The sequence below is a fragment of the Arachis hypogaea genome, chromosome 11, assembly GCF_003086295.3.
Source record: "Arachis hypogaea cultivar Tifrunner chromosome 11, arahy.Tifrunner.gnm2.J5K5, whole genome shotgun sequence".
Classification (NCBI taxonomy): domain Eukaryota; kingdom Viridiplantae; phylum Streptophyta; class Magnoliopsida; order Fabales; family Fabaceae; genus Arachis; species Arachis hypogaea.
This window is the reverse complement of record NC_092046.1, coordinates 17,067,542-17,211,720: the sequence shown is the minus strand read 5'-3', so window position 1 is coordinate 17,211,720 and position 144,179 is coordinate 17,067,542. Positions and strand designations below refer to the sequence as shown.

Here is a 144,179-nt window from a genome sequence, read left to right as displayed (position 1 = left end):
GAGACATCCAAACAACCTTCTAGACCCATTCAAATTAGCTCTATACCAATTCTTGCACTTCAATTCGGAGCATACAACCATATTGGACCTTGCTTGACAACTCTTACCACTAACCATCTTCCTCTTACTCTTAATGCCACAAAGAGCTCTAAGTTGACCATCCGTCTCCAGTAGCCCATATTCAAGTGGGAAAGTAAGGATTAAGGGTAGAAATTTTACCCACTTGAATGTTGTATTAGATGGTGATGACTTTGGAAGAGGTCTTGCAAGCTCTACTCCCTTGTGTTCTACTTTGAATTCTACCACCTCCTTGCAAGCTTCCTCAATTTCAACCTCTTCTTCTTGGTAGCTTTCTTTTAATTCAATCTCTTCTTCATTGCTTACCAAGGGCATGGGAGGTTGTGTATCTTCCTCCTTTGTGGGTGCATCTTCCTCCTTTGTTTTTGCATCTTCCTCTTCTTCCATGTATGAAGGTGGAAAGTTCTCTAATTCACTGGAGTATGAACTCCTTTGATTGATTTCCTCACTTTCTCCTATAGGATCTTGCATTATATCTCTTGAGAAGGAATTTGTTTGCTCCTCTTCTTGTGACTTGATAATCGACTGCACATGCTTCTCTATATTTTTGACACTTGTCTTTATATCATGTAAGAATTCTTTCATGAGAAGCTCAATATCTGATGGTATTTGAAATGAATAAGGAGGAGGTGATGGTTCTTGATAAGTGTAAAAAGAGGATGGCTCTTGGTATGAACATGGAGATGGTGGCTCTTGATATGGATATGGAGATGGTGGTTCTTGGTATGGATATGGAGATGGTGGTTCTTGATATGAATATGGAGATGGTGATTCTTGATAGTTGGAACATGGAGCATTGAAGTTTCTTTGGTTTTGACCTTGCCAACCAAAATTCGGATAGTTTCCCCATTCATAATGATATGAATCACTACTCGGGTGTGAGTAGTAACCCACGTGATCTCTCTCCATTATTTTTCCTTAGCATAAAACACTAAACAGGATTAAACGCACCATGTGGTTGACAAGCAAGCAAAGAAGAAAGAACATAAAGGAGAATTAAACTTAATAAATAAAATAATTAGGAAGAATAAACAACTAAGGGGACACCAAACTTAATTTCAGAAATTAAGAAAAATATTTGTAAATTTTTTTTTATAAATTTTTTTTATTATATATATAAATTTTTTTTATATAATAAAAGGAAAAAAAAGAAAGGAAAACGTAACAGGGGAGGGGAAACGAAAGAAAAAAAAGAAAGGGAAGTGTAACGGAAAAGAAAAAAATATAAACGTAAAATTTTTTTTTTTTGAAAATTTAAAAGCAAAACTTAATTAAAAATTAAAATGCCTAATCTAAGTAATCAAACAACTAATAATTGTTAATCACAATCAATCCTCGGCAACGGCGCTAAAAACTTGGTGCGGTATTTTTATAACCACACTTACTAACCGGCAAGAGCACCGAGTCGTACCAAGTAATACCTTACGTGAGTAAGGGTTGATCCCACGAGGATTGATGGATTAAGCAACAATAGCGTTTGATAAGATTAGTTAGACAAGCAGAAAATAGTATTGAGATGCAGTATAAAAGATATTAAACAATATAAAAAGTATTAAAGATAGGTAGATAAATAAGTTGGGAATAAAATATGGAGAAGATAGTTAAAGTTTCAGAGTTATCTATTTTTCCGGATTAATTTTTCTCACTAACTATTTTAATCATGTAGGATTTAATTTGTGGCAAACTATATGTGACTAGACCCTAATTCCTTAGACATTCCTAGTCTCCTCTAAAATTCATCAACAGCCAATTCCTTGGTCAATTAATTCCAATTAGAGAGTGATAATCAAATTCTAGTTTATATGTCACAAAAACTCTAATTACCCAAAAATAAAAGGATTATATGTCACGTATCCTGTTAAGTCCAAATAATTAAAATTTAGGAGAATATGTTTTCAAGCTGTTGTTCAAGTAAAGAGCTTTTCCAAGTTTTACAAGAACTCAAATAGAAAGAGGGTCATACTTTCGTTCCACCCAAATTCATAAAATAAAGAGCGAAAATAATTCTTAAATATAAATCCATACATAAATTAAAATAGAAAAAGTAATAAAATCAATCCATACAAATAGACAGAGCTCCTAACCTTAACAGTGGAGGTTTAGTTACTCATAGAAAAGAAAGAAAATTAGGATTGTTAGTTATGTTCCCCTGATGGGATGAGGTGGAATCTCCCTCAGGATCTCTCTCCAAAGGAAGGAAAGCTTTCCTCATTTTATAACTAATCCTAATAAATTTAAAATCTAATATCTAAAACTAAAAATTAAAATAATATCTTTTTCTAGAATTAAAATTTGAATTTAAATTTGAATTAATTTAAATAATCAAATCTTCAATGGATGGATGGGGACCACTTGAATTGTCCATTATGCAGATCGCTCATGTGACGCGTCCGCGTCGTCCACGCGTTCGCGTCATTTGTGCAGATTCCAGTCCACGCGATCGCGTTAGGCACGCGATCGCGTCATTGCGATTTTCTCCATTCCGCGCGGTCGCGTAAGCCATGCGCCCGCGTCGGTATTCGCTGGTCATCTCCTTGGCTTCTTCTCTTTCTCTGTAGAAACTCTATCAAATTCCGCCAAATGCTACCTAAAATAAACAGTATTGTACAAAACTCAAAATAGCATCCATAGTGGCTAAAATATAATTAATTCTTAATTAAATTCAACAATTTAGATGCAAATTCACTAGAAAAAGATAGACAAGATGCTCACGCATCAGGTCACTGTCCCCTTTTTGTATGAGTAGCTCCGCCCCTGGTGTTTTAGTAATATTACTAAGGAATATTAATCAATCTAATAGCTTTTGTAAAAAAATAAGTCTATATATATAAGTTTGAAAACTTGAAAATCATGTCATAAAATGTGAAATATTAACCGGTAATAATGTTGATCATATTTTTTTTGACTTCATGAATGAATATGATACCAATAAATAAAGTTGTCACATTTTAATTTCAACAAATACAAATTTCAACAAGTATTGCTATCAATGATAATTGTTCTATTTTGAAGACAAATACTATTTTTTCCACCGTATATTCCAACACGGCAAGCCGAGAACTAATCCACCACGGATTGAAGCTCCATTTATAAGGTCTGTTGCTAGCCAATGAATTGTTATATATATAAACGAGATTCAAAAATACTTCCGCAAGTAGACGAGTGAGATAACTACTCAACCAACTCAAATTAATTAAAATAAATATTAATTATTTTTAATATTTTTAACATTAAAAATCGTTAACCTTATATTTTAATTATAACTTTATAAAATATTTCTAGTAATAATTGTTATATATATTTTTTGTTTAATTTTTTAATAAAAACTTCATATATTTTTATTAATTATTTTTGCACTGCACGAGAACATTGTCAAATAAAATGGTGTAAAAAATTAAAAGAAAATGTATTTAGTAATTTAGTAAATAATAATTTATTTTATAATAGAATAAATTATTTATCGAATAACAAAAATTGTTATTGGTTTCTCTTCCCACAAACTAATATTCAACGATGGTGTTCCAGTAATGTTATTAAGGAATATTACTAACTTAATAGCTTTTGTAATGGCATAAGTTTGAGTTTCAAAACTTGAAAATCATGTTATAAAATGTGAAATTTTAACAGGTAATAATATTGATGATATTCTTTTGACTTCAGGAATGAATATGATACTAACAAATAAAATTATCACATGTAAATTCCAACAAAAATAAATCTCCATAAATATTGTTATCAATGAAAAATTATTCTACTTAAAAAAAGTTTTTTTTTCTATGGTGTTTTTTTAACTGGACAGATCGAGAACTAATCCACTACGTATATGTTTGGCAGTGAGGCGGGTTTTTGCCTTACCCGGCCCTGCCCCCCGTCCTTAAACTTCTCAACTACTCGCTCTACCTATACATGCGGGTACTAAAATATTGTACCCTAACCCTTTTCTGTGGATAGTAAAATGTTGTACCCTAACCCTTTTCTGCGAGTACCCTCCCCATTCTTACCCATCCTATAACAATTAAATAATACTTTAAGATTTATATATTCATACATAAATTAAGATAAAAAAATTTAAAATTTATATATAAATTAAACTACAAACATAAAATTCATATAATGTCAAATAACATAAAATAAAATAAAAAACTAATGTCTGATCACTATAAATTTAACATGAAGTGTATTAGCATTATTCTAAATGTCAATCTCAATATCATTAGGAGCAACACTGTTGTTTTATGTGTCCTCTCTAGTATTATTAGCTATGAAATCATCTTAAGGCACCTATATTGAAAAAATTGAAAAATCTAAACAAACCATATATAAAGTACTTATTTAAAAAACTGAGCAAACCATTACAACATCAGTAATTAGATCCATTGCACATATATAAATCAACCAAAATTACAAAAGCTCTAATTCTCAATCAACATATATGAACTATTGCAACATGCCAACATCAATAATTAGAACCCAAAGCCAATAACGATTTAAAATGAAAAATACAAAATGAACTTTATGTAAACAGAACATTCACACTTCAATAAAGAATCAATCATAAAATATATTTATTTTTATATAAAATAATCTTAGAATCAATCATGAAAAATATTAGTACATAATATTGACAGAAATTATTAAAATGTAGATTAGACCCACTGCACATATATAAACAAAATTGTAACACAAATTCACAACTTCACCAATAAAATTACAATAGAAACTCACAACTTCACCAAGTAGAGATTCAATGAAATACAGATTCAGTCATTCATAATGTGAGAGAGAGAGAGGAGAATTTGTTTGCAGACAGATAAAATAGAGGAGGAAGATAGCGAGACGCTCAAAAGAAAGGGGCTCCGGTGACAGACTCACACAAAGCTACAGTGATGACCAAGTGATGAGTCTATGGAAGAAGAAAAGAACTTAACAGACTCACAATGTGATGAGAGAGAGATAGAGGGAGAGGAGTTTACATAGAGAAAAGGGGCTCAACAGAAGGAAGGCGGCGACGGGCCTAAGGAATTTACCTAGAGGAAAAGGGGCTCAGCAGGAAGGTAGCGACGGGCTCAGCAGCGGCAACGACGAGAGCTGTGAAGGTAGGCAGTGACAGGCTCAGTAGTGAGACGAGGAAGCTGTGACGACAATGAGAGCTATGAGATTTTCTGTAGAGAAGTCAAGAAGAAGAAAACTTTAGGTGAGGATGACTGAGTCTCTCTAGCGTGGCTATGGAGTATGGACTCAGACTAATAATTGAATCTGTAATGTGAGGCAAATTCTAATCCATAAAAGGTGTTTATATATATATATAGATACCCTGGGGCGGGTACACCTTAAACCCGACCCTGTTCTGCCCCGCTCGAACACTCGCCCTGAACGAAACCTGCCTCGCCTTAAATCGAGTTATTATTCGTCTTGATCGGGTAGGGACGGGTCAGGTACTCACAGGTTTCGGTACTCCTGCAAAGTCTAACCACCTATTGATACTCCATTTATTAAGGGTCAATCGCTTGTCAATAAATTGCTACGCACGCAAAGCAAGATTCGAACATCCTAATACTTACTTATACGGATGAGTGAGATGGTCACTCAACAAACTCAAATTAATTAAGACAAATATTAATTATTTTTAATATTAAAAATTCTTAGAGTTTAATTTTAATAACTTTATAAAATATTTATAATAATTATTATATATTTTTATTTAATTTTATTTATAAAAGTCTTTATATAATTTTATATATTATTTCGTGCGGTGGGTGAAGGATTCAAAGGAAGGGAAAGCTGCAAATCCAAAATGGAAATGAAAACACTTTGTTTATTAGTTGCTGATATGTGACTTTAGTCTTTTTTAATTCAAAAGGTATTATTATATGTAATAATAATTAGTTTTCAGGGTGATGAAAGAGATTTTTTTATTATTTTTTATCTAAAAAAATATATAATATCACACTTATTTTTAAAAAATAAACCTTTTAAATATACGGTATAATGTATAATTTAAAAATAATAAAATAAAAAATATCTAAAATTTTATAATAGTATTTAAAATTTTTAATAATGATAATACAAAGAGTCTACATCTATTAAATGAATTTTACATCTCAATTCAATAAGAGTAAAGTATTAAATTGGTCCTCTATGTTTGGGCATAATTATATTTTGGTCCTTAAAATTTAAAGTGTCTTATTTGAATCAAAAACAGTTTTATTTAGGTTCAATGTAGTCCCACCGTGAAGTAAAAGTTAAATAATTAACGGTGGTCGATAATATGGAGAACAAGTACAAGCTCCAAAGGGACAAAATTAAACATGGATGCATTAATACATTTATTTATCATTTTCTTTAATTCTATAAAAAATATTTTATTTAAATTGTAAGAAAAATGATAAATAAATCTATTGATGCATCCACGATTGATTTTGTGCCTCTAGAGCTTGTACATGTTCTCCATATTATCGACCTTATTCTTGTACTGCTGTCATGTAGGACATTCCGTTAATTATTTAACGTTGTCTTCACGGTGGGACTACATTGAAACTAAATGAAATTTTTTTGGATTCAAATAGGATACTTTAAACCTTAAGAACCAAAACAGGATTAGACCCAAACGTAGGGAACCAATTTAATACTTTACCTATTTAATAATTATCCTTTGTACGTCTTATTTAAATTTAAATTTTAAAATTTAATTTGTATATTTTTTTTCTCCTAATATATATTATTTTTGACAAAAAATAAGAAAAAAATATTAGACCAAAAAAATATTCTACCAAAAAATTATTATAAAGAGATTTATAATTTGAGAAGAAAATAATAAAAGCATTAATAATAATAAAGAATAAGAAATGAGATTCATATTAAAGAATGTTAGAAAAAATAATAAAATTTATATTAATAATAATAATACTAAAGAATGATGTTATCTTTAGGCTTTTAGTCTCCAGCTTTGGCCATTGTTTTTTTTTTATTTTTTTATTTTTTAAATTATCAAGTCATCAAAGAATAAAGAATAATTCAAGAAAACAAAAACATCAAGATCAATAGTAACTATATAAATCAAAATACATAAGAAAAAAGACTATTATATGATAAAATTAACATGAGTATATTTTTTTATTAAATAAATAAATTTAAGCAAAACAAAATTACACGTAAAGAGAAAAAGAAACAAAAAAAAAGAGTTAAAATATTCAAAGTGATAAAAAGATGGTTTAATTACTCTGTTGGTCCCTATAGTTTCGCAAAATTTTCAATTAGGTCCCTATACTTTTTTCCTTTTAATTGGGTCCATACACTAATTTTTTTTTTCAATTGAGTCCCTATACTTTTTTTTCCTTTTATTTGAGTCCCTGCACCAATTTTTATTTTTAGTTGAGTCCCTATACAATTAAGCCAATTACTTCTAAGAGGGACCTAATTGAAAAAAAAAATTAGTGCAGGGACCCAATTAAAAGAAAAAAATATAGGGATCTAATTGAAAATTTCACAAAACTATAGAGACCAACAGAGTAATTAAACCTAAAAAGATTATTTTTACAATTTTATTTTATCGTATTTATATATATAAGACTATAAAGTATAAAACAATGAACTTTTAACTAAATTAATTTGTATTTATTATATTCAATTTATTGATATACATAATATTAAATTGTGTGACTTAAATATCTAATCAAATTAATTTATTGACATAATTAATCGATCGTAATGAATTGTATTTAATAAGTTAAAAGAAATAAATTAAGAAAAACTCTCATAAACATGCCATGTTAGCTTTATCATTAAATACAAAAACTTAATTTTTATATAATAGAACAAATTTGGTATAAAGCGAATTTTTTCTATTTCAAATATCTCTTCGAAGTAGGGCTAGAAGTGAGTCGAGTTGAGACGAGTTAGACCAAACTCAAGCTCGGCTCACAAAAATTGAGCTTGGCTCATGATTCGACTCATTAACAATCGAGTCTATTTCTTAAGTTCAAATTCGACTCACTAAAAGCTCACGAGTTGGCTCGAGCTCACGAACTGGCTCAAGTAATAGAAATATAATCTATAATTTTATATTAATAAACTATAATTTATATATTTTAAAAATATCAATTTTATATATTTTTTATCTATCAATCAATTATAAATTTTTTATTTATGTCCTACATCAAAATTATATAAAAAAATAAATATAAAATTTTAAATAATTAAGATCATTATATATATATATATATATATATGAGCTCAATTCTAGGCTCAAACTTGGCTTACCAGCTCAAGAATTTAGCTTATCGAACTATTAACTTGTCAAGCTCAAACTTGCCCATGAACTGACTCGATTCACTTTCATTCCTACTTCGAAGAGACACCAAATTAAAATTTGGATATAATTAAATATATAATTGATTTAGAAAATATATTGTTTTAGCATGTTTGAAAAGTTTTTGAGTAGAAAAAGAAATTTATTTCGTTAAAAGCTTTATTTTTATTTAAAACTCAATCCTATAATATATAATAATTATAATATATTAATAGATGTGAATCTAATTTTTTATTTGAAATTACTTTTAAATGAGTGACCTTTTTTACAAATCTATTACTCTAAAAAACAAATTTTATCGAAAATTTATTTATAAAAAAAATTAATATTTCAAATATTAAATATAATTATTGTAAAATTTTTTTGAAAATCAAGTTACTTTTAATCTGATTTATTTACAAATAAAACAAATATAAAATTTAAAATTCTGAAATGAATATTTATTTTTATTTATTCCAAACCTTTAAAAGAGAAGATCATTCTTGAATCTTGAGTGAATTCTTACAAAAAAGACTAGTGCGTACAACAGGATTAAATTCTTATTGTTGCAATTCCAACCACCAACACTTTCAGTCTCAGAGTCTTCGTATTTGCTGTCGCACCCGCCAACCTTCCCCGGCCTCGCCTCCACCTTGCCATCGTCGCTTCCTCCGACCACTTCGAGGTGCTAAGCTTTTAATGGTAAAAAACTATCCTTTCTAAGTTTTAACTCGATGATGTCAACAAACTCGTGTAGTTATAAGATTTGATTCGATATTTTTGTTTGTTACCTAGATTATTTCTTTATCAATAATAGGCTTACCATTGTAATTATTTTTTTTAGTAAGAGTACATAAAGAGTACATAGTATATAAGGTGTAATAACTCAACAAATATTTTTTAAGGAGATTTTTCATTCTCTTCAACAATAAAAAGAACTTATTTCTCTCCCTCTCTTAATCCCTTCTGGTTCATCAAACTATCAATATCACAGCTTGAACAACTTAGGGCATGAGATTTTCTTCATTGTGTGGTGAGCGTGGAGAGCAAGCAAGCTGTGAATCAAATTAAAAAAAAGGTTGTGAATTGAGATTAATCCAATTTTGCCATTTTCTTTCTATCCCTAATTTTTCTTTTGACATTTCTTTTCCCCATTCTTACCTCTTCCTTTAAACTCATCCAATAGAGTTTGATGAGAGACTATTTCGCAAGATTCTTTCTTAGTGAACATAGCTGTTCCGATCAACGAGTTGGAAGGAAGAAGATCTGAATCCCTATTACTCTGCGATTCATTGATTTCGGTCCAAGATCATGTGACTTTTGACTTAGAAAATTTTGTAAGTTTTCAAAATATTGCTCCAATCAATGTGATATTGCCAAATGGGACCAAAACTGTTAGCACCATCATTGACACAATCACATTCTCTAAAAATTTTTTTCTAAAAAATGTTTTATACATTCCTTCTTTTAATTTTAAACTAATATATGTGTCAAAGTTAACCTTAAACTTACATTATCAACTGTTAATCAATGATAAGTGTTGTAAGATACAAGATAGATCCATATCAAAGATGATTGGTATTGCTGAGTGTATAGAAAGGTAAAAAACTATCCTTTTCAAGTTTTAACCTGATGATGTTGTCAACAAACTCGTGTAGTTATAAGATTTGATCGATAACTTTGTTTGTTACCTAGATTATTTCTTTATCAATAACAGACTTACCATTGTAATTATTTTTTAGTAAGAGTACATAAAGAGTACATAGTATATAAGATGTAATAACTCAACAAATATTTTCTAAGAGAATTTTTCATTCTCTTCAACAATAAGAAGAACTTATTTCTCTCCCTCTCTTAATCCCTTCTAGTTCATCAAACCATCAACATCACAGCTTGAACAGTTTAGACATGAGTTTTTTTTTCCTTGTTCATCAATTTAGGTAATTTGACTTTCAAATTATATTCTTTATTTCAAGAAAAAAAACAATAATAGTAACAGAATTGAATTGAATTGTACGCAGAAAAAAATAAAAAAAAAAAAGAAGAATGTCATCAACGCCTACACCACGCGTCGTTTTAGGCCAGCTATGCAGCATAATGGGTCATTGGGTGGTGGTGCTGCTGACTTGCAGCAGGGAGCAAGAGTTGTTGCAGGCCCAAGAACGTGCAGCTGCTGCTGTGTCAATCTGAGAACAGCAGCAAGCTATGATGAGGCTGCGGCGCCCTACGACGTGACGTCAGTGGAAGTGGAGTGTTTGGCCACATGGATGCACCTTCAGGGTCTTCGTATTCGTTGCCGCACCGCCAATCTTTCCCGGCCTCGCCTCCACCTAGCCATCGTGGCCTCCTCCGATGACTTCGAGGTGCTAAGCTTTTAATGGTAAAAAACTATCCTTTTCAAGTTTTAACTCGTGTAGTTATAAGATTTGATTCGATAAAATTTGTTTGTTACTTAGATTATTTCTTTATCAATAACAGGCTTATCATTGTAATTTATTTTAGTAAGAGTACATAAAGAGTACATAGTATATAAGGTGTAATAATTCAACAAATATTTTTTAAGAGAATTTTTCATTGGAGGCCACTCTGATAAACACATCAAAAACGTCTTTTTTTAAAGACAGTACGCGTGTCACATTATTATTGGACGAAATATTAAACCGGTCAATAAAATATTTTGAATAAACCAAAATAAAATCAGTTTATTATAAATATGAGATCCGATTCAATTCGATCGGTTTACATAATCTGAATCAAATCATATTTAAATTTTTTATAAAAATGACAAATATATCCTTAACTTTTATTTAGCAGATATTTAAATTTATAAAAATATAAAATTACAATTAAATCCTTAAGAAAAAACCTAACCCTAGACTCTTGCTAACCCAAGCCCAAGTCAAGGCAAACCCAATCTCAATGGCTCATCAATCTCTCAATCTAACCCCAAAAAAACCCTACCCCTTCACTACCCACCCCACCTAGTAAGAGCTTGAGTCTCGTTCTCCGCTCTTGGTAGCAATCTAATGAAAACTAGAAATCACTTTCATAAGAGCTTCATTCATATAGCGCGTTCTCTTTTCCTTTTTCTCGCGAAGTCAATTGTGTAAGGGCGCAAACCACTTCTCTAGAATCCTCACCGCCGTGGTGCTCCCCCTCCGTCAATTCCAGTAGTCTCGTCATCCCCATTGTTGTATCCATCACTGAGCCACTTCCCCGCCCTTCCTCCATGATTGCGCACACCACTTCATTAGGTTTGCTAATCCCTCTTTCAATTTGGTTGAGTTTTCTTCTTGGTTTCACTTTTCAATTTAGCTCAGATTGATGTATTTCTTCTTGATTCGGTATATATAGTCAAGAATCAGATTTGGGATTTGTTTTCTACCTCGCACAAACAGAAAAGGAGCAGAAACAAGAAACACACCTCCGCGCTAGAATAGTTGCTGACGTTCCCCTCTACCCGTCAGTACCGGCTGCATTGTGCTTCCCTTGCCAGTGGGTCCATGGCCGATTTGCTCCCTCTTTCCTCTGGTTCTATTCTTAGGTCTGCTTAGCTTCTTGGTTCAGATTACTGGTATGTAAAAAATTCCTCCTTCAATTTTGTTGTGTTTTCTTTTTGGTTTCAGAATTGAAATTAGTTCCCACTAATCTTTTTCTTGTTGGTTCGGTTTCGATTTTAGTTAATGTGTTTGGTTTGTCTAAAAATCTCCTTTTCAATTTGGGGAAAATTTCTTTTTTCATTTCAGATTTTAATTTGGTTCGCATCATGATTTTTCTTCTTGATTTGGTTTCAATTTTTGGGGGGTTTGTTTTCGTTCTTGCCAAGAACACAGGACAAAAGGGGGTGAAGCAAAGGAAAGGCCTGCAAGACGCACCGATACCGCTGTGAAGAGTTGTCGCCGCAACGCGCCGCACCTCCATTCTGGGTCTTTCCTATCTGGTAGGTGTATATTATTCGTTGCTGCCGTCTTTACCTATTTCAATTTAGGGTAGAATCAGCTTTTTTCAATTTGGGTTCATACTAAAGATGTTATGCATTGTTGATTAATTTGTGGAAATAGTATTACTATATGTTAATAATAATTTAGATTTACATGTATGCATCTTAATATGTTTTGGATTGGTGTTTTGTATTTTTTCGGGAGGAATTTAGTGGACGTTGAGGGGTAGAGAATGATATGTGTGGTGAGTTGTGAATGTATCTATTGCCTATGTATGACTTTATACTCTTTTGGTGATTGAAATTTTGTTCTTTTATACAATTTAGTATTCTGTTTTTACTGTTTTAATTGTGTGCTAAATATGGGGCTTGTGTGTGGTTAATAAATAATAACTGGTCTTGCAAATGTTTATGCATCCTGCCATATGCTAAATACTTTAGTTGGTTTATGAGAGGTCCTACAGAAAGTTTCTTTTCCACATAATTTAACATGTTGTGGAGTGCTATTTTGGTTCCTTTGCTGTATTTAGATTATTGCAATGGATTTTCCATACTTTTTTTGAGAATGTTTAAATCTTCATTTTAATATGCTAAATCACTGATAACAAATCTCTATTATCCAAGTTTTAATCATATTATGCAAGTAAAATACAATGATATTAGAGTTAAAGATGCTAAATTACCCGACCACCTCCATTTTTGCTAAAGAGTGATCAAATTTAACATACCCTGGGTGGAAATATAAATCATTGTGTAAATTTACCCCGTGTAATGTGAATATGACTATGAGAATTTGAAGCTACTAGAATCTTTGATGTTTATGAATAGGCCCAAATCTCAAAGTTCTTGCAAATTTATGATATAAGTATTTGGACTAGAATACCTCATGTTTAGAATACAACATGCATGCATCTCGAAGAAGAGGGAGGTGACAGGTGTAATTTTGTAATGCTATGTTGCTACTAGGGGTGGAAACAGGCCAGGCCAGGCCAGGCTTTGCTCTTAACAGGCCTGGCCTGTCATACAGTTGATTGGCCTGAGCCTGGCCTGCAGTCTGTTATAGGCTCTTTATAAAGTACTAGGCCTGGCCTGTTATTCAGTCTGGCCTGGCCTGAAGCCTGTTAAAAGGCCTGCTAATTTTTTTTTACAAAAATAAAAATATTATTTAAAAAAATTATTTTTTAATAAAAATAGTTATATGTAATATGTCATATATTTAATATTTGTAAAAAATTTTAAACTTTTAACATATTTAAAATATACAAAAATATTTATAATAAAATATAATAAATTTAAAATATCTCATAATTTTATTAATAATAAATAATTATTTATATATTTAATTATATTTTAACAGGCCCAGACAGGCCTGACAGGCCTATAAGGCTAATTAGTGAGCCTGGGCCTGGCCTATTAATGTATTAAGGCTTTTAAAAGAGCCTGGGCCTGTACCTATTTTATAATAGGCCAGGTCAGGTCAGGCCAAACACAGGCCAGGCTGCAGGCCCCTGGCAGGCCGCCTGGCCTTTTTCCACCCCTAGACTTGCTACATTAGTTATTAGTTCCTGATTTGCATGCTATAGCAACTTCTTTTGGGTAAATTTACTTGAGCTTTTGTAATAAGTTGTCTGTTAATTTTCAGCAGAATACTGCCAAAGCAGGAGAGAAGAAAATAGGAATGCAATCAAGTGGTACTAAAGAAGATAACATATTCTCCCTTACAAAGCAACTTTCTCTAAATTCCTTTGGCAAAAACAAGTCTTCAAATAGCTAGATTATTACGATAACAAAAGCTAGTTTCTTATTTATTTCTTCATTTTTGGTGTCATATCCCCTTGTTCAATGTTCGCGAGTATCTCTGTGATTTTGTCTAATTAAATTGTGTTATACCTATGATCATATTAACATTATTATGTGCATGATAGAAAAATAGAAAAAAATAGGTTTAAAAGAAAGAAATAAATTAAAAATAACCTAAAAATATAATTTTTTACAAAAAAGATTAATATATATAAAAAAATAAAAAATAAAAATGATAATTAAAAATATGAGATTTTATTAATAGTTATAATATTATATTCTTTTAAAAAAAATGTAATAGGTTTGGGGTTGGTTTCTATAATTATGATTTTTACTTGTTAGCATTCTCTACATTATACTTTAATGACATCAATACATGTTCAAAGTATAACTATTCAAGATTTTTATTTCTCTACTGTATGTCTGAAGTTAGAGTTTTTGTCCATTTGTATCACTGGATTAAAAAATTATGTAAGATTCAATTTAAAAAAATACGATAAAAGACTATTAGAGATATTTTATTATCAAAAAAGACCTTTAATATAAAAATTATTAAGTGAGAATAATTTTTATAATATTTATAAAAATTAAATTTTTAAAATTTTGAATGTATATGTAAATTATAGTCTACTTATTATTATTATTATTATTATTATTATTATTATTATTATTATTTAAATTAATGTTGCCAATTTTTTTGTAAGGATTTATACATATTTTTAAGTTGATTTGATTATAGGATTTTACAATGTGAGATAGAATTAGTATGTTATAATTGAATCGAGTTCTTTTCATAATTTTCTAAAAATAATAACTAAAAATATATAATTTAGATGTAAATTTTGAATAAAAAAATACTTTATTCATTAGTATATATTTGTTATATTTATTCATTAGTATTTAACTCTAAATTATAATTAAGAAAATATTAATTGCTATGTTTGATTATCTAAACCGATCAGTCGTAGATATGTATGTATATGCAGATCTGATCTACAAGTCCACATATTCACACACCTAATAAATGAAGAGTAAATTATTTGTACAATTATAATATAATTTATATTTAGTATAATTAGTAATAAATTAAAATATTATCTTTCTCCGAATAATATAAGGTTTATCTATCTTGTACCATATTAAAATTATAAAATTAGAAAGAAAATAAAAAATATCATATCCAATAATTAATTTGTTTAGATATCCAAATATCAAATAATTTAATATAATATTAATTATTTAATATTAATATATGAATTGGTAGTATAATTGATAAATAAGATAAAAATATTTAATTTAATTTATTTAATATTAACTATATAATTTGATTTATTTAAAAATATAAATCTTAAATGTTCTACTATTTTCATTCTATTATTATTATATTTATTTATTAGCATTTAATTTTAAATTATAATAGAGTTGTCTTAATTTAATTTTAAAATAAATGTATAAATAAAAAAAATGTATTAGTTATTCGGAAAATTATGAAACCCTACTACGCTCTGTGTTTTTCTTCTACGCTCTTTCATTTCTTCATTTTTGCTTCCACATTTTCCTCTTTTCCTTCCCCTTCCATCCACTTCTCAGATCTCTGAATCCCCACTCTACTTGACCATCACCACTGCCGTTTTCTCTTCTCCGGTCTCGCATTCCCATTGCCTCCCCACATCGCGACAGTCTTCTATTCTCTTCTCCAGGTCTCGCATCCCCAATGCCTCCCCACGTCCCTTCGTTCCTTCTTTTCACCTCAACAATTACAGCTACTGCCGTTGAGATTACGGAGACAACATGGCCTACGCGTAATAGTCGTTCAGTGTAGATTTGCCTCCAGAATCTGTTAATGCCTTGTTTGATGGATGTTTTATCTAAGTTTGCAAGACATTTCTTTCCTTGCATTATTAATTTGTTTCAGTTATAATTTTGGAAATACAGAACATTTTATAGGTACAAATTTCATGTAGAATTGTTTAATTTATAATCGCTATTCATTCTCTATTGGAAGCAAGCAGCTTGATTCTCTGCTTTGAAGTCCTTCAAAGTCCACAGTAGTTATATATGTGCTGTAGGATACTTATGTGAAGATAATTGAGTGAAGATATTCCAAATTGTTTCGGTATCAGCTTTTCAGGCTGTCTTGAGCTTCCAATTCCAAGCTTTTGAGTTTCATTGTTTTTTCACTCTAAGATGTCTGTTGAATTTAGAAGTTAATTATCATTGACAAACATTGGATTGAACTAAATTATCATTCTGTATTATCTGTGTATTGTGTTTCAGCAAAAAGAAAGTTTTGATGAAAGCAACAATGCACCAATTAGAATGCAGCAAGGAGTCTCCCAATGACGAGGATTGAATACAGCAAGAATGCAACATTACAGCCTTCTATAAGTAGTTGAAGCTCTGAAGAAGAAGTAAAGAACAAGTACAAGTAAAGAAGAAGCTTTGTAAGCCATTAGAAATAAGATTTTGATTTTGATTTTTTTTTTGCGTGTTGAAGCTCTAAAGGAGTGGCTGCATTTTATAGTTCAGACTTTGGTGTAACTATGGCGGTGAGTTAAATGTTTCTCGTGGAATGCAATGGCAGTTGCCAACGACTGTGTGATGCATGGAGCCTCTGTCTTTGGTAGTTGTTATTTGGTTAAAATGGTTAGTGTTATATGGCCTTAACTTGTATTACCTGCTATTTTTGGAAGATATTTACCAATGTCATAGTGGCTACTAAATGTAACATTCACATGGCTGAGGTGTGTGCTGTAAAATATCAAGAAAACTCTGAATCTTGGATTTACCTCCAGGTACAAATCTAGTTGTAAAAATGGTGAAAAAATAGTGTTCAAACAACAACTGGAATTATGTAAATCATGCACATATGCAGAAACAATCTTTTTATAAAAATACCGAGTGAAGAGTACTGTTATTTGAACATCTAAAATTTAGTGAAGCTTTCAATGTACCTAGATGATTAATCCAATATTAAGTTCATATTAATATTCAGTTTTGTGTAAAACAGTGCCATGCAGCATTTCATTTAAAAAAAAAAAAAACACAAGAATAGCATTATGCTGTTGGTGAATTCATTCGTTTAGTGACATAACTTGAGCCTAGTTTTTTACACTTAACTAAATAAAAGAGCATCAAAACCACTGAAAGATTTTCCTCCTTGAATTCCCTGTTTTGACAAAGGTATTACAATGAAATGTTCTCATCAAACCAATAAATATTTAACGTGGGATACTTGAGTTTCCACTCTCGGGCCGCAGAATCCACCAGAACCCTTGCTGCTGATGCTCGAGTTGGTGCCGTGGATACTGTCTCAACCACCTCTTCATTGCTTAACACATCCCAGACCTGCACAAAATACCAAGATGGATATTAAGCATAAGTAGCCTAAAAAGAAACACAGGAACTAGTTAAAATTTTTCAAGTGTTGGATTCAAATTCACCATATCACATGTCTATTCACTTACAAAAGTAAACATACACATAGATGAGAATGACATGCTTTTCTTGCTTACATGGGTAGAACTATTATGCATAGCAAAATTTTCCTACAGCAAGTTATACATAGCTTAAACTAAGTTACTTTGATTTGATGACTTTCACATGGACCAAAACAACAAAACAAGAAAAAATTATGCATCTAGGAAACAGAAAATGCTGCAAATGCTCTATGCTGAGAGACTTTAGCGATAATTGTAACATTACTGTGGCAACTGAGACCACAAGAACAAATAAAAGCAAATATATTTTCGAAAGTATTACTCCATCAGAGGCAAGAACAATGAACTCGTCTTTGTCTGTAAGAAGCGGTGAGAAAATTCTGGTATAGAAATGACACCGTAATCCTTCAAACAAAAATCGCCAAATGCTCTAGCCATTGCTAATCTAGGTGCATCATCAAAAGGTAACCACACCCTTGGAACTTCTGGTTCATCTTGCAAAGCAAATACCCTGCCCTTGCACCTTTTGATTCTTTCAGCTTCCCCTGTAAAAAATTCAGATAAGCTATCTCAAAGCAAAAACATAGACTGAACTGAGAAAGGATGAACAATGATGAGAAAACTAACTTGGCAAATCAGGTTTCAAATCAATTGTCAACTGAATTGTCACCATGGAGTCATTGCTGTCATTGGATCCCATGATTGCTCGGGAATCTCCTATGTTGCTCATGAACAGAATTGATCCCTGGAAAGTGAACAACATAGAAATGTCAGTGAAAAGAAGCAATGAAGTATATGCAGCAATTGAATGCACTGCTCATTGAGTTGTTACCTACTTCACTATGGTTACAGCCGTTCTCCCACTACAGAAACAATCCAGATTCGGATGAGACCTAGCTCTTTGTCCATGGCCTTATATGCCTTCATGAAAGCTTCTTTTCACATGGAATTTACTAACATGTGAAACCAAGTGATAGAATATACTAAAAATATGTAGGATGATTGGTCCCTCCTCAAGAATCACATTGACAACATCAAACTCTGAGGCTCCTGACATTAATTTAATCCATAAACTATGCATTGGAAAACTAAACTTAAGTAGAAAAAGCAGAGAATACAAGAGGTTTCAATTTTCAAAAGGGTTAACAACTAAATTTCTATGCATTTTCTTTCACAGAACAGAACATAAATCTTCATAGAATAGAATATCAAAATAAAGAGCAAGGCAACACTGATAGTGTCCAAGTTTTCTCATTCCATAGCAAGGAGGAAGAATATAAGGAACAAAAACCAATCTTTTTTAGACAAAAGACAAACAATTTTGGCCTAGAATATACACAGACAAGAAAGGACACCAATTTATAAAATGTAGAAATGAGAAACAAAATACAAGAAGAAATAGCCTTAAACAAATTAGCATAAGCATTGATAGAGTACACCACCTATATAAATAAACCACATAATGCTGTTTCATCCAGCAAGTGCTAATCACTATATCCAGATCGAATTATCCATTACGTCTGGCTTTTAATTACAAGCCATGATACGGATTTGGATTGAGAATATTCAAATTTTATTATCAAAACTAATGAGGCCTGATGTAAAACACAAGAAAATATTTGCATATTTAATCTGTTATTGAAATATTCCTAGCCAACTAAGACAATAAACCTGTCATGACAATTGGAAAGTAAAAAAAAAAATAAATCAGTTTAACAATCTGTTACTGCACCTATTTCAGAAGCTATTCATATTCATACTTCATTTATACACTGCTTTTGACAGAAAATTGAAGGATGGCAAAAAAAACATAAGGGTCCTGCAATAGGGATCGATCTTGGAACTTTATTGTTAAAGCTTAAGACAGTAATAAAGCAAGAATTTTATCTTCTATGGAAACGTCAGTTGAAGGAATTGTAACATTAGACTACCTATTCCTTCTTTAGAATATTTGCTTTGCTAAATGCTAATGTATCAACTTGAATTTACTAATGCTAATGCCACATATACTGTTATGAAAAAATGCTATGCATCCTTTTTTATTTGCCCAAAATCAACCCGTTAAGTAGGTGGTCTATAAAAATATAAAATCCTAAATTTTTGTTGCATCTTTCTAGCACTTTAAATTCGGACAGGAACTCTAGCTATGTAACATTGTTTTTCTGGTATTACTTTTCTCAATTGAATTTTACTTCATTTTCTTTTCCGTTCCAATTTTACCTCTGCAATTATATTTTTTTATATTACTCAAGATGGTTTTGGGTTTATTGATCCACTGGTGCTCAAAATAAGAGATATCATGCATTGGAATTGGCGTGTTGACTTTCGTTTGATTATGAGAGATGCAAACACGGTGGTAGATATTATGGCAAAGATGGCGATGAAGTTACAACTTTCGCATGTGGAGCTTCTTTCACCTTGGGAGGAGTTTAAGAGTAGTCTTAAACGGGACTGTCCCTCTATTTAAGCAGTTCTTTGTTTTGTTTTTTTGTTTTTCTTTATTTCAGTCACCAAAAAAAAATATTACTGTTTCCCTTTCATCACTACTTCTTATTTCAAAATCAATTTCAATTTTAGTTACCAATTTTTTGCATAACCCATTTAATTCTGTTTGATCCCAATTATACAATTATTAATAAAATAGTAAAAAATCCCAATTTTGGCTTCAATCATTCGTACAGTTCATCTTTTTATGAATACCCATGTGCCCATATTGGTGATCTTCACTCAATGTGATTATTTTTGACAAAAAAATCAAACACAGCAACCAAACACAAAATATTACCCTCTTGGGGCCAGTTGCTGCTCCCATCATAGCAGCAAGCACTACCGTTGACCCAACAACAACAAAAACAGCTAGAGCTACAAGTATTTCAACAACAACAGCAACTTCAAGTATTGCAACAATAACAACAACTAGAACTACAACTATTACAACAACAACAACTAGAACTGCAAGTATTACAACAACAACAACCACAGGAGCAGCAGCAACTACAACAACTGTCAGAGAGTGAAGACAGTAAGAGTGTCGGCCCTTCTTGATGATCTTGTCTCATTTTTGCAACTATATATATGATTTTTCTTCCCTTTTTTTTCCGATGATCAAAGAATATTTCGTTCTAAGTATGTTTTTTTTTGTTATTGTTAGTATGTATTTTCGGGTTGATTATAGGGTTATTATATTGATAATCATAATGATGGTAGTTCTGGGTTTAGATTATTATAAACAGCGAGCGTGAAGTTGAGGGAAGCTGCCTACTGGTCATGGATTCTGATAATGCTCTGACAGATTACTTTCTTGGTTGATGGCATATGGTTTTGTAAATAGTAGGGTGGAAATGATAAGATGATAGTTTTCTTTTCTTTTTCCTTTTGGTGATAGACTTAAATTGAAGGATTTTGCCATTGACTTGCTCCTCTGTTTTTGAGCTTGTCCATCTAATGATCTACTTGACATGCATGTGTGCCATGCATGCTACATAAACAAAGAGTTTATTTTTTTCATTCATGTTAGGTATGGCATTAATTTTTCATGACTGCTAGGTAAACAATGACCATCTTAAACAACATGAACAACCACTAATCAAATAAAAATATACTACATCCTAATTTAATACTACTAATTAAATTTAAGATTAATTTACTCTTTTAATCCTATTAATTTATATTGTTCACATATTGTTCAAAAATGTTGTTGGTTACCTGTACTTTTCTAATTTTTCATTTGTGTTAATATATGATGCTGGTTTGTGCTCATATATTGTCACATATTACGTAATTAATGATGGTATGCAAATGTATCTAATTCTTACCTATTTAAGCTAGTTGATCATACGATTTGGTAGCTTTGCTTAATATGACTCCGGCATTAGTTGGATCCATATGTGAATTGTTAAGAATTTATTTCCGTGTGCTTGAATTTCTCATGCTTTTTGTTTTTATATTTTTATTTATAACGAACTCCAAAAATCACATAATCTCAATTTGGGCATCAATTTAAATAATTGAATATATTTCTGTTTTCTCAAAGTAATATGATATGTAGACGCAGTCACCACCTTTTAAATACTTGATTCATGAATTATCCTCCGGCCTTTTTCTGTAAGTACTACGAACTGTAAAATCACATTGTCATTAGTTGGAAAACGTATGAAAAGAAATTATTAAGGCCACTTCAAACACTTTGGACCGATTCTATACTCTTGTATTGTTTGGAGTTTTGAAACTCCTTTACACTATTAACATTATAATGTACGTTGGTGTAATATTTTAAGAAATTCTATTAATAAAACTTTTCATGTATATTGATAAAACCATTTAGTAATTAATGTATTTTTTTTAAATTACAAACACATTAATTATAATTTTTAAAATATATTTTTTTAATAAAATGGCAATTATGATTATTATTGAATTTTTTATTTTGATGACTTACTATTGAAAATTTAATATATCTTATTGGTATATAAGTTATTAAAATTATTAAATTAGTTTATAAATTCTAATTAATTAATAATTTTTATTTTTATTTATTTTAATTATTTATTTGATATTATAATTTATCTCATAATATTTAGAATTTTTTAAATAAATAATTTAATTATTTTAATTACCAAAATAAATAATTTGTAGCGTATTTACGAATTTATATCACGTTTATTTATCTCGTTTACAGTGTAACGAAATATGTGTATTTTTTCAATTTTTATATATCTTGTTTACACATAAAAAATTATCTCGTTTATAGTGTAAACGAGATATATGTATTTATTAATAATTAAATATAATTTTTAAAAATAATAAAAAATATTAATAATTTAAATTAGACTAAACTTTGTAACAAACTTTGTACAACTAACTTAAAGTAGAAAAAAATCTATATTCTATGCCAATAGAGTCGTGATATTCATTAACTGTGTCATCAAATAAATTACATATATTTAAATTATATTTCAAATTATATTTAAACAAAATTTAAAATATATATAATTTAAATTTAAAAATTAATACTCAAAGAGAGTACATAAAAATTTAAAAATTCTGTCCGTTAAAAATTATATCTCAGTTAAAAATTTGAAATATTATTTGAATTGATTTAGTATAAATCCTAGTAAAAAACGATCAACACGTGGAGGTAAATGAGTGGAAGAAGCAATAGTTTTACTAGTTAGAAAAAAAAAATAACCATGTTAATAGTGGGTAGTTTAACTATGTACTCATGTGCTTCCTCAGTAGACGTGTTAACGTGTTCGATCTTTTCTATTATTTAAAATGAACGATTTATCTTCAAATTTTTTATTTTTATAAATTAAATAAATGTAATAATTACCAAAATAAATAATTTAAAAAATATTTACCGAAATAAATACCCCTCTTATCTTGTTCACGATCATTTTGCATGTATCTCGTTTACACGAAGACAGGTAGACGCGACACGTGTATAACTCGTTTACAATGTAAACGAGATATAACGGTAAACAAGATACATATATTTTTTAATAATTTTACTCTTAAAAATTTTTACCCACTATGAAATTTTTATAAAATGACTAGTACATAAACTTGCGAAAAAGAAAAAAAAATGATATATATATACAATAAAGTATAAATTGTACCTTTTCTCTTTCACGTATCGAAATTCTTTAACGTTTAAGAGTAAAAATCTTTAAAAGTAAAATTATAAAAAAATTATTTTATTTAGAATGAAAGTAATGTAATTAAGTGTAATTTAGTTAAATGTGATTAAAAATTAATTGAATAACTATGTACAGTAAAAAATTGATATTATTGAAGGATAAAATTAAAATTTATTTCTATTGTCTCCAATGTTTTCGTCCTATTTACATCCTTAATGTTTCAAAATCGTTTCTCATCGTCAATTCTATTAACAGATCCCTAACGGCAGGATAACATTGAGCCAATTTTAAAATCGGGTTAAGTACTGAAATCGTCCCTAAGGTCTGGGGTGAAAATCAAAATCGTCCCCACCCTTTTTTGTTATTAAAATCATCCCCAACGTTACAAAACGTTATAAAATCGTCCTTTTGTCCATAAATAAAATTTTTCGGACAATTTTACCCTTATACAAAAATTAAAAAATTTCTCCCCCTTCACCACTACCCTCTGTATTATCATCAACCCTCTGCATTATCATCATCATCACCATAGCTACACCATAACCACCAACAATCCAGCAACACCAACAGCAACAATCAAAATCAAATCAACAAAAATTTTAAATTAAACAATTCATCAATCATTAACTATAATTTCAGATCCAAAATTAACAACATAAATTAAAAAATTTAAAAAAAGAAGTACAGGATGAACAAGAACCCACCACCACCACCACCACCATTATCATCATGGTCATCGTCATCATCATCATCATCATCATCAGAACAACAAAAAAACCAGAAACCACATGAAACCACAAGAAATAAAAAACCAGAAACCACAAGAAACCAGAAACCAGAAACAAGAAACCGGCGAGGAGCAGCGGTGGCGGCGGCAGCGAAGAGCGGCGGCGTCCGTACGTGAAACCCTTCGCGTTCCCGAAACCCTTCCCCCTCTTCTTCCCGAAACCCTCCCTCCCCCCTCTTCTCCCTTCGCGTTCCCTTCCCCCTTTCCCCGAGGAGCAGAGCGGCAGCGGCAGCGAAGAGCGGCGGCGGTAATGAAGACCAGTGGTGGTGGCGAGAAGAGTTCCCCTTCCCCCTCTTCTTCCCGAAACCCTCCCTCCCCCCTCTTCTCCCTTCGCGTTCCCTTCCCCCTTTCCCCGAGAAGCAGAGCGACGGCGGTAATGAAGACCGGTGGCGGCGGCGAGGAGATGATTATTCATCTGCTTCTCACGTTCCATGAATAGAAGAAGAAGAAGAAGAAGAAAGTGGTGGTGCAGGGCGGCAAGGCGGCGACAAGGCGGTGCGATGGTGCGGCGGTGGTGCGGTGGTGCCCTTCTCTTCCCCCTCCCCCCTGCTCCCTTTTTCTCCCCGCCCCCTCCCCCTTCTTTCTTTCTCTTTCCACCCCAACCCCCCGTTCTCTGTATCTCTATCCCTTTCTTTACTTTATTTTTTATTTATTTTATTTTATAATTATATTTATTTTATTTTATAATTTTTTTAATAAGGGGTAGTTTGGTAATAAAAAAAATAAAATTGGTAAAAAGGATGATTTTAAAGCGTTTTTAAACGTTGAGGATGATTTTAATAACGAAAAAAGGTCGGGGACGATTTTGATTTTGACCCCAGACCTTAGGGACGATTTCAGTACTTAACCCTTTTAAAATCTTAGGGACTTAAATATGATAATTTAAACGTTAGGAACAACTTTAAGACTCATCTCAAACGTTGAGGACAAAAACAATACTTTACTCTTTAAATAATTAAAGTTGTTTTATTAAATTAAAAATAAAAAATTGAATTTGAATTTTTTTTTTTGGGTAACTAAAACACGGGAATATGAATTTGAATTTAATTAATAGAACCAAATATATTATTTAGTATTAAATTTAAATATTAAGATGTTTTTTTAGGATTAGATTACTAAATGACTTAAGGGCCTTTGGGAAACACCAAAAAGTTACTTTTTTTTTACTTTTGACTTATAGAAAGTTACATTAATGTGTTTGGTACAATTTTTTAGATAAATTTTTAACTTTTCAAAAAGTTATTTAAGAGCTTTTGAAGAAGTTAAAAAATGTGACTTCTCCTATTTTCAAAAGCTATTTTATCACTCTTATTTAATGCACAACTTTAAAACAATGACTTCCATAATAACTTTTCAAACTCAAAATAACTTATTTAAAAGTTAATATTAATAAAAGTCCTTATATTTTAAGCTCCTTTTTCAAAAGAACTTATTTAAGAAGTTTAGCCAAACTGGCCCTTAGAAAGTAAAATTTTAAATTTTAATTTAAAACATTGAAATAGGAACAAAAATAGAAAACCATAACAATTAAAATAGGGACAAAAATTAAAGATAATTTAGAAACATATCCAGAATAGAAGAATAGAAAAATTAAATAGGAGATAAAATTTTAAAGGAAAAGTATATGAAACCAAAATGTGACCAGCCAAAAAGTAAATAAAATCGTTTAATTAAAATCACTTTTTGAATAATATGTTTAAAAACCGCTCCTGAGATCACGGAGCACAAACTAAAACCCGATTTTTCATGGAACCCAAACACATTTTGGCTGATATGCTTTTGGTTCCCTAGTTGTTCTCAATTTTAAAATATCCTAAAAACATTCTATTTGAAACAAAAATTTGAAGAATAGGATTAAGAACATATTCAGAATAAAAGAACAGATCCAATCAAAAGAGTAACCATGGTGAAGAGAAGACAGCTATGACGCGGGTATGGTTGCGGCTTGCAAGGCACTAAGCCAGTGAGGCGAAGTAGTTCCGAGACGGTGACGCGACGATAGTGAACTAGACACCGGTGACGGTAGTGAACGGTGGTGATGAATTTGGTTAGAAGTGAGATTTGAGAAAGAGAACTATGAGGTAAAATAAATATAAAATTTTTTTTAATTTAAAACAGAAGAGATAAAATAAATATAAAGAAAATAATGAAAATTTTAACTGCAAAAACTAATTTAAAAATAAAAATATATAAAGTATTGATTCATTAAATAATTAAAGACTTTATACACAATTGATTCACCAAACTATTAGGGAGTATTGTAAACGTAATCGTATTAAAAATAATGAGTATATTAATTTTTTAATTTATAATTAACGATTTTAAATAGTTTTTTTTTTTAAATCGGATAAATGTAATTAATCATATAAATATAATAATACGAATACATTTATTTTTATTAAATTAAATTAATTTATTAATTAAATTATATTTATTTAAATTTTAATTTAAAAATTTTATAATTTTAAATTTTAAATTATGTGAATAAAATTAGATTAAATAAAAATAAAAATATACCAGTACAATTTAAATTGTACTGTAATGAGTTTATAAAATTCTAAAATAAAATAAATTTTAAAAGATAAAAATAAAATAATTGTTATGGGAAACAATAATTTTTTTATTTTATTTCAGTAAAAAATTAACACTAATAAAATACTAATTTAAAAAAAAGTTGCTTAATAAATAAAGATGGAAGATTGATATTCTATGATTATTTTATGGTTTTTATTTAAAAGTATAATTTTAAGTTAGTGTTAATTTTTTAAATATTAACTTTTTAAAAAAATATAATTTGTTGGTATTAATTGTTTAATGACGTTATCAATATATAATAAAAGCTCTATTAATAGAATACCTGTTAAAATACTGTGCCAACACATTATAATATTGATAAGAGGAGTGCTAGGGGTACAACAACTTTTGTGATTTGTAGCCATCAAATAACTATAATAATATAGTGTTGTAACATCCAATAATATAAAGGAATTTCAAGGCTCAATTTTATGGAAATGGAGGCCATGTGTGTGCTATGCGTCGATATGGAGTTATGGGGGACTGGACAAATATGTGGGACAGTTTTGTTGTCAATGTGATATTGAGGAACTCGGACCGTGCGAGTTCTTTGGATTTAATTTTTGAATAACAAATCGCACGGTCCGATTTGTATTGGAGGGAAAAAATTTTGGGTAACTGAAATCGTACCCTACGATTTCTTTAGTAGCTAAAGAAATCAAAGAACTCGGACCCTACGATTTTGGGTAATTATAATTTTGAGGCACAATGAACTTGGACCCTCCGGTTTGTGGAAGGGCTAGGAGGAACTCGGATGGTCCGAGTTTGTATACCTTTTTTTTTTTTGGTTCAGTTTAACCTAGTCGAAGGATGCGAGTTCGTTAAGCATGCTGATATAAAAGAGTGAAGTGAACTGGTGAGAGCTTAGTTCCGTCTTCTTCCTTGTTGAACGGCTGCTTCCTCTCTTCTTCTATTTGGGTTTTTCAGTTTTGATTTTGAAAGTCTAATTGCTAAGGATAAGTTTATGCTTATTTTTTGTTGAGTGAAAAAAATGAGTGACAAAGTATTGCTAAAAATATACTATTTTGGTCAGATTTTGTTACAAACGAGTGAAGGAGTAAAATTTATTTGTGAAAACCCATTAGATCTTGTTATTCCTTTTATTATCTCATTTGAAGAACTCAAAGGTGTAATCTGTGAAAAGATAAATTCTGAGCGGGCAAGAAAGATATCCTGTATCCTATACAGATATTCCGTACCGGTGTTTGGTGGATTCATCCAGTATCAAACCAAATATGTGACGGACGAAGCGAGCATGCAGGAGATGTTTTCAATGTATATTGAAAATCGGTCTCAGATCTCGTTCATCGAGTTGTATGTTGAGTTTGAATAATCTGAGGCTGACCGGAATATTCTACGGGAAGATTATAATAGTGATAGTGAAGAAGAGTTCGAAAGCAACTACGAATTTATTGGTCCAGATGGAGATGAAGATTAAGGTGACGGAACCATGGCCCCAGATGTGACAGAAGTAGCAAATACACTCGCAAACGAAGTGCCGTTTGAGGAGCCATCATTCATGCGAGTGTTGGACTTGGAAGCTATGCATGTTTCGGAATATCCGGAATATATGACTGCAGGTAAAGTAATCGTGGTATTAGAATTTTTTTAGTTAGACATTGATTGAGTTATGAATAATTTACCTTTTATTTACCATTAATTAGTCATGCGTTAAATGTAGTTGTTGTCAGGATAGAACCGAGTTATTACAATATTTACCACTAATAGAAAATTTACTTTTTTAACTGTTATATGCTACTAGTATTTATTAGAAAATAATATTTAAATTCTCTATAATATGGTTATGACAAAATGTGTGAGTTTGTGGACATTATTATTTGCACAGGTTCGACCCGTTGTACGGTTCAAACTCCGTGAACCGAACCGAATTGGTCCGGTTTGTTTGGTTTGCTGGTTGAACCGGCCGATCCGCTCTATTTTTTACATTTGCTACTTATGTTCTTATTTTGTTTAGAGTGACATAATAACATGTTGCAAAGTCTGGAGTTATAGCATACTGGATGCAGTGAAATTTGATTTACCTTTAGAATCGGTTTTGAAATACGTGTGTATTAATGAAATTTTTTCCAATGGTAGCTGTCGCAGCAGAAGTTCCTATTGTCGCAGATGGTGAGTTTGCCATTGGTATGGAGTTCAGTTCCAGAGAAGCTGTTATTAAGGCGGTAAAAGAGTATACGATACGACGAAGCGTAGACTACCGGGTGTATGAGTCTGAGCCGTTGACATTTTATGCCAAGTGTACACAGTATGGGTCAGGGTATGATTGGGTTATCAGGGTTAGCTTGATCAGCAGGAAGTACTGTTGGGTTATAAGGAGGTATAATGGTAGCCACACCTGTACCAGAGCCACCATTTCACAGGATCATTCGAAACTGGATTCTATCACAATTGCAGAAGCAATAAAGCCACTGGTTGAGGCTGACCCCTCCTTAAAGGTAAAATCGGTTATAGCAGAAGTGCAATCGAAGTTCAACTACACCGTGAGCTACCAGAAAGCATGGTTGGCTAAGCAAAGGGCAGTAGAAAAAATATTTGGAGGTTGGGAAGCCTCTTATGAGGCGTTGCCTATATGGTTTGAGGCTATGTGTCACAAGGAGCCATCTGCTGTTGTCCATTTTGAGACTATGCCTGCATATCAAGGCGATAACTATTTGCTAGTGGAAAGCTGCGAGGTTCTCTAGGAAGCGGTGATAGATATGACAATCGGATCCAAACCCAACCGAGCAGAAGTGTCAGTGGACCATCTATTTCCCTACAGTTATAGCGAGATGCCCTGCATAACGCCCTGTAAAGGTGTGATAGACATGCCGAACCCCAGCTATACTGTCCAATATTGACAAAATCACGAAGCAAGGGTAAAAACTTCCAGTGCACGCCTGCCCCAGACTTATCCCCAAACAAGATCGTCCCAATCAGCAACATAATGTGGCACCTCACATACCTTTGTATACTGATTTCATCGTTCAATTCTAAATTCTCTTTTAGATTCCGCAGTCAGGTGAGTTTTATGCAGCTAGATCTACAGTGCTCCTTACGCGGTGTAACGCCAAATTGAAGCAAACACTCCGCCTCCATAGCTTCAAAACTACTCATTGTCATCCCTTTAACTGGAAGACCATCTGTGGGAAGACCAAGAATTAGAGCCACATCTTCAAGAGTAACGGAACATTCACCAATGGAAAGGTGAAACGTATGTGTGTCAGGGTGCCAACGTTCAATTAGAGCATTTACCAATACTTTCTGACACTGCACTATCCCAATCTGAGATACATGATAGAAACCGGTAATTCGTAAATGCTCCTCCACCCTATCGTTGTACCGATCCGGAGGAACTGGGTGCTTACATGTCAACATTCTTGATTTCTACAAAAAAAAATTAACAAATTACTAGTCACATAAAAAACAATTACTACCTTACTATCATCAATCATTTTACTGAATCCTTATATAACTAATTATTCTAACTTCTAAAATTATTTAATTAATCCTTAAAATTATTCATAACTGCAAATAAAAATCATTACTAATACATATATTCCTAATCAAAATTCTCAACCATATTACAACATCTACAATAATATCTAATATTAATGACTTATTTGTTAAACATTTTTTTCTCAACAATAAAAAAATATTCCTAATCAAGATATGCCATCATTCATATTCTAACAACGATAACAATAAGTAACTTGCTAGTTGCTAATAATAATTATTACAATTAAAAAAATTTAAATATTCTCATAACAAAAAAGCTAACATGCCTACAATAATCCTACTAATCATTCAACAATAACACTATCTCACAATAACAATAACATTAACATCAACTTCATCAATAACAGTTATAGTTAATTTTTTAAAAAAATATTTAAAAATGATTAACATTCCTCACGCATAATTATACTAAAAATTAATTAAAAATTTAAACAAAAGTTACATTCTCTACTAAAACCACTCTGTTTACTTCTCTTTTTCTATTACAGGCGAAAAAACTAACTAACAACAATAATAATAAAGAATTTCTTATAATAATATTTATAATTAAAAATCTGTAAAATCTTTTTTGAAAAATCTAACAAATATTGAAAAATTAGTAATAATCATTCTATTTATTTTCTTTAATTTCATTTTTCACAGCAGCCATAATAATTAAATTTTTAATATTAATTTTCTTATAATAATATTTATAATTAAAAATCTGTAAAAAAAATTTTCAAAAATCTAACAAATATTGAAAATTTAGTAGTAATCATTCTATTTATTTTCTTTGATTGCATTTTTCACAACAGCCATAATAATTAAATTTACAATATTAATAAATATAAACATACTAAATTTATAAAATTTAAAAAAATTTAAAAAAAATTTACATAATCAGGATCATTGAGATAATGAATAATGTACAACTCAGATCGATCAACATCTTTAGCTTTATATTTTTTTGGCATGATTAAAGCCCCTCCACCATGCAAAGCAGCCAGAGAAAGGATGAAGAAGGTGACTGAAGTTGAGAGTGAAATGTGAGAGAGTAAATGGTAATCGGATGGTGAGAGAGGGTGTTGAGGGGTCTTTGTTGGGTTTCAGGGCCACCGTTCGAGGTTAAGTATGAGCGCGACGCGTGTCAACTTGGTGAGGAACTCGGACCGTGCGATGGATGGAGAGGTAATCGGACGGTCCGTGTGCTGCATCGATCTCGGAGGGTCCGAGTTGCAAGCTTCAGTGAACGAAATCCACGCCTCTCGGACCGTGCGTGTTGTGCTTGGAACTCGGAGGGTCCGAGTTGTTCACCCGTGACACTACATTTTTGTGAAGCACTTCCCACCCCGTACCAGAGTTCTACACCATCCATGCACCAATATGTAAATTAAAAAGCGGAATTTCAAATACCCTAAACCATCAATAAAGGAATTTCAAAACCATCAATAATACCCTAAACCATCAATAATATAAAGGAATTTCAAAACTCCAAACATTACGGTAGTGTTGTAACATCCACCATGAATCATAGCCGAGTATATCTGTATATGTGCTTCATTTGGTTTTGTCTGCTGCTTTTAAATGAATGCTAGACAGAGCAGACCCTTGTACTCCACTTAGAAATTGTTGGTTCTATGGTTTCAATCATAGACACATCGGATTTAGTTGGAAGCAGGCTATTTTTATGCTTTAGAGTGATGATACTACTATGTACCTGGAATTTTTATTAGATGCGGCCATTTTAGTTCACTTTCACAAGTTCCTTTTTCTGCCGAGCATTCCTTCTATTGCCAAAAACAATCATCTATTGCTTTAATAATGCCTGGGGTGCTATTAAAGATTAAACTGCATTTATCTGAATTAATAGCTGTGTTTTAGTTGTAAATTCTATAATGTTAACAATCGTTTCTTGGTGGGGCATAGTTGCGTTTAATGCATAGTATCATCAAGAAAACAGTGCAAACTATATGTATATATTATTCTTGAAACAAAAAGATTTTGTTTTTTTCCATATCATCAATCATCGATTCGTTTTAATTTGGTGGGTTTTTAGGCTTTAAATTCTTTAGTGGCTGCATTATAAATTTGGGGTTGGGACTGAGATTAGCAAGTGCATCAGATTTTGGAAAGAGAAAAAGCAAGGGTGACTTGAATTCAAAGATATGAATATGAGGAATGATATTTGGGAAGATTTAAAAAAAATGGAAAAAATTTGTGCATTGATGATTCTCTCATTGGCGGCCCCTAGGTGTTACTCTGTATAGTGGTAATGTTAGTTTGATGGGGCTTCTTTTTTTTATGTTTTAAAGTTTCATTCCTTTTTACTATGTAGTTTCTTTTTCTTTTTTTTTTCTTTTTAAATATTTTCTCTAACATGCTCAATGTACAATAATGTTAGGAACCTTTGAAGGATTAACAATGACAAAGCTTTGATATTCTTTGTTTCTCTCAGTTTTGATGTCAAGTTTGTCCTTTGTAGCGTGTGGTTTGAAGTGTTTGATTTGATGTTATGAAATTTAGGGGTGAATGCGGATCGGATCAGATTGGATATGACCAAAATTTCGATCCGATCGGTACTAAAATTATCGGATCGGACCAGATCCAATATCCGCAGTTTTTTAGCTTGGATCCGATCCGCAATTCGGATATATCGGATATATCCGCAAAACACAAAAATATTTTTAAAAGCTTATTTTTACTAAAAAAAATATCAATAGAATTTATTTTTTTCTATTCTTTTAAATATATTTACTCTTAAAATAATATTAAACATAATTTTCTTAAATAATAAATTAAAATAATACAACATATATGATAATTATTAGTTGAAATAAAATATAAAAAGAATATTTACTTATTTATTTCTTTATTTTTGCGGATACGCAGATATGCGGATATCTATACAAAATTTGCGATCCGATCCTATTAGTGTGCGGATCGGATCCGATAACCTTGCGGATTGGATCTATATCCGCAATTTTCGGATCGAATTCGGATAAACACCGCAGATCGAATCCGATTCATGAACACCCATAAATACTGTAATAATTAGTAATTCTGTTGTAGCTTCAAATTGATGTTTGATAACGTTATGCTCACTCCAAAGCAACCACCTTTTGTTTTGGTTTTGTCACAATCTATTAGGGGTGGCAACGGGGCGGGTAGGGGCGGGTTTTTGCTCTACCCGACCCCCCCCCCGCCCTACAGAAAACCCGCATCAAACCCGCCCCGCCCTACCCGCGGGTTGTAAAATGTTAAACTCTAACCCGCCCCTGCGGGTACCCGCTCCGCCCCTACCCGCCCCTATAATTATTAAATCCAACAAATAAAATTAAATTTTAAAAATTATATAACCACCATTTACATACATAGTATAAATTAAAGTAAAAATTTATATATGATATAATATTATTAATCATTTTACTAATTATTTTATATATGTTACGTATATTATATATTAAAAATATATATATTTACATATATATTATATATACCGGGGCGGGTAGGGGCGGGTTCAACCTAAACCCGACCCCGCCCCGCCCCGCACAAGAACCCGCCCCGTTAAAACCCGCCCCGGTGCGGGAGCGGGTAATTACCCGCCCCGAGCGGGTAGGGGCGGGGTGGATACCCGCGGGTTCGGGTAGTGTTGCCACCCCTACAATCTATAGAGAGGGATATCTTCTCGTAAATAGGAATAGTTCAATCTTAAAGTGTTATTTATGTGTCAAGGTTGTTGGCAAATTTGCACTTTGAATTGAGCTTGTTTGTACTTGTTAAGATTGCTATAAGTATATAGTTATCTATTTTTAGATGGTGTTCTTTTCATGAAAAGTTATGTCACTTATATTGAATATTGATTGATTATGTTCAATTAAAACTCTATTGAATGTTTCAGATGTGTAGTTTAGGAATAGGAGATTAATAACAAAAAATATAAACAAAAAAATATAAAAAGGAAATAGAAGAGGGTCTTTAATGTATATGTAATCCATTAGGCATTAGCACATATATTATATATATTGTGAACATAACATTTTGTACACTCCTGGAATCGGTTTCAAAGTATATGTATATATTGTTTGAATTTGGCTTTGTGCTTGATAGCTTTACTTTGTTGAAGTATTTAATAATTAGAACTACAAGTATTACAACAACAACAGCAGCTATATATATATATGGTTTTTCTTCCCTTTTTTTGTTATCAAAGAATATTTCGTTTTAAGTATGTTTTTTTGTTATTGTTAGTATGTATTTTCGGGTTGATCATAGGATTATTATATTGATAATCGTAATGATGGTACTTGTGGTTTTAGATTATGATAAGCAGCGGAAAGAACGTGAAGTTGAGGAAGCTGCCTACAGGTCATGGATTCTGAATCAACAGTAATAATGCTAATGCTCTGATAGGTTATTTTCTTGGTTGATGGCGTATGGGTTTGTAAATAACAGGTGAAAATGATAAGATATAGTTTTTTTTTTTTTTTCTTTTGGTGATAGACTTAATAGAAATTATTTTTTTTATGGAAGTTACAGTGGTAATATTGGCCAAATATTGGGAATATAGGTGTATTTCCAAATACTGGGATTCAGTTTTAACACGGTGGGAGCGTGTTTGGCAGTGCCTCAGAGGCGTGTCAGGAAATGAAAACACATATGTGGGCATGGTGAAGTGGGTTAGAGGGACGTGTGGCACAACCCTGCCAACACGCAGGAGGGCGTGTTGCCTCTGAATCTGGCCAGTCCAGTCGAGTCTTCGCTCCTTTACAAGGAGTCTGGAGCAACACGGGGGGTGTTGCAGGTGGTCTGCATGCAGGGGACAGCCCCCCACTCCGGTAATCAGCAACGTTCAAAGTCCCTCTATAAATTGAGCTTCTAAATCATTTCTCATGCATAAATGCTTCATATGTTCATTGTGAGAGGAGAAGTTGAGAGAGTGAAGATAAATGTAAGAGTTAAGTATTTTTGTGTTGTTGTTGAATGCTTCACAATTTGATCGTGATAGAAGAAGTTGAGAGGCTAAAAAAGAATGTTAGAGTTAGGGTTGTTTGAAAAAAAAATTATATAAAAAAAATTATTAATTTGTAGTATTTAAAAATTGTATGTAATTATTCAACACTTAAAGAACATATCATCAATTATTTGGATCATCCAATTTATATAAGTTCATAAAATTTATTATTTTATGTATTTAAATTAATTTTTTAATTTATATTGTTGTTAGTAATAATATATGAAAATATAATATTATTATTTTAGTGCCATTTTTTTAGTACTGTTTACGAATAATATTTTTAGTTGTCTAATATTATAATTATACATGTTTTGTTTCATATAAATGTAAATATTATTTAAATTTTTTTTCGAATATAAATGTTATGGAAAGAAAATAATTTATGGTTATATATGTTCGGCTATTTTTTAATATAAATATTATTATTATATTAGTTTTTCATGTATTTTCAAAAATAAATATTATTTGTACTAATTATATTTATGTATAATATTTAAATAAGTAATGTTTTTTTAAAAGTCTCTCTCAGTTGCTAAATTTTTTTTGGAAAGGCGATAAAAAATGAAACTGAAAATAATAATTTTAAAAGATACTCACTAATTTTTTAAACAACGCACTCAGTGCTCTTAATGGATGAATAGAAATAACAATATTTTATATTTATGTAAATTATAATTATAAATATTTTTTTAATATTTTTAATTATTTAAACTAATATTTAGTGAATAAATATGTTTTTGTTGAACCAGCCAAACAGGAATTTGATGGTTCGTAAATTGGATCTGCCAATGACGTGAAATTCGATGGTTGAAAATTACTTACGCTTAACGGGATTCTATCACGTTTCTAGAATTGGGTTGATAAGAGGATTTTACCCCTTATTAGCTGCTTTGGTGGAAAAGTGGAGGCCAGAAACTCATTTGTTTGTATTGCCGGTGGGTGAGGATACTGTGACACTTGAAGATGTCACTCATATATTTAGCTTACCCATTGATGGAGAGCCTGTGAGCGAATGGACAGATAGTAGTAGCGACTTTGTACAGAGTCAGAGCATCGCGATATTCTGTCACCAACCGGCTCTCAGTAGTTCTTCGAAATCTTATATTAGGTTGGGTTGGGTTCGGACTATTAGAGACGCAGAGCCATTGGATACCGAGGAGTCTATTAAAAGATATGTCAGATGCCAGATATTTTGTTTGTTGGGTTCAACCCTATTCACAGATAAGTCGACCGCATATGCCCATACGAAGTATCTACCCTTCCTTCGTGATTTCGAGCGGATCCATACTTATAGTTGGGGGTCAGCATGTCTTGCGCATCTTTACAGAGCACTATGTCATGCATCACGGTATGATACTAAGGAGATGGATGGCCCTCTTAATTTGTTGTTTGTTTGGGCATGGGAGCGACTGCCGTGTATTGCGCTCGTACCCAGACAGTCCCTTCCACCAGCTGAGATACCAGTTGCCATGAGGTAACAATTCCTATTTTAGTCCTGCATTATATGGCCCCATCGATGACCCTCATCAAATGCCAATACCCAGTGTCTAAGTCCAATGGCATCGCACCACCGGGCATATGCCATGCCTCGCCTCGCTCTTCCAACCTCTTGTAATTGATGTTGTACTCCTCCACTGTCCTTGAATACCCTATGTTGACAACAAGTTTTTGCAAGTGCTGTACTTTGAATGCCCTTAAGAAGTTGCTACCGATGTGCCTTATACAAAATATCCACCATGCTCTCGGAGGTTGCCAATCACCACCGAAAAAATTTACTGCTGCCCGGATTGACTCATGTCGATCTGAGATCATACCAATACCGTCTTTTCTAACAACATGCCTTTGTAGATTCCTTAGAAAGAAGTGCCACGCATCAGCTGTCTCGCCCTCCACCAGGGCAAAGGCGATATGCACAATGTTCTGGTTCCCATCTTGTGCAATAGCAACTAGAAGTGTACCTTTCTATTTTCCATACAGATGTGTGCCATCAACTTGAACTAGAGGCTTGCAATGCTTGAACGCCCTAATGCATGGATTGAAACTCCAAAATACGTGGTGAAGTATTTTGACACCATCCGCCTCCTCAGTCCCGTTGTACAGTGGTCGTGTTTCTATTTGGACTATTGAGCCAGGCATCTTCTGAGTCATGACCGAGAGCCACCATAGCAAAGCTTGATAAGAATCCTCCCAACCACCGAAAACTTTGGCTATGGACTTCTGCTTTGCCAACCAAGCCTTTTGGTAACTGATGGTGTAGTTAAACCTTGACTGGACTTCTGCAATTATAGATTTGACTTTGATGGACGGGTCACTCTCAACCAATGGCATTATAGCCTCCACAACCGTGTCCGAGTCTAACTTGGAATGATCCTATGAAATCGTTCCCATGGTGCATGTGTGCCTGCCGTTGTATCTCCGTATCTCCCAACAACCTTTTTTTCTTATCATACTGGCTCGGATAAGCCAGTCGCACCCACGCCCATACGTCTTGTATTTTGCATAGAACGTCAATGGTTCGGACTCGTAAACATTGTAGCCGACTCCTCTAGAGATAGTGTAACTTCTGATTGCTGTGACGACAGACTTTCTAGAACTATACTCCATTCCTATCCTGAACTCTCCGTCCTCAAGATCAGCAACACCTATAAAAAGCAAAAATCATCATTCATTGATCCATCCGAAATATAAATTTACAAAAACATATTATTCACTCATCACGTACCTATATTTGCATATTCTGGAAATTCCGGTGCATTCATCGCGTCAAGATCCAAATTACGCATAAAAGGTGGGACGTTCATCGGTTGACTGACTGCGGGGTGAACCACCACATTCTCCACTTCTGCTTCGACTCCCACATCACCATCCTCGTCTTCATCGCCAGCTTCATAAGTGGCTTCGAAGTCCTCTTCGCTGTTACTGTTCATTCCTTCGTACACTGCAGCTCTATCATCCTCTATATCTAAATCATTTTGAATCTCATCTGCCTCTACGTCTTCAAACTCAACATACAGTTCAATCTGTGGCTGTCGCATTTGAGTTTGCCGATGAATCTGGAACATATTTTGCATACTCTCCTCATCAGTGATCGGCATGATATCAAACTGTATTAGACCACCAAAAACTATAACCGAATTTCGATACAATATACTGCTCACTCTTCTCAATATACTGTTCTCCATGCTTTGACATAGACCGTTTTGAAGCTCCATAAACGACATGGTGCATGGAACCACAAACAAAAACGAATTCTGACACAGAAACCTCACTCCCTCATGAGTATTTCGTATAATCTCACCATTGCAATACACTATCACGTTTGCGGTACCTTCCATTACACTAGCAACACACTCAAAGAACACTCTTTCTCGCAATGAAAATGGTACCGGACTTCGCCTTATATACATGAAGTACTCAGCACGCCCACCCCCGTGTAGCGATCACCAACCAACCAGCCTTCGACACGTGTAACACGCCCCCCGCCCCCCCTCCATGCTGACTCAGCATGCCCCCATGTGTTGCAGTCTCGTGCAATCAAACTTTGCCACGTGGCATTCACGCACACCCATGTGATGACTCAGCACGCCCCCCATGTGTTACAGTTTCGTGCAACCAAACTTCGCCAAGTGGCAATCACGTCCACCCATGTGCTGACTCAGCACGCCCCCCATATGTTGCAGTAACACGTAGCCCTGCATGTTGAAAGTATCTTCTGACACCACCAATATGCAAATACACACACTGCACCCATTCTAAGGTCAAACACCAATTTTAATCCAATAACCAAATTATTTTGGCTAGACTTAAATTGAAGGATTTTGTCATTGACTTGCTCCTCTGTTTTTGAGCTTGTCAATTTAATGATGTACTTGACATGCATGTGTGCCATGCATGCTACATAAACAAAGATTTTATTTTTTTTCATTCATGTTAGCTATGGCGTTAATTTTTCATTTGTGTTAATATATGGTGCTGGATTGTGCTCATATATTGTCACATATTACCTAATCAATGATGGTATGCAAATGTATCTAATTCTTTGCTGGGTAAGGTTTATTTAGGTTAGTTGATCATTCGATTTGGTAGCTGTTCATACCCTGACCCAATAATAAAGGCCCAGAACCAAGCGAAAGGCCTAATCCAAAGGGTTGGGCCTCACCCAGTACCAATCTTCATCTTAGGAAGTCGGTACTCGCCACGACTTGCTCTAAAGAAGTCGGGAACGAGGGTTAGCTGGCAGATAAGCACTCATTTGAATGAATAACTGCCCCTAGAATCTCTCTAACCACTTCCAACAAGCCATATCTTAACTTCCCTAAGATAAAGGGACGGTTAACACCCTAAAAAAGTGGCACTACTCCAACGGTGGTTATTGGTTCACCACTATAAATACACTGACACTTCTCAGGTATCTCTAAGCCCCAATACTCTCTAGACCTGCTCACACCCTTGCTGACTTAAGCATTGGAGTGTCTTTGCAGGTACCACCCCCATTCTTTCGCACGCACAGGTCGGATGGAGGGCACCGAGTTGCAGATCCACTTGAAATCCTTCTCCTTCATACGTTTGGGCCAACCAACGCTGTCCAGCCCACTAATCTCCGGTTACCCATCGTAACATTGGCGCCGTTGTCGGGGACCCGAGAGATCAACCAGTGATGGCGGAGAGATCCCCTAAAGAGGGTCATGTGGAGTCAGGTTCTGAACAAAAGAATCTGGACACCGGAAACAATGATGCAGACTTGACCCTTCACCAGGAAGCCAATGACCAACACAGGGAAGGTACCTCCGGAATAAAAAATCCGAAGGTGAATTCTTCAGAAGGGCGCGAATTAGAGAAAGAGGGACCCTCCCATGCAACTGAGCTCATGGGATTAGTCCACAGTCGCCTCGAACAGTTAGAACAGGAACGGGAGCGATAAAAGGAAACTGAAAAGAACCTAAAAGAGGAGATGGAGCGACGAAAAGAGTTAGAAAGAAAACTCTTAAAATTAGAATCCTCCCTCAAAGGTCGGAACTCCCGGGACGAACGAGAAGAACCACTAGGAGGGGAGGATCCTTTCAGCGAGGAGATAATGAGGGCAAAAGTTTCAAGGAACTTCAAAAGCCCCGATATGGACCTCTATGACGGAACCACAGATCCGAAGCATCACTTAAGCAATTTCAAAAGTCGGATGTACCTAGCTGATGCTTCCGACGCTACGCGATGCAAAGCTTTCCCGACCACCCTATCGAAAGCAGCGATGAAGTGGTTCGACAGCCTCCCTCCAAGGTCGGTCACCAGTTTCGAAGACCTCTCAAGGAAGTTCTTGATGAGGTTCTCCATCCAGAAAGATAAAGTGAAACATGCACCAAGCCTCCTGGGAATAAAACAGGAGGTCGGAGAATCCTTACGAGCCTATATGGAAAGGTTCAATAAAGCATGTTTAGAGATTCAAGACCTGCCCACCGAGGCAGTCATAATGGGATTAGTCAATGGACTCATGGAAGGTCCCTTCTCACAGTCCATATCAAAAAGACACCCCATCTCCTTAAGTGATGTACAAGAAAGAGCTGAAAAGTACATCAACATGGAGGAAAATGCCAAGTTGAGAGACCTAAGTTAGCGACCTGGGCACCTTCCCTCAGCAAAAGAGAGGGAGAGGGAAACCAAGAAAAAGGAAGAACTCGGTCTCGATAGACCAAGAAAATATCACTCTTATACTCCTCTGAAAGTTTCTATAGTGGATGTATACAGAAAGATTTGTAACACTGAAAGGTTACCACCCCCCAGACCCATTAAAAATAAAAAAGGGGGAGCCGCAGCGACTACTGTGAGTACCATAAAATATATGGCCACTCCACAAACGACTGCTACGACCTTAAAAATGTGATAGAAAAGCTGGCTAGAGAAGGTCGGCTTGACAGATATCTCATAGAAAGGTCGGACAGTCACGGCAAGAGAAAGCAAGACGATATGGATAGAAGAGACCCACCACCGCAGACTCCGGAGAGACATGTCCATATGATCTCAGGGGGATTCGCGGGAGGGGGACTCACCAAATCTTCTCGCAAAAGGCATCTCAAGAGAGTATACCAGGTCGGAGGAGAGTCATCTGACCTCCCTACTATTTCATTCACAAAAGAAGATGGGCAAGGAATAATCCCTGGACACGATGATCTAGTAGTAATAACTATGATCCTAGCAAATGCCCATCTCCACAGAACCCTAGTAGACCAAGGAAGCTCAGCGGACATCCTTTTTAAGCCCGCTTTTGATATACTAGGGTTGGATGAGAAAGAATTGAGAGCTTACCCCGACACCTTATACGGACTAGGCGACACGCCAATAAAGCCACTGGGATTTTCGCCCCTCCACACCACTTTTGGAAAAGGGGAAAAATCAAAAATTCTTAGCATAGACTTCATAGTCATCGATGTAGGGTCAGCATATAATGCTTTAATCGGCAGAACTACCCTTAATCGACTCGGAGCGGTGGTGTCCACTCCCCACCTTTGTATGAAATTCCCGACCTCAGCGGGAATAGCAACGGTAAGGGGAGACCAGAAATTGGCAAGGAAATGCTATAATGAAAGCCTAAACCTGAGAGGAAAAGGCAGGAAAGTTCATACAATAGAGCTCGGTGGAGCGAGGGCCAAAGAGGAGCTGCGTCCACAGCCGGGAGGAAAAACCGAGGAGATACAGGTCGGCGAAGAGAAAGGAAAAAATACTCACATAGGAGCCAACCTAGGAAAAATCCTAAAACAAAGGTTGACTAAGCTCCTAAGAGATAACTCCGATCTCTTCGCCTGGAAGGCCTCCGACATGCCCGGGATAGACCCCGAGCTCATGTCCCATAAGCTCTCAGTCTACCCGGGTTCCCGACCTATACAACAGAGAAGACGCAAGCTCGGCCCCGAACGAGCCCTAGTAGTAGAAGAGCAAGTACAGGCGCTCCTAGAAGCTGGCTTCATCAGAGAAGTCAAGTACCCAACATGGCTAGCCAATGTAGTGCTAGTCAAAAAACAAAATGGCAAATGGAGAATGTGTGTCGACTATACCGACCTAAATAAGGCATGTCCCAAGGATCCCTATCTGTTGCCAAGCTTTGATACCCTAGTAGACTCCAGCTCGGGGTATCGATACTTATCATTCATGGACGCCTACTCGGGGTATAACCAAATCCCGATGTATGAGCCGGACCAGGAGAAGACATCATTCATCACACCCAGAGCTAATTTCTACTACGTGGTCATGCCATTTGGACTGAAAAATGCAGGGGCCACATATCAGAGGTTGATGAATAAGGTGTTTGCCTCTCACCTAGGGAGCCTAATGGAAGTATACGTCGACAACATGCTGGTAAAGACCAAGAAAGAAGTCGACCTCTTACCTGACCTCTCACAAGTCTTTGACACCATAAGGTTGCACGGGATGAGACTAACTCCCTCAAAGTGCGCCTTCGCGGTAGAGGCAGGAAAATTCCTAGGGTTTATGCTAACACAAAGAGGGATTGAAGCTAATCCCGATAAGTGTAGAGCTATCCTGGAGATGAAAAGCCCGACTTGTTTGAGAGAGGTCCAGCAACTGAATGGCCGACTTGCAGCCCTCTCCAGATTTTTGGCAGGATCAGCACTAAAATCCCTTCCGCTGTTCTCCTTATTGAGAAAGGGATGTCAGTTCGAATGGACTCCTGAATGCGAGGAGGCATTCCAAGAGTTCAAGAGATTCTTGAGCCAACCTCCTATTCTAACTCGACCTGTAGCTGGAGAAGACCTCGTCCTATACCTATCTGTAGCAGACAAGGCCATCTCATCGGCCCTGATAAGAGAAGACGAGGCCGGTCAGCACCTAGTATATTTCATCAGTAAAGTTCTACAAGGCCCTGAGCTAAGGTACCACAAACTAGAGAAGTTTGCCTACTCCTTAGTAGTAGCCTCGCGAAGGCTACGGCCTTACTTTCAGGCTCACACAATAAGAGTCCGCACGAACCAACCCATGAAGCAAATCCTCCAAAAGACGGATGTTGCAGGGAGAATGGTTCAATGGGCAATAGAGCTCTCCGAGTTCGACTTGAGATATGAAGCTCGGACGGCGATCAAAGCCCAGTGCCTCACCGACTTCATTGCAGAATACGCGGGAGATCAAGAGGAAAAACCGACTACATGGGAACTCTATGTAGATGGATCCTCAAACAAAACAGGAAGCGGCGCAGGCATAATATTGGTGGATGAAAGAGGAACCCAGATAGAGGTTTCCCTCAAATTTGAATTCCCAGCTTCAAATAATCAGGCAGAATACGAAGCCTTAATTGCTGGATTAAAGCTGGCAGAAGAAGTCGGTGCTACAAAGGTGATGATATACAGTGAGTGACCTCCCAGATAAGTGGAGAGTATCAGGCAAAGGACCCAAATATGAAGTGGTACTTAGAAAAAACTCTGGAACACCTTGGGCGCTTTGCAGAAACCGAGGTCAAACACATAACTCGGGATCTAAATAGCAGAGCAGACGCCCTATCCAAGTTAGCAAGTACCAAGCCAGGAGGGAATAACAGAAGCCTGATCCAAGAAACTCTCCAGGAACCCTCCGTGGTAAAAGTAGATGACAAACAAGAGGTCCTTGAGGTTGTCGGACTAAACCCCGGATGGATGAACCCCTTGGTCGAATACATGAAGTTCGACATCCTTCCCAAGGAGGAGAAAGAGGCTAAAAAAATCCGTAGGGAAGCACAATACTACACCTTGGTGAGAAATATTCTCTACATAAGGGGGATATCAACACCATTATTAAAGTGCGTGCCGACCTCAAGAACTACCGAGGTGTTAGAGGAGATACATAGTGGGATCTGCGGAAACCATCTCGGGGCGAGGTCATTAGCCAGGAAAGTGATCCGAGCTGGATTCTACTGGCTAACCTTGCAGAAAGATGCCACAGAATTTGTGAAAAAGTGCCAACCATGTCAGATGCATGCAAGTTTCCACGTGGCTCCCCCGGAGGAACTCATCAGTATCACTTCTCCATGGCCTTTTGCAAAATGGGGAATGGATTTGTTAGGTCCTTTTCCCCAGGCGCCAGGACAGGTCAGATACCTGATCGTGGGAATAGATTATTTCACAAAGTGGATAGAAGCAGAACCATTGGCCACCATCACCGCACAAAGAAGTCGGAGGTTCCTCTACAAAAATATCATCACAAGGTATGGAATACCTCATTCCATTACTACAGATAATGGAACCCAGTTCACCGACTCTACCTTTAGAAGCCTAGTAGCCAGTATGAAAATCAAACACCAGTTCACCTCGGTGGAGCACCCGCAAGCCAATGGGCAAGCCGAGGCAGCCAACAAAGTCATACTGGCAGGGCTAAAGAAGAGATTACAAGATGCAAAAGGAGCCTGGGCTGAAGAGCTCCCACAAGTGCTATGGGCTTACAGGACGACCCCCCCAATCCGCCACTGGAGAAACACCATTCCGACTAGTTTATGGCGTAGAAGCCATGATCCCAATAGAAGTCAACGAGCAGAGCCCAAGAGTGATTCTCCATGACGAGATCGGAAATATACAGGGGCACAAAGAGGAGCTCGACTTGCTCCCCGAAATCCGAGAGGAAGCCCGGATAAGAGAAGCAGCGTTGAAACAAAGGATGACTACAAGGTACAACAAAAAAGTCATTCGAAGAGCATTCGCCGCGAACGACTTGGTCTTGATCAGAAACGACATTGGAGTCAACAAATCAGGGGAAGGAAAACTCCCTGCAAATTGGAAGGGACCTTACAAAATCAATGAGGTCTTAGGAAAAGGTTATTATAAGGTGACCGACTTAAACGGCATCGAGTTACCAAGGTCGTGGCATGCTTGTAACATGAAAAGGTACTACAGTCGAAAGCGAACTCTACTCTCTGATGTACTCTTTTCCCAACTTCATGATTTTTTCCCAAAATCAAAGGGTTTTTTCTGGAGAAGGGTTTTTAACGAGGCATCATAGTAGGGGCTAAGGGAAATAAACTGTCAAAAACCCTTAGTAGCAATAAAGTACCTCCCCAATTAATAAAGATCTTTTTTCATCTTACAAATATCTCTTATAAATTCCTTCTTTGTTTTCTCTTTCGACGAAACGCACCGACTTAAGCTTGACAAAACGTGAAAATCCCATGAACCGACCTAGATGGTCGTCAGGATAAAACGACGAGGTACAAGTCGGTGTAAAGAGGTTATAAAAGTTGATCGTAATAAACTCGGAAATTATCTGACTTACAAGTCGGAAAAGCCGAGAAATAAAGGAACGCATCGCAAAAATAACCTAAGTCATAAAAACTCAATAAAACAAAATTGAGTACGAGGAATAAATAAAAGAGATCGAAAAACCCAGGAAAAGATCAGAAAGCTGTCCTTAAAATCCTTAAAACAAAAAGGTGCAGAAAGACAGACAAGCCAAAGAAAAGATCTTTTTTAGAAAAGATCAAGGAGAGTTCGAAAAATCACTATAAAAAAAAAAAAGGCATGCACACATAAGGTAACTTAAACCCTTATCCAAAAAAAAAGGGTACTTATTTTAACTTAAACCCTTATCAAAAAGGGTATTTTTTGTTTACGGCCTTAAAAGGCCAGAAGAAATTGTTCAACAAACAAACATAAAGAGTTTAAAAAACGGGGGACCCACAGGCCGGGCCCCCATATAGCCAACAAAATTATTTTTTCGAAAGAGGAATAGACGGATCACCACCACCAGAGTCAGGAGGAGCGCCACCAGGACCGGGAAGAGAGGCATCCATAGGAGGTGAAGAGGAAGTCGGAGGAACAGTAGAAGAGCTCGGAGCGTCCTCAGGACGAGGAGGGGACTCTATGATCCTCTGCCCCGAGTCTTCAATTCTGACTCGGAAACAATCACAGGGACAGGAGGGTCCACAATGGCACCATCAATGACGACTTTGTCGGGATCTAAAGGAGAAAGGTCCAAGTCAGGAGCAATGACTCCGACCTGCTCCTTAAAGACCCTCCAAGCCTCCTCGGCGCCATCAGCAATAGAGTCCTCCAACTCGGCATAGGCCTTCCGAGAATTTAGCAGATCATTCTTCACAGCCACAAGATCTTCAAATAACTTTTGATAGCTGCCCTGGGCTGTTTTCCTCAAGTCCACCTCCATGTTGCATTGGGCTTGCAACTTCCTCTCCTTCTCCCGGAGGTTATCTCTCTCCTCCTTCAGCTTGGCGACTTCCTCCTTCAACTCCCTCTCATGCTCTTGATATATACGAAGCCTTCCTTCCAGCTCCTCGACCCTCGAGGTCATTCCTAAAGAGCTGAGAGGAGCCTTCTCAAAAATATCCAAGAGTTTGCCACAAACCCCCGCCGCCTTGAGACTCTCTTCAACCAGAGTGGTAAGGTGGTGACGAACAGACACATCATCCATGCTTATACGAGCATGGGGTAGATGTTCTTTCGGACGAATGCAAGAGCATCCGCCTTCACCTCACCAGAAGAGCCAGACTCTAAGGTCTTGCGCTTCTTCTTCTCTGGCTCAGGAGAAGGTCAGGCAGAGGGGGGCGGCTGAGAGGAAGCAGAAGAAGAAATCACAATAGGCTGGGAGGGAGTCCCAACGTTCCGAGGAGGAGGAGGAGGAGAGATAACCGCCTTAGCGCCACCAGTCCTGGCGCGAGACCTCGCTTTGGCCTCCTGGACCCTCTGATAAGACTCCTGAGCATTCTTCTTCGCCATCTCTACAAAAAATAACAAAAAGTCAGACAAGTCGGTACAAGAAAACGCAAGTCGGAAGTAAAAAACAAAAGCTACCTAGTTGCGCCTGGATAAAAGTCGGAGACCCCTGGAGGAATTTCTTAGTGTCCAGATATGGGGCCCTCCCCCACACTTCTCGGAGGAACCCCACAACGGCCGCCTCCACTTTGTTTAGATCATCCAGACAATACTTCTCACAGGGGGAGGCCTCCAACCAGTACAAGGGAAAGCGGGGGGAAGAACTCTCGTCCAGAAAAAAGGGGTGATGACCCTCTACAGCTTGAACTTTGAAAAAATAATTTTTAAAATCATGGAAGGATTCGTCAAAAAGGGTGAAAACTCTCCGACCCTGTATGGCTCGGAAAGATACCCACTGTTGCTTATTGTTTAGCCCACTAAAGGGTTTAGTCATATGAAAAAGATAGAAGAAAATCTTCAAAGAGGTCGGGAACTCCAAAGCTTGGTTGATAAATTGATAAATTTTCAAAAAAAACCCCAAGAATTGGGGTGAAGCTGGGTAGGGACAACTCGACAGTAATGCAAAACAGACATCTCAAAGTCTGAAAAAGGAAGAAAAACACCCAAACGGGTGATCATACACTCGTACATAAAGAAAAAATGAGGGGCCGCCTCATTGACCCTCCCGAAGCAAACCCGGTCTTCTGGACCCGGGACTACCAATTCATACTTCGGCTCATCTTCCTCAGAAGCGCAAATTCTGTGGCGAGTGCGAAGATGGGTAATAAACTCAGTATCGACCGAGGGTTCCTCCCCTAGGACCGTGACATCAACCCACTGAGAAAGAACATCTACGGAGGCCATTTCTTTTTCTTAAAAGGGTGACAAAAACCTACAAGGAAAAAAGAAAAGGAAAATAAAAAACACGGTCTCTAAAGGGAGGGAATACGGAACCAAAGTCTACAAACCCATCTACCTACAAAATAAAGGTATAAAAATAGAAAGGCATGTTACAGAAAGAACTAACCTTTATCCGAAAATGAGGGTTGGAGGAAGCAAAAGCCTTCGAAAACGCAAAGGTGCAGCACGAACGAATGAAGAGAAAATTTGAAAAATCGCAGAAACGAAACAATGAAAGAGAGGGAAAGTATTTATAAGTACGTTAGGGGCACAATGGTAAAAACGGGGCAGTCATTAAAGACGCACCGTTACCAAGGCCATTAATCCCTACGCACATCCCTAAAGGACACGACGCTTGATTAGACGTAACTGTCAGAACCAAAAGGTCACGAAAAGTCACGTCAGCTTCAGACCATCACGTCGGTCCTCCAACAAGTCGGCTACAACCCCGAGTAGAATACTCGAACCCAAATCTTAAAGAGAAATTGGGCTCGAGTAGGGGCACTGTTCATACCCTGGCCCAATAATAAAGGCCCAGAACCAAGCGAAAAGCCTAATCCAAAGGGTTGGGCCTCACCCAGTACCAATCTTCATCTTAGGAAGTCGGTACTCGCCACGACTTGCTCTAAAGAAGTCGGGAACGAGGGTTAGCTGGCAGATAAGCACTCATTTGAATGAATAACTGCCCCTAGAATCTCTCTAACCACTTCCAACAAGCCATATCTTAACTTCCCTAAGATAAAGGGACGGTTAACACCCTAAAAAAGTGGCACTACTCCAACGGTGGTTATTGGTTCACCACTATAAATACACTGACACTTCTCAGGTATCTCTAAGCCCCAATACTCTCTAGACCTGCTCACACTCTTGCTGACTTAAGCATTGGAGTGTCTTTGCAGGTACCACCCCCCATTCTTTCGCACGCACAGGTCGGACGGAGGGCACCGAGTTGCAGATCCACTTGAAATCCTTCTCCTTCATACGTTTGGGCCAACCAACGCCGTCCAGCCCACTAATCTCCGGTTACCCATCGTAACAGTAGCTTTGCTTAATATGACTCCGGCATTAGTTGGATCCATATGTGAATTGTTAAGAATTTATTTCCATGTGCTTGAATTTCTCATGCTTTTTGTTTTTATATTTTTATTTAAAATGAACTCCAAAAATCACATAATCTCAATTTGGGCATCAATTTAAATAATTGAATATATTTCTATTTTCTCAAAGTAACATGATGTGTAGACGGAGTCACCACCTTTTAAATACTTGATTCATGAATTATCCTCCGGCCTTTTTCTGTAAGTACTACGAACCGTAAAAAATTCATTATCATTAGTTGGGAAACATATGACATAAAATTACTACAAGAAATTTACCTTTATTGCCACGTTTTTAAAGCGTGCCGAAAAACTGAAAAAAGCGCGACAATAGCCTTTCGTCACATTTTTTGAGCTACCGCCACGCTTTTGAAAGGATCACATCTGCAAACGTGGCGGTTGCTCTATCACCACGCTTCTTTTTCCACGTTTTATATAGATTGCCACGCTAAAAAACGTGGCCATATACGGCCACGCTTTTGAAGCATCGCAATAGAGAGATACGGCCACGCTTTATAGCGAGCGATACGATAGCCTTGTCAAATTATAAAAAAAAAAAAATCTTTTTCTGACTTTACCTTCGTCGCTACACTATAAATTCAGTCCTTTTTTTTTACCAACCTATAAATATAGTATACAATTTTTATTACAAGACAAATCAAATAATAATTAGTGACTTATATAATTTTTACTATAATTGTTTTATACATTAAAAAACTAATACTCAAAATACAAAATAAATCTCGAATTCAAAACTCTATTTTAGAGAGGTGCCCTAAGTGCAAGCTGATCAAATGTCAAGCATTCACCACCAGCCTTCTCTATTCTAGCACAGTCTCTGTAATCTGGACCTGGCTCTCTTCTTCAGATCAAGAATCTACCATGCAAAGTTTTGAAAATATTTTGCAATTAAAGAATATCTTCCAATTTAAGTCTTGCAAATGGAGAAATAAATTGGTAAAAAAGTGAAATTAGGTTGTCCACCTGTGCTTCAAGTTCTTTCAGTTTTTGGGCATGGATATCCTCTAGTTTCTGTGTTTGTCCATCAGAATTAGCAGCAAAGTTTTCAACTTCAGCCAGAATCCTGCAAAACCATTCAATTATACAGCATAAATATAAGCTCAGTCTCATTAATTACGGGTAAATTTTCCAACACAAGCTCCTGAGCTAATGAGCATTCACTTAAACAAGGAGAGAACAGAGATATAGTTCTTTGTTCATCTCTTAATACATGCATATATACATTCATTTTCTACTTGAAACCAATTCTGGAACAGGAAAGATGATCATTCCCATTCAATAAAGTGAATTTACTTGCCAAGCATACTACAGAGCAATTTGGCCAGTCTTTAATTTGATTCTTAAAATTACTATGGTGTTTATTTCAAAAGCACTTTATTCAATCACATCATGACTCAAACAACATGCTAACCCAGAATCTCAAAGCAACATCTTACAGGAAATACAAACAGAAGAAAAAATTAACCTGGAGGGATACACAAGAAGAAAGCTCAACAGGCAACTCCTGGATGGGGTTTTTGGAAAGATCATGTTTCATGACTTCCCCTGATTCCCATACTTCTGGTGGAACTGAATTCAACCCCAGTCCTTCCATTGAAAGTTCCTGACACAATTTTAAAACATAACTGCAATTGTAAACAACATTTCTTTCTAGAAAAATAAATTTTACTAAAACTAAAAACACAATATATAACAGAAGTGTCTGCAGTAATTTTAAGAATATCAATCTCAGGCAAGTATCAACATGATAACTTCAAAATGAACCGGTTGTTATAGTCACTTAGTAATCAACTTAGATGTTATATAATGGATGTATAACATAATCAATTGTGTTAATTTTGTCCTAAACAAAATCTTAAATTGATACACCAGTCAAATCAAATTTTACTCGAATTGTTTTGCTTTTGTGCAATTAATCATATATGGCTACTGAGTGCTGACAATGGTAATTGTATGCTGTTTATATATATATATATATTCCTTTACAAAAGATGCAACACCTTTGAAGTGATAGACAGCCGGGTAGCCATTGCAATTACTTCATCTTTTGCTGTGATTACTGCTCCAGAATCTACACAATAATTTCAAAGTATTACAAGGATGATAAGTTTCAGGTTCAAGCATAATTTATATGCATTTAACAGTTTAACATACCTTCAGCTTCAGAAAGTCTACCTCGGAGATATTTGAGTAATGCTTGTGTAGGTCCAGTGTCGAATGAGCTGTGAGAAAAAGAAATAGTTGAAAACAATTTAAAATACATATACTGACTATATAAAGCACCAATCCTTTTTCTGTACCTTCGGAGAGTCCGCAAAGGATTTCCAGTAAGCAAAAGTTTCCTCAAGGTGGTCATCTTACCTAAACAGAAAAGACCAAGGCATTTATTTCATGTTAGATTATTTCTGTTACTCTCTAACACTTCAACATAGAAATAGCCAAACAGCATCATGCTGAAAGGAGGTTATTAAAATACCAAAACTTGCTAACCTTACCAATTTCAGCGGGTAACCCACTCAGTGAATTGTTTGAAAGATCCAACACAAGAAGATTCAATTTGCATGCCTCTACTGGATACTCCTTCAGCTGCAGTTGCGAAAAATAGTAGGTTTTTAAGTTAGCAATCTAAAGCAAAAGGGAGAAGAAAATGAAAAAAAAAATTATAGCATGTGCTAGTTATTGCTATTTTTTCAAGAAAATTATATGAACCTAGGAGGCCTCATCTAACATAATAAATTATAATGTAACTACAAATTACCCTTTCAATCTTAGCTACCTGGTTAGAGTGAAGATCTAAAGTCCCTAGATGAGAAAGTGCCCCAATCTCCATAGGTACTGTAGAAAGGTTGTTATTCCTAAATAAAGTTTGGAAAAGGAAAGCACAATATGTATCAGACATGCAGAAGTTTTGAGCAGAAGAAAACCAAGTTCTCAGCATGCTTTTAATCATATGAAGACTTGCATATTAATAGGTTAGAATTTTGACCCAAAATAAATCTCGGCAAGTGAATGACAACCCATGATTGATGAAGGGATTGATGAGATTCCTGCACAACGCAGACACGCTAGATTTAAGACAAGATGAAGAAAGGAAAAACAGAAAACCATTGACCCCTTGTTCAAAGAGCTCACTGTTCTGGTGGAGATCAAGATGAATTAGACGTGAAAGGCCTCCAATGCTGTCTGGTATGCCATTCAACAAGTTTTTTGCTGCAGTAGTGATAAGAATAGAAAAAATTGGTGAGTTGACATGTAGGAATAGAAATAATAAATTGATAGCAAAGCAGCATATGTGTGTATTTAGAGGAGAAAATCCCTACATGCATTGAATTCAGTAAGCATGGTCCATGATGAAAAGAGATTTTCAGATATCTCGGTTAACTTGTTTCCCTGGAGACAAAAAAGAGGTTATAATGAACGCACTGGTTAATAAAACCTTAACCTCTCAAAATTTTTGTTGTCATTTAATACACCAAATTTTTTATACTAGTGCTTACCTCCATATCTAGCTTGGACAATTTGGAACAATTTGCTAAATCTTCTGGCAAGCTTGCAATAAGATTGTTTGATCCCTGGAAAGAAGAGTATCATAAACTCCATGTCATCAAAGATGTGGATGCCAAAATTCCACTAACTTTGGTAGATTAATGCACTGCTGCTGCTGTTGTTACTACATTAAAAGTTCCATCTTCAATCATACACCCCAAAATATCATACTGTTCTTAACCCTTTAACTTACAGCATGTACACAAATCTCATGGTTTTTTCATTGTTAACAGTCAGTGTATGCTTTTAAAATTCAATACACAGAAACAAAGTCTGATTATAAACATCAAGAAAGATAAAGCGCCCCAAATCAAAACATATCAGAACCAAACAAAGAGAACAAATCAACAATAATCAGAAGTTCAGAACAACAAATCAACCTTATAAATTATAATAACAAGTTCTGAACAAATCTAGCATTATAAATCATAATAACAAAGCTTAGACCTTAATCCTAGTTTAGAAAAAAAAAAGTTTAGAAGCATTACCAGAACCAGTCCACCAACTCTTGCTCTGACAGAGATATCAACTCCCCCATCACAATTTTATTGATCCCTTCCACCACAGCATCTGTTGAGAATGCCCAACAACTCCCTTCACAACAAAACCAAAAACATCAAAACAAATTCTTTTAGGGGAATTAATATTATAGAGCATCAAAATTAAACCCTAAATATAATGTGCTAACCGCATTGGCCTTGATCCTTAACGGGGGAGACAGCGCCCTTCTCCCTCCAATCAACAGAAGCAAGCAACTCGTCGCTGGCACGGAATGCGTAACGGTCACTCTTCCTGTTGCCAGAGAGCAATCGCTGTTGCTGGGAGGAGCTGCGGGGTTTGGTGCCGAGGCCCGAGGTACCTGGCTCTGTACTCTTCATTGGTGAAATCGGCGAACTTGTTCAAGCCAAGGGATTCTGGTAGGCAGAGGCGACGCCGGGAGCCATTGCAGCCGCAGAGCTAACACCAGGAGGTGGAATCGACGGATTCTTGTAGGCAAGGCTCGGCGGAGCGGCGCCTCCGGATGGATTTGGAAGCGGCCGGAAGGAGGGGTGGCGGGAGGCGTGAAGGGAAGTCCAGCGGAGACCTGAGGCGGATTGGGATTAGGGCTTGCGGGAGCTGGAGATTGAGATAGGGATGTGGAAGGTGGAGCTGGATCGGGTTGTGATTCAGTTGCTGGGCTTGGGTTCTAGGGTTACGGCGAGAGAGGAGGCAGGATCCGCCATGGAAAAGAGGAGAAGAACAAAGGGTTATTGGGTTTGGGGTTGTGAGTGACGGAGAGTGAGAGTGGCAATTCATACCCTACTAGCGGATACCAATAGGATCGAATCAGTTCGACTAGGGTAGACTAAGTGAGAGTTGAACCCACAATCTCCTTTATGTAATGACTTATAATAAATGAATAACTACTAAAACTAGTTAGTTGATTTAGTAATTTAAAGTATTAATTTTTTATTTTTTATATTATTAACATGTATAAAATTCGAAATGATTGAATTTTATATTTATTTTGAAAAAATTTGATATTTCTGTGGGTAGAGTAGGGCAGGGTAGGGTTTAGAATTTTAGAGTGCGGGTAGGGTTAGGGTTAAGAGATTCTCAACCCGCGGATAGGATAGGATAGAGTTTTAATAAAATTTTCAACCCGCGGATAGAGTTAGAGTAGAGTCTAAACCCTACCCTACCCTACCCTACCCATTGCCAGCCCTAAGTGAGAGTGTCTAGAAGCTTTGGGTTTGGGGTTAGTAGGAATAGGGGTTATTAGGTTTGGGGTTATTAGTTTTTTTTTTTTTTTTAATATTTTAGCAAATATTTTGGCCACGCTTTTAAAGCGTGTCAAAAGAATACCAAGATATGGTCACGCTTTTTAAAGGTTACTGTAATGAAATTCTGTTGCCACGCTTTCAAAGCGTCCCTGTTTCTCTCTATGGCCACGTTTTTAAAGCACGGCAGAAAAAAATGTGGTTGTATCTCTAATCAATTGCCACCTTCACAAAAGCGTGGCTATTGACCTTTTTCGCCACGCTTCAAAAGCGTGGCGAGAAAAAACATGGCCGAATCTCTATTTAATCGCCACCCTCACAAAAGTGTGACCATTGACCATTTTTGGCCATGCTTTTAAAATGTGGCAAGAAAAAAGCGTGGTCATAAACCTTTTTTCTTATAGTTCAAACATTTCAAAAGGTAAAAATTGTATACATAAACTTAATTAATGATTAAGGCTGTCATATGATATGAGAAAATTTTCACTCATAACTATTTTATTAACCTGGTTCTCCTAAATCCTAATAAATGAACATGAGAGTTGCAAACTAAGACGAAAAGATGCATATGTAGACATCTAATTTTTCAGAGTGTTTTCTTCAATGCCTACTTCTCGAGGTATTTGGTAGGTGGCAGCCACGGTTATTTTCGTTTTTTGTGATAAATTTGTCAGCGTTTTGAATATTTTTTTATAGAAATGATAGTTTATCTATATCACTAATAAAAGTAATTCAAAAAAATATGAAAATAAATAAGATTTTAAAATATTAGAAAATATAATAAAAATTGTTTCGAGGATTACCTAAAACGGGGTTGCTTTTGAGTCTAAATATGAAGTTCAACTCTTTTTAGGCAGCATCCGACTTTTGCTGATATCGAGGTGTCGCCGTCCGAATTCCTTGTGAGGAGGTGGAGATGGTACCTGTAAGGGACTCCGATACTTAAGTTAGCATGGGGTTTAAAGCAGGTTTTTAGTAGATTAGGTCCTGAATATACCTAAGGGTGTCAGTATATTTATAGTAGAGTAGATAACCACTTTTTTACAGTAGTTCCACCTTTAATGGTGGATAACTGTTCTCTTTTTCTAAGGAAGTTGTTGATATATCTTTTCTAAATAAGTGAGAGATATCTTAGGAGTTAGTTATTTATTTGAATAAGTAGAGCTGAACTGCCGTCGTCGCGTCTAACCTCTATAAGGTCGGGTAGCTGTAGTAGTTGGATCTCTTGAGTGGGCTTTTATTCATTTTAAGTATGGCAATATTTTGGATCAGGGTCTGAACATTGCCCCTACTTGAGTCCGAGCTTTTTGAGGTCAGACTCAAGCATTTGTAGATTAGATTAGTCTCTAGCGGATTAAAACATGGGCAAATTATCTTTCTTGGGGCTAGGTCGGACACTCGACGTGTTTTAAAATTCGAGATGTTACGTCTTTTTGTAGTTTTGTATACGTTACTCTATGGTTACTTTGGTAACCGTGCACCATAAATGAGGGGTCAAAATTACTCTTTTGCCCCTGGTGTCTTATAAATACCCAAACTCATTTCTCTTTCTTCTTTTTCGCTTCTTTTCTAAGACATTTGAACTTAATTTTTTTTCCTCTTTCAATATTTTCAACTTTCTTTCTTACAACCACTCTTGCATTCAAGATGTCTTTATCTTTAGGCTTAGAAGGCTTTGCTTGCGCTTTTGAGAGGAACGTTCGCATTTTGCTACTTATGTGTGCTTTGTTTAATAGTTTAGTTTTGCCCCCTATAGAGCCTTACTAACAAAATAGATTGGTTGTTGTCCGTTTTCATCTTCCCAAACTAAGGCTGAGGCTATGGCTCTACTTGTAACCACTAGGTAGAACACGAGCTCTTTTTCTAGAACAGGTCCGGTGGGGATTGGTAGTTGACTCAGAAAATTTTTGAAGTCTTGAAAGGCTTGTTCACATTCCTGAGTCCATTCAAATTGGGTCTCTTTCTTGAGTATTGAGAACAGGGGTAGAGACTTCAGAGCTAATCTTGCCAAGAATTTGGATAAGGCTGCCAACTTTCCATTTATTTGTTGGACCTCTTTGAGACAAGTTGGGCTTTTCATCTCCATTATTGCCTTGCATTTGCCTGGGTTGGCTTCAATACCCCTTATAGTGAGCATAAAGCCTAAGAACTTTTCGACTTCCACTGCAAAGGTACATTTTGAGGAATTTAGTCTCATCCCGTACTTTCTGATTATGTTAAATACTTCAGTTAAGTCCGACAGGAGGTTGATGTCTTCTTTGTTCTTGACAAGCATGTCGTCCACATACACTTCTATTAATTTTCCAAGGTGAGGTGAGAATACCTTGTTCATTAATCGTTGATATGTGGCTGCAGCATTCTTCAATCCAAAAGGCATTACTACATAATAATAGTTAGCTTTTGGAGTGATGAAAGAGATCTTCTCTTGGTCTGGCTTGTATATTGGAATTTGGTTATAACTCGAGTATGCATCCATAAAGGACAGGTACTTATATCCTGAAGCTGAATCTATCGAGGCATCAATACTGGGAAGAGGATATGGATCTTTGGGACAAGCTTTATTAAGGTCGATATAATCAATACACATTCTCCATTTTCTGTTCTATTTCTTCACCAAGACTACATTAGCGAGCCACAAAGGATATTTTGTTTCTTTTATGAACCCGACTTCTAATAAGGCTTGTATTTGTTCTTCTATGACTTATGCTCTTTCAGGCCCGAGCTTTCGTCGCTTCTGTTGAACAAGTCGTGAACCCGAGTAGACAGTAAGCTTATGACACATGAGGTCAGGGTTTATCCCGGGCATATTGAAGGCTTTCTAGGCGAAAAGATCGGAGTTTTGTTGTAAGAGCTTAATGAGGTATGATTTTAACTCTTTTCCGATGTTGGCTCCGATACTCATTATTTTCTCTGCCTGGTCTCTGATTTGTACCTCTTCAATTTTTCTGCCATGTTGTGGTCGTAGCTCTTCTCGTGTTCGGATACCATCGAGTTCAATAGTATTGACTTCTTTACCGTTCATGCTTTCCTTCAGATTCAGGCTCTCATTATAGCATTTTCGTGCCAACCTCTGTTCTCCTCTTATGGTGGCAATTCCCTCTGAAGTTGTGAATTTCATGCAGAGATAAGGAGTGGAAACAACTGCAACTAGTCGGTTCAAAGTTGTCTGACCTATCAGTGCATTGTAGGTTGATACTACGTCGACCACAATGTAGTCTATGCTCAAAGTTTTGGATTTCAACCACTTATCATAAGTGGTATGTAAGAAGATGAAGTCGAGGGATTGGATGGGCGTGTCTCCTGTAACACCCTACCACACAGAGCTTTACGCTTAAGCCATAAAGCAGAGGTGGTGTGGTATTACGGCCTCTAAAGTAAAAGATATACATATAATAGCATAAAGAATATAATAAACTAAGAGCCTTGAAAAACAGGTGAAACAAAATTTGCAAAATAAAAAGCACAACGCTCAGGAAACGAGATTACTTACGTGCGAAGAAAACTAATGATCATAGGTATAAATAGACAAAAAGAGAATAGAGAGCCAATGATACAGAATAATTAGCTCCTAACACAGCCTGCGAAGCCAAGGCTGGCCGGAGAATATTTACATACATATATACATAACACAAAATCCAAAATACATAGATCAGACCCTAACTCACCTTAAATCTCTAAGAGGAATAAAATAAACAAGTTTTTTGGAGAGAAAGTTAAGTACATATATATAAAACTGTACATCAAGATAAAACCCAGAGACTACTCCGCTTCAGAAGTTCAGACGCCTAGCGAGGAGTCTCTCGACCTGCATCTGAAAACAACAACACAGTATGGGGTGAGAACCGGAGGTTCTCAGCATGGTAAAGGTGCCACCCACATAGTATATAAGGTCCTGGGAATGCCAGAGGCAATCCTAGAACACCGACACTCAGATTATAAAGCTTAAAAGTATTAAACAGAAACCATAAAAGGTGGTCCTCTAAGGATACCTAAGTCTAATTTAACTTAACCTTAACTCTAAACCTTTCCACCCTTCCTCCGTACCTCCATCTCCAATGACATTTCACAAACAGTCAAGCAGATAAGGACAAACACAATTATAGTACAAGTTATGTAGATAACAATTATACATTTAACATAGCAAGTGCATTTAGGCACACCCAGGTAAAGCACAAACAAGTAATTCAAGCAATATGCATATGATGCATGCCTGTCTTATGGCTGATAAGTCTCATCTGTCGGTTATCAAGCCAATCCGACAAGTCTGGCTACTAAACCAATGGACTGTCCCCCGATGCGCATCCTCATGAGTCTTTGCATAGCTTTTTCCTCATATATATAAAATTGCTCAATGGGGGTCAACCTTCCTGGGGATTTAGAGATCCCGATCACATCTTACGTATCGAGTTTCGACCTGGAACACGTGGTAGCAAACCACGGTACTTTACCTAGGGAAACTCGTATCTCAGATCAATTAAGTGTATAATGCCAAATAAGTATTTATAGACATCATATTCATTGCATACACATCTGTCATCACCATAGCATCATATATCCTTCATGCATACACTTTTCTCTCATATAATTCATCACTTTTAGCCTTTACTTCATCTCCAAGATACCTCTATTTCCTAGCTCCAACTTATTACTAAACTTATCATTATGTTCTAGGGCTAAAAGGGTAAAAATAGAGGTTTGGAGGTTTAAAATGAAGCTTTAAAACATAAAACTTCTTTGCTGAAAACAGGGGAGTCACGCGTATGCGTGGATCACGCGTACGCGTAGGCGTGTAAATGGACCATCACGCGTACGCATATACACCTTACAGAAGCGTATGGTTGAGCATGGGAGTTTCACATACTCAAGCACCCCATGTCACGCGTACGCGTGGACATGCGTCCTGGCCGACTACGCGTACGCATAGGCTTTTTCGCATACGCACAGGGATGAGGCAGTGGCGACAATCCGCAAATGGGGTGTATGCGTGCGCAAAATTTTCATTCCACACGTACGCGTGGGCGTACGTTTTTCCAAAATTTTTACTGAGTTTAAAAAGCTGCAGAATTCCAATTTTTACCCCAAACTTCCGACATGCATAACTTTTTCGTTTTAAATCATTTTTCTTCCGTTCTTTGAACGATGTAAACTTCGTGAACCCAGTTTTTATATGAAATAAGTTCAAAATCTTTTGGGGGTCCGGAAGCCAAGTTATGGCTCGCCAAAATTTGACAAAAAAACCAAATTTCTCAAAAAGTCCAAACCTAACTTTCATTAAAATCAAGTTCAATATCCACTCCCTATACATATACATTCAGCACAACACATATCATAACATCTCCATACAACTCTACTATCCACTTACCAAATCACAACCTAAGTTTCTTACCTCCATTAACATAATCATCAACATTTTACCATACATACATATACAACCAATTTCATCAATTTGCCAACAATATCCACACACCAATGAATTATGATTTTCAACACATACATAACTTATATCATCAATCAACATCATAAATTCTAAGCATCCAACTTACATAATCATTCCAGCTTATCCTATGATTCTCTAGCCTAAGTTTTCACACGACATTATATATTAAATATGCGAAACCTAAACCATACCTTGGCCGATTTTCACGTATAGCCCGAGACACCATCAAGGCACCCAAAGCAACCCTCAAGGTTCAAAATCTTCAAGACAAGGCCTCCCAAACTCCCCCAAGCCTCCAATGTACTCAATCAACTTCAATATACACATATACAAGCCTAATTCACATAGTTCACACCCAAATTCAATACCCAAACCCACATAAACTAGAACTTGTAGAATATTGAGAGTTCTCACCTTATATATGTCTTGATTAAACAAGGACCCACAAGCTCCTCAAGCTAGTTTGAGCCTAAATATCAAGAAACCGAATTTTAATAACCAAAACCTCAATTTTTGAAAATCCAAGAGAATAAGAGACTGAGACAGAAACTGAGGTTTCTTACCAAAATTGGATACCGGGCTTCGTAGAGCTCGATGCGCTGGACGCGTGGCCACAAACGGTGCGGCGATCGTAGCTCAGATGAAGAAGTTATGGTGGATTGATGTGGAGGTTAGGGTTTGGAAGCTCTCCTCTTCCCTTGGCTGTGTTCATCGTTCTTCTTGCTGAATGGGGAAGGAGACGAGCTTCAACTCATTTAATTGATGGGCTGATTGGGCCCACAGGCCAGTTTGGGCTCGGTTCGGCCCGTTCGACCCAATCTCGGGTCAAATTCTTTGAAATTAATGTCAAATTCTTGTTTGAGTAAAATATCATTTTTGTCCTCAACGTTTGGGGTAAGTTCTATTTGTGTCCCTAACGTTTAAATCGTCCTATTTGTATCCTTAACATTTATAAAAGTGATTCAATGTTATCCTACTATGAATTATACTAACAAATCAGATTATATTTTTCAATTATTCTCACTTGGATGTATTCATTCTCAATTAGGTCTCACTTGGATGTGTTCGATTTTAATATTATACCCACTATTTGTGTTTAGATTCAATTACGTCCCTAGAAAAGTGAATTATGTAAATATTGTAGGAATTAGTTTCAACATTTTGATGAGCTATTTTTCGAAGTAAATCATCGATTCTATCCAGACATTTGTATTCTAACTTCAAGAAGAGATTTTTAAAACTCAAATTAAAGCGCTCATGATGTGTAATTGCGGTAGGATAACATTGAATCACTTTTACAAATGTTAGGAATACAAATAGGACGATTTAAACGTTAGGGACACAAATAGAATTTACCCCAAATGTTGAGGACAAAAATGATACTTTACTCTTCTTGTTTTAATGAGCTCTATCCTAATTTAATATAATATTCACATTTTTATTTTCTTTATTAAAATTTAATTTATTGACTAATTATTTACTAATTTAGCGGGGTTTACATCTCCTAACCCGAAAAGATTAATGGGATAGGCTCTTAGTTCTTTCTCTTCTAGTCCAAGCTTGTCAAAAGAAGGCTTGAATAAGATGTCGGCTGAGCTCTCCTGATCTACTAGAGTTCTGTGGAGATTTACATTCACGAGTATCATTGTAATCATAATAGGATCGTCATGTCCTGGGGTTATTCCTTGAGCATCTTCTTTGGTTAATGAGAGTGTGGATAAGTCGGAAACTTCACTTTCTTCACCAACTTGGTAGCCTTCTTTTATATGTCTTTTGCTAGAAGACTTGGTTACCCTTCCTCCTGCAAATTCTTCAGCTATCATGTTGATGTGCCTATCAGGAGTCTGTGGTAGCCAATCTCGCCGTCCCCTATCTTCATCACTTCTCTTTCTTTTTACCGGATCGTCCGATCTTTCAGTAAGATATCTTTCTAACCGACCTTCTCTGGCTAGTTTTTCTATCACATTTTTCATATCATGGCAATCATTGGCAGAGTTCCCATATAGTTTATGATACTCGTAATATTTTGTCCGACTTTCGGCTTTCTTGTGCTTAATAGGATGAGGAGGTGGAAGTTTTTCAGTGTGAGAGATTTTTCTATAGATGTCGACAAGAGAAACTTGGAGCGGGGTGTAGTTATGATATCTTCAAGGCCTCTTTGAGCTTATTCCTCTTTTTTCTTCGCTTCCTTATCATTGTCCCAAACTTGGTAGGGAGGGTTTGCCCTTGGAACTGGTTCTCTAAGTCAGAAATTCTTCCTCATGTTAATGTATTTTTCCACCCATTCTTGTACTTCATACAAAGAGGTTGGATGTCGCTTGGATATAGATTGAGAAAATGACCCTTCTCTAAGGCCGTTAACCAACCCCATTATTACTGCTTCTGTGGATAAATTTTGGATCTCCAAACAGGCTTTGTTGAATCACTCCATGTAAACCCGGATAGTTTCTCCGACTTCTTGTTTGACCCCCAGTAGGATAGGAGCATGTTTGACTTTATCTTTCTCGATCGAAAAGCGAGTGAGAAACTTTCTTGCTATGTTGTCGAAACAAGTTACCGACCCAGGTGGTAGACTATCAAGCCACTTCATTGCTGCTTTGGTTAACATCGTCGGGAAAGCTTTGTAGCGAGTTGCATTGGATGCATCAGTCAGGTACATCTGACTTTTAAAATTGTTAAGGTGGTATTTTGGATTGGTCATTTCATCATAGAGATTCATGTCGGAGATTTTGAAGTTTCTAGGAACCCTAACTCGCATGATCTCTTCAATGAATGGATCCTTTTCTCCAAGAGGGCTTTCTTCCTGATCTGCCTGATTACTTCGACTTTGAAGATCGGCCTCTAGTTTCGACAGATTTTCTTCCAGCTCTCTTCGTTGTCACACCTCTTTTTGCAAATCTCTTTTCGCCTCTCTTTGTTGCTCAATCTCCTGCTCAAGTTGCTCTAATCGGCCATGGTCTTGTGTACAAGTCTCATGATCTCTGTGGGATCAGGGGGCTCCTCATCCTCGGGTGGATGAACTTCCGAATTGATTCGCCGCGATAGAGGATTTTCTAATGTACCCTCTCCGTTTGGACCACTCGTTCTTTCATGTCATGGAGGTATCACGAGTGCTCGATCATTGTTATGAGGTTCTGGTTCTGACTCAGATGTCATGTGATCGTCCTCGAACTAATTGTCTGCCATGATTAGGTATAAACTTCCAGATTCCCAGCAACGTGCCAATGTTCCGAGAGTTACCTAAAACAGGGTTGCTTTTAGGCCTGAACGTGAGGTCCAGACTCATTTTAGGGTAGCGTCCAACTTCTGTTGATGCCGAGGTGCCGTCGGCCGAGTTCCTCGTGAGGAGGTGGGAGATGGTACCTGCAAGGGACTCCGATGCTTAAGTTAGTGAGGGTTTAAAGCAAGTTTTTAGTAGATTGGGTCCTGAACATACCTGAGGGTGTCAGTGTATTTATAGTAGAGCAGATAACCACTTTTTTAGAGTAGTTCCACCTTTAATGGTGGATAACTGTTCCTTTTTCTAAGGAAGTTGTTGAGATCCCTCTTCTAGATAAGTGGGAGATATCTTAGGAGTTATTTACTTATTTGAATAAGTAGAGCTGAGTTGTTGTCGTTGCGCTTGACCTCTATGAGGTCGGGTAGCTGTAGTAGTTGGATCTTTTGAACGGGCTTTTATTCATTTTGGGCTTGATTATATTTTTGGATCAGGGTATGAACAAAAATAATAAAAAGTTTATCTTTTTTTATAAAAACTTTTTCTTATTATCAAATTACAAAATTTTAAAGATGAAAAATTATTTATTTTTTTAATTATCTTTAATAAAATCACCTTATTTTTTTAAATAAAGTCCTTGAAAATTATTTTTGTTAGGTAAATCGGTTATTCTATTATTTTTAATTAAAATTTTAATATATTTATTAAACAAATAAGATTTTCACAAATTTTATTATAGGATAATTAAAAGGATTTTGCTAGGAACCAACTTGGGGTATAGTCATTTATAGTCAATTATTTGAAAAAATGTTAGTTACATAAAAAATAATAAAACAACTCTCCATTACCTCTATTTTCTGGAATTTCAAAATTAAAAATAAAGAAGAGTTAACTGAATTGACTTATGCTATAATTGATTCTTTAGAATTTCTCTAATTAAATTAAAGATTAAACTGCCACATCTACCCATAAAAGAAAAATATTATCAGTTGTACTCATAAAATATGGGTTCCATATAACAAAAATTATTCGAACACTAAAAAATAACCTAAAAATCTCAAATTACCCTTTTTTTCACCACTACTACCCTCCGTCCCTCCGTCCCTCCCTCCCCTCCCCCTCTCTCTCTCTCCGCATTTCTTTTTTTATTTTTTTCATTCTCCATTTTTCTTATTCCCACCCCTTTTCACAATAGACTTCTGCTGCCAGCCGCATCCACCGTTACCGCAGGCCAAGAGACCCAAATCACCACCACTACACCTTTCCCTCCACCTTCCAAGGCCTCCGACGCCTTCTCATTCTCGATCTGCTTCGCCAAGAAGCAAACCCTATCTTTGCCTCCAAAAATCTTGAACTTGTTGAAGTCCTTGAAACATTGTCGCGCGACTTCCATCAGCCACAGCGACTTCAATTCACCAACCATCAGTACTGTCACACGACTTTCATTAGCCACGACGAGCCGATGTTGCAGAGCGCGAGGATGCGGTCTCCGACGAGGAATGAACTCTGTGGCTTCGCAAAAAGATAAGGGGAGAAGTTCATCCACTGGTGGTTGTTGTCGCCGGAGAACCAAAGGGCTGGGAGTTTGTTGAGGACTATCACAGATGACTTTAACACCTAATTCTGTAATGGTACCCTTTACACCCTTCATCTTTCTCTCATTTTCTGTTACTCCTTCATCATTGTTGCTGGTGCTGTTGTTGTTGTTGGATAGTGAGAAAATGAGCAAAGACAAAATGGTGAACTTGCACTTTGCGGATTGAATTTATGTTCTTGGATCTATTTTTCTGCGATGATGTAGTTGTGCCAGTTCAATTGGTTTCTAATTCTTCTTCATTTGATGTGTTCTACTATTGTTGTTGGTGTCTCTATTGTAACAACACACATGTTTCAAAGAGAGAAAGAGAAAGCAATATAATGATTTTTAGTATTTGGATAATTTCATTGTGCAGAATCCATGTTTCATGTGTATAAATAGTAATTTTCTTCTTAAATAAATAAATGTGTCCGTATTTTTAACTATTATGGATAAAAATATTAGTTAGTTAAAAAATATCACAAACAAATTATTCCATTTGAAAATAATAAAGAGATCAATCTTGTAGATAGAATTAATTTTTAAGAATTCATAAAGAATAAAACTTTACTAAAAACAAAACTTCAAATCCAAAATTTTTTAGAATTAATTAGGATGTTTATTCATTTGTTTTGTCTTTTCTAAAGGGGTTTTTTATTTTAATAAATAAATTAAATATAATAATTACTTAAAAATAATTTAAAAATTATTTATCAAAATAAATACTTTTCTCTTATCTCGTTTACACTGTAAACGAGATAATTTTGTATGTACAAGATATATGTTTACACTGTAAACAAACAAGATACATGTATTTAAAAAAAATTTTTGAAAATAATAAAAAATATTAATAATATCAATAATCCAAATTTTTAGCATGCAATTAGTACATAAAAAAGGTTGGTAAAAGAGATTAAAATGGATATGTTTGATCAATTAATACTAAAAAAGAGTACATAAAAAATTTTAGATTAAATTATGATCAATTGGATTGATTTAAATTTGAACAAGTTTCATGATGAGAATAAATATTTTGAGTATTAATTGATCAAACAATTTAATCTAAAATTTTTTAATCAAATTTAAATCAATCCAATTGGATCATAATTTAATCTAAATTTTTTTATGAACTCTTTTTAAGTATTAATTGATCAAACATATCCATTTTAATCTCTCCTACCAACTTTTTTATGTACTAATTGCATGCTAAAAGTTGAATTATTAATATTTTTTATTATTTTTAATTTTTTTAAAAATACATGTATCTCGTTTACAGTGTTACGGTATAAACATATAAACGAGATATAAATATATCTCGTTTATACTATAACGAGTCGTTTACACTGTAAATGAGATATACACGTGTAGATACATGTAAAATGACTGTAACCGAGATAAGAAAAAAGGAAGAGTGTAGGGTACCAAACTACCAATATACTATCTGTCAACTTATTGTCAACAATAATTAATTATTATATTTTAAACATATGTATAAGGAGACACATCCAGAAAATACATATATAAAGACACTTCCATTAGACATAACCATAAAAAAGACATTTTTATTAGACACATTTACAAAGATACTTCCATTAAATACAGTCATAAACATGACGGGAGTTGACAGAAGTCGGCAAAAATGCTGTTACTAACGAAGCAAAATTGAAGAGAAAAATATTTATTTTTTAATTATTATAATTAATTTATTTATTAAAATAAAAAATCCTTTCTAAAGGTTATCTCTGTGTTCTTTCGCCTAACTCAATAAACAGCGGGGAGCAAGGTGAGAGCAAAAACCGACAACATTGCTTACGAGGCAACAGAGCACAACCTGCGTCATCATCTTTCGGATACACACACTACTCTTAACAAAAAGAGAGTGCACTGAGCAAAAACGACATCGTTTTCAAGTCTCATTCTACTCTCCAACCCCATCTGCACTTTGCTTCCTTTCCAACCCAATCCACACTTATCTATTCCCTTCCCCCCTTTTCCCCAATAATCAGCATCCCATTTTCCACATCCCAAAACCACTAACCATCCTTCCACCCCCCCAACTCCAAAACGACGCCGTATTAATTATTGAGCCCCCTCCCTTTCTCTCTCTAATGTAACACCGTTTTGCCGCTTCAAGAAAAATATAGAAAGAGGAAAATAAGGTTCTGTTGCGTCGTTTTGATCTAAACGACGATGGATCGGGCGGCGGTTACCGTCGGACCCGGCATGGACATGCCGATCATGCACGACAGCGACCGTTACGATCTGGTCCGTAACATCGGGTCAGGAAACTTCGGCATCGCAAGATTGATGCAGGATAAGCAGACCAAGGAGCTCGTTGCTGTTAAGTACATCGAACGCGGCGACAAGGTTCGTTATAGTTTTTAATTAACCTCCTTATTATCATCTTTTTGCTTTTTTTTTTCTCTCCCTAGATTTTTTCACTTTTATTTCTACTTATTTTGGAAATTTTCTTTTCTTTTTCAACGTTTTCGGTAACGAAAGGGGGAAGAAAAAGGAAGACTTTATCACATGATTTTTTCGGTGCCGGATGAGTTTGTCTTTTAGTTGCTGACGTATGATGTATATGAATATGTATATTTGTATATATACTATTTATGCTGTGTTTATGGTTTCTATTTTTGTTTAAGTGCTTTGGCTAGTTGGTGTGTGCTTTTATTTTCTGTTTTTGGTTTATCCTCCGGTTTTTCTTTATTTTCTCGTTTTCAATTTTAACGAGCTTATTAAATTATTCATAGATTTTGCAAGGTGACCAAGGAAATGGGAGAAAAAATAGTGGGTGGTCTAACTAATCCATGTTTTGTTATTCACGGCTTTCGGATTTGATGGATTTATCTATATATTTAATTTTATAGTGCACAACGCGGTTTAAGATCTCAATCCTTGTATGAGATGATGCTCAATTGTGGACATGTCTGATCGGTAGGCGTGGATGTGCGCAATAAGCTAAGATTAAAAATTTGTGGCTTGTTATTTTGATGATGGAAAATGGTGTCACTCAGTTTATTTGAGTTAATAAGCAGCAGCACTGATCGATTTTTCTGCGTTTACCAGTTATATTTGGCTGCTCTGATAATGGAAGGGGTTTTAGGGTAGGGTCAGGTGGAAGTTGGTCCATGTTGGATTGGTTTATTTTGCATCAAACGCCAAACTTCAAACCTTGAACTGAGTAAAAGGGACTGGTTTAGATGATTTATGGTTCACTTCATTTATGGGTTTACATATTCTCACTTTCTCGATTATTCATGGACTTTGAGACGAACCATTGTGATTCAATAGTTGCCAGATTTTTTTAATCACCATTTTCTTTGGGATCTATTACTTAGTGCAGGACTCATCTCCCCTTTTTTTTATTGTGTGGCGCAGATTGATGAAAATGTCAAGAGAGAAATCATTAATCACAGGTCTTTGAGACACCCTAACATTGTTAGGTTTAAGGAGGTTGGTGTACTTTACACATTGACATTGTATCTGTATTGAAGTGGGTGAACGATACGTGACCTTATATGTAATTTCACTCAGGTTATTTTAACACCTACGCATCTGGCCATTGTAATGGAATATGCATCTGGAGGAGAACTGTTTGAGCGAATCTGCAATGCTGGGCGCTTCTCGGAGGATGAGGTTCTTACACTATTTATATACTGTTTCTACACTGGCCAGTTTTTCAATCATATTTGTTCCATATCTAACTTGCCAACCCATTTTCATATGCTGCAGGCTCGTTTCTTCTTTCAACAACTCATATCTGGGGTCAGCTACTGCCATGCAATGGTAACTAAATGTTCCTCTTTTTCCACTGGCTGATTTAAATTGTATTCTATCTACACCAGTTTTGGACTGTAGTTTAGGACTTTAGGTTAAGTATTAGTCTTCTCAACATCAAATCTGATCTATCAGTCTCTTGTTAAATTATTTATTCTTGAAGCAAGTTTGTCACCGGGACCTGAAGCTGGAGAACACTTTGCTGGATGGAAGCCCAGCACCACGTTTGAAGATATGCGATTTTGGCTACTCCAAGGTCAGGGTCTCTATGTTTTCCTGGTGTAATTGGTTAGGCAATCTTTTGTTTACCTTTAAACGATTCTCTGTCACAAATTTTAATGCATATTTCTGCTACCATTTAGTATACAGTCCTGAACTAGTATGCTTCTGACTTATGTTTTTTTCTCTTTTAAAAGGAAAACTATAGAGTTACTTTGCTTTTCATATTTAGATCACCATATGGAATTGGATAGCTTGTTAGCTATGTAATGTAATTAAAGTAATTTGGGATATTGGGATGAAGTAATACTGCATGAAATTTCTAGGTAAATTTTGGTAGTCTGAATTCTTTGATGAACTATTGTTTCATCATGCATTCACATGTACTATAGTTGACTTGTCTAATGTAAGACTATATCTACAACTTTGATTAGAAAAGGTCAAAAGGATACTTCATCAACTATCTAGCAGTGGAAGTGGTGATAATCTGCTTGGGAATTAGAGGGGGTCAAATTTGAATTTCAGGTGAAAACTGGAAAAATTGGTCCCTGAATCTGTTCTGGTGTGTGAATTTGCTTCTGTAGTTATCTCTGTTTTGCATATAGGTGCATCAAGAAAATTTCTAATAAAGACAATCTTTGGAGGTACATGGCTTAGACGTAACTCGCATTAAGATAGAATTATATGGAGTGTAAGTACAACATGGTAATGGGGAACTCTTACATAGAAGTGAAAGTGGGAAAGCCATTATACCATCTTGATTGTATTATTCAAGACAATGGGGAAATAGAGAATGATGTAAACGCAGGATTCAAGCTAGTTGGTCAAAGTGGAGGAGGGCTTCATATGTGACATAAAAATACCTTAACACTTTAGGGTAAGTTTTATCATATTGCCACTAGACCAACTATGTTGTATGAAATAGTGTTAGGCGGTAAAGGGTAACATGAACATAAGCTTAGTGTGGTCGAAATGAGGATATTTAGACAAATGAGTGGTTATACGTGAATGGACGAAATAAGGAACAGGGACAAAAGAGAAGTTTGGAGTGTTACCTATTGTTAAAATGACGATGGAATCTTGTTCTACGTGGTTTGAATGTATTGTATGGGGAGAAGACCAGCAGAGCATCTGATCAGGAGGGTAGCAAATGGAAGATAGACAAGTGGTTAAGGGTAAAGGGAGACCTAAGAAGACTTTGGATAAGGTAGTAAAGAGAGATCTAAGCATAAATGGGCTTATTATATATATATATGGCAAGTCGAAATAACATGGTTTGATCCATGTAGTCAACCCCACCTACCCCTTTCTTATGTTGTTAAGTCAATTATACTTGTAGCTGTGTTTTCACCTTGAGGTGCTTCAAGTTTGTTGTAATCCTGTGGGTTAATTGACTTTGTTCTTAGTTCCCTTCTGGCGTGCAAGAATGCTATCATTAGTCCCTTAATCTATAGAGGGTTTTAGAGCTTTTCTATATCTTACAGATTTGATTTATCTTGTTATTTGCAGTCTTCGGTGCTTCATTCACAACCAAAGTCAACAGTTGGTACTCCAGCTTATATAGCTCCAGAAGTATTGCTGAAGCAAGAGTACGATGGCAAGGTAGTATTTAGTTTCACAGTTTTGTTCCTTTTCTGTATAAATGTTTACTCTCACATTTGTTTTGGAATGAACTTTTTGTTTTGTAAACTTGTCACAATTAAGAGGGCTGCTATCATGCTATAAGGATCTAAAAAGCAATGTTATTTTGATGTGGACCAATTCAGGTTGCAGCAATATTTGAAAAATCTTAGTTACTATTCTATAGCTCTTACATCTTTATCTTAGATTTCTTTCTTGTGTTGGGTAGAAACCAGGGTATCCACCCCCAATAGTGGTGACTAATTAATTAAGTGGATTAATTTACATGATGCATCCTTTTCCTTATAACTTAATAGATCCTTCATTTATTATTATTATCGTCGTCGTCGTCATCATCATCATGATTATTATTATTATTATTATTATTATTATTATTATTATTATTATTATGGCAGATAAATAAATATATGATGTTCTCAATTGTTTTTAAATTATTTATTTATAAAAATAGATCTGCACCTAGTTTTCAGGTTGGTTTGACATATATTTAATATTCAATTCAATATCTGAATCTTAACAATTCTCTAGTTCAGCACTTGCAGACAACTGTTATTGATAATTAGTTAATTACCCTTTCCTTCACAATTGGTTACAAATTTGTTGCATCTGCTCTGCTGAGTTCGTCTTTAATGCAATTTTCAATACCGGTAGATAAGCCCAGGTGCGAAAATTGGATTGAATATTGTAAAAAATGCTCCACATCGCTAATGGGTTTCTGTTTCTGTGTTTCTATGCATTTAATACCAGATTGCAGATGTCTGGTCATGTGGAGTAACTTTATATGTGATGCTAGTGGGAGCATATCCTTTTGAAGATCCTAGTGAACCAAAGGATTTTAGGAAGACAATTCAGGTAGATCAGTTCTCAAGTTGTTTGCTCATTTTCTTCAGATTATTTTTTGAATTCTGATTGCTTTAACAAACTGTGTGTGGTTGCTTTCTTGCAGAGAATTCTCAGTGTCCAGTATTCCATTCCAGACTTTGTTCAGATATCTCCTGAATGTCGCCACCTTATCTCAAGGATCTTTGTTTTTGACCCTGCAGAGGTAATTTCTGTTTCAAATAATTGAGCAACTACTGCATATAAGCCACTATCCCTGAATTTTTTTATTTATTATATATATTTGGGGTATATTTCCACTTGAATGTCTTGTTAAAAGTTACCTTACTCATATGGGAGATGAAGCAAAACTTTTTGCATCCTTGATATGGATTTTATACTTTTTTTCACGAGTGCTGTATGGTGGTATACCTATAAGTCCAAAGTAAGTGTCCAAAAAATTAATTATGCACAGGAATTAAGGAAATGGTTCGAAACATCTTGGTTTTTTTAGATAATTAAATTGAATGTACTAAATTGCCTACATTACCTGAATGTTTTCATATATTTACTCTATCTTTTAACTTCTCTCCATTTCATTTGATAAGGTTACAAGTTGAGAAATTTAATTAAATGTTATCTAGCTTTTCAAATAAGCACATGCGTGGGATCAAATCAAATTTAAAAATTGACACTTGTTTTGTACCGGAGATAGTATATTGTAGCCTTGTAGGCATAGCAGCATTCCGTTATTATATTTGTTTGAATCTTAATGCCTTCTGACATGAATGTGACAGAGAATCACGATGTCTGAGATCTGGAACCATGAATGGTTTTTGAAGAATCTCCCGGCAGATCTGATGGATGAGAAGATAATGGGCAACCAATTTGAAGAGCCAGACCAACCAATGCAGAGCATTGATACAATCATGCAGATAATCTCAGAAGCTACCATACCAGCAGCGGGGGCCTATTCCTTAGACCAGTTTATGGCAGATAACATTGACATGGATGACGACATAGATGAATTAGAATCCGAATCCGAGCTTGATATAGATAGCAGTGGGGAGATAGTGTATGCCATATAAGTTAATTATCATAGTTTGCCCTTGAAGGACAGCATCTTCATGTTGTTGGGCTTTAATAGACTTTCCAGCATCATGGATTCATGGAAAGATAAAATGTGGTGCCTGCATTCCTTGTAGATTAGGGTGGATAGAGTTTTGTTGTGTTGTACCTATTATGTATGGGGACATTGTTCTAACTTTCATCTCACCATTGGATCCGGATCCAACGGTTGATGATGTGAGTTGACACTGTCTCGTACATAATATATACACACAATTTTTGTGTGGATAAATAGAGAGAACTTTATGTTGACTTGCATACTAGTGCATGCTTCTTGAAGTAGGCAATATCCACAATCAGTTGCTGAGGGGAAGTATATTTATATTGAAATTTAAGTTAGGCTCATTAGGAGAATGGTTTGCATGCCCCTGCTTGTTATATACATAGATGCTCCGTATAAACAGTCAAATTTATTAGACCTATTTGTGACGTTTGGTATCTAAGTATTTCTTCCTTAGAACATCGGTTTGGTTCAATTCTTTTTGAAGGGGTAAAAAAAAAATCACCATTACTTCTAGTCTGCATGTGGCCGCCTAGTTGTTCCATGTTTTATCACTAAAATGGGAAGTTATGAATACAACATTATTTGCACTGTTGTTGAAGGGGACGATGAAGTGAATGAAAAACCTTGAAACTTGTGAATAAAGCATAGCCCCGTCGGAATTTGTTACACAAGCAACTATTATTTAGACAGCAGCAAACTTGGTTGCAGAATATTTTTGTGGATTAGCTCGTTCCAAATGAGCACCTTCTGCACCAAATGCAGCGCCATTTATTTCATTAGTTTTATCGCTTTTTTGTCTTTTCTGTTTTCTTAGTTCATCTCTGTATCAAAAAACATATATATACATTCTTTCGAACTTTATACATTGCATTTTCCTGATAGCAGTACCCTGCGTCTGCCTAATACATATTTTCACATTGGCTTTTTACAATGACAACAACATACAGAAGTTGAGTGATAATTACAATGGAGTTTCAAATTCTTTAAATAGACTTCAAGAAATTGGACTCGTCAATGAAACCCAGGAAGCCAACGTAGGTTGATATCTGCTCTAACCTTCACTATCATCAGATTGGGAAGGCTGGTGAACTCTTTGAAATGTTCCCATAAAGCAGCCACCTCATCGTCGCAGATCACATGAATCACATGCTTCAAATTTTCGAAGGATGTGACAGAATGCGGCAATTCGTTCAATCCTGAGCAACCCCACATATAGAGCTTCTGTAGACCATGCAACTCGCCGATGTCTGCGGGTAACTGGGTTAGGCTTATACACTCTGATATGTCGAGACACCAAATCTGTTGAAGCCTTCCAACAGATTCTGGCATCTCTTTCAAATCAGAGCAGGAACTAAGTCTCAAAACTTCCAGATTCTTCAGCATAACGATTTCTGGTGGTAGTTTAGAAAGCTTATGACAGTTAGTGATACTAAGCTTCTTCATGGTCATAATGTTACAGAAATCAGAAGGCAATTCCACCATATCCATGCAATAGTCAATGTTCAACTCCACTAAATTTGGCAGTGCATCTGAAATTTTGATGTCACTACTTCCAAAAGCCTGCTTTGTAGTACACATATAAAGCGACAGATTTCGCAGCTTCCTCAATTTGCAGAGGCTAGGAACCGAAACCTTTTCCAGGCTAATCCTTTTCAAGCATGGTAATGAACCAAGTACCTCAAAGTTGTTCAATTCACAAGGATGGAAACCCTGATTTGTGACTATGAGAACTTTGAGTTTTCTCATTTTCTGAATGAAATCCGGAAATGTATACTTGTTTGAATGGATATTTAAAATCAGAACTTCAGTTTCATCAGGGTTCATGTTGTACCAGTCAGGAGTGAATGTTTCATCTGCAGAGAAGCCAACAAAATATATAGCATCAATACCAGAAGACCATGGATGTGACACAAGACAAAACCATTCTTATCATGATTGGGACAGAGAGGGAGAAACATACCAGTTGAAACAAACATTATGCGAGCAGTGACTTGTTCCTGCTTCTGTTGTTGTTGTGTCCCCCTTACAGATAAGAATGACAGCATGCGAGAAAATATACCCGGCTGATTCTGTTCTACCAACCAGTTGGGACAATTTTTCCCATTCTGAGTCAAGTCGATCGCCAGCCTTTTCCTATGCTCGATCGGTTCTTGGTTGCTTTGATGGTTTGCTAACTCTCTAAGGAGATCATGCTGCATAAGGAAGTGGTTATTGTAGTACATTTCCACGTCCGTTGCAACTTTCCTGTTCAATAAAGAAGATAACAAGTTATCCATAGAATCAAAATCTTCCAAAAGTTCGATGACAATAGTCTATTTGACAACATTAATATTATTGTTATTCTTGCTTGCACATACACACAATCTGATAGATACTTATGCTATTGAAGCATGCATGTTTGATTTTGGATAAAGTTGTTGACTGAAAAAGTTTATACAAATTATGCAATGCGGTAGCATTATTTCATAGATTTAACTTTAATTGAATTCAATGAAGGTGTTTTTGATCACATCTTTCCTATAAGTTACTCCTAATATGCAAGGACCATCTTAACAACATTATGGGTTTTTGTAAAATCAACAATAAACTAATTTTACACTACTATCCAATCAGATGTTCCCATTTATACGACTTTTGAGGTCGTGATTTGTTAAGTAATATACTAAAGCTCTCTTCTACCACGCCTAATTTTTCAACTGCCTGATACAAATATAAAAGATTGGTCCACCTTTTCACCTCTCACCTTTTAGGCAAATTAGGCACAGATTTTTTAGGCAGATAGAGTTTTCCTATAAAAGTCATTTTTAGCATAATAACTAAAATGTTTTGGCTGTCTGTAACCTTTATAAAGCACTAAATATCAACCAAGATAACATAAAAGATCCTGTGTACCTTGTAACAATGAGATTAGCCAAATTCTTGGAGTTTAAACTATGTATAATATTCATTGCTTTTACTCCATCCTCATCAAGTTCATGCAGTTCTGTCCACATGTCATTCAGCAAAGGAACGCGGATCCTTTGATCTTCAGGGAACAGACCTAGGTCCATGAAACACTCCTTCTCCTTGTCGTCTTCCACTATGTCTAGACAATTCTGAAGGTGAGAATCCAAGTCTTTGTTGGATTTAAGCCGTTCCTTCATTGTTTGCCAGAACTCATAAGGATGATGACACAGGGATCCACCAATAACTTTTAGAGCCAGAGGTGAACCATTACAACCTCTCACTATCTGTGTTTCATGAAAACCAAAGAAGAGCCAATAAATATTTTCCAAATTGTAAATATGCCAATGCAGCATGAAACAAATCAACAATTCTTGGTTACAATGTTCCGGTAACACATTGTATGCTTACACAAAAAATATTAGAAGGTCAAAAAATTATATTTCACAATATGACTTTTTATTAGAGGTAATGCTTAGATTGATCCCTGAAATTTTTAGCGCTCATCAAAATAGTCCCTGACTTTTGGAAATAACTAAATTGATCCTGAATTTATAAATTGTGAATCTCTTTTGTCCTAAATTTAATTGTTGTTAACACAATGCTGAGCGTTAAAGTGTCTGTGTGGCATTCCCAATAGTAAGGTGACATGGCTATCATTTCAATATGATCAAATTGGTACCAAAGTTGGTTAATTGGACTTATTTTGATTAATTCTTTTATATTGCAGAGAAACTAAAATGAATCCAATTAACTAATTTGAGACATGTATTTGATCATGTTGAAGTCTTATGTCACCATTGTTGAGAATGTCACGCCAACACCTTAACATTCTATATAAACACGGTGTTAATGACAATTGAATAAGGGACGAAGGAGATTCACCATTTATAAATTCAGGAATTAATTTGACTATTTTTAAAAGTCAAAAACTGTTTTGATAAGTTCTAAAAATTTCATTGAACAAATTGAGCATTATTTTACTACAATTTTGATCTAAAATGCCAATTTATTATTGGGTTGAGCACAATCCAGTGCTCACTACAGTTTCTATTATTATTATTATTATTATTATTATTATTATTATTATTATTATTATCAATGTGTAACTACAGCTTTCTATTATCTCAAGACTCAAGGTAAGAAAGTGCACCTCATGGACAAGATTTTCATCAGGCTTATAAGAGTTAGTGTCTTTGGCTTGTGTAAAGTGATGGAAGAGGGATACGGCATCATCATCACCAAGTGGTTTCAAGTGGAACTGAGTATGGAATCTGCGAAATGCAAATCTTGAAGTAACTACAATCTTGTAATCTGGAATGGTGGAGAATTTGAACTTTTCAACAATTGAATCTGTGCCAGACCATACATCATCCAGGACCAATAATATTGGTCTACCGTTATCCCCAACATGCCTCAGCAAGTTCCCCAACCGGTTAATTGCCTCTTCATCGGTTTGAAACTTGGGTACCCGGTGTCCACAGTGTTCAAATAGTGTCTGTACAATGGTCTTCAAGTTGGGTGATTTCGACACTGTCTGGAAGAAGATATTGTCTGCAAACATGCCTAGCCAAAACCAAACACACGAGGGTAATATGGATCAGATTCTAGACAATTTAGTTATTCAGGCTTCACATTAGGCAATGCAGGATTTCTTCTGAAAACTTCACAGAAAAATATTATCTCGGCACTAAAATCAGCTCTAATACATTTGTGTATAAATACATAATTAATTTTTATTATGTATTTTATATCAATCATACTTATATATTAAAAGTCAGCTACTAAATTAATTATGAATTATAAATATAAAATAAATATAAAATATATATTAAAATACAAATGTGTTACAACTATCAAAAAGCAGCCTAATGAATAAATAGTAAGATGTTGCTTGCTTTGGTTCTATGGAAGGATAAAAACACAAGTTTCCATTCCAAAAAATAAGACGTTGCTTGCTTTGTTAAAGTGTTGTGTTTGCGTGTTGGACACATTTTAGATATGATATCTATCGATATTTGTCTGACACGTGTGCTTTATGTTTTTAACTATGTCTGAATAAAAAATAATTTTTTTTTCAAATACGTTTGGACTTTGGACACACTTAAATACCATCACATATTATATCCAGTCTTATTTTTAACATTTATTTTCAAATGAGTTTAGAAATAGTATATATTATTATTATTTATTAAAATAAAAATATTTTAAATACTTTATATAATTAAAAAAAACATTAAAAGTAGTTAAAAAATTAATTTATATTTTAATATCAATAAAATATCAAAATATAAGTACAATTCATCTAAATTTGGATCCTCTAAATTTTGGATTTTTATTTTAGAGGATAAAGTGTAATCTATAACCATTGAATGTTTTTTCTCTCATGTTTTCTCTTAGTCCCACCTATAAAATAAATGGTGAGAAATTACATTTTATGCTCTAAAGTAAAATTCAAAATTTAGAGAATTCACATCCTATATTTTGAATCCATGTCAATATCTGTGCATCATACGTAACAAGATTCTGATTAGAAAAAAAATTATAATTATTTAGGTATTTCATCCTTTAATTTAATTTGTATCTAATGACTATTAATTGGTGCAAATATACTTGCACGGATATAAAACTAGTACTCATACACACACACATAATTTTTTGTTAAAAATTAGATAGATTCTAACCCTTTCATTGATTTACCATGTTTTTTTTTTTTTTTTGCCTAAACTCGGGCAACTAGGTGATTAGTTTTAGTTAATCCAATTGAACATGTAGAATTTTTTTTTGGTGACTAATTGAACATGTAGATTGAGTCTGAGTTTTTGGAACCATGAGAAATAAATAACAAACATATTTGGAAGATAATAGAATCATTTTTGGCTAATCCGATTGGACATGTCCATTCAGCTAGATTTTTCAAAACCATGTGAAATAACAACGATGTTTAGGAGATAATAGAAAAATTAGGCTAAAACAATCTAAAATTCTTTATTTTGTATTTTTTAATTACTATTAGAACAATTAAATAATTTTAGATGTAGTAATTATGAATATTACATTTATAAAAATTATAAATATTAAATTAAATAAGGTAATTTTAGATCATTATTATTTCTCTATTATTAAAGAAACAATAACTCAAAATTATTTTATTTATCTTAATATTTATAGTTTATATATATTAACATTTATAATTACACATTTATTATATGGAATATTACTCAATTATTCTAACAAATAACAAATAAAAAATACAAAATAAAATAATTTCAGAGTGCTTTGGACTTGGTTTTTATTAGGGAGCTACTCAAATGAAGATGCAAAAAACATCTTTTTATGAAAATGCTTTGTATAAGAGTGTGATTTATTGATTTGGCCACACTTCAAATAAAAACAACACTTTTATAACATATCAAAATCTAATCCTACACTCTATCATCTAAGGGTCAAAAAGAAAAATCATCACATGAAGACAATTATAATATCTTCATGGGAGTACCCACCTTTTATTATCTCTCATACATGATTATTATTATTCTAAAAATGGTAAAAGAAAAGACTCCCACCGTTTTTCAAGTGAAAAAAGAAATTATGAAATCCAAAAAAAAAAAAAAGATTCAAAAGAAATTAAGAAGCAAGTGAAGCACATGGGTGATCCCTAATTCTGAACCAACGAGGAATATAGAATGAATATGGAAGAGAATATTCATTATGCATACCTTTGACTTGATCATCCCAACAGAGCGTCTTAGCGAGTGTGCTTTTTCCAGATCCTCCCAACCCGGTAACCAAAAGAACACGGTCACCATCCTTCTTCAGCACCTCAACCTTCAACTTCTTCAAAGGCTCCTCCAACCCCACTGTGAACTCAGGCTTCTCAGGAACTCCACTCACACCCCGCAAAACTTTCTCTTCTCCTAACCGCCCTCCCATCCCACCATAATCATCACGAATAATATCAAGAATATTCCTCACGTTATACAGCACCTCCATCACATCCCTCCCGATCTGCGTTTGCACGTTCACAGACAGAATCCTTCCGAGCTTCTTATTTCTTTCTTCAATCCTGTCATGGTACAGAGGGAAAGAGGGAAACCGCCACCACCTAAACTTGGAGCACTTCTCCACTATCTCTTTCCCTTTGTTTATCTCCTTCTCCAAACTTGCTACTGTATCAGTAGCGCCATCCAACTCTCTCGCGTATTGTTTCATTTCTTCTACCAGAGGAGTCAACGCATCTAAGGTCTCCTTCTTCGTCTTCAACACCGATTTGAAATTCTTACCTTTCTCCACCATTTCTATGGCCAGTCTTAGCACTTCCTGCATTCCAGCACCAACTGCGCCACCACTAAACAGACTTCCATCCACCATAGCTAATTGAAAAATGAAGCAACAAGATGCAAAAATTTCTATTCTTCTACTATATTTTGGAATTACTGCATTAGGTTAAGAGATTTTTTTGGTGGAACTCGACTAGAACTATTTAGGAAATTTTATGATGTGGTTAGAGAAACAAGAGAAACCATATATAACTCTGTAAAAGATAGGCCTAAGGTCCCACAGATAATTTAAAATTGAAAAATATTTAGAGAGGAATTTGTGAGAAACGGGAAGTGCATTGCCAAAGAAGTTTCCGCTGATATTAACAATTGTACGGACGAAGCAAATGACGCGTCCCATAAAAACGTAAAAGCTATCGAATGAGGACTCAATTTCGCAGTGTCATGACCGAGAAGTACCGGAGTAATTTCTTACACCGTGTGGGACTGGATTTTTTTTTACATGAGGAAAGAAACATGTATATTATTATTTAGGTACGGGTCAACGCTCAGGGCGGTGCTCATATATAATTTGATAAATTTGATTAAATTTTTAATTAAGATTTTTTTATAATTAATTTTATATAAAGATAATTGCATATGAATTTTATATTTCTCTTCATGGTAATCAATCTTCAATTTCACTATATAACAATGGATGATTGTAGCTGTCTAGCTGAAGTGATATAAATCAAAGCGAATTGGTTCTGTTCTGTCAAACAACTCAGATGCAAGAGCTTTGATCTTTGTCTAATTAGTTAATTCTGATTTATTAGTGTGTTAGTTTAGTTTATTAGTTAGTTTTGATCTCTAATTTGTGTTATCGCAATTTGTTTCTTATGAGTTTAACAATTTATTTTTGTTAGAAATTTCTGTTTGAGTTCTATAAATTCCTGTGTTCAGTGTTTGTTATTTTTGTGTTTGCTAGAAGTTATTTATTATCTATTTATGGTTGGTTATTTTCGTGTTTGGGCGTTAATTATTTCAGTTTGCTAGTCAATGTTAAAAAAATTTCTGTGTTTAAACTTTAAAGGTAAAACCGTAAAAGTACAAATTTTTAAAGAAAAATATAAAAAAAAAATTATGATAAACATAGAAAAATTTTAAAGAAAAAATTCAAATAGAGCTGGGAATGGGTATGGTAGGGTAGGGGTTTGGACCTTACCCTAACCTTACCTGAGAGTTAAAAATTTTATTAAAACTCTATCTTATTGTATTTTTGGGTTGAGAATCTTTCAACCTTAACCTTATCCGTACCTTAAAGTTTTAAACCCTACTTTATCCTATTTTACCCGCAAAAATATCAATTTTTCAAAGCAAATATAAAATTTAATCATTCTAAATTTTATACATATTAATAAAATAAAAAATAAAAAACTAAATTCAAATTAAAATTAAAAATAATAAAATCTTAAAGAAATCCAACATAAAATTACAAATATATATTATTATAAATATATAAATACTCTAAATTACTAAATTAACTAATTAGTTTAGTAGTTGCTTACTTATTGCAAGTTATTACATGAGAGAGGTTGTGAGTTCAACTCTCATCTCCTCATTATGATAAGGTAAGGTAGGATATACCTTAAATCCATACCCTACCATACCCGTAGACATACCCAAACCGATCTCTATCTTATCCGCAGCAGGTCAGGTAGCCTACCTTATCCGAACAAATTAGTCCGAATTAAGTACGCACAGATAGAGTATGAATTGCCAACCCTACATACAAACATTTTGGGAGAAATTTAGAAATGAAATACACAAACATTTTAAGAGAAACACCCAACCTTTTTTGGTAACATCAAAGAATTAGTAAAAAAATATTTTAAAAATTATTTTTCTTTTGACAAAAAATCACAAGAAAACAATAATAAAATATAACCAAGACATATGTGAATTTATCATTAAACACAATTTATAATAAGTTATGTGGAATAAATTATATGTAATAACAACATGAACTTTCATTTTTCTTCAAAGAAACTGTTGAAATGTTTACAAATACCTATTATATATGAATTAAATAGATATTTCTAACATCTGTTTTTAAAAAATAACATATAGTTTTCCAAATTACAATTCATTTTTTTCCTATTTTGATGAAAGCATCTCTGGGCAGATATGAAGTATAAAGTCTCTACTTTCTTGTCTTCGATGTCCCTAATAAAAAGTTTACTCGGGTTTCAAATTGTCAGAAATTAATTTATTTATGGAAGTGAAAAACGTGATGTGCAGCAATAAACGCATGTTACGTTTTGACCGAGATGATTTAAAAAAAACTGCATGCTCTGCAAAATGCAGTTTGCGTTTGGCATGGGAGGAGAACCCAATTTCAAAACGTGTCTCTGTGCTCTTTGCATGCCAACACCTCGAACCTCCAAAACGTAAGATGCGTTTGGCAGGTGCACAGCAAAACGCAACCTGTGTTTGGCAGTCTCCTCATCTGCATGTGTGATACATGTGAAGGAGAGTGGTGGTGGAGCCTACCTATAAAAATCAAAACGCAGGCCGCTTTCCTTTTGTGTTACATGCTTCCCTTTCATGTTACATGCTTCCCTTTCATATTACATGCTGTAAGTGAGTTTTGAGAGTAAAAGGGTGGGGTTAAGGGTGAAAGGGAGTGAGTTTGTGAAGAGGAAGAATTAGTGAAGGTTTGGGATTTTATTTAGTAAAAAAAGAAAAATGGTTCGTAATTTTACTTTACCAGAAGAACACATTATTGAATATTTGAATCATCCTCAATTGGTGAGTAATTTTTTATTTAAGTTTATGATAAATAAATATTTTTATTTTTATATTCTGTAGTGATATATTTAACTTATTATTATTATTATTATTATTATTATTATTATTATTATTATTATTATGTCTATGATATGAATAGTAGTTGTGTTTTATCATACCGGCATTATTATTATTATCATGTCTATTATATTAAAAATAGTTGTGTTTTATCATACGGTAGTCATGAAATAGTTATTATTATTATTATTATTATTATTATTATTATTATTATTATGTTGTTACTGTTATTATAATAATTATTTTTTAAGATAATAATAGTAGTAACAATACTATTTAATTACCGTATTATTATTATTATTATTATTATTATTATTATTATTATTATTATTATTATTATTATTATTATTATTATTATTATTATTATGATGATGATGATGATGATGAATGTTACCCATAATAGAATATTGTATAATAATTATTATTATTTTCTAATAGTAAATAAATATTTATTATTTTTTTAATAATTTATTATCATTTTTTAATAATTTATGATTATTATTTAGAATTTAATAATTATTATTTTATTTATCGCAGGCTATCAGGAATTTGTTGCCCAAAAAACTCGATCTGCCAGATACTTTTAACGAGGTAGCGGCAGAGGCACTAGCATTAACTGGGTTTCAACATGTTTCGCGAGTAGGCGAAATGAGAGGTCATGCTGCACTACTGAGTGCCTTGGTGGAACGCTGGAGGCCGGAGACTCACACGTTTCATCTTCCGGTCGGTGAAGTGACAGTGACGTTGGAAGATGTGAGCTATATTCTTGGTCTCCCGATTAATGGGGAGGCTGTTACCGGTAGATCAGATAGCAGTCACCAGTTTTTGGTGGAGAACTGCATTGCCTGTTTTGGTCGGGAGCCCGGTCCAGAAAATCACGTGTTAGGGAAGGTTAATCTCGCATGGGTCCGAAGGTGCAGAGACACTGATCCTTGTGACACTCAGGAGTTTGTTGAGCGGTACGTCCGGGCGCACATTTTCTGCGTGCTCGGAACAGTAGTGTTTCCGGATAAGTCGACCACTTCATTGAATTCGAAGTTTCTACCGCTACTTCGAGATTTCCACCGGATTTCAGAATACAGTTGGAGGCAGTCAGTCTGGCGCACTTATACAGATCGTTGTGTCGTGCTTCACGATACAACTGTAAAGAGATGGACGGCCCACTGATACTGCTTTTTGTTTGGGCGTGGGAGCGTATGCCGCTCCTGGCACCTATACCCCGCGATCAGCTCGGCGACGTCGGTATTCCACTTGCGCGAAGGTATTGTTTTTTATTGTTATTGTTGTTGTTGTTATTATTATTGTTATTATTATTATTATTAATTTGTTATTCTTATTAATATTGTTATTGTTTTTTTATGTTAGGTGGAGCCATTGGCGCCGACATACACGATATATCCGGAGGCCTACTGCGCATTTTAGGCGAGGACTCGACGACATGGGAGTTGACGATGTAAGTTGTAACCATTAATGTCCAATGTTTTTATTCAGTTAATTTTTCTAATAGGCCTCTTGGTAACTAATGTGCAGTTTATATGGCGGCCGTATATGGGAGTGTGGGTTCCGGATGTCCTCGCTGCTCAGTTGGTTATGTGCTCCACGCAGTCGCCGCTAGTGTCCTTCGAGTGCATAGAATGGCACCCGACAGACCGAGTTAGGCGACAGTTCGAGATGCAACAGCTTCCACCAGGCCCGGCGTTCGACCTTGGTCGTGATCATTGCAAGCGGTTGACAGGAGCACAGAACCATGACTGGAGAGAGATTTACAGTCAATGGGTTAACAGGTGGAGATCTGACCGCTATAACACATTGCAATTAGGCGAGGAGATTATTGACTTTCATCCTCTCCCAGTGTACTATGAGTGGTACACACAGCAGTATAGGATTCACCTGCGACTGTCAGATAGAGTTGCAGGTGAAGAGGCTGGCGCCGATGAACCACAGCAGCAACAGGAAGACGCAGCTGGTCCTCAGCAGCAAGTCCCGCCTCATGAGCAATAGTTGAACTTGCCTTAAACTTCTGCAATAACAGACTTCACCTTTATCGAGGGGTCTGCTTCGACCAATGGCCTAATGGCATCTGCAATTGTGTCTGAGTCCAACTTGGCATGATCTTGTGAAATCGTGCCCATGGTGCACGTGTGCTTGTCATTGTATCTCCTGATCTCCCAACAAGCTTTTTTTCGAATCAAGCTAGCTCGGATAAGCTAGTCACACCCTGCACCATACCCCTTGCATTTCGCATAGAATGTCTGCGGCTCAGACTCATACACAGTGTAATCAACTCCTCTAGAGATGGTGTAGCTTTTGATTGCAGATATCACCGACTCTCTCGAACCAAATTCCATTCCGACACTAAACTCGCCATCTTCCGCCGCAACATTGCCTTCACCTACGACATGCGCACCGCCATCAGTCAGACAAGGCAAATAAAATAAGCACTATAGAAAACTTCAGTTAATAATTATGACATACCTGTATTTGCATACTCAGAAAATTCCGGAGCATGCATGGCTTCGAGATCTAGAGTCTGCATAAAAGATGGAACACCAAACGGGTGCTGGCTTACAATCGCATTTGCTTCATCTTGCACCGCCGGATTGCCTGCCAAGTCTCCGTCAGCGTTTTTGTCATCGACTTCATAGTTAGCTCGAATTCGTCTTCACTGTCATTATTATCTTCTTCCCAATCTATATCCCCGAGCTCATCAACATTGATCTCGTCGTCGACCATACTCATCCCCGGCTGCTGTTCAAACTCAACGTATAGCTCTATCATCGGCACGTGAGATCGGGTTTGTTGATAAATATACAACATCTGCTGCATACTGGCATCGTCAGTGATGGGCATTATTTGAAACTGTATTAAGCCACCAAATACTTGCACAGGACTTCTGTATAAAAGATTGCTCACCCTTTTCAAAATGTGGCTTTGAATGTTATTACAAAGACCATTTTGCAACTCGACAAAATCCATGGTACATGGAATGGCAAATGACAATGGATATTCACAAACAAAAGTGACTCCTTCATGTGTGTTTGTTACAACCTCACCGTTATAATATACTCGCAAGTTTGCAACACCTTCCATAACTTCAGCCTTAACTAACTCTATTTTTTTGACACAGTTATCTGCCAAAAAAACACCTCTCTAAGGACTTTATGCAAGAAAAAACAAGAGGAGAAGTGAAGATGAAGATGAACATCACCGGACTTCATATTTATAGGCAAACTTGTGGATTTAAATATTATTTTGTGTACAAAATGCAACTTGCGTTTTGGGGCTTCCAATAAAAAATTTCTGACCCTAACAAAACGCAACCTGCGTTTTGTGGGCTTCAAAAATTTTTTTCTTTTTCTAACATAGTAAAACGCAACTTGCGTTTAGTATTGAAAAAAAAAAAAAAAGAAAACCCAAAACGTAAGCTACGTTTAGTATATTTTAAAATTCAAAAAAAATAAATAAACACAAAACGTAAGTTACGTTTTGCCACTGAACCATAGCAGTGCAATATTTTGCTATGCCTCCATTTCATGGTGTTACTCCATGAACTTCTTCATTTGCCAAAAAATGAGCCTCAAATTGTTTTTGGGAATTTTTTTTGTTTTTCCTGTCTAAAAACATGTAGCATTTAAAAAATAGATAAAACACTAAAAAATTCTAATAATGTTCAATAAATATATCCAACATTTTACGATTATCTATTTAATAGACTAATAAACATATAATATCAAAATTTTTTGAATTAACCTTTTATATACGTGTTACTTTCACTATGTGCACTAGATATTAAAAATTACTAATAATACTCAAAAATAATATTATGTCTATCTAATATCATTTTAGTTTTACAAACACTAAACAATTTAATATTAGATATAATAACTTTTTAAACAGAACTAGCCCAGGTGCTTAATTTTCTTTTTTCTAATTGTGTACGTTCTCAAAATTTGTAATTTAAATATTCCAAAACAGAGGGTTTTAGACTTTAGTTGTTCAATCTCTTTTCCCCTTTTATTTGTGAATTTGGATTTAAAATTTCGAACATTTGATTTTGAATATAAAGATTTTTTAAAATGTTCCAAACATAGTTTAAGATGTTTGAAGTACAAAATTTAAATCTCACCTCCCCTGCTCTGTCACAAATCTATTCTCTTTTTTTTTGTCTTTTATCGTTTTGGTAATTTTGGTTTTGGTAGCGTTATCATCCCTGCAGACTGCAGTGGCCGACGAGGGACTGCTATCAAAGGGTGACGCAGCGGTTCCGGTAATAAGGGTGTGGTGCTATGGTTCTAGACTTCTAGTAGAAAAGGAAGAGAAGAGATAAGTGAAATCAAAGTGTGTGAACTTGGAAATGAAAACAAAATTTCAAAAATTAGCTAATTATTATCAGCTAAATGTTAGTTTCGTAATTAGAATCATAATTGATATGCTACGGGTATATATCTTAATATATAAAACACACTCATGAACAACCCAGTATATGAATTATTCCATCTACCTGTGTAGTGCACCTAACCTGGAGTTTTAGAATTTCTATTTTTCCAAATCCGAAACAAGGATCAAACTCTCGATTCTTAGTTAAAAGTCGATGAGTCTACACTGCTCAACCACCCTATCAGAGTTAGTTAAATGCATCCATTTAATAGTTCATACCCCCGCAAGCAAGGGTAATAATTAACTGGGTTTCTATGAATAAAAATCTGATTGTGTTTTTATGCCTCTTCTGTGTGTATCTCTTCAATCTCATACATCTTTCATTCTTCTGTCATTCAATGCACAGTTGGAGTGCGAATAAAGAGAAACTGCCATAATGGGAAAAAATAAAGCCATGTTAACAAATATTAAAACAAAATAGCAAATACTATGGCAACTACTTTCGTGAATACCTCAAATGATTTCCCTGATCGTTCATATTCTAGCATGCTTAGTGCAACTTGACAGCTTTCAGAGACAAGAGGCTCCGGATCCGCTGCAAACTCCTCAAGAAGGGCTACACTTTGGTCATCTAAAGGGTACAGCAAAAGAACTTTGTTAGGAACATAAAATGTAAATGAGGGCATTTAAATGCTTAGCAATAAACTAACTAATATATGTCCAATGGGTTAGCTTAAAAAAAACCCATCTTATTAAAGATAATGAGATTAAATTAAGCTTCTCGAATTAAGCCCAAAGTCATCCTGAAATTGACTGCTTGTACTAAAATAGTCTTTGAGATCTCAATTGCATCAATTATGTATCTGAAATTGGCAAATATGCCACCTTAGTCCCTAACGGCGTGATAAGTCACTTGCTGGAAACATGATGCACTTTTGCCAATCTGAGGGACATAATTGATACAATTAGAATCTTAGGAACTATTTTAGTGCACGCGGCCAATTTGATGGACCACTTTGAGACTTAACTCTAAGCTTCTCACAAAGACCATAAATTAGACTTGAGCTTAGCTTATACATAATATAGACTAGGGAACAGCCATAAATTAGCAGCAAAACTGTCAGAGAAAAAGTATATACTATTCATCTGTTTATTGTAGAATTTAATTAAGAGACTAGTGGCTAGAAAATCAACTGCTAACAGGAAAATATCCCATCAATATTCCAAGAAGATAATAAAGGTTTTGACTTTTGGCTAGAAAATGCTTTACATTTCAAAGTGATTTCATGTAGTAACAGTAAGATGCTTCTCCAAAGTGAAGGAGATTATCTATATCTTTTCCAACTCGAACAAGTAACTTGTATGATATTTTAGTTTGCATAAATGTCTCAAAAACTTGCAAATCACTTTGACTATAACTAGCAAGTATTGCCAGTTGAATGGTACAAGAAGCATTATACAACAGTCACGTTTTTCCTTAATCTATTCTATGACCTGAATGAGAACGAGGTTACTTTTCACCAGTCACAACATGGATGGACAGAAGCATTAAAAAACTAGAATTTGCAATCTAAATTCACTTGCACTGCGACTACTTTCTCCTTGCTTCTATATCAACATATGAATTTCATACCGTATATGATATTATTGCACTTCTACAGACATACATGGCATCACAAAGATCACACTCCTTTAACACATTGATCACCATAGTGCGTAAAAGATATCACAACATTTAGTTTAATAATATTTGGTTTCAATACCTGCAATTGACCCAAGAGCTTCAGCAGCTTCATGTCTAACCATTGGGTGCTCATTCACATCTTTAAGTATGTTGGATAGCGCAGCTGAAGCAGCTTTGTCTTGCAACTGACCCAGAACATATGCAACCTAAAAATTGCCGAAAATATAGGCATTGACATTCAAAGTATAAAAAAATATTTGGGCATACCCGAACAAAACAAAATTTACAGAAAAAGAAAAACAAAGAAAAGAAAGTGTACTTATCAAACCTCATGACGTAAAAGAGCGCTTTTTGAACCCAATGAATCGATAATAGCAGCAACAGCTTCCTCTCCACCATCATTTCTAAGTGCAAAAAGAGCTGCATATCTCTCATACATCCCTTTTTCTTCATCCAGAAGTATTTCCCTGATTTGATTAAGAAGAGTTAGCAAACCAACTATCTAACGTTTAGTTACACAGGTTCAATCCATTAGCATGAACCCGACAAACCTCAATTGTTGTACCGAGGTACATGAGCATGCCGGTGCAGCTGGATCGACTGACTTAAAAGGTGAAATATCATTTGTAGACAAATCATCACTATTTCCAGCATCTTTTAAATGCCGAATACGTTCAAGAGCCAACTCACAAGTTTCGCGGACCTCCTGAGCCGGATCTAAATCCAAACAACTCTTCAACAGGGGAATGTTACCATATGAACCAATAGCACCAAGTGCTTCAGCTGCCTATGCAGTTACAACAAACACAATGCTGTTAAAAGTGGAACAATTTGCAAAAACAAGAACAAGAACAAAGAGCAGGGCTTCGTGGAAACTACCTCATGGCGAACAATTGGATGCAAAGAAAGGTCATTTAGAACTGCTGCCAAAGCAGGAATGGCTTCGGTTTCCTGCATTTGGCCCAGCGCAAATGCGGCTTCATGTGCCAACAAATTCGATGAATCTCTCGTGGCTGCAAAGTAAAACTAGCTCTAATCAAAACATTCAAAACAGCATGGAAGTTCATACGCTTCATTTTCTTTTAGGGCACCAATTTTCCCAAATTTAGAATACGACAAGTATTTCTAAAAAGACAAAAACAAAGCAGATTATTGTAATTCCACAACAAAACAGAAATTACTTAAATAAATAAGCACAAACCGAGAATGAGGGCGTGGCGAGGGGCTTGTCCTTTGAGGTTGCGAAGGGAGAAGAGAGCTCTGAAGCGGTCAGAGATGGGTTGCGTGGAATCCAGCAACAAGTTGCAGAGGAACTTCTCGGTGTCCATTGACGAAGTGAAAACGGCGTCGTCGGAGGAAGCCATCATGGATACAAAGGGAGCTTGATGCTTCTCTTCCAAAGAGCAACGTCGAATCGGATTCTCGCAGTAGCAGAAGACGCTATACGGCTATAGGAAGCTTTTCACCTGTTCCAGTGTATTTTTTAGAATATGACTATTCCATTGTTTGTAATCAACCAGATTTAATATAAAAAATACAAATAGTCTATATTTAAGAAAACAAATTTTGTGGACATTCACAAAGAAAGTGTATTGTGGGCATACAACCGTTACATCTTTTGAGAAGTTTATTTGATTTGAAATTGAAAATGTCTTTTTCATCCAAGCTAGTTTGAATAGATATATATTAAAACTGTATTATTGGGTGAGTTAAGTTGATAATTTTGTTGTAAAATTTTTGTTCTTTTATAAAAAATGAGCTTACATATTTATTTAATAAAAGAAAATTGCTTAATAGAAAATGATACTCTACTAGTATGGTAAGTGTTATTAATTTGTTTCATTGGAAAAAAATAAAAAAATAAATATGATATATTGACTGAAATTGCCACTAAATATATTTTTAATTTAATTAATTAAATATAAAATGAGTTAAAAAAAATATATTTTCTTTAAATGAATCGAACAATAAATAGGACAATTTTAATATTAATATAACCTTTTTTTTTTGGTGACTAGTATAACCTAAATTTAATTGCTCAAGTAAACACCACTGTAATAATATTAATAAAAATTTGTGCAATATTATTTATATTTTAATTTTATCGACTAAAGTCATTTCAAAGTATAAGTATGAAATTTAATGTGCTAAATTTTTAAGGATAATATAGAATTTCATAATAAATTAATTTTATCTGATATTCATTAATTAAAGAAATAAATTTATTAAAAATTTTTTAATTAATTAATTAATTAATGATAAGCCTTGGGAAAAAAAAAACTAATCTCATCATTTTTTTTAACTAAATTATGATATAAGATAGTTGTATGGATAGTTTCATGAGCAGACTTGTCAAAAAATAACTTAAAAATTGACAATAAATAAGTAATAAAAGGTTGATAGAAAAAATAAATAATAAATTTTGTGTATCGTTAATATTATTAGTGAAAAATATTTATTAAAAAAATAAAATATTAAGTCATTAATTAATATCTTCAAGTGAAAGATATATGTAGTCAAATTAAAAAAAAAAAACTATAATTATAGACTTGCGAATTTTATAAAGCTATAATAAATTAATTTTTTGTATATAAGAAACCATTTAATAAAAAAAAATTAAATTAATATTAAATCTATTTTCATTAAGTTATATTAACTAATTGCTTACACTTATAAGTTAAAAATAACTACTTATGCTACTTATAATTGATTAAATGAAAAATTTTAGAATTATAATTGTGCTAAATTAATATTCTTTTGTTTGAGTTTTTTCTCCTATTTTGTTTTATGATAAAATTTAGTTTAACATTTTAACAAATAATGATAATTCTTATCAAATAAATAAATGAGCACATATGAACTTTTTTGTTGTGATTTTTAAGAATATACGTAGAATAATCATCTTTTAATTTAAATTTTAATAAGTATTATTATTATTATTATTTTTATACCCTATGAAGGCTATGATAATTAAGAAAAGTAAACAAAACGAAAAGATCTTAATATTAGTAAATTAAAAATAAACAAAGAAAATATTAAATAAAAAAAAATATGTCAACTTTACTATTAAGATGAATGTGTAATATTTTTTACTTATATTATTATATGTTAGTTTTCGAAGATAACAATATTTAATTTCTCACCGTTAATATATTATAAATAAGTAGATACACAAAAGCAAAGAAACAGAAAATTTAAAAAGAATGAGAAAAAATAAAAGAAAAAAAAATCATTTTTAATTATAGAGATATAGCTAACATTTATCACCGTTTCTTTTTTTTATTTTTTTTTGTTTTTCTTATTTAAAATAATATAATAAAAGACAAATCTCAATAATATATTATAAAAATATTTTAAAACGATTATACTATATTTAAATACTATTATATAAGAAAAAAGTCATTATATATAAAATAAGTATAATTATCTTTTTAGTTCATCCATATTTATTAAAAAAAATAATATTAACATTAAATACATTGAATAACCTAAAGAAAAAAATATAATAATGTTATATATCTAAGTTTTTTTGTTAACTAAGTATAACCAAATTAGTTTAACATAATAAAAATCAATTATAGCTAATATCATCCAGTCTTATTATTTAACTTAGTTGGACTTGATTCATAATAAAAAAGACTTAAATGTATATTATTACTCAAAAAAGTATTTATTTGAATTAGAATTTTTTTGTGAAAAAACACTTTTTAAAATAATAAAATATTTTTTTTAAATTTTAAACATATTTAGATACATTTAAAAGAAAATTTTTTTCTAAAAAAATAAATTATTTAATTTTTCTAAAAACTAATAATACTTTAATTTTAAAAAATAGAAGTAAAATGAGTTTTAATTATTTTCTTTATCAGACATATCATTTATCATAATTAATAATTACAGTTTATATCTTTAAAAATAAAAAATAAATTACTCAAATTGAATAATTTTATTTGAGCAGTGAAGAAGTAAATTGTAGCAACATAATGTTATCATATTTGCAAATATTCAATTTAAGTCTTTATAAATTTAATAATGTGTCATTTATCATGTATGAGATAAGATTAAAGTTTATAATTTTAATTTTTTTTCAATTAAAATCAATGTGTCAATTATATAAATCATAACTTCTCAAATTAAGAAATAATATATAAAATAGATACATAATTATTTAATAAATATAAAATAACATGATATATAATTTTTAGAATATAAAAAAATATTGTTTCTTTTAATAAATTTGTTATTTTTATACGTTTACCTCAAACTACTACAAGTAATTTTACTTTTTAAGCATCTTCTAAACAAAATCCTCTTTTTTTTATGAGACTTCACAAACAATATAACTTATAGTAAATAACTAACTAAAGAAATAAAATTTCTGCACATGATTTTACTGTGCAGCAGTGCAAGTTTCTTCAAGTTACATATGTTACCTTTTTGTCTTTTTTCTTTAAGGTCGCTCTAGTGTATAGATGCATCTTCGTACAGATTTACATATTTTCGTCTTTGTTGTATCTCTTATGGACACGTGGTGTCTCCCTTTTACTGGATGGAGTTGGCTGTCAGGAAGCTGTTGGGGTTCATGGGAGGGTCGAGTGAGTCGACTTGGTAGCGTGATTCGAAACGGAGTTTCATTGTACCGGGTTCCGTTGATGCTAGGGTCGCGACTTGGGCCTTTTTGTTCGTTCCCAAAAACAAACGTTGAAACCCAGGGAAGTTGGACCTTTAGTTCAGTCTTCTCCTCTCATCAAAGCAAACCCACTCTTCGTTCACCAAGACTGCCGCTACTGATCTCATAACTATCGTTGTCTCTGGCGCTGGAGAGCTACGTCTGTTCGTCGTGGTCCCTTGCGGTGAAGGTCTTCTGCTCGGTTGCCAATTGCCAGCTTATGCGTCATAGCCGTGGAGCGGTGGTGCTCAGAGCCATCATCCTGGTCAGTAGCGGTTTAGGCCCGCCGTCAGTCGGTGTGCTCGTCCTCCGCCGTGCTTGTGACTCGAAGGTAGGAGCTGGTCTGCCCAATGAATGATTAGCTTTGAGTGTTGGCTTTCAAACGTGTTCAAGTTAGGTCGAGTATGAGTATTGCATTTACTACATGGATTGTGAAGTTCTAGTTATTGGCATTGGCTTCAAGTTGGAAATGTCAAATGCTGCTGATGTTGTGGATAAAGGATTAAGAAACCATGGTTTTAGTCCGCTTGGAGTTTGGGTAGCTGGGTAAAGACTAAGTCACATTAGCTCCATCTTCTTGTTCCACAAACTCCTATACGAACAAATTATTAGATTATTTATACATATGTTTTAGTTCAAAACTATTAAGTGCCATATATTGTGGGTTTGGGAAATTGTTATTGCTATGGGTACTACTAGCAAGCTAGGCATGAAGATGAATACATAGTTGTTGAGAAGGCACATCCTATTACTGGCCACCTAGGTATTTGTCATCTTTTAGTAAGAACTTTGATGGTTTAGATGTTCTCCATGGAGATTGAGTTAACCTGCTATTTTCATGTAGTCTATTGTAAACTAGTTGGTTTATTCAAAATGGAATGTTCTTTGCTTGATTGCCTGTAAATGTTGGAGTTGTTGTACAGTTGAAGACTTGTAACATTCTACTAAGCATGGGCATTTTCATAGACACTAGACACATAGACATAGTAATTTCAATTTTTTGTTTCATAGCAGACATGCCACAAATATATCATATAAAGAAGGTTGTAAATGATTTATAATCATATCTTCATATGTTTTTGATATTATAATACATATTGTAATTTTTTATTTTTTAATTCTTGCCATTAAAATCTGGAAAAGGCTTTTACCTTTTTGTCCACAATTGTGCTGGGCACCTTGTTGAACTTATGGTGGTGTGTAGGTTGTTAATTTTTTATTTTTAACTTAATGAAGATACGTTACAGTTGGTGAGCTTTGTTAAGGAAAGCAATACATTGTTCAACCTAATTTTTCATTCAACGATGAAATAGATCAATTAAATTAAGTCAGTTAAGTAGAAGACAAGATGAGTGAATATTTGTTGCTGGTTTGGTTAAGTCCAAAATTTTTCTTTTTGTTTTTGGTGAATGTCTTGATGAATTTAGTGGTTATGCCTTATTTATGGACTAAGATATACCCTCGTTTGGGAGAGTTGTGGTTGATGTTTTGATTGTATCTAAGGCGCGATCATGAGTTACATTTCTCTATTTTGTATGTAATCAGGCTAGAAGATTGCACAGTTTTTGCCGATGGATTTCAAGCATATATTCAATATTGAGGGTGAAGACTCGGATGGAGTAGTTCCGATGATAGCTGCAGATATTATTGTGCGAGTGACGACGATAAAGGGCTTTGAGTGCCGTGGGGGGCCCGAGGGTCGGAAAAAACGTGTAGGGGATGTCGTTGATGGTAACGAGTCTTGTGGTGCAAATGATGCAGTAGACGGTGGTCTTAGCTGGCCAGTTGTCGCGTAGGACTTCTTGGGCAGAGAGTTTGCAACGGAGGAGGATGCTTATGCTACCTACAAGGAGTTTGCTAAATTAAAGGGTTTTAGAGTTCGGAAGGGAGACGTAGCTCGTGTGAATGGGGTTTTGATTAGGAGAGACTTTTTATGCCATCGACAAGGTACAGGACATCTGAAGCACTATGACCGTCTTGAGCGAGTAAGGTAGGAGAGGTTGGAGAGTCGAACCGATTATAAGGCAAAGTTGAATATTTACTATGATATGCAACACATCATATGGAAAGTTAGGACCATCGTGGACGAACACAATCACGAGCTTGCCCTAGCCATGTTCACATATTTTCTTCCTAGTCATCGGCAGATGAGTGACGGCAACAAGGCACAGGTGGATAGTTTGAAAGCAGTTTGGGATCGCAACTTCGAAAATACATGGCCGGGCAATCTGGTGGGTATGGCATGCTTCGATTTACAAAACAGGATCTGTATAATTATGTGCACGGGAAAAGGGTTGCGCGAATATGTGATGGTAATGCAGCAACAACTTTCAGTTACTTGGAGGGTAAGGCAAATGCTAACATGAGGACAACGACACGATATACACGGGCCTCGGATAATCATTTGAGTAGCCTATTTTGGGCCGACGGTGAGATGATGTCGGATTATTAGCTATTTGGTGGCGTGTTGGCATTTGATTCAATGTACCGATCTAACAAGTACAAGAAACCACTGGTGGTTTTCTCCAGGTCAAATCACCACAAATAGAGGTTGGAGGATGAAGAGTTTCACACTTACAAGTGGGTGTAGCTAAACCTGCTCGATGTTATAGGGAAAAAGAAGCCGTGTGTAGTGGTCACCAACGGGGACAAGTCAATGCGCGTTGCAATTGCAAAGGTGATGCCGACAACGACACATAGACTGTACGGTTGGCACTTGGAGAAGAATTGCGTCCAACGGGTGAAAGAAACAGAATTTTGCAAGGTTTTCAGGAAAGCAATTTATGCAAAATTTGAAATCAACGACTTTGAGGAGTATTGGAAGGCATCGGTTGAGTGCTTAGCCTTGGGTTCAGTCCACGCATGAAACTAGAGAAAGTTGGGCAATGGCGTATCTTAGGGGCACCTTTTGTGCGGTATATCGGACAACTTCAAGATGTGAAGGGATCAATGCTTTCAGGTTTCCTTAAATCAATTAAGGATTTTTTTTTTTATGAATACATAACATGAAATGAATCATTGAAAAGATTAAATGCATTGTTAAATAAATTTTGGATAAGATTTAGATATGTCAACTATAAGAGTATAAATATGTGATATATACAATTTTGAGTTGTCTTACCTTGAGCAGTGATGTTGGTTATAAGAGAAAAGAATTTAAATTATTCGATATGGTGTTTTCTTAGTGTTGTTGCTTTACGTTCTACAAGTACTGTGTTATCTCTTATTGAAATTACTCTACTCTACATAAGTCATAACCCAGGTCTTTTAGCAACACATTATTTGAGGCGTTTTGATTTGGAAATTTTGCATTCTTGCAGCTAAAAATAGCCACTGTATTAACACCATCTTTGTATTTGTATGTAAAAATGCTTAGAGATTAAACTACCTTGATGTGCATTTCATAGTAGGCACAACATTCAGTACAAGTTAGATAGGAGATTTTTTTATGCATACATAACATGAAATGATGTATTGAAAAGTGATTAGGTATGTGAATATGCTATACTTGATTGGCAGGGCATTCAATCGAAGAATGGCAACTCTGGTGACACTGTTTTAACGCATGCATATGGGAATACACCGTCGATCACTCATGGGTGTAGTAATCCATTTTGCCGCAACCCCATGGGTGTCTGGGGGTGGGGACTAATTTCTTCCTCCACGGGCAACACATCGAGAAATTTTATGCCTCTACCTTTCAGAGTTGCTCAGGGCACATAGGTGAGCCTTTCTGCACATGCTAGTTGTCGTAATCCCACTAGGTGGACAAATGAAGATTTGTTCGAGTAATGACTAACACAGGTACCATTGGGAGAAGCTAGTTTGACTTATGTTGGTTATGTCCTTTTATTCTCTTGGCCTGCCATAATAATTGTTTGACATTCTCATTTTTGTCGCCTTACACAGAATGTCGTTGGTAGGTCTTCCTGCACCAGAAAACATGAAAGTGTCCCCAAGCAATGATGTAGGAGAGTGCTGAGAGTCAAGCACCCGGTTGTGTGTCGTTCTCTACTGGTGTGTTGTTGCCACCGTATCTAACGAGTACGCATGATGTAGAAGGGGCTCCGTTAGAATCCCTAATAACACTTTGTATTTTGTGCTTTCTATATTATGATGCGGGAGCAATTTCAGCTGTTGGAATGTGTATGGTGACCATGTGAACTTTATGTTTTTGGGTTATCTATAGTCTGGATCAAATTTGGCTTGGTTGGGGAGTTGACCCACATTTTCTGCTGACTAAAGAAATACATCGGAGTCTTTGTGTATGTGACATGGAAGCAGTTTTTACAATTCAAACATGTTCTATGTATGATGCATCATCCTGCGGGCATGATCATCATTAGTTTGGTCACATTTTGCGTTAGTAGTGGCAGGGAAAGAATTTGTTCTTATACTTTTAGTTTCAGTTTTCCAGGTGATTTAGTAGTTGTTGTTGCGTGCGTTGGTACCATAGGCCCATTTTCTCCGGGCCAACTTTTAGTAAGGTTCACCAAAAAATTTCAAAATGCACCTAAACATGTGACATGGTCATGACCAAAGAAGACAAATTCATCTGACAGGGAAGGAAGATGGGGATAGGTGTGAATGAAATAGGATTTTAATGTGTAGGGGTCTTTATACTTTTAATTTTTTAGGGTATGTAGTTGTTGATGTTTCTTTCTTCAGGTTCATTTTCTCCGGCCCAGGGAAAAAATCTGTTAGAATGATAATTAATGATGCAGCTAAACATGTGAAAGGCTCATGACCAGAAAAAAAAAACTGCATTTAACATTATTATAAGGCAGTAATGTAGACTCGGGCATTGTTTTTGACTAAGGCGTACAATACACTAGTGCATACAATACAATAATGCTAAAACATGACTTCGAGTGGCAACAAGTTTGCCCACTCTTATTACAGATCAAAAAGCTTCGTGCATACACCGAAGTGGCAACAAGTTCAAGATATATACATCATAGTAATAGCTATGTAGTGATCTTTCACCCTATACAATCAAAAAGAAACTCGAGTATTCATCTCAAGTTTGTTCTGAACCATTTAGAGGTCAAGCAAAAAAATTAACTGCCCTAATGGTTTCGATACAAAATGTTAACTACTGGTCGAGTTCTACAAAAAACTAAACATGTCTACAATGCCTTCCTTTGCCAGTGTGCAAAGGCCTTGAAGACTACTTCCTGTGCCATTTCACTGTGTGACTTCAGCACTAAATCCACAGTTAAGCGCATCCATATCGCACTATTCACATGCTGAAACAAACGACAAGTGACCAGCAAGAATAACAATGACAAACAATCTTTCACAAACATACATACATTTAACTCTAAATAAGGTTTCATTAATTACATGACGCAGTATACCTGTACTCCATAGTCTTTTCATAGGTGCTCTCGAATCATTCATTGGGCGACCCAGACGCCACAGTCCATGCTGTATAGGCACACAATTATGGTTTTGGTTTTTTGTGTTAATTTAATCAACTTTATAATACATGACAGGAATCAAATACAGTATATCATTGTTGCTGCAACACGATAAAAAAATCCCTTTCAATTTGAGTTTCATATTCGTTCGCGGTAATCTAAATTCTTAAGAGTCCTCATCTTGTGGTCGTCAAATTCGTACGTTCTCTTCAATCTGCCATATAAATTTTGCCAGATCATGCTCATTAAATTTTTATTAGTTTTTCTCCTAAACATACATCATGCTAGCTAGTTACCTATAAGCTATACCTAATAAAATATGACTTTAGCAGTGGTTAAAGTTTTTGAATTTTAATAAACATGTAATAAATATATTAAAAAATAAAATGTTTTAAATTTTATCAGTTAATTATTTTAAAGGGTGAGAGATCCTACACTGGACACCATCCAATTTTTTTTCACTGGAAAAGATCTAATCCCTTTTTTAGACACTTGTTAATTAAACTCATAAATATATATTTAAGAGTATATTTAAGAGAAAATTCTACTCCCCTCTCCTACAAGATGTTAAAATGACACTGTAACACCCTAACTACCAAAGCTCACGCTTCCGGCTGCGCGACTCTGATAGGTCGGACATTACGACGACACTTATCTTATTTAATACTAAAATATGAGCCTGTTTGAAACTTTAAACCGCAATACCGCTCCCAAAAAAAACTTTCATCCGATAACATACGTCCATAAATACCATACAACTTACAAAACTCATAAAGAGTACATCCATATATATATACACATATATATATAAATAATATTACAAGCATAATCCAATACAATTCCTATCCCTCTTACAGATTATATCAGGATAAAGGCGAGGGTACAATAAACCATAGCTAAAACAATACAGAGCATCACAACAACAATTAAATAAGCTCTTCGTAACTTCTGCGCCCATATCCTGAAAGGGGAAAAATGTAGGGGGGTGAGAACATCATCCTCGAAAGGGTTCTCAGTAGAGGGTTTTTGGGAATTACTGTAATAGGATACATGAAGATAAACCGTACCAGTGATTAATAACTGACTTATGCCTCTTTTCAAAAACAATTGTTTACAATACAAGTAAAGTCGGAAATCTGTTCTAAAAGAGGAACCGTTCAATTCTCAAAACATCAAAGCCTTTCAAAATGGTTTATCTATACTGAACCAAAGTAGCCTTTCATATTTTATTCCCAACTAGAAACACGAAACCAAAATCAACCATTGGTTCATCTCATTCCAACCACGGCCCTAGGCCCAAACAATCCAACCAACAACCAATCACCACAATCCAACAGAGTCCCAGATGCAAACACAGATAGGAAGTTCAAGCACAAACAAACAGTTATTACAAGTAGAACAGTTAGCAATTAATAACATAGGCAAACCAAGTATAATATGCACACCCAACCAATGTCACACAAATGCATATGATGCATGCCTGTCCCTAGTGGCTGATGATATCATCTGTCGGTTATAGAGCCAACCCGACAAGTCCTGGTAGCTAACCATTGGACTGTCCCTCTGTCGTGCATCCCCAACTCGAGTTATACTCATCATAAACTTGATCATAATCATGATCCATATCCATCACCCTCACTGGTGAATATTTACGGGGGCGAGCTCATCCGAGCCTTTCACAGTGCCCGACCACACTTACGACATAGGGTCAACAGAGTATCAAGTCTCGACCCGGAGCACGTGGTGGCTAGCCACTGCTACTACCCAGGGAAACTTGTATCTCAGATAGTGGAAGTGCAACATTCACATTTATCAATGATTCAGCATAAACATGCATTCAATCTCATCCATGGATCAACATCCATCTCAGCCATCCGGCTCATGGTTCAGTCCAGAACCAGCCAATATGTATAATCATACACAGCCATTCCGGCTCACAACAAAACAGCACTTCCACCATTCAACATCATTAAATTCATAAAGTCGGCATTTAAGCCATAAATCATTTTCTCAATTCATTTCACTTTGAAATCGAGTTTCAACTCTTTTCAGCCATGGCTTTAGAAATCTCATTTCTCAAATCATCTCAGGCTCATAAGCCGAATTTACTCAAAGTGAGTTCCCTTTTTAAAACAAAGCCACTCTTGGCATTCTCTTTCCAAAACTTCCAAAACCATGGCAAGTTAAGGATTTGTTTCACAGTATTCAAAATCATCCATCCAACGATGGGATTTTATAACAACAGTTTTTCGGCAGAGTCCCAAGTCTTTAGGGGAGAATAACATATCTCATTTCGCCAAAATCATTTAAAATCATTAAAACATTGGCTTTCTGATTTGAGTAAGAAAATAGGATCTAAGCCAAACCGAGTCACGTAACCTTTACTTCTTTCAAAACCATTTCCTTTACTTAAACAAAACCGGCTTCAATTCCATAATTAAATCTGAAGCGTTTCAAACTGATAAGAGAATCATTTTTGTTGTGTTAAACTAGAGTTCAAAAGATACTTTGAATCTTATTTAAAACGTCAAAATAATGAGGCTCATCAATCGAAATCCAATTCCTTTTAAAATCACGAAAACTCTCCCAAGGGACAATCTTTGTGTTTAATAGAGAAAAACATAAACCCGTTTTACCTTTTAAAACAGCCTCAAAGCAAAATTCTCTTTCAAATGACTTGTACCCAAAGACATACTGTTCTTCTTGGAAAATAAGGATAAATCATGATTCTCTTTTCAATAATTCTTTCAAAGCATAACTTCATTGCTTTCTTAATTGTTCTAAGTAAAGGTAATAAAGAAGCCATAATTTCACAATCCTCAAAATAGATAGGAAAGGCATTAAACTCAAAATTCCTCAATTAACATTTCAAATAAGGACTCGGGTTCTATAGAAATTTCGGCAGCACCTCCCCTAAAACTTGGACTTTTGCCACCCGGTTCGGGTCCCAACTAAACTGTTTCTCATTCCTTTTCAACAGCTCAAAACCAGAAATCAATTCAAAAGCAAGTTAAATCCAACAATCGCCTCAGTGGCATATCTCAAGGAAGCCATTTCAAAAATCAACTCAATATCAACCGATTTAACTCATTTCCAAAGCTTTAAAGAATCGGTTCAGCAATAAATCATTTATCAAAACCAAATCAATTAAAGCCACACAGGCTGAATTTCAAGAGTATTCTATCTTCCACATCATCAAAATAATTGACTCAATTCAAACCAATCCTCAACGGATTAAACTCATTTCAAATCTTTAAAGAATCAACTTCAAACATTACATTTCACAAGCCACACAACAATTCGGCCAAACCAACATCCATAGTCATTCGAGTCAATCAAATAATACATAAGGCAGATACAATCACCAAATACACAATATCTCACATCAGTACCCATATGTAATAATTCCAATAATAAACTATAGTTTTCGGAAAGCGCCCCTACCTCACAACATTGGAACCACAACCCAACTCGTTAACCAACTCCTTTTATCTCGACCCGAAATCACCGGCAAATCAAAATCTCGGCTCTGCCCGCTCTCTCAAAAGCAGAAACAGCCCCAAACGGCACAAGCAAACCGGATTCTAGCTCCTAAAACCATTAACATTACGATTACTTTATTACACAGAACAGAACACTAACGCAGAGCTCTCGAAACCGGAATACTTACTGAAACTAAGAAAGAACGGCTGAACCGAACAGCAACGGACTCTGAACCGATTGGGCGGTAGCCCCGGTAGCCGCCTTCAGCGGCTGCGGCGACCCAACTCCGGCGACGGTGACTGAAACCAACATGCCGCGACAATAAGACTCCCATAATCTCACAAGAAATGAAAACCAAGTTTGAAACCCTTACCGGCATACTTTTCCGGCGACGGCAGCAAGGTTTTCCGGCGGCCAGAACAATGATAACGCCACTAACCAAAACAGAGCAGGATCTAAATAAGCGGCAAAACCTTGGAACAGTTCCGGCTAGCTCCATTAGCGGCGGCCTGGACCCTTTTCTGACGGCGACAATTCCAACCGAGGCGGCGCCGGCGACGCAAGCACGGCTGGGCATGGTGGTTGAACCCCCAGCTCAGCCTCAGATCTCTCTGTCTCTCCTGTTCGGTGTGACTGGACGGCCTTCTCCTCAACGGCACGACGGCAGAGCAAACCAGACTGGCGACGGCAGAGGTCACGGCGCGTTCGGCGGTGACGCGGGATGGAGGTGCCGGCGACAGCGGCGACTTCACCTTCTCCGCGCTCGCTCCTCCTTCTCCATCGGTGGTTATGGCTCGCGCTCTCTTCAGGTCGCGGTTCTGCCTCTGATGCTGCGCAAGGATGATCGGCGACGGCACGAGCTCCTCGCGCGACGAATCGGCACAGTGACGGGCTCGGCGGCTGCGTTGGCCTCCTCCCCTCTCGGATCTCTCTCTTACTCGGACTAGATCGGCGGCTTCATGGTGGCGACGGCAAGGAGGCTCGCGACGGTGACAAGGACGCGTGGACAGCCGCGGCGGCGCGACGCGGTGAGGGCGACGGCGGCACTGTGAGCTCCCTTCCCTCTCCACGCCGGCGAACCTTCCTTCTTCCTTCCCTCTCAATTCGTTCCCTACTCCTGTTTCTTTCTTTCTTTCAAGCAGCTTGCAGCTGCTGCTGCTGCATTAGGTACTCTAGGTGTACCGGGTCAGAGGAACCGGGTAGGTTTTTTAGGGTTAGGGTTTCTCTTTCAAAATTAGGGTTAGGGGCATTTTGGTAATTTCAAATAAAAATAGGGATATTATAGTGATTAGAAATAAATTCTAATCCATTAATAATAATGTATAAAAATACTATTTGCTCATCAATTTCATAAATTATTTTCAATAAAATGTCGCAACCAAATAATTAGAAATAGTATACTCAATTTCTTCATTTTCCAAAATAGCAGTAATAATATTTAAATATTACTTATCTAATCCAAATCTTATAAAATCCTTATTATTTCATAACTATCAACCTTATACTTTAAATATAGAAAATAATCCAATAATTATAAAATTGGATAATAATCATAACTTATCTCAAATCCAATAAATCAAAACTTGCCTTAATTATCTTTAATAAAATAATCTCTGAAATTAAGGCTATAAATAATTGTAGGATTTGAGACTTGATTATAATAAGACTTTTCAAAGATTCTGGGCCTTACATTCTACCCACCTTATAAAAATTTTCGCCCTCGAAAATTGATACAAAGTGGAAGAAATTCCATAACAGTTCACCCTTGAACACATTTAAAGAAGAAGCAAAAATATCTCAAAATATAATCATATATACGATTTTCAAATACTTTGATTATCATAAGCATAAGGATGCAAAGGTAGGAGTGTAACTGCCAGGCAAACGTTACAAGATAGGCTCAATGCAAAAGATAACATGGGTCAATCATGTGATAGTAGGGCAAGGCATCAAAGGCTAGAAAACAGGATGGAGTTAAAACGATGTGCTCAATATCCGCACACTAATCTTATATCAACCTCAAGGTTTCAACTTTCCAATTCCATCAAGCACCTTACAAACCCCAAATTTGATCACAAGCCTGACAATCACAAACCCGTTCGCAAGGAACAAAATGCCCACAACTCATACGTTGCACACCTACCGCTTCAACTTCCGTATACACATCACATCTTAAAGAACTAACGTATCGCGTTACTACGTCTACAAGTCGCACGTGATACCAAAACAATTCTCGAGTCTACTCAGAAGAATATGAGATCTTAGAAAGGAGAGACGGATGTCAAAGACAATAGTCATAGATTTGAAAGAATATATCCAATCCCAGATAAACATGGATGTTCAAGCAATAAAGTTTGCTAGACATAATTCAATTGACAACTTCAAAGATAACCCTTAGATCAAAGAAGTTCAACAGGATCAACAAGAAGATAACCAGCGCATCAGCTTGAAACAAACTCAAACTGAGTCGATGAAGTATGAGGTTTACAAAAGAGAATATCTCAAACCCAAGGCAAAGCTCACAAAACTCAAGGGCATGATTAAAAATACTTCTGAATACATTGTTCTTAAAAGAATCGAAAACTTGCAGGAAAATCACCTCGCAGTCTAAAAGAAAAGTTAAGCAACAATTGTCCTTCAAGAGAGTAACAAAAGCATAAATGTGGCTTTACTTCAATACAATTCCATGTTGAAGTAGATTTTGTAGAGTTCCAAAAACAAATGCACACAACTTTGGCTAAGAGTTAAAATATTTCCTCAAATATTTTAGAAAGATAATTAAATGCACAACTTAACCAAAAGCAGTTCATAAAAACTCGGAAATAATCAGATGCTTGTTCAAAATTCTCAAAATTTCATATTCAAACAAGCATGTATAACATTTATAGCAAGTACGAAAGAGGAAGTTAAACTCTTTTTAGAAAAGAAACTCCGAGATAAAAATTTGCTTACAATCTGGTAAGGAAATAAGTGGTGCGTTACAAACAAACCGATTTCCACTAAACAAGGAAACTTTCCAAAACCTCATTTAAAATAGCGCATGCCGATTTTTAAATTAACTTCATCAATATTGAACAATGGTTTCAATCTAAATCAAGAAACAGAAAATAAATTCCGTTTAAAACTTCTTACAAGAGAATTCAAAACTTCTTTAAAAGGTTCAAAACAAGACTCCAAAAGTGTTCTTAAAATCACCATCTCAGGAGAACATTCAAGAAGTTTAAGATGTACTAAAAAGGAGTCAAGCCTTGCAAGGAAGGATCTTAAACCAAGGTAGCCCAAACAAGATTCATTAGGCATGAGTCATCAAACAAGTTTTAAATTGATCCAAAAGAATACAAAAGTCATAGAAAAGACAACTCAATCATTTGTAATTTTTCAATGATAAATCTTTAACTAAAAACTCTTGTAGAGATAATGGGAGAATAAACAATGTACTATCCTGAAACGAATCAAACTGACCCACATAAGGATGAGATTCACAAGAGGGGACAAACCAAGATCAATGGTAATGTTCACAAGATGTAAAAGATTAGTTAAAAACAGAATCACGTATGACATTCATAGAGGTGAAAAGCTTAAGAAGGAACCAGTCCGTTCATAAGAAGAAAACTATGAATCCAACATTTTCAAAAGAACAACAATGGTATAAACTATGTAGTATGCTAAACCAAACTCAATTCAAAATAAGTTAAGTAAAGCTTATCAAACGAAACTCAACCGGAATGAAAGCGAAAAATTCTTTCTTTCCAGTATTTCAGAAAATATCCAAATACACAATCAAATAAAGATGTCCATTGGAACTATAGTAAAATTACTAGAAGGTCAAAATTTACTTTAAAATAAGTACAATTGCGTAAACCAGTAAAAGTACAGGCAAAGTATTAGAAAGAAATAGTTGTTAAACTGTATAAATAATTTCAAAGTCTCATATATAGAAAAGCATATATCTAATCAACAGCAATTTATAAAATCTCAAAATTGGCTGTGATCACTGTCAAGTAAGAGAAAAACTGAATCAACAATTTCTCAAAGAATGGACTCAGAATCCGGAGTTAAAAGTCACAGCACATTAAGACAGGTTCAAGGCTATATCAAAGAATACTTGAATCAAGAAGAACTCAAACAGAGGAAGACAGATGCATCAAGGATTCTAAACAAGCATATGCACTTAAGATCATTCAAGAATGCATATGAATAGAGGAATAGAGTGGAAACATCAAATTACATTTCAAGAGGAGTACCAAACAAGAACTTCAAGTTAGGATATAAAAGAACAGGTCGACTCGAACAGAATTCAAGACACACAACTGAATAGCCTCGAGAAAAAGTTTCTAACGTTCCCCAAAGCCCGCGATTCGCTTTACTCGAAACTTGTATATCATCTATGATAACCCATCATTGCTTTTATATACATAATTCACTAGTATTAAGCCGGCCAAACTTAATATCAGGAATTATGCAATGCAAGACTAACAGCATTAATCAATAGATCGTCATGTGCATAAAGCTCTAATTCTCGTCATTCGACAAGACCTAATACATGACAAACGCTCAGAGTATGCAACTGAAGCATAGTCAGTCCATTCCTCAGGCTCTACAGGAAGAACTGTTCTGATACCATAATGTAACACCCTAACTACCAAAGCTCACGCTTCCGGCTGCGCGACTCTGATAGGTCGGACATTACGACGACACTTATCTTATTTAATACTAAAATATGAGCCTGTTTGAAACTTTAAACCGCAATACCGCTCCCAAAAAAAAACTTTCATCCGATAACATACGTCCATAAATACCATACAACTTACAAAACTCATAAAGAGTACATCCATATATATATATACACATATATATATAAATAATATTACAAGCATAATCCAATACAATTCCTATCCCTCTTACAGATTATATCAGGATAAAGGCGAGGGTACAATAAACCATAGCTAAAACAATACAGAGCATCACAACAACAATTAAATAAGCTCTTCGTAACTTCTGCGCCCATATCCTGAAAGGGGAAAAATGTAGGGGGGTGAGAACATCATCCTCGAAAGGGTTCTCAGTAGAGGATTTTTGGGAATTACTGTAATAGGATACATGAAGATAAACCGTACCAGTGATTAATAACTGACTTATGCCTCTTTTCAAAAACAATTGTTTACAATACAAGTAAAGTCGGAAATCTGTTCTAAAAGAGGAACCGTTCAATTCTCAAAACATCAAAGCCTTTCAAAATGGTTTATCTATACTGAACCAAAGTAGCCTTTCATATTTTATTCCCAACTAGAAACACGAAACCAAAATCAACCATTGGTTCATCTCATTCCAACCACGGCCCTAGGCCCAAACAATCCAACCAACAACCAATCACCACAATCCAACAGAGTCCCAGATGCAAACACAGATAGGAAGTTCAAGCACAAACAAACAGTTATTACAAGTAGAACAGTTAGCAATTAATAACATAGGCAAACCAAGTATAATATGCACACCCAACCAATGTCACACAAATGCATATGATGCATGCCTGTCCCTAGTGGCTGATGATATCATCTGTCGGTTATAGAGCCAACCCGACAAGTCCTGGTAGCTAACCATTGGACTGTCCCTCTGTCGTGCATCCCCAACTCGAGTTATACTCATCATAAACTTGATCATAATCATGATCCATATCCATCACCCTCACTGGTGAATATTTACGGGGGCGAGCTCATCCGGGCCTTTCACAGTGCCCGGCCACACTTACGACATAGGGTCAACAGAGTATCAAGTCTCGACCCGGAGCACGTGGTGGCTAGCCACTGCTACTACCCAGGGAAACTCGTATCTCAGATAGTGGAAGTGCAACATTCACATTTATCAATGATTCAGCATAAACATGCATTCAATCTCATCCATGGATCAACATCCATCTCAGCCATCCGGCTCATGGTTCAGTCCAGAACCAGCCAATATGTATAATCATACACAGCCATTCCGGCTCACAACAAAACAGCACTTCCACCATTCAACATCATTAAATTCATAAAGTCGGCATTTAAGCCATAAATCATTTTCTCAATTCATTTCACTTTGAAATCGAGTTTCAACTCTTTTCAGCCATGGCTTTAGAAATCTCATTTCTCAAATCATCTCAGGCTCATAAGCCGAATTTACTCAAAGTGAGTTCCCTTTTTAAAACAAAGCCACTCTTGGCATTCTCTTTCCAAAACTTCCAAAACCATGGCAAGTTAAGGATTTGTTTCACAGTATTCAAAATCATCCATCCAACGATGGGATTTTATAACAACAGTTTTTCGGCAGAGTCCCAAGTCTTTAGGGGAGAATAACATATCTCATTTCGCCAAAATCATTTAAAATCATTAAAACATTGGCTTTCTGATTTGAGTAAGAAAATAGGATCTAAGCCAAACCGAGTCACGTAACCTTTACTTCTTTCAAAACCATTTCCTTTACTTAAACAAAACCGGCTTCAATTCCATAATTAAATCTGAAGCGTTTCAAACTGATAAGAGAATCATTTTTGTTGTGTTAAACTAGAGTTCAAAAGATACTTTGAATCTTATTTAAAACGTCAAAATAATGAGGCTCATCAATCGAAATCCAATTCCTTTTAAAATCACGAAAACTCTCCCAAGGGACAATCTTTGTGTTTAATAGAGAAAAACATAAACCCGTTTTACCTTTTAAAACAGCCTCAAAGCAAAATTCTCTTTCAAATGACTTGTACCCAAAGACATACTGTTCTTCTTGGAAAATAAGGATAAATCATGATTCTCTTTTCAATAATTCTTTCAAAGCATAACTTCATTGCTTTCTTAATTGTTCTAAGTAAAGGTAATAAAGAAGCCATAATTTCACAATCCTCAAAATAGATAGGAAAGGCATTAAACTCAAAATTCCTCAATTAACATTTCAAATAAGGACTCGGGTTCTATAGAAATTTCGGCAGCACCTCCCCTAAAACTTGGACTTTTGCCACCCGGTTCGGGTCCCAACTAAACTGTTTCTCATTCCTTTTCAACAGCTCAAAACCAGAAATCAATTCAAAAGCAAGTTAAATCCAACAATCGCCTCAGTGGCATATCTCAAGGAAGCCATTTCAAAAATCAACTCAATATCAACCGATTTAACTCATTTCCAAAGCTTTAAAGAATCGGTTCAGCAATAAATCATTTATCAAAACCAAATCAATTAAAGCCACACAGGCTGAATTTCAAGAGTATTCTATCTTCCACATCATCAAAATAATTGACTCAATTCAAACCAATCCTCAACGGATTAAACTCATTTCAAATCTTTAAAGAATCAACTTCAAACATTACATTTCACAAGCCACACAACAATTCGGCCAAACCAACATCCATAGTCATTCGAGTCAATCAAATAATACATAAGGCAGATACAATCACCAAATACACAATATCTCACATCAGTACCCATATGTAATAATTCCAATAATAAACTATAGTTTTCGGAAAGCGCCCCTACCTCACAACATTGGAACCACAACCCAACTCGTTAACCAACTCCTTTTATCTCGACCCGAAATCACCGGCAAATCAAAATCTCGGCTCTGCCCGCTCTCTCAAAAGCAGAAACAGCCCCAAACGGCACAAGCAAACCGGATTCTAGCTCCTAAAACCATTAACATTACGATTACTTTATTACACAGAACAGAACACTAACGCAGAGCTCTCGAAACCGGAATACTTACTGAAACTAAGAAAGAACGGCTGAACCGAACAGCAACGGACTCTGAACCGATTGGGCGGTAGCCCCGGTAGCCGCCTTCAGCGGCTGCGGCGACCCAACTCCGGCGACGGTGACTGAAACCAACATGCCGCGACAATAAGACTCCCATAATCTCACAAGAAATGAAAACCAAGTTTGAAACCCTTACCGGCATACTTTTCCGGCGACGGCAGCAAGGTTTTCCGGCGGCCAGAACAATGATAACGCCACTAACCAAAACAGAGCAGGATCTAAATAAGCGGCAAAACCTTGGAACAGTTCCGGCTAGCTCCATTAGCGGCGGCCTGGACCCTTTTCTGACGGCGACAATTCCAACCGAGGCGGCGCCGGCGACGCAAGCACGGCTGGGCATGGTGGTTGAACCCCCAGCTCAGCCTCAGATCTCTCTGTCTCTCCTGTTCGGTGTGACTGGACGGCCTTCTCCTCAACGGCACGACGGCAGAGCAAACCAGACTGGCGACGGCAGAGGTCACGGCGCGTTCGGCGGTGACGCGGGATGGAGGTGCCGGCGACAGCGGCGACTTCACCTTCTCCGCGCTCGCTCCTCCTTCTCCATCGGTGGTTATGGCTCGCGCTCTCTTCAGGTCGCGGTTCTGCCTCTGATGCTGCGCAAGGATGATCGGCGACGGCACGAGCTCCTCGCGCGACGAATCGGCACAGTGACGGGCTCGGCGGCTGCGTTGGCCTCCTCCCCTCTCGGATCTCTCTCTTACTCGGACTAGATCGGCGGCTTCATGGTGGCGACGGCAAGGAGGCTCGCGACGGTGACAAGGACGCGTGGACAGCCGCGGCGGCGCGACGCGGTGAGGGCGACGGCGGCACTGTGAGCTCCCTTCCCTCTCCACGCCGGCGAACCTTCCTTCTTCCTTCCCTCTCAATTCGTTCCCTACTCCTGTTTCTTTCTTTCTTTCAAGCAGCTTGCAGCTGCTGCTGCTGCATTAGGTACTCTAGGTGTACCGGGTCAGGGGAACCGGGTAGGGTTTTTAGGGTTAGGGTTTCTCTTTCAAAATTAGGGTTAGAGGCATTTTGGTAATTTCAAATAAAAATAGGGATATTATAGTGATTAGAAATAAATTCTAATCCATTAATAATAATGTATAAAAATACTATTTGCTCATCAATTTCATAAATTATTTTCAATAAAATGTCCCAACCAAATAATTAGAAATAGTATACTCAATTTCTTCATTTTCCAAAATAGCAGTAATAATATTTAAATATTACTTATCTAATCCAAATCTTATAAAATCCTTATTATTTCATAACTATCAACCTTATACTTTAAATATAGAAAATAATCCAATAATTATAAAATTGGATAATAATCATAACTTATCTCAAATCCAATAAATCAAAACTTGCCTTAATTATCTTTAATAAAATAATCTCTGAAATTAAGGCTATAAATAATTGTAGGATTTGAGACTTGATTATAATAAGACTTTTCAAAGATTCTGGGCCTTACAGACACTCCCCTCCCTTCTATTTTATAAATGTACATTCTCCTCCCTTCTAACTTTTAAAAAATCTCATCTTTAATCCATTTTAAATTTTTTGTGTTAACTAATATTAATTTTATCTATTTTAAAAAAAATAAATTATTTTTTGAAAAAATACCCATTAGCAAAAATTTTATTTTTTATCATTAAATTTTGCTTACCAAAATACCCTTTTAATAAATTATTTTTTTATTAATTAAATTGTATTTGTATTAAAATATTTTAAAAAAATTAATAATTAAATTAATTTTTCTAAGATACCTACCCTTCAATAATTTTTAATTATTAAATTATGATTTTACCAAAATTTTTGTTAACAATTATTTTTATATTTTACTATTAATTTTTTGATATCAATATATATTATTTTAACATTAAATAAAATAATTTTACCACTGTTAATATATATAACAATTAATATATATTGATATTGAAAAATAATCTTACTAAAATTTTTTATTTAATAATAAAATAATATATATAGATATCGAAAAATTAATAGTAAAATATAAAAAAAATTGTTAACGAAAATTTTGGTAAAATTATAATTTAATAATTAAAAATTATTGAAGTTAAAAAAATACAATTTAATCAATAAAAGAATAATTTATTAAAGGATATTTTGGTAAGCAAAATTTAATGATAAAAAATAAAAATTTTACTAATGGGTATTTTTAAAAAAAATAATTTATTTTTTCTTAAAAAATGGATAAAGTTAACATTAGTTAATACAAAAAATTTAAAATGGATTAAAGAGGAAGTTTTTTAAAAGTTAGAAAGGAGGAGAATGTACATTTACAAAATAGAGGGAAAATGAGTGTTATTTTAGCATCTCGTAGGGGAGGGGTGTAATTTTCTCTATATTTAATAGTTGCTAGTGGCTTAAAATTCTGGAGAAAATAAAAGCAAAACACGGAAGAGTTTATCACTCGAAAATTGAAAGTTTAAGTATAAATATGATTATTTTTTATTTTTTCTTTCCTTCAAAATTTTGTCACAAGTGAACAGTTTCTAAAATTTTATTTTATGTGTTTTATCGGTAAATGTTCTAGAAATAATTTTCAATAATATAAATGTTTTTGTTTATATCGAAAGAGAAATGTTTTATTTTTAAACAATATCCAGACTTGAAAAAAAACGTCAAACTTTTCTATTCTTAAAAACGTGTAGTGGACATTATTTATTATGAAATCATTTATATGTCTATTTGAATTCTTGTTTGATTATTGTCATATTGTCATTTACTATGAAAACTAAAAAGGCTAGCAACCATAAAATATATGTTCCTCTTGTCACTGACGACCAAGCTCAAGGGTAAACAAAGGACAAATCACTATATTAAGATAAGGAGAGAAAAAAATTATAGAAATATGTCAAACTAAAAATTGGTACATGAATTAATCAAGAGACATTTATATATAGTTTGAATCAGCCTAATTCGAACTATTCATACACACCCACTAATTCGAATCAACCTGATTCGAATTACACTCACATATGCTGTACATAGTAATTTGAATTGGTCATATTCGAATTATTCATGATTTAATTTCGCCCATTCTTTTATTAAAAAATTAATAATTGATTAAAAAATTAATAATTTAAAAATTAAAAAAATATATATTATATTTCATGCATTAAAAAAAAGCTAACAAAATATTTAATTACGATGCTTCTTTAAAATATTAATGAGTTATTAATTCGAATTTCATACAATACTCTTTTGCCCATTTTTAATAGCTCATGAATATTTTTTTTATAAATTTTTTAATAAATTTATTTAAATTATACCACAAAAAATATTTTATTCTATACAAAATAATTTTAAAAAATGGTTTAAAAGATGTTAGGAGTACTATAAAAATTTGTAATGTCCTAATGACTTAGGACATTAAAAAAATACTTTACATAGTCAATAATAATTTAGAAATAAAAATAATAATGTTATAACCAGTATTTAACTAAATTACTAGAATATTACAATCTTTTATAGTACTCCTAAGTCCTAACATTTTTTAAGCCTTTTTTTTTAAAAATTATTTTGCATAGAATAAAGGGCATTTTAAGCCATTTTAATCCATTTTCTATGCAAAACAATTTAAAAAAAATAGCTTAAAAAATGTTAAGAGTACTATAAAAGTTTGTAATATTCTAGTAATTTAGGTAAATACTGGTTATAACTATATTTTTTTAATTTCTAAATTATTATTGACTATGTAGAGTATTTCTTTAATGTCCTAAGTCATTAGGACATTACAAATTTTTATAGTACTCCTAAATCATGAGTAATTCGAATCTGGCCAATTCGAATTACTATATACAGCATGTGTGAGTGTAATTCGAATCACCCTGATTCAAATTACTGTGGGTGTAATTCGAATCAAGTTGATTCGAATTAGTGGGTGTGTGTGCATGAGTAGCTCGAATCAGTGTGATTCGAATTACATGTACTTAGAGTTCGAATTAAGCTTATTCGAACTATATATAAATGGCTCTTGGTTGATTTATGAACCAATTTTTGGTTAGGCGGATTTCTGTAATTTTTTCTCTCCTTGGCTTAATATAGTGATTTGCCCCAAAAATGATGCAAACCTGATAACATTCTTTTAATGTCTTAACTCTTAAGTCTTGTTTGGTATAGAATGGGAACTTTATATGAAATGCCACTACAAGAAAAATATGTTTTAGCGATAAACTTTTAGTGGCAATAACATAATAGCCACTAATTTTTTAATTTAAGTTATCTTTTTGCGGTAATTATATATTTGCCATTATTACTATATATTATAATGGCAATTATTTTTATTGCCGCTAAAAATACATTAAAAAGGTTTTAAAAACAAATTTTAGTGCCAATTATATATTTAACACTATTATTATATATTATAATGGCAATTATTATTATTGCCACTAAATTATTATTTATTTTTAATTTTAATTTTAATTTGTCTAAATCAATACCAGCCATTATTTAATTGCCACTAAAAATTTTATTATAATATTTTATTTAATTTCTTGAATTACAAACCTATGCAAGGAAGAGAGAACTTTGTCTCAGATATCCCACTGAACCTTGCCTCAGATAACTACTCCTTGAAAACCCACTCCATCTCAACTTTTTCCACCGACAACCGCCCACCACTGTCGTCACAGGCCTTGCCATCGCCGCCTATCGCTCTACACGCACATCTGTCTTCCTGCTTCCACGCTCTGCCTCAGATCTAGGTCAAATCCGCGCCAGATCCACTCAAATCCGTGTTTGTTTTATGATTTGATTTATATCTCTACGTTTGTTTGAAGTGAAAATTCACACACTCTGATCTCACTATTCAAATTGATAATGTGTTTAGTTGCTTCAGTAGTTCAGTATAATTTAATAATTTCTCTTCATTTGTTAATTTCTCTTCATTTATTAATTAGGTCTCAAATTGCTTTCTGTTTCTGCTTCGTTTGAAGGTTTTGAAAAAATTGTTCAGGTGGTTTTTTTTTTATTTTGTGACAAAAGATTTTGTGCTTTCTTGTCCTTTTTTGGAATTTGAAGATTCAAAGGTTATATCGTGTGTCCTTTAAAGCTTAATTTTAATTAGTCAAGATTTTGTGACTTTGAAGTTTGAAAGAATAAACTCGATTTGTTCTCTCAAAATTTCATACCTGTTTTGGTCATAGATAGAATTGCTTAGCTTTGGTGATTTCTAAATTCTCAAGGCAATTATTTTTTCCCATAATTTTTGGTCATGCAGCTCCTGCTATGGTGATCCATCCGCAAAGCGACGATTTCTTGTTGTATCTGTTCCCTACTTTAATATAAAGAAGAGATGGCATACTTGATTAATTAGTTCATTTTTGTTTATACTCGCCACAAAACTAATCCATAATATAATGCATATTTAAATGAAGCAATAAGAAAACGCGTGCTTTAATATATTTGCCTCATGATACTTTTTGGGGTAAATGCATGCATTTGGTAATTTTGTTGTTTCATACTCTATTTTTTTTGCGGCCTTTAAAATAGTTTTTACTAGCAAATGTTATGAAGGCCACTAAAATCTTTTAGCGACAAAGCATAAAACGGCTAATGTCTAATTGCTTGTAAATGTATTAGCGGCTATTTTTATTACCGCTAAAAGTAAAATAAATGGCCACTAAAAGTGATTATTTTTGTAGTGTGCTGAGAGGATATCATGAAATATGCTATGAACTTATGAGTCCCCTTCTTGTTGAGCCACATCCGGCTCTTCGAAGTTAAATGCGGAAAACCTAAGATGCAGCGCCCCCTCTCCAGACAACCACGACTTTTCGAGCGTCCCTCGAGATACAGTTTATTATTATTATTTAGATCAAATTAGATTAATTTATAAGTAAAATTTAAATATAATATAATTTAAATTGATACTTCACGAAACCTAGATCTAGTTCCTAAAAAATATAACTGCAAGTAGTTTTTCCCCGCTCACAGGTGATTTTTATCCCATGTTATAACATATTTTTCATATTTAAACAGTTAATTTTTTTAACAAAATTAAATAAGTGATTAATCTCTCCTACAAACCTACAAACCTTTTATTTTTTCTAACATTTCCAATTTAAATTTAAAAATTAATATTCAAGAGAGTATATAAAAAATTTAAATTTTTAAATTTTTAATGTACTCTCTTGAGTATTAATTTTTAAATTTAAATTACATATATTTCAAATTTCATTTGTTGCATGACCATTTGTCATATTGAGAATGTCAAATAAAAAAAAGATTTATAAGTTTGTAAGAGTGATTAACCATTTAGGAGTGATTAACTATCTAATTTGCAACGTTGGAAAATAGAAAACACTTGAAAATGGAATAAGAGAAGTAGTTATTAATGACTTTTATAAGAATTAGGTCTCTTGTGAATTACAATAGTGCTAATTTACCATTAACTTTTTTTAATTAAAGTTATATTATATACCAATTTTACTTGTAAATTTATCTAATTTGATCTAAATAGTAATAAATTGTATTTTTTTTATTTTGTAAATTGATCTAAATGATACCATAAATATCATTTTAATCGTAATTTTTTTTGTAATAATACATATATCTCGTTTACACTGTAAACAAGATATATGAAAATTTAATTCGTTTACCGTGTTAATGAAATATGTAAAAAAAAAATGATAAATATGCTACAAATTACCTATATTCATAAATAAAATATTTAAAATCATTTATTTATAAAAAAATCCATACATAATCATCAGTAGTATTTTCTTTTAATTAAAAATGTTACTAAGTGATTCTTAAATAAAAAAAGTTATCTTGGTTTTTCTAAAATTTTCTTTTTAATTTTCGATTGCATAAAATCTAAAACTTATTTATTTCTTTAAATTACTTTACTTTGTTGAGTATTATACTATTATTGTGACAATAAGTTAACTTTTTAAGTTTCATGTCGTTAAAAAATATGCTATCAAATAATATATACAAATTGTTCTAATAACTTTGTATATGCATTTGAAATATATATTTTAATATGTGATAATTTTAATATCATGAAAAAATAAAATATATTTTAAAATAATTTACTTTCAAGTATGTATATACTACAATATATAAAGACTTCTCAACATCTAACAAGAAATATTAAAACATTTTAATATGACAATTGATGTAAAAATTAACAAAAAAAAATTAAAAACTCACAAAAAGTTTACATGTTTAAAGAATTGAAAATTTATTTAATCGAAAATTGATTTACAATAATAATATTCTTCTCAATTTAAGAATTATTATTTGTTTTTAAGTTTAATAATTTAATTATTTATATAAGATAATTACTTATTCTATTTGTAAAATAAAAAAATGATATCACATATAGTAACTTTATTTGTTAACATTATCTTCGTTACTCTAACCATGCATATCATGCAATTGCTAACAACCTTTTTTTTTTTTTTGTCATTTGCAATTACTAACTACTTAGAATCCAACTATGAATTATGTTTACATCCTATAACCATAATGTTATGATTACTCATGTTTGGTCCAATAAAAGAGTCCAATCTATATACATAGTTGGACGCATATAAATGAGCCCACCAACAACGACAACAAGAAAAACAATATCAAGAGACCACTACAAGAAAATCAGGATTTTGCTATGTTTTTAAAGCGTGGCGAAAAGTGAAAAAAAGCGTAGCGATAACTTTTCACCACGCTTTTTGAGCAATCGGCACGCTTTTGGAAGGGTCACATCTGCTAGCGTACCGGTTGCTCTATCGCCATGCTTTTGGTGACCTATGGCTATGCTTTTTTTGTCGCCACGCTTTTATCTATTGCCACACTTTTGGTGCCCGTTTCTCTTTATGGCTACGCTTTTCAAGCGTGGCAAAAAAAGCGTGGTCAAATCTCGAATAAGTTGCCACCCTCATAAAAGCGTGACCGTTGACCCCTTTTGCCACGCTTTTAAAGTGTAGCAAAAAAACGTGGCCAAATCATTATTTAATTGCCATCCTCATAAAAGCGTGGCCGTTGACCACTTTTGACCACGCTTTTGAGCGTGACAAAAAAAATCGTGGCCATAGGCTTTTTTCTTGTAGTGGACCAACCAGTTGTTTACCAAAAAAAGGACATAACAGAGCCCAGTTGCCCACCTCGCTAACCACTAAACGGAATATGCAATGTAGCTGGCTCTCCAACTAGCTGCGGCTTCTCCCATAAGCCCATCTGACAAGTTGCAGAAGTCTCTGCAAGCCTGTCTAAGTGCAGTAGCATCTCTCTTGTCACAACATCATTGCATTTGTATGGTTTACCTCTGTACGTTATAAAAAAAATTTTTTTTATGATTGAAGGACTATTTTCGTCTGTTTATGAATAGCTACAAAACAAAAAATCACCTTGCAACTTAATCATTCATGGAACATTGAAGTTCCAATAAAGTAAGTGGAACACTTGAAAATTTTCCAATCTTATAATAATATGATAAGAACTGATGAATAATTTTACCAACTGGTCTTTATGGCAAGGCTGCGAGAATTGGACTAATGATGAGCATATCGGTCGAAAAATTGTTAAATATATAATTAAGTTATTTAAAATATATCGTAATTTTTTTAAATGTCTAAATTGAATTATTCAATAATGATAAAATTCAAAATTATATTCTTACATAATAATTTATTTATATTTTATTATTAAAATTTCATTCTAATTCATCATATCAAATTAAACTATACATAAATGATAGCGTAAATGTTAAAACTACACTCAGTTATCATAAAGTTTATAACTTAAAAAAAAGATATCACTCGTCACAAACCATGAACATAGTTAAGTGACCAAAAATCATCATCATATATGAGTAATAACTTAAGGTCTAATTAAAACTACACTCAGTTATCATAAAGTTTATAACTTAAAAAAAGATATCACTCGTCGCAAACCATAAACATAGTTAAGTGACCAAAAATTGTCATCATATGTAAGTAATAACTTAAGGTCTAGGTCTTTAGAAGTATCAATAAAAAAAGTAGTATTTGCAACTCAATTATAATATAAGGTAGACTCACATCAACATTCATATCTCCTCTATCTAATAAAATAAAATAATATATCAAGAAAAAATAATAATAACATATATTTTTTATTGGATGAAACAAGTTCTATTATTTTACTTTATATAAAGGTACAACATTATCACCGTATACTAATGTATAACCTGATTCAAACATAAAACCTGGTGATTACTCTTCATTTTATAATTTTTTTGTTATTTCAAACTGATAAAATAATTCAGTGTAAGCAACCGACATGCCAAAAGTTTCTTTATTCCATCAACGGACATATGATTGTTGGATTAAGTCATCACAAAAGGAAAAAAAATAAAATGAAGATTACATTATAAAATGTTAAATTAATTATAAACCAATTTAAGTCAATAACTTAAATTCTAAGATTTGTTTTATTTAAACTTTGCTTTTTACTTTAAATCCACAAAATGCACAAGTTGATTGTTTTGTTAAAATAATCATATGACTGTTACGTTATATTTAGTAATTAATTAATTAACATAGGATAATTTAATATTTTATTTTGTTTTTTGTTTTTAAATCTTACAAATCAAATTGATTGGATTACATAAGCAATAAAAGAAAAATACACTAAAACATTATATTAAAACAACTTATATAATTGTAGACCAAATTAAATTAATAAAATCAATTTCCTTTGCATTAATAATTAGTATTAAATTTAAGAAAGAGACATTTAATGTGCACCAACCAATGTGAGAGAGAGAGTCATTTAATGCATACCAACCAATAAAAAAAAAGTATGTTTTGTTTCCTAAGAAAGGAGGTTAGACCATCTCCAGTAGGGAACTCATCCCAGTTCCTGTTTATGGCCCACCTGTCATAAAAAGTAACTCCACATCAGCTTTTGCGTTATAAACAATAAATAGGAACTCAAAGCATCTCTCTCTTCTCCATTAGGAGGAACTAACTTTAGTCCCTGTTGTGGTCCCACTTAATTAATTAATTAAAATACTTAAAATTAATATAATTAATTTTTTTAATAATATTATTTAAATTTATAAATTTAAAAATAATTCATTATTAAAAGATATTAATATTAAATAAATTCATATATAATAATAATACACAATATATAATTCGAGATTATACTAATTTATAGTTTTATGTTTACAACGGCTAATTTTAATAATATCATTAGCATTTTAAATTTTAAAAATAAAAATAATCAACTCAACTAAAAATTATTTTATAAGATATAAAAATTAAATTTATTTTTTAATGTAAGTAAATTTAATTAATTATAATTTAATATAATAATATAAATAATATTCAATATTAATTATAATATAAATAATTAATATAAATTATTAATTAAATAAAAACTTAATTATTTAATTTAATAAAAATATAATTATTTAATATAATTTTTATTATAATTATTACTAATTTAATTATTATTTAATTATTTAATTATTTCAGATTTTATATTATTATTTTTTTATAATAATTTGCCAAATGGCAAGTTATTATTGGTTAATTTGAGTCCCTGTTTAGAGGGACTTCCTTACTTTGATCCTTGTGCAGGAACTCACTCCTTTTTTCCTCCAATGGTTAGAGTTCCTATATGTTAGAAAAAAGTCAAAGAGGAACTCACCATTGGAGGTGCTCTTAGTAGTTCAAATTATCACTGTCAACCACCATTTTTGCCCAAAAAAAAATGCTAAACCCGCCTGATGTACCTGGTGTGTTGTAGCTACTATTTGGTATCCAGTTCAACAATGAAAAGGGAGGCTAAAGTACTCATCAATTATCATAGTAAGTATTTCACATAACAACAATCTCAGATTTTGGCTAAGTTTAATTGTAATTTGTAATGTGCTCTCCTCGTTGTTCTCTTAATCAGCGCTCATTTAAATAGCAATGTATCTATTGTGTGATAAGGTGAGTATTGGAGTGTTGAGTAAGTCCTTTGACGTTGAGGAATTTTCATTCTTTGAACATTGTTGTTGTAAGTGTAGCTGTAAGAACAACCTATCAGGTAAAATAAGTTTTGGAAATCATATGAATAAAAATGATCCAGAATATGTGAATCAAATAGTGAAGTAATGTATTCACCTTTATGCATTTGGTATGATTTTTTTCCCTCTTAGCCAAAGTAATGGATTCAGATAATATATCGAGAAAGGTGGAATCAAGCATATAAAAATATGTTAGACAATGAATTAGCTTATACTCTGAACGCTTAACATTTCGGATCATGTTTTGGCTTATTAAAGCAAATATATGTATTCATTCTGTTTAGGAATTTGGAATTTGTGTGGCATTACGGGTAAAAACTTCTGTGATTAAAGTTGATACGGTTCTGCTAGTGGGAGCTATTCTTCCAAAACTACTGGGCAAGTAAAGTTATTAAGCAGTTTCACCTTATGCAGTTGTACCAATATAATCATGTAATATCTCAAAACATAACTAATAACTGGATAAATGAATTTGCTATGTCAAAAATTCCAAAGGATCATTGTATGGCTTTTATGTGATACTTCTATATAATTTGTGTGAACCCTCTAGCTAAGATATTCGTTTATTAAACAACACTGCATAATCCCTATTGTTTCCTTGGGTGCAATGTTGGCTGCAACTTATCCTCTTTCATTTCTTCAACCATATGTATTGTCATGGTTAAATACTTTGATTTCAGCTGAGGACATGATGGATGCATATTTGTTAAAAAGGTTGTTCTAAATAGGGGTGGCAAGCGAGGAAACCCGCCCCGCCAAAAGCCCGCCCCGTCCCGTCTAATGAGACAGTCTTGAAATCTCACCCCGCCCTGCCTAACAATGGGTTGGCGGGCCAAGCCTACCAAATCTTCTTTTTTTATTTTTTTTACTATTAAGTATTAAATAATATAAATTAACAAAAAAAGTATTAAATAATATATATAATTTCACAACCATTTTAAAAATTTATAATTTCTAAAGACATAAAAATTATAATTTCTAAATTAACAAATATTAAAGTCTTTATAATTATAAATATGTAATAAATATATTCATAAACCAAGTTTTTTGAAACAAAATAATAAAACCAATATTGTCCAAAGTAAAATAAATATTGTCCAAAATATATAATTAAACATCTACAAGTTTAGAACATAATCAATCAAACGTAAAACATTATCCAAAACACTAAATTAGAACATTTTCAATAAAACCCTAAACTTGGTGGAAAAACCCGCCCGTCCCGCCAAAGCCCATGGTATAAGCGGTGCGGGTTAGGCGGGCTTTTGATGTGTAATGGTTTCAATTTTTCAGCTCGGTCTGTCTTTTTTGGCGGTTACGTGGGTCGGTCCGGCAAATTTAGGCCCGTTTGCCACCCCTAGTTCTAAATTAACCTCTGTAAATGCTTCTACTTATTCACCAAATTGCCTAATTTGTTAGGAGGGTTAGTTAAGTTAAGGTTCACCGCAAAGTAAAATGTATCTACTTTCTTTTATACCATATTTGGCTTGTAATGCTATGAATGGCTATGAGTTCTTTGTGGATGTACCTGATTTTGCTCCTATATGCAACTCGGATATATAGATCATAACCTTATTAGCCTGGAATAAGTTTGGTACATGTTGTATACAAAATAGGTGTATTTTATGGTTTAAGTAAATTATTATTGACTTGTCAATAAACTAATGTAATTGACTGTTGGATGAAACAATTGCAACTGGCAGGTACTATACCAACAAAACTTATCTTGCAACTCACAACAGCATTTCGAGAGCATGTGTTATTTAACAAGAAGAGACATTTTTTACAAAGATCATATACACAAAAGCAATGTCTCTATCTTAGCTATTGCCGGAGACCGTGGTATGATTTGTCCACCTGAAGTTGTGGAAGGTAAACACTATATTTATAAATGCCTATTTATTTTTCACTAGAGATTTAAAGTTGATACGATTCTGCTAGTGGGAGCTATTCTTCAAAAACTACTTGGTAAATAAAGCTATTAAACAGTTTCACCTTATGCAATTGTACCAATATAATAATCTAATATCTAAAACTGTCACTAATTACTAGATAAATGAAATTGCTATGTCAAAAATCTCAAATGAACATTAATTAACTTTTAGGTGTGACTTCTAGCAATTAGTTTAGTTAAATTAGTATCCTAAAGTGTATATTGTACAGAGAATTCTACGTAACCATGAGTTTAGTTAAATTAGTTGACCGGACTTGATCTTTTTTCATTTTATTAGATGTACTATGCATAATCTCATAAAGATCTTAAATAAAATTCATTAGTCACCATGAATATAGATAAGTGTATATACTATGCTAACGGTAATTTATTTCATTGCCACTCACATCTATTTTATATATTTTAAAGATTGATGCACAAATTTTTCGACAATTAAAGATTAACATCTCATCTATTACTATATTTTCATATAATATTTTCCTTCAATTTGTGAGTTTCTAGATTTTTAAAATTTTTTACATGTCTCTATTCATTCAAGGGTTTTTACTAACATTACCTTATAATTAATATTAATAATAAACTTGATCAATAACATCCATTAGAATTTTATTTTAATGAATGAATTTAATTTTGTTCATATATTAATTTATACGAAAAACTATCTTGTTATTTTTTTGTCATTAACTTTGTTTATTAAATAATTATTCCATTCTAAAATATTTTATGTTATAAATCAAATAACGTATATATTATATCTTTTTTTTAGATTATTTAATTTTAAAAATTAAATTATAAATTGTGAAGTCAATTGATATTTAATGCTACTAAAAAGAATTATTACAAAAAATATTTGAATTTATTTTAATTCTTTATAATTTTATTCTCTTTAGTTTATATAAATAATTGTAGAAATTAATTTGATGAAAATAATTATTTTTTGAATTAGAATTTATATGAATCAAACTTTATTTGAATGGAGTTATATTACTTTTATATTTATGTTTTTTTATTTAATTTATCAAAATCAAATAAAAAATATTCACTTTTCTATACCTAATCAAAAAATTATACTTAAGTAAATACTATAATTAATATATATATAATATATTGTCAGAATTAGTTTTCACTATACTATATTATATTATTATATTATACTGTAAAATTTACTATGATATAATTTTTTGTTTTAAGAATTATATAGATTATTTTAGAACTAATTATAGAACCAGAAACTTATTTATTGTCATTTTAGTTAAGTAAAAAATTAAGCACAAAAAAATTTATTGTATAAAATTTCATGCATTGCGCGGGTGTAAATTTAGTTTATATCAAGTTGCGGTTACTCCTTAATTGGAAGCAATGATTTAAAACCTCAAATTCTATTTTTGATTTCTAATTTAAATAGTAATACTAATAATTACTTCATTGACTTGATTACTTGTGGAACCCTATCAATGACTTGATAATTATTGATATGCTGTTTAACATTAATATTTGTTAATAACACATATTCTTCTTATATATAAATGTCCAATTGATAGCTACACCAAAGTCTACATGAAAATAGGTAGTCCCTTTAGTCAATAGGTATGAGGAAAAACTGTATTTGAGGAATTAAGAGATATGGCACCCTCCATATAGATTTTCTTTTCATTTCAACTACATTTGACAAACTCATTTGTGAGGCTCCTCTCATATGTATTGTTTTGGAACTACATTTGAATTCTTAATCCGAATTACCCTTTTAATTATTTATCAAAATGCCAAATTTTATTTTAGCTTTAATCTACTACTAAATCATAGTTTTCAGAATAAAAAATATACAAAAAATTTAATAAAATTCTCACTATCATAAGCATGTATATTTTTATATCATTCCGTTAGTGTACTAAAGCTCACTATTTTTTATATGCTTAGATGGTTGGTAGAACTTAATAGTGTCAATAGATTCCTTAATTTTAGAAAGAGTTTTTTTTATCAAATAAATCTTCCTAGAGGTGTATAAGTAGTTAATTTATATTAGATAATACATAAAACCTAAATCAACTACTTTTGCACTTCAAATCCCAGATGTTAACCATTTACCATACAAGTTAATGAATTTTTTAAACTACATCAACAGAAAATTGATATCCAACCTATTACATAACTTCATGATATCTAAAAACATAAAATTTTACATACCTAGAGAGACACTGTGTAACATAAATTTTGCCAAAAACAAATACAACACAAACAAAACATCATACAAATCGAAAGATAGGATTAAGAAAACATTGTGATATTAAACTAAACCATGTAGAGACCTAAGGCATGCAATGTGTAATGGGCCAAATTCTCTCTTCTTCCTTCCATGTACTTGAGTCTTGAGAGCAAACATCAGTATCTTGTGTATCATTTGAACAACCAGCACCATTCCTAGCCTCCATGACTAATAGGATATCCTTCCCAATAAATAGCATTGGCATGTAAGGAATACCAAAACTTGAAACTTTTACCATCTTCTCCCATTTTATTTTGCTATCCGAAACACCTTTCATTTGCCAAATCAGAATATGTCTTATGAATCCAGCATTGTAATATGAAACGTAACCAATCCCATCGTTGAAATGAGTCAATGAGTTGTAGTTGAATTTCACTTCTGCGAGTATCTTGGCCTCGTAAAACATTCTCTGACGAAGGCTAAATTTCATTATTGTTTGTGGCTGGAGGAAGTTAGGACTTCTCCACCCTATCCAGTACAAAATGTCGTCGTTCATAACATACTTGGGACCGATTTTGTTTACTTTTGTATCATATGTCCCTGCGTAAGTCCAATCTCTTTCGAAAGATATATAAAGAGACTAGGACAGAGTTTGTTGAGAATAATGCTTCTTGAAAATATGGAGAATCTGATACTCAAGCGTGTCCTCCATAAATCTAAAAGCATATATCGAAACAGCATATCCCAGGTGCTTGCTGGCTTCGTTTGTTGCATATCGCCTCTTACGGGCGAGAGGATTCTAGATGAGTAGCCTCGTATTCAAGCCACCCATTGAAATTCTCAAGCAAATGTTTCCATGATCGGAGCCGATGATTGCATAAAATCCATATTGGTCAATGTCTATGGGTACGCTGAATGGCACCTGACAGCCTGAATCAACAAAAACTCTAATGAACCAAATGGAGTTCTGATCATTGGGGAGTAACCAACCCCAATAATCACACTCCTATTTCGTTGTTTGTTGTGTTGATAATTTTCTTTCACAAAAAGTGGAGTACATAACCTGAAGTTCCAAACTTTGCTCAAACTCCTGCACCTTCCCGCAGTCCTCAAGTTTACCTTCACAAGAATTTTCCAAATGAGATCTTCACCAAGATAAGAAAAATGATTTCTCATGACTGGAATGTCACTCATTATGAAGATGCAGTTGCTGATTTTCTGGTTAATAGCCTTAAGTGAAATAGAAAACAGGCTTTATTTTGCACTTCTTTATTTATCTTTCATCCTGCTTATATATTAAATAAGATAAAAATGACTATTGGATAGATATCTATTTTGCATACTTATCTCAAGTATACATACAAATTGATGGCACCTATTCATATCACCACATTGGATTCAAATTAGATACAATTAAAAAGTTTAAGCCTCATAATTATATATAATATCTTGAAACCCCAGCTTATACTTTAACCCACTACTTTAATTTGATATATCTCAATAGAATACCTTCTGTATAATAATGTGTAGTAGTTACTACCCATGGAAATTACTTTTTAACCGTATGATCTATGTATATTATATACTATTTTTTCAACTTTCTAATACTTGTTCATTAAGTCTATTTTGGCTAATAGCCTTAAGAATCAATAGAGGCTTCATTTTGCACTTTTTTATTTATCTTTCAGCCTAGCTATATATTAAATATAAGGTATAATTGACTCCTATACAGGTGCCTATTTTTTTATACTTCTATCAACGTGAAAATACATACTGATACCACCTACTGAGAGCACCATCACATTGGATTCAAAGTGGATACATATAAAAGGTTTAATTCTCATAATCATATATATAATATGTTGAAACCACAGTCTATATTTTCACCCACTAATTTAATTTGATATATCTCAACAGAATACCTTTTGTGTAATAACTGATAGTCGTTACTATACCCAAAAAAAAAATAATTTTTTACCAGCCGATCTATGCATATTATATGCTATTTCTTCAGCTTTCTAATACTTCTCCTTTAAGTATATTCAGATTAATCTGTATACATATTTTGACAACTATCTTGCATAACCTATGATTTGAAGTGTTTGCACCAAAACATGTCTAATTACTGTCACAGGGGTATTTGATTTCTATTCAACTGATAATACTGCATAAAAGATCACTGTAAAACTGATAATTTAAGTCTTTATCTAGAGGTCCTTAGCCTAGGTAACACTAAATCACTGTACACCTATCAATGCTTGGTTGTTCAGATCACTAACTATTGACTTAGGAAATAACTACTCATTAAAAAGGACATGATCAAGCAAAGTCTACCTGATGTGACTTTATGTCATATGCACCTTATGCTATCATATGCACCTTATGCTATAATCAGCTGTGTTTGAACTTAACACTCAAAAGAATAACCCAAAATTATTTGCTTTAAATCCCCAATAGTTCTAGCATATGTCTAATTACTGTTCTTTTAGGTTATACACATCAGTGCAAGCACCTACTAATATATAGGTTGATTTTGCTAATATCTATAAAGATATTAGTATCTCCTTACTTACAAATTGTGATATGAAGAAAAAAAGGCACTGTTGATCCTGCATCGTACCCCTGCTCAATTGCTTTATCAGTAGATTTTTCTCATGCTGGTTGTATTGGAAGATCTTTTCATTCTTCAGTTATGGGATCCTGTTGTTGGTGATGAAATTTGGTGATCAATCTACTGATAAAGAAGTTCCCTCGAGAATAAAACATGAACCACTATAGAAATGGCTAATGAATCCATAAATAGAAAAGAGGCTTCGTTTTGCACTTCTTTATTTATCTTTCATCCTGCTTATATATTAAATAAGATAGAAATGACTCTTGGATATGTGTATATTTTATATACTTATCTCAAGTATAAATATAAATTGATGCCACCTACTCAGAGCACCACATTGAATTGAAATTGGATACAATTAAAAAATTTAACCCCCATATTTATCTATAATATCTTGAAAACATAGTCTATATGTTGACCCACTACTTTAATTTGATATGTCTCAATGAAAAATTTTCTGTATAATAATATATAGTAGTCACTACCTATGAAAAATACTTTTTCACTGTCCGATCTACGTATATTATATACTATTTCTTCAGCTTTCTGATACTTGTCCATTAAGTCTGTTATGGCTAATAGGCTTAAGTGAAATAGAATAGTGGCTTTATTTTGCACTTTCTTATTTACCAGTCAGCCTACTTACATATTAAATAAGGTATAATTGACTGTTGCACAAGTGTCTATTTTGTATACTTATTTCAAATATACATACAAATTGATGCAGTATTAGCCGAATAATTATTTGAATCACTCTCCTTTGAAAACTATTATTTTTGGTATTAGCCAAATAAAATTTTTATATAGCCACAAACTTCACCATACATAATAGATAATATATGGAATCCTTCTATGATGTCATTTTTTTATGATAGGTTAATTTTAAAATAGGCAAAAACAAAATATATTTTTTGATATGGCATTAGTTTTAGTTGGTAATCCTTTAAATAGTAACATATCTTGTCATAACTTAATATCTATATGATAAGCATGTTGTAAGAGTTGGAAAACCTTAAATTTTGTTGAGTAATGAATCAACTTGTCTGATATTATTTATCCTCTTGGTCACAACACATCTCTAGGAAACCTTATGAGATTCACAATTAACTAATTCATGGAATGTATCTAATGGACATGCCTTTAAAGGAGATCTGCAATTTATTTTTATGTCAATAGGTCAACATGTATCATACCTTTTTATTGTATACTAGCCACACGAATATCAACAAGGGCGGAGCTAGATAAAATATTAGAGGGGGCCAAAAATATTTATACAATAAAATGAGACAAAAATAAAATTTTAAAGAGGGCTAAATTAAAATTTACATGTAAAAAATATTAAAATTAGGGGGTCATTGCCCCCCTTTCCTACCACCTGGCTCTGCCCCTAAATATCAATAAATGATATTGACAACTAACCATTTAGTATAAATAAATTTTTGAATTTGTAATCAATTGAATTGGTGTTTATTGTTTTGTGCTATAAGTCAAAATAGACCGCATATATTGATTGTTGATTGTGAACAATATCTAGATCTCACATCAGTCCTTGTAAGTTATATACATTAGTGTAAGCACCTACTCTTGTATAGGTTGTTATTGTGTATTTTTTTTCTTAAGTTATAAATACCTCCTTGGTGACAACTGACAAATAATGTATCAATAAAAAATTGCAACCGTTGTCTATGCATGCCTGTTTCAGCTCTTCTCTCATAAGATTTCTACCATCCATGATTCTTAAAAAAATCTTTCAAATCCACAATTAAGAGATCCTATTATTGTTGATGTAAATTGGTAATCAATTATAGTAATACATGAGTTCCAATAAAATCAAGACTCATTATACTCTTCCTTGAATAACTATACCACCAAATAATAACACTCACTCTATTAGTTAAATCATTAAAAATATAAAATTTTAGTTTTGGATATTAGTCAACTAAACTTTACATATAGACAATATTTTTAACATTTTTAATATATAATTATGAATAGATTCTTTCTATGATGAGCCTCTTATTTGTGATTGGATAAGCTACTTTTTAACATATATAATCTATATTAAAGAATGGATTCCTCCTATGATGAGTCTCTTATTTGTGATTGGCTAAGCTACTTTTTAACATATATAATCTATATCAAAGAATAGATTTCTGCTATGATTATCCTCTTTTTTTTTTTAAGTAAAAGCTCAACACAATAAAGTGGAGTATATAAGAGTTAGGCAAACACCACAATCCTATTAAATAAATGATCACAACAAAACAGCAAAAGTCCCGAAGTCATCTTTGGTATAGCCATCAACAACAAAAGGGATCGACACCTGTCCACTCATTAATGCTAGTCATGGTCATGTTGATGATCTCTTCAACACCTTTGCTTTTATTCTTGAAAATCATCATGTTCCTTTCCAACCAAATGTTCCAAATAATCGCACAAAAGCTCTTTAGCCGCTGCTTTCGACCCTCCTTACTCCTCGGTTCCTCTGTCTAGCTTAGAAAATGCTCTTTTATCGAACCCGAATAAAACCATTGACGGCCAAACCTTGATATCCAAGCACTCCATACCTGCCAAACAAATGCACAGCCTAGAAACATGTGATGTACATATTCCAAATCGTTATTGCATAAAACACAAACAGTATCTTCTGGATTGAAAATTCCAAACCAGCTTAGCCTCTCCTTTGTATTCACCATGCCTATCAAAACAAACCAAGCAAATAGCTGCACTTTTGGTGGAACCAAACCTTTCCAAATGGTCCTAGTGAAGCTATAGCTGGTTACCTCCTCTGAAAGCATTTTCTCCTGCAGCACCTGTACAAATGAGTTAGTTGAAAAAACACTTTGCCTATCGTATTTTCATACCACTCTATCCTCCCGGTTATTTACTAATTTCACAGGTCTCAAAGCCTCATGTAATTGACTCAGGAGTTCCAACTCCCATTGAAAAAGTTCACGCCTCCATTGGAAGTTCCAGATCCACTCTAACCCATCCCAAAACCCGCAGTCCCCAATAATAGATCCACATTGGTTTGATTATTTATTTTTCATATTCGCTTAACAGTTGTCATTTTATTAAATATATGATGTGTATTATATTTATATAATTTGTTCAGGTACTGCATCCACTACATTATACACCTAGATGCACGATATAGTTATTTAATTGCTCAGATAATTTCATAATGTTCTTGATACTCTATCATATTTATCAGGTTCATATATGACTTTTGGTTATTTGTGAATATCATTATTTGTTAAATACAAACCTTTAAATGTACAATGACAATAGATTTAAGAGGTGTGACTCCATGGTATTTTTATAAATATTAAGTTTAGTAGTTGTGCTTTATATATTATTATGATTATACAAAACTAAGATGGTGTCAAACATCAATCACTCTTCTTCTTTTAAAAAGTCCAATATTGGTGTGTGCTAAAGCATGTGGATAGCTTAGATGTCTAATATAAAGTACTTTCAACTTAATTTAGATTTCACTACCACCAGATAGAAGTAGGCTACTATTAAAAATTACTGCATTAATTCATCAATAAAATTTTTTCTATTAAACGTCTAATAGTTAGGTATATTCTGCCATCCTCTTAATATTAGCCCTTTAAATCCAGAACTAAATCATTCATCAAAGTAAAACAAACCAAACAACTACTCAAATCCAAAATATATAATCTTCAGTACGTTATCTTGTTATTTCTAGACATGATTCATAGTTCCTTTGATAAAAATAAAACAACTACCCAAATCCAAAACATATTAACACAATTGCATCAGGGTCAATTTTCAGTCTCACTAATTTGATTCTTCTACCTCTTTCCATTCTTTCGAGTGAACATGTTTGTTGAAAACTTTATTTCATCTTCATTATCAATGTTTATAAGCAGAGCTTGCTTTGTCCCGATAAAAGCTCTTTTTGCCGGGGTTTTGCACTTTAATCTTGTGACATTGTATTTCACATCATCCTGTTCATATAAATGAAAATTTTATTCAATTAAACAACGCAATCAGTCAACACAAATTTTTAATGATAGTTACTTAAGTCTAAACTCACCAAAGAAAGCATAGAATCAGTATCATTCTTGCGGTTGACCACAATTGCCGACATGTCGATTAAATCACTATACCCAGTCTCCTACAAAGAGGCATAAATCCTACTAAGAATTTATAGGCCACCCAATAACATAAATATTAAGTAGTTTCTTTGTACTAAATATAACCTAAAAACATACAGTTATAGTATTAGATGTGGCATTGTGCATTTCCTTGGAGTGATTCATCTCTACGATCTCCTCATCATCATAGATTTTCATGACCGTATGAACCTGGTCATATTGCTTGATGTTGGCAGCTTTGACATTAACCTTAAAAAGTAGCTTCCTATCCATCATGCCATCTAGGGTTTGGGGGTAACGTTCCGATTCATTAGCCTTAGCAGATCCCAGTTAAAACTCAATATCTTTTTTTATGTATATGGATAAACAATTGTCAAACTGAAAATTAAAACACAATGGACTTACTACTTCATCTTTGATCTGGTCAGCTTGCTTTCCACATAGTTGAACGATTTTTCTATCTCACATTAGCAAAGTTATACTTCCTGTTCTATCGTATGCCATTACCTCAACTTTATACCTGAAATACTTAGCAGGAATCAATACAATTTAAACAAACTTGCTCTGAAATATTTAGTATTTAAGAACACACCTAAGTGATGCACTTCCATGGGTGTGGCCACATTTACCGCACTCATATCTATTACCAATTGGGATTTCTACTTTCTTCGAATATATTTTACACGATTTATAAAATCAATCATCCTTGCCATAGTTAATTGAGACAATAGTACCAACAATCCATATAGGTCTTTCCTGATCATAGGAGTTGAGTTGATTTGAGTTATTGTTTATGAGATAATTGTACCAAAACATAAATATCTGATTCTGGTAATTGTTTAAATTATTTTTTCAATATAATATACTTGCCTGAGTTAACTCCAATGCTTCTTCTATTGTTTTGACCACCACATCACCCCTTTTTAAGCTCGTCGATATCAGAACTTAGAACATGTGAGAAAACTTGACTAATTCTAACCAAGCCAATGGTTTCTCAAGAAGCCGCCTGCACATTAGCATGATATTTAGGTTAGCCAGTGTTACCAAAATATTTTTTTAATTGTATAATCATACATGGTGAAAGTCACACCAACCTATTACGGAAGTCTTTATTATTTTTCAGGTCAGAATTAATAAATAGTCTTGATACATCAAAGTGACTCTACACTGATGTTTTCTTTAGAATAGATGTAAAAATATTGTGAGTCATATGTACTCAAAAGGTTCGAATCAGACCAAGTTAGGAACATGTAACTGCTCAAATTTCAAAACCTTACCGTTTCACCTTTTGGGTCTAAAAAACTGCGCAATTATTATCAGTGATTCAACCCTTTCTTCTTCGAGATGTAGGAGAATCTAGTCTACCATTTCTCCAAACAACACACACTCAATACTGTTGTTTCTGCAAAACACTTAGCAAGATCAGTTTGTATGGTAATGAGATAATAACTAAGCAAGACTGACATTTGATTACACATTTTTATGAACTTACTGAAGGTCTTCTATTAAAATAGTCAAACGCTTAGTCTCCTTTCCTTTGCTAGTTATCATTTCCATTGGATCTTCCTTTCCAATCACTTCACCTATAACATCTACACCACATCAAGAGATTAAAAGAAGTATAAGCGTCACACTAAACCCTTTTTTTGACTATTTTTTATTGAGAATTTTTCAGTCATTGAAGCCTAACCTATTAAGATGGAGTCGTCAAGCTTGTCAGTAGCCAGTAACTCCAAAATAGGCTGAAAACAAAATGCTTCAAGTGGATAGCTTGAATGAACTACCGGGACAACTCTGGTTCTATTTGAAAAGTTTATAATCCATCTATTAGTTGTTGTCTTGAATTTCTCCATTTTATCCACCACAATGAAGTTGCTCATGACGTACATGTTGAACTACACAATTTTTTCTCTCCAATTCTTGACTAGATGTTTGGGGATTGAAGTTTGGATCTTTCCACCCTAAATAGTGAGAAACATCATGGTTAGAAAGCTAAGTTTAAAATAGCCATAAACTAAATAAAAAAAATTAACTACAACAAACTTGCCTTAATATCTCGCAGAATCATCTCTATGCCATTGATCTCCTTTTTTTTTAAATTATTTGGGAGTTCCCATAAATAGATAGCATAAACCTTGAAGGTTCATCCAAGTTTCTTTGGATTAATATCTATTAACAGATCATAAACCTCAGACATCTTTATGCAGGTATGGAAAGCTAAATAATCAGTTGAGAGGACTCCACTAACTTTTGGAAGGTAACCTTCCTCCTCTCAACACTTTCTAGTGTATCAAAAAATGGTATGACATAGGTTTGGAGACCCTTATATAGAGAAGTTTGAAATTGAAATCTCAAGAGAGAATACTTTACCGCGCTACTTCATCATTATTTATTCACAAAATAGGTTGTAGTAATTTAGTGCCATGTGTCACTTGAAGAAATGTACCACTTGTCGAATGTATACTGCTACACGTGTCAAGCAACTAACCCACTACTCTTCTCCTATTCTATATTAATAGATATTAAACTTCAATGGCTTTGCTTTTCTATTTTAACCAAAGAATATTATCTAATACAAATTGTTGAGAAAAAGGAAAAACTTCATTGGGACGTTGCGCTGCATGTTTGGGACGCACCTCCTCAAGTTTTAGCATTTTCTCTTTCTAGTGATAGAGACAATGCATGGTTTTTAGTTAGTTTTCTTTGTTTCCTTCTCATGTAACCAAAAAAAAAAAATAGGGTTATACTATAGTATTGAAGAAGAAATTTTTCAGCAGGTGCTAAAAATAGGTGGCGCAGTAAAAGAGTTACGCGTGTGTAGGTTGCCTTGATAATAATTAATAGCCGACAACTCCTGCACGTGGCCAAAAAGTGATGGAGAAAAACTCTTAATTAGATGTTATTTAATTTCGTTAATGATGATGATTATGTTGTTGAAAGTCCAACAAATTTTGGTATAACAGTTTTTAGGGGTCTAACAAATATTGGATGTTGACACAAAAAAATGTATACCAAAATTTAAATTTTTCGCAGCTTCTTGTATCAGTCATTCATTTTAGATAGCCCCAAATTTTAGATAGCCCAAATTTTTAGTCATTTTTTTATTATTTTATAATATTTTTTTATTTATTTTTATATTTTTAAATTAAATATTAATTTTTAATTTTTTTTAACAAATTAGACATTTTTTTAAGTACAATAGGTCAATAGCAATCATCCTTATTTATTTAAAAAATAGAGAGTATAATACTCTTTTATTCTAGACAATAATAAGAGTATAATATTTAACCGTTTATTTTAAAAAGATATTTTATTTTTGAAAATTATCTTTAAAATTTGATTATATGTATTTATGTTGTTAGATCTTACCAGAAATATATATGTATTCATGTTGTTTGATCTGACCAGAAATATATTAAAAATTTAAATTTTATATACTTTTTAATAAATAAAAATTTAAGATTTTTACTATCATTCAATTAAATTTATCCATTTTTTTACATAATTATATATAATTGATTATAGTTGTAAATTTTTTTAATATTTACAAAACATAAAAATTAAATTTTTTCCTTGAACACTCTCAAAAAGTAATAAAATAATTTTTAATATTTTTAAAAAATAATTTTAAACATGTTTTTTTATACATATTTATTATTACTTGTAGAATAAAAAAAATATTAAATTTTACTATAATAATTTTTTGTAAGAATAAATTATTTGGATAAATTAAATTTTAAAATAACATATTTTCAAAGATAGTTTTCAAAAATAAATTAAATTTTTTTAAAACAAACGGTTGAATATTATACTCTTATTATTGTCTAGAACAAAAGAGTATTATTCTCTTTATTTTTGAAGTAAATAAAAGTGATTGCTATTGACCTATTGATTTATTGTACTTAAAAAAATTTATCTAATTTGTTAAAAAAAATAAAAATTAATATTTAAATTTTTTAAATTTGTTATAAAAAATAAGTCAAAAAAAATATTATAAAAGAATAAAAAAAGACTGAAAATGGGGATTATCTAAAATTTGGAAGCTATTTAAAATGACTAATACTAGAAGAAGCAACCAAAAATTTAAATTTTGTTATACATATTTTGTGTCAACATCCAATATTTGTTGGACTCTCAAAAACAGCTCAACAACATAATCAGTTAATCACCATCATTAACGACATTAAATGACATCAAATTAAGTGTTTTCCTCCATCACTCTGACCAAGCTGCAGGAGTTATCGACTATCATCAAGGCAACATACACATCGACTATCATCAAGGCAACATACACACGCGGAACTCTTTCACTGTGCCACCTATTTCAGCACCTGCTGAAAAATTCCTTGTTGAGCACCATAGTATTACCCAAAAATTATTGCCAAACATTGTTTACTAAACGTGTAATTATCGCCAATGTTTAAAAACAGAGTTTTGTATTGGTAAAAACAAAACAATTCAGTCGAAAAAAATCAGTGATTTTGTGAATCTTCCTTCTTGCGGACCTTGGATGAGTACGTTATTTATCCTGAATAGATTGTATGCAAATAAAGTGTTGCTTCTTGCAATGAACAATATTAAGTTACGAAGAAAGTTTATAATAACGATAGGAATAAAACAAAAGTTAAGGAGCGAATCAGAAGAAAATGCTTCAGAAGGACGAGAGAATAAAATACCGAGAGACTCAAATTTTATTTCATAGTAAACACTAGTACAATAAGTCCACCCACGAAATTACACACAGCACACACGAAAATACTACTATATAAGCATATACTACAAGAAACCATCATGTAAAATACTACTCAATTTATTTTATCTTAGATATGAGCTGGATCACTATTCTTCAAACTGTAAACACAATCACACATAAAATATGTGGATAAAGGGAGAATAATTATTCTCCATACTTTCAACATAATCAAGCACAAAATATTTGGATAAGGGGGAGATCATTTTTCTTCAAACTTTCAGCACAATCAAGAACAAAATGTCTCAGTAATATTTAAAGAAACACATGTTAGGAGCTAAGTGGGTGAAGCCAATTTAAGTTGACATCAACTTGAGGCACCTCTACCTTTAGATTCGGAATCATTGGCATGAAAGCTTCCCATGAAGCAGCAGTTTCTTCATCACATATGACTTTTAAATTCTCAAGATTGGCGACCGAAAACGGCAATTCGCAATTTGAACAACCTGTCATGTAAAGGTTTCTCAGACTACGCAGATTTCCAATGTCCTCTGGTAAATCTGGAAGGTTCATGCAGTTTGAGATGTCAAGAAGACGCAGAATCGACAGCCTTCCAATTGAATTCGGTAACCCTTGCAAATCAGTACAACAACTAAGCCTTAGAAGTTCCAGCTTTGATAACTTTCCAATGTCTTGGGGAAGTGCATTAAACTTGTGACAATTTGTAATACTGATATTCTTTAGTGGGGTAATATCACACAACTCATTAGGCAATTTAACCATATCTTTGCAGTAGTCAATGCTCAATTCGATTAGATTTGGAAATGCTTCCGATATTGGGATGTTGCCATTTTGGAAAACCTGAGTCATATTACACATGTAGAGGGATATTTTTCTTAGATTCTTCAATATGACAAGCGGAGGAGCAGAAATTCTCTCTAATCTGATTCTTCTCAGGTTTGATAAGGAACTGAGTTTCTCAAAATTGTTCAGTTCAGATGGATGGAAACCATAGTTTGTAACAATGATAACTTTTAGTTTGTTCATTTTTTCAATCGATTCTGGGAACGAGTACTGTTTTGTTCGGAGATCAACAATCAAAACCTCAGTTTCATCTGTCTTCACATTGGACAAGAGTGAAGGGTAAGCTTCATCTGCAAATGGAATTGAATCATGTCAGATGTGGAATACAGATGAAAACCAAATCACTACAATTCAAATTAATTAGCATTCTTGTGAGTTAAGTGTGTGTAAGCATAACTAACCAGTTGATATTGACAATGTGCGGACAGTGACTTGTACTGCCTTTTGTTTAACACACTGTCTCAGATAACTTGAAATGCGGGCCATCATCATGCCTTTCTGCTTCTTACCGAGCCACCGTTGGCTAGCATTTTCATTCACATCAATCATCAGTCTCTGTCTACGTTCAATTGGTTCTTGATTGCTTTGATAAATTGCAAGTTCTCTTACAAGATCATGTAGGACGAGGAAGTGGTTATTGTAATAGTAATTGTCTACACCACAAACACTTTTCCTGGCAAATGAGCAAAAGCATATTCTTTAGATACAAAAAATCCCTGACAAGATTAAAAACACTCATTCTATCAAATAGATTAATTATGTTTTCAACTCCTCTAATTGGATTAAATTAATAAAGATAAATGCAGAGTTACATAAAGGGAGAAGTTCAAATTTACTCCATGATAAATGGCCATTCCAAAATATAAGGAATCAAATGCTTCTCACATGTGCTACACAAACTACTAAATTTATTTGCTCCATAAAATCTAATTCATGTTATAAAATTAGGATCTAGGGAGATAAAAGATTTGTACCTTGCTACTAAGAGCTTAACCAAATTCATGGAGTCCAATATATTGATGATAGTCATTGCTTCTTGGCCATCATCGTCCAGTCCATACAATTCTTTCCATATATCAATGAGAGCAGTGACAGGGATTCTTTGATCTTCGGGGAATAACCCTAAGTCCATGAAACACTCCTTTATGAAGGGCTTATTCTGCAATACTTCTAAGATCTTTTGTAGACAGCTTACCAATTCAGCATTAGAATCAAGTATAGAATGACCTTGTGACAATTTCTCTACTATCTTGAGCCAAAACCCGTAAGGTTGACGACTGAGGGATCTAGCCATCACCATAATAGCAAGAGGTGAACCCTTGCAACCACTTACAACCTGCATTTCAATGCAAGTAAACATCCTCAAAATCCAATGGGGTATAACTTAGGCACCCAAGAAGCAAAAGATCTAGCTATTTTATTAGTTTCAGAGTTCCAAACATGGTTTCTTGTAACTTTTTAAGTTTTAGTTAGTTCAACATTAATTTGTTAGAAAAATAGGCTATGAGCACTCATTTCCCATTGTCAAAAAGTAAGAATAAGCACCTTTTGGACAATATCTTCATTTGGTATATCTGAGCAGCTTCTTTCCAATAAAGCATAGTGACGGAAAAGCGTCAATGCATCTTCTTGATTAAGTGGTTTTAGGATAAAGTGAGAGGCGAATCTAGGAAATGCAACCCTTGAAGTCACTAGAATCTTGTACTGTGACATTTGAATTTGAAATTTTTCAACAAGGGCTTCTGAGCCAGGCCAAACATCATCGAGGACCAACAACGTCGGTCTTGTCCCAATATGCCTCAATAAAACTACCATTTGGTTAACTGCATCATTGTCGTTTTTAAACTCAGGCACTTGATATCCACATTGTTCGAATAGTCTCTCTACAATGGTCTTCAACTTGGGATTTTTTGAGAAGGTGACAAACAATATATTTTCATTGAATTTATCTAAGGAAAGCCAAAGAGATCAGTGAGAAACGGACCACTTCATGTGTTGTATATTTCAGAATTTATATACAGAATTCACTTCAACAAGTGAAAATATCCAATAGAATAATTTAGATTAAAGACTTTTGACTGCATCTAAAGATAACAAAAGAAATTGCTTCCTTAATCTTAAAGCAGCAGTTGCAAAGAATAAGAAATCCCTATATAACAGTAATTATTCCTCTTGTCCATGTATTGACTTTTCAAATCATGAATATTGGAGGGGCATAAAAATATCAGCAAGCTGCTCTACACTTCAGGATTCAGGATTCAGGAATTGGAGGGACAGCAATTACTGACAAACTTCCACACAGACTTGAATACCATATGTTTGCAAATTCGCATTAAATTTTTCCACATCCCTCTCTGTTAGTTATGTTAAGTAACAATTTATGACAAACAAACTAGTGAATATATCAACCAGAGGGCTTGTGAAGATGTTATGAAAAATAGAATGAGCAATGAAACTATCATTGGTGATTTTCCAAGAAATAAAGACCAGTTAGTCAATTCATGAGTATCACATCATGATAGTTAGTATCTTATAATTCACAATTCAAATCTCACGATTCGGAACAATTTAACATTTAAACTATAAGTATCATGTAATGTATCTAAAATACATATGAATCTTATGATACAAGTACGTTTTGTTGCAATTTGTATCACTTACTCAACTTATATGCACCATATTTGATTATTTTATTGTTCAACTTCGTTGTTCTGAAATAAGAGTTTCATGACTACTTAATTACTTCACATGCACTCTGATGAAACTTCACAATTTATTAATGACTTATGGCTTTTGATGAGTTTTGCTTAAGTGCTCATTGTTTTTGTGCTGAAATATATAGTGTGTAGGTGTAATCCAACACTCTATTTTCTAAGAGTAATCTTCGGAAACTAATACTATAACAAGCTAATTTCAACTGATACTATAGCAGGTTGCCAAACGAGTCCAATATGAAGCCAATAAAGATAGATTTTGTTGATTTTGAATTTTAGAGGTTCTTTTTAATTGAGTTTCGAATATTTTTATTTTTAAAAAAAATTGTTACTTTTTATTATTATGTTAGTTATGGATACAATGTTTATTGTGCAATATTCGCTCCAAGATTTTCACTTTTCTAAATTTTGCATGCAAAAATAATTTCGTGCTAATTGTAACACTTACCTTTGACTTGTTCATCAAAACAGAGCATTGTAGCCAGAGTAGTCTTTCCAGAACCACCAAGTCCAGTCAATACAATTACCGAAACACCCTCCATGAGAACCTCCACCTTCAGCCTCCTCAAAGGCTCATCCAATCCAACAGTAAAACCCGGTTTCTCGGGAAAACCACAAGGACGACGCTTAATTGAACCGCCGCTAAGCCTCTTCTCGATCTTCTGTCTACTAAGAAGTTCAAGAACGTCCCTAACATTCGAAAGCATCTGCTTCGCATCACAATAACTGTTCCTCTCGCTCCGCACCGATCTTATCCTGTAGAAAGGGATATGAAAGAAGAAGCACTTACCAAACCAAAGGAAACAAGACGAGAAGCAATTGCAGCATGGCGATTCTGAATCTTGAGCTGCACCATTTTCATTGATCAGAGCTTTAATTTCATCTCTTGGTTGATCAAGGTCGTTGTTATATTGCTTGATTTCGTACACAAGAGACTTTGAACCCTTTAGGGTTGACTTTAGGATCCGCGCGGTGGTTCCTCCCATTTTTATTAGTAACGGAGCCCAGTGTTTTCCTTTTCTGGTTTTGATTTTTATTTTTTGGTGTACTTATTGGTAATAATCAAGAAATAAGGGGCGGGTTATGTGGGTAATTAGAAAAGATGAGGGTCTGCAATTGAAAGTTGAAACATTGGAAAGTAGAAGGAGGAAACTAGCGAAATATATAAAGTGCTACTGCTAGAACGTGTTCCCCGTTCCGAGTTGGCTTTTTTGCACTTTCTGCTTCAGTTCACTGCACCTTCACCTTCTTTTCTCAACTTCCGTTTAGAACGTTTTTTTTTTTTTTTCGTTCGATATATCCGTTTAGAAACGTAATAAATACAGTGAAAAACTCGCTACGCGTGAACGAAACTTAAAGACGATGATTTTAAACTGTGGGTCAATAGCAGTTGTTCTCTCTATTATTTTTCCCTGGGAAAATAATGTAATTTCATTGGATGTCTATAAAAAGAGTTATGATATGATACACTATAATATTTCGACTTTTTTAGATTTAAATTAAATAAATTTAATATTTACTGAAATATGTAATTTATAAAATATTTATTAATTTAAATACGTATACACATCTTGGGTACAGAAACACAAAAATCATAAAAAATATAATTTGGACAGCATTCAGATATTTGCATCTCTATCTATGTTTGTATAATTGTATATACATATTTAGGTGTCTCAATATTTGAGACACATGTACATATGTGAAAAAAAATTTTAATGTCTGATATCTGGGATACATGTATAACGATTTAATTATAAATTTATAATATTATAAATATGTTTATTTATATTAAATTAAATTAAGTTATTAATTTAAATTATAATTATCTAAATTTTAAATTAAATATTTGTAATTTAAAATTTTAAATAATTTGATTAAAATTGGATAAAATAAAAAAAAATAAACAAATACAACACTGCCCAAAAAGTTTTGCATATATCTTGTAGAATTTTAAAATTTTAAATTATTAATTTTTTAATTTAAAACTTTAAATCGTTAATTTTTTTCAAATTGAATATTTAATTAACTATACGAGTACGATAATACGGTACATAATATTATGGTTAAATCGTTATAATAATATATGTATTCCGAGTATACTTGTAATAAACTCATTCCATATAATATTTCCGACAAACACCAAAAAAATATAATATTTCAAATTATCGAAAAATATTTAATTTGGTCCTTAAATTTGTACGCGAATTTTAATTTAGTTCCTAAATTTTTAATTGCATCTATTTAGTTTTCAAATGTTGTGAATATGATTCATATTAGTTGTTGGGATAATTTTAAAATCATAAACTTTAACGGAACACTGATGTGGACAACTGAATACCACGTAGGACTCTATAAAATGACATCATTTTTATTTTGGCACTCAAATATCTCAAAAACAATATTACAAGTGGTGTTTATTGAAATTTTTTCTCCCAAAACAAGAGATCTAATGTCGTTTTTGGGCTATTTGAGCGGCAAAACCAAAACAGTGTCGTTTCACAAGTTCCAGTGTGGTATTTGGTTGTCTATATTAGTACTCCATTAACGTTTGTGCGTTAGAAATTATCCTAGGGACTAATGTGAGTCATATTTGCAAGGTTTGAAAACTAAATAGAGATAATTGAAACTTTATGGACTAAATTGAGATTCAGTTCTGCTACACGTCAAAGCCTTTTTGACAACATAGTCTAACCAAGTTAGCTCAAATCCAATAAAATCTATTGATACAATATGCACGTGAAATCATGCCATTCTTCCTCTTCGTGTTTCTTTTTCGTATTTTTTTGTACGTCTCCTTCTCCTTCTTCGGTGCTATTGTTGCTACATTTTGTTTTTGTATTTTCTTCTCTTTTTCTTTCTCATCTGATATTGCCTTCTTTGTTTGGATTTTTATTTTTTTTAGTTTTATTCCTCTTAAGAGTCTTAGGAGGGTAAAACAAAAAATTATAAAAAATTTAAAAATTAAAAAGAAGAAAAAGCCGTAAAAGATGTGAAAAAAGAAGAAGAAAAGTTTTGAATTATGCATAATTTATCAGAACAAAAACATCGAAATTGCTTAACAATAATATGTAAATTTATAAGTTTTGACACCAAATTTTTGCTTAAAAAATACAAAAATATCTTTTTTAATGCTACATTTTTTTCCTTCTTTGTATTCTTCTTTCTTTTTTCTTGTTTCTGTTACTCTTATTTCTTTTTTTAGGAGCATTGTTTCTTATATTAGACTTAAATGAATATGTATGTATTGTATTACAATCTTATTTAGTTGAATGAATGTAAGTTCCTCCTCTTCCTACTGATTTTGCAGCATTATTATGTATTTCTTCTCTTTCTTTATTTGATTTTTTTCTTGTTTTTATTCTTGTTAACAGAATAAAATAAAATAAAAATCATGAATAAGGTAAAATAAGAAGGAGAAGATGAACAAAAAAAGATGATGATGATAATGAAGAAGAAGGAGGATGAGTAGTTTTGAGTTATCATTAAGTAAATTGTGGTTGTTTTGAATTGAGTTTGTTTATGTGTCGTCGTTATTAAGTAATTTCGGTGAATTCTGGATTTAATTTCGATGCATTATGGATTTAAATAAGGTGCACTTTTAGTATTAACTTATTTTAAACTGAGTTTGTTTGTGTGTCACTATCATTAAAAAATTTTGGTGCATTCTGAATTTGAACTGTTATATATATAAGAAGATGATGACGATGATGACAATAACGATAACAATGATGATAATAATCATGATAGAAGAGAAGGAGGAGGAGGAAAAAGGAGGAGATCAGAGAAATTCAAATGAGAAAAGAAAGAGGAGAAAGAGGAGGAGGAGGAGGAGGAGGAAATAGAGGTTGTGATGTGGTGTGGTGACGGTGATGACAACGATAACGAAAAAGAAAGATGAGGAAAAAAAAGAAGAGAAGAAGAAGAAGTAGCAGCATCACTGAGAAGGAGGAGGAATGCAAAGGGGAAGGAGAAGGAACGCGAAGGAGAAGGAAAAAAAGCGCGTGATGTGAAAAACGGTTATAACAACTTGGTAGGGGTGAGTATGGGTCGGGTTGGTTCGGGTTTAGGGTGCAATTAGAACCGAACCAGTTGAATTGTAATTTGTTCTATTTGACTCGTATTTACCTTTTTTGTGTATGTACCCGAATCAAACCAAACCGATTAAGAATGAATTGGTTCGATTCGGGTAATTGGGTACCCGATGAAACAGAAATTTATAAAAATAAATAAAAAATGAAATTTTTATTATAAAAATTCTATAAGTATAATAAACATGTAAAATCAATAAAAATAATCAAAGTATATTAAACACCAAATATACCAAAATCTAAACACATTAAATACAGTAGGAGTAGCTGCACTTGGCAAAGAAGTGCTTCCAACAACAATATCACTTACAGAGTTAGTTTTTCCCATTTTTGAATCTACAAAACACATAACACAAGTGCAAAACCATCAATTACAAAACCATCACAAGAACCTATAACAGTAACAATTGAAAAAAAATTATCAACAAGAACTAATAATTTATAATTTCAACAAAAAATTAAATAGACCAAAAAAAATTGAAAAAAAAAATTATCACTTCAACAGATAACATAAACAAAAATTGAACAAATAATATAAACAAAGTAAAAAATTGAACAAACACATAA

The 144,179-nt window shown here is 34.0% G+C and overlaps 8 protein-coding genes, 2 long non-coding RNA genes and 1 pseudogene across 15 annotated transcripts; 5 read left to right on the top strand and 6 right to left on the bottom strand.

Moving 5' to 3' along the window:
- Window positions 1-11,390: 11,390 nt before the first annotated feature.
- Window positions 11,391-16,946, top strand: LOC112720434 (uncharacterized). Of its 5 annotated transcripts, none has more exons than XR_003162165.3 (5): window positions 11,391-11,619; window positions 11,720-11,939; window positions 12,192-12,305; window positions 13,951-13,996; window positions 16,383-16,946. It is a non-coding gene; the product is annotated as an uncharacterized lncRNA (long non-coding RNA). The 5 variants fall into 5 exon arrangements; XR_003162166.3 differs by having other exon boundaries at window positions 11,474-11,619; window positions 13,948-13,996; XR_003162163.3 differs by lacking the exon at window positions 16,383-16,946 and having other exon boundaries at window positions 11,474-11,619; window positions 12,199-12,305; window positions 13,951-14,215.
- Window positions 16,947-17,242: 296 nt separating this feature from the next.
- On the bottom strand, window positions 17,243-20,604 carry LOC112721065 (probable protein phosphatase 2C 52; annotated as a pseudogene).
- An 8,956-nt stretch (window positions 20,605-29,560) lies between these two features.
- Window positions 29,561-29,997, bottom strand: LOC140176048 (protein MAIN-LIKE 2-like). Its single transcript, XM_072205899.1, has 2 exons — window positions 29,980-29,997; window positions 29,561-29,929 (listed from the first exon to the last, which is right to left on the bottom strand). Exons 1-2 carry the CDS (start codon window positions 29,995-29,997, stop codon window positions 29,561-29,563), a joined length of 387 nt encoding a protein of 128 aa, XP_072062000.1.
- A 5,860-nt stretch (window positions 29,998-35,857) lies between these two features.
- Window positions 35,858-36,532, top strand: LOC140176047 (serine/threonine-protein phosphatase 7 long form homolog). The gene has a single exon (XM_072205898.1). The coding sequence runs from the start codon at window positions 35,858-35,860 to the stop codon at window positions 36,530-36,532; it is 675 nt and encodes a 224-aa protein (XP_072061999.1).
- Window positions 36,533-49,304: 12,772 nt separating this feature from the next.
- Window positions 49,305-53,631, bottom strand: LOC112720433 (plant intracellular Ras-group-related LRR protein 6). Of its 2 annotated transcripts, none has more exons than XM_025771377.3 (14): window positions 52,973-53,631; window positions 52,773-52,878; window positions 52,236-52,408; window positions 52,059-52,128; window positions 51,871-51,948; window positions 51,725-51,785; window positions 51,515-51,593; window positions 51,234-51,324; window positions 51,039-51,099; window positions 50,893-50,960; window positions 50,739-50,809; window positions 50,204-50,341; window positions 49,702-49,801; window positions 49,305-49,594 (listed from the first exon to the last, which is right to left on the bottom strand). In XM_025771377.3, the coding sequence occupies exons 3-13, from the start codon at window positions 52,239-52,241 to the stop codon at window positions 49,790-49,792; spliced, it is 735 nt and encodes a 244-aa protein (XP_025627162.1). In that variant the 5' UTR covers window positions 52,242-52,408; window positions 52,773-52,878; window positions 52,973-53,631; the 3' UTR covers window positions 49,305-49,594; window positions 49,702-49,789. The 2 variants fall into 2 exon arrangements, with proteins under 2 accessions (XP_025627162.1, XP_025627161.1); XM_025771376.3 differs by having other exon boundaries at window positions 52,236-52,310.
- A 12,387-nt stretch (window positions 53,632-66,018) lies between these two features.
- LOC112720432 (serine/threonine-protein kinase SRK2I) lies at window positions 66,019-72,324 on the top strand. Its single transcript, XM_025771375.3, has 9 exons — window positions 66,019-66,641; window positions 67,659-67,733; window positions 67,815-67,916; window positions 68,013-68,066; window positions 68,221-68,313; window positions 69,786-69,878; window positions 70,665-70,769; window positions 70,864-70,962; window positions 71,534-72,324. Exons 1-9 carry the CDS (start codon window positions 66,465-66,467, stop codon window positions 71,822-71,824), a joined length of 1,089 nt encoding a protein of 362 aa, XP_025627160.1. The 5' UTR covers window positions 66,019-66,464; the 3' UTR covers window positions 71,825-72,324.
- A 368-nt stretch (window positions 72,325-72,692) lies between these two features.
- On the bottom strand, window positions 72,693-79,579 carry LOC112720431 (probable disease resistance protein At5g66900). Its single transcript, XM_025771374.3, has 5 exons — window positions 78,531-79,579; window positions 75,965-76,377; window positions 74,761-75,098; window positions 73,829-74,112; window positions 72,693-73,721 (listed from the first exon to the last, which is right to left on the bottom strand). The coding sequence occupies exons 1-5, from the start codon at window positions 79,180-79,182 to the stop codon at window positions 72,880-72,882; spliced, it is 2,529 nt and encodes an 842-aa protein (XP_025627159.1). The 5' UTR covers window positions 79,183-79,579; the 3' UTR covers window positions 72,693-72,879.
- A 2,239-nt stretch (window positions 79,580-81,818) lies between these two features.
- LOC140176046 (serine/threonine-protein phosphatase 7 long form homolog) lies at window positions 81,819-83,939 on the top strand. Its single transcript, XM_072205897.1, has 5 exons — window positions 81,819-81,881; window positions 82,476-82,897; window positions 83,014-83,199; window positions 83,304-83,391; window positions 83,469-83,939. Exons 1-5 carry the CDS (start codon window positions 81,819-81,821, stop codon window positions 83,937-83,939), a joined length of 1,230 nt encoding a protein of 409 aa, XP_072061998.1.
- A 2,365-nt stretch (window positions 83,940-86,304) lies between these two features.
- On the bottom strand, window positions 86,305-89,523 carry LOC112720430 (deoxyhypusine hydroxylase). The gene is made up of 7 exons (XM_025771373.3): window positions 89,201-89,523; window positions 88,879-89,012; window positions 88,551-88,786; window positions 88,328-88,466; window positions 88,079-88,205; window positions 86,828-86,946; window positions 86,305-86,743 (listed from the first exon to the last, which is right to left on the bottom strand). The coding sequence occupies exons 1-7, from the start codon at window positions 89,364-89,366 to the stop codon at window positions 86,711-86,713; spliced, it is 954 nt and encodes a 317-aa protein (XP_025627158.1). The 5' UTR covers window positions 89,367-89,523; the 3' UTR covers window positions 86,305-86,710.
- Window positions 89,524-95,487: 5,964 nt separating this feature from the next.
- On the top strand, window positions 95,488-96,936 carry LOC112720429 (uncharacterized). The gene is made up of 3 exons (XR_003162160.3): window positions 95,488-95,627; window positions 96,188-96,472; window positions 96,578-96,936. It is a non-coding gene; the product is annotated as an uncharacterized lncRNA (long non-coding RNA).
- A 38,990-nt stretch (window positions 96,937-135,926) lies between these two features.
- LOC112720428 (probable disease resistance protein At5g66900) lies at window positions 135,927-140,935 on the bottom strand. Its single transcript, XM_025771371.3, has 5 exons — window positions 139,970-140,935; window positions 138,353-138,756; window positions 137,782-138,143; window positions 137,209-137,480; window positions 135,927-137,097 (listed from the first exon to the last, which is right to left on the bottom strand). The coding sequence occupies exons 1-5, from the start codon at window positions 140,505-140,507 to the stop codon at window positions 136,274-136,276; spliced, it is 2,400 nt and encodes a 799-aa protein (XP_025627156.1). The 5' UTR covers window positions 140,508-140,935; the 3' UTR covers window positions 135,927-136,273.
- Window positions 140,936-144,179: the final 3,244 nt, after the last annotated feature.

Coding starts and splice junctions, on each gene's coding strand:
- LOC112720433 (XM_025771377.3), bottom strand. Junction 51,949..52,058: donor GCTTACTGAATTCAATGCAT/GTAGGGATTTTC, acceptor TCACTACTGCAG/CAAAAAACTTGTTGAATGGC. Junction 50,810..50,892: donor TAGACTTTCTGAAGCTGAAG/GTATGTTAAACT, acceptor ATTATTGTGTAG/ATTCTGGAGCAGTAATCACA.
- LOC112720430 (XM_025771373.3), bottom strand. CDS start 89,366: ATGATGGCTTCCTCCGACGACGCCGTTTTCACTTCGTCAATGGACACC. Junction 88,787..88,878: donor ATCCAATTGTTCGCCATGAG/GTAGTTTCCACG, acceptor GTAACTGCATAG/GCAGCTGAAGCACTTGGTGC. Junction 86,947..88,078: donor AGCTCTTGGGTCAATTGCAG/GTATTGAAACCA, acceptor TGTACCCTTTAG/ATGACCAAAGTGTAGCCCTT.
- LOC112720432 (XM_025771375.3), top strand. CDS start 66,465: ATGGATCGGGCGGCGGTTACCGTCGGACCCGGCATGGACATGCCGATC. Junction 67,917..68,012: donor GGCGCTTCTCGGAGGATGAG/GTTCTTACACTA, acceptor CATATGCTGCAG/GCTCGTTTCTTCTTTCAACA. Junction 70,963..71,533: donor TTGTTTTTGACCCTGCAGAG/GTAATTTCTGTT, acceptor TGAATGTGACAG/AGAATCACGATGTCTGAGAT.
- LOC112720428 (XM_025771371.3), bottom strand. CDS start 140,507: ATGGGAGGAACCACCGCGCGGATCCTAAAGTCAACCCTAAAGGGTTCA. Junction 138,757..139,969: donor TTTTGATGAACAAGTCAAAG/GTAAGTGTTACA, acceptor GGCTTTCCTTAG/ATAAATTCAATGAAAATATA. Junction 137,481..137,781: donor GTTAAGCTCTTAGTAGCAAG/GTACAAATCTTT, acceptor CTCATTTGCCAG/GAAAAGTGTTTGTGGTGTAG.
- LOC112720431 (XM_025771374.3), bottom strand. CDS start 79,182: ATGGTGGATGGAAGTCTGTTTAGTGGTGGCGCAGTTGGTGCTGGAATG. Junction 76,378..78,530: donor TTGGGATGATCAAGTCAAAG/GTATGCATAATG, acceptor GGTTTTGGCTAG/GCATGTTTGCAGACAATATC. Junction 74,113..74,760: donor GCTAATCTCATTGTTACAAG/GTACACAGGATC, acceptor TTTATTGAACAG/GAAAGTTGCAACGGACGTGG.
- LOC140176046 (XM_072205897.1), top strand. CDS start 81,819: ATGGTTCGTAATTTTACTTTACCAGAAGAACACATTATTGAATATTTG. Junction 81,882..82,475: donor ATTTGAATCATCCTCAATTG/GTGAGTAATTTT, acceptor TATTTATCGCAG/GCTATCAGGAATTTGTTGCC. Junction 83,392..83,468: donor ACGACATGGGAGTTGACGAT/GTAAGTTGTAAC, acceptor ACTAATGTGCAG/TTTATATGGCGGCCGTATAT.
- LOC140176047 (XM_072205898.1), top strand. CDS start 35,858: ATGGTTGAAAATTACTTACGCTTAACGGGATTCTATCACGTTTCTAGA.